This window comes from Rattus norvegicus, chromosome X, assembly GCF_036323735.1.
Source record: "Rattus norvegicus strain BN/NHsdMcwi chromosome X, GRCr8, whole genome shotgun sequence".
Taxonomy (NCBI): Eukaryota; Metazoa; Chordata; class Mammalia; order Rodentia; family Muridae; genus Rattus; species Rattus norvegicus.
The window spans coordinates 132,393,609-132,513,637 of NC_086039.1; the positions used below are offsets into that span (position 1 = coordinate 132,393,609).

At 47.8% G+C, this 120,029-nt stretch overlaps 2 protein-coding genes and 1 pseudogene across 10 annotated transcripts; 2 read left to right on the top strand and 1 right to left on the bottom strand.

Moving 5' to 3' along the window:
• Positions 1–1,094: 1,094 nt before the first annotated feature.
• Positions 1,095–68,806, top strand: Bcorl1 (BCL6 co-repressor-like 1). Of its 7 annotated transcripts, none has more exons than XM_039099670.2 (15): positions 1,095–1,234; positions 2,534–2,613; positions 21,817–21,946; positions 27,894–27,984; positions 28,234–31,518; positions 35,332–35,497; positions 36,512–36,592; positions 38,527–38,913; positions 44,331–44,554; positions 48,868–49,089; positions 51,300–51,466; positions 52,596–52,741; positions 60,454–60,531; positions 61,560–61,710; positions 66,646–68,806. In XM_039099670.2, the coding sequence occupies exons 3-15, from the start codon at positions 21,861–21,863 to the stop codon at positions 66,926–66,928; spliced, it is 5,367 nt and encodes a 1,788-aa protein (XP_038955598.1). In that variant the 5' UTR covers positions 1,095–1,234; positions 2,534–2,613; positions 21,817–21,860; the 3' UTR covers positions 66,929–68,806. The 7 variants fall into 7 exon arrangements, with proteins under 7 accessions (XP_038955598.1, XP_038955597.1, XP_038955599.1 ...); XM_039099669.2 differs by lacking the exon at positions 1,095–1,234 and adding an exon at positions 1,779–1,984; XM_039099671.2 differs by lacking the exons at positions 1,095–1,234; positions 2,534–2,613 and adding an exon at positions 3,005–3,620.
• Ndufb4-ps3 (NADH:ubiquinone oxidoreductase subunit B4, pseudogene 3) lies at positions 39,118–41,000 on the top strand (annotated as a pseudogene).
• Positions 68,807–71,681: 2,875 nt separating the features above from the next.
• On the bottom strand, positions 71,682–114,567 carry Elf4 (E74 like ETS transcription factor 4). 3 transcript variants are annotated; one of them, XM_039099675.2, is made up of 9 exons: positions 114,072–114,567; positions 84,805–85,081; positions 81,709–81,880; positions 81,277–81,369; positions 79,767–79,955; positions 78,801–78,884; positions 78,524–78,716; positions 77,530–77,907; positions 71,682–76,197 (listed from the first exon to the last, which is right to left on the bottom strand). In XM_039099675.2, exons 2-9 carry the CDS (start codon positions 84,874–84,876, stop codon positions 75,396–75,398), a joined length of 1,983 nt encoding a protein of 660 aa, XP_038955603.1. In that variant the 5' UTR covers positions 84,877–85,081; positions 114,072–114,567; the 3' UTR covers positions 71,682–75,395. The 3 variants fall into 3 exon arrangements, with proteins under 3 accessions (XP_038955603.1, XP_038955604.1, NP_001178664.1); XM_039099676.2 differs by lacking the exon at positions 114,072–114,567 and adding an exon at positions 113,743–114,020; NM_001191735.1 differs by lacking the exon at positions 114,072–114,567 and having other exon boundaries at positions 74,931–76,197; positions 84,805–84,876.
• Between the last annotated feature and the right edge of the window lie 5,462 nt (positions 114,568–120,029).

A 120,029-nucleotide genomic window follows, 5' to 3' on the forward strand; every position in this document is an offset into this window, starting at 1 on the left:
GTCTGAATATAGAGATTATTTTTCCAAAGTCTTGTTATTTCCCATTCTGTTTAGAGTCCTCTAGGAAATGTTGCACATGTCTCCTGATACCCTCTGGGTTGAGACAATACCTTGGAAGTCCTCACCACCAGATCAGGGTTGAAGCTACTAAGAAACAACCTAAGACTGAAAGCAAGTCAGCCAGCAGCTTCACCTCCGCAAAGCCTCTCTCATTGGAGTTAATGTAAAGTCATCAGAGTTCGAATGTGGACCACAAGCTTCTAAGCCCTTCAAGTCCCGGGGATAGCTGGCGATATAAACACAGGAAGGATTTATTCCCTGGGCCTGGCAGGCGGTCGTTAGGGTAAAGGGGAAGGGTCAGGGGACTCAGATTGGTGTCTCAAGAGCCCAGAGGAAAAGGAGGCAGAAACCAAGCCCTCGGTCCTCTTCTAAGCAGGTTTCCCTCTGCAAAGTCTTGCAAGCTTCCTTTATAGACCTTTCGTTCCTTCCTCCCTCGGGTCTCCCCGCCAACCCAGATGCCTCCACACCCAAGCAAGGGACATCCACTGAGGGTGACCCAAGGTTTTTGCAGCCTGGGAGGTTGCCAGGAAGAGTGGGCCGAGCGGGAGTCGCGAGGCGAGGCGAGGCGGCGAGGACCCGGCATTTTTTCTTGCCCTAGCACCTGTCCCACTTCGGCGCCCGGGCTGGGGCTGCGCCTGAGCGCGGCCTCAGTTCTGGAGCGCCAGAACCACGCGCGGAGGTCGCCAAGGGTGGGGAAGTGGGGGGCCCGGAGGAAGGGCGGGGTGTCTGGCGGGGGCGTTCCCCTCAGGCGAGACCCCCGCCCTCCTACATAGACCGAGTCAAAAAAACGGGGAGAGCGTGTTACACATCAACCAGGAGCGAAAACGATCGCTCTCCGACCCCGAACGGCGTTGCGGCACCCCCCTCCCTTCCTGGAGCGGAGGGCTGGCTGGGGAAGGTGGCTGCGTTCTTCCCCCGTGGCTAGTGCGGGGTCTGCGGCTGCCCGGCGAGGTTCCGGCTTCCCCGGGGCTGGTAGGGGGGAGCCCCGAGAACTGCAGGCCCGCCCCCTTCTTCCTCCTCCTTCCCCTCCTCCCCCACGTGTCCTCCCGGAGCCCAGCGGCCTGATCCCAGCACCCCCCCTCCCCGCCACCTCCCTCCTACTCCCGCTTCGCCCGCTTCCCGGGCGGTGTGGAGAAGAGCAAAGTTGCGACAGCAGCCAGGGGGCTCTGCCCAGGTGAAGGGGGCGCTGTGACGGGGGCGGGAACGGCGTGGCCCTGCGGCGGGGGCGGGGGGGAGGATAAAGAAACTTGCTTTCCGCAGCCCCCACCCTGCGCGGGTTCGGATCTTGCGTGAACCGAGCCCTCGTGGAGACGCTGCAACGCCGCCAGGACTGAGGCCGGCACCCGGAGACGGACCCAGATCGGGACCGCGCGCTCGGGCGGGCTGCCGAGGGCAGGCAGGCCGGCACCCCGGCAAGGGCGGGGTGGGTGACCGTGCACCGGACCGAACCGCGGACTCCGGCGGCGTGGGCGCGGGACGAACCGGGACCGGGCCGAGTTGGGTGGCGAAGTAGGACGTGGATTCGGGGGGCGGGGCGCAGCGGGAGGGGGAGAGCAGGCCGGGCCCGGCTGGCCTGGGCGTGGGGGCGGGGGGCGAGTTCGGGGCACTTGCTGGGCTCTGGACCGAGCGCAAGGGCGGGGCGGCGCTAGGGGCTGGGCCCGACCGGGAGGAGAGGGCGAGGGGAGGGAGGGCAGGGGGTGGAGTAGGGGCGTGGAGTTGCAAGCGGGGTCTGGCCTCGGCCGGGGGCGAAGGTAGATCTGCGGGGCCGAAAGCGGAGGGAGGGAGGCCCGAGGCAGCGCGGCGGCGGCGGCGGCGGCGGCGGCGGCGGCGGCGGCGAAGGCCAGCTTCCGCGGAGTTTGTGCCCGGGCTTCCCAGCTGGGCTCCGGCCGCCTTACGCGCACAAATGGGGTTAGGGGACTGACTGGTAAGCAACTCCCAGTGTTGGACGGGCTTCCCTAGCGATTCCCGGAAAACCGAGGGAAGACTCCGTCTGCAATAAGCCGCACCCCCCACCCTACCTCTTAGCATCTGGATTCTGCTTTTTGAGGGGCGGCGGACCCTTCCCCACCACAATCCTTCCACTCTTCCAGCACCCTTTCCGTCTCCCTCTCACCCGTGGTCATCTGAATCTCTTTAGTGGTACGCCTTTGAGGGGTGGAAGGCGTCGAGGGGTTGCACTTTCCCTCCCTTGGGAGCAACCTAGTTTGTGTCTTATTCCTGCCAGGTAACATTGCTTGGCATGGTGTGGATCTTGGGGTTTAGATAATTTAAGCCTCTCTTCCAAGCTCTTTTGATGGCTTTTAAGGAAAGGGACGGATCCCTGGATTTTCATGACCAGATGGGGTTTGAGGACTGGGATTTACTCTTAGCTCACTTCCACTACCAACCTCTTTCCTATGAACGGTTTCTGTAGGGGCTCGAACGTGGAGGGTGGGCTACGGGAGCATTAATGTGCTTCTCTGTCTTTCCACAGGGTCAGCGTAGTTAAGGACAGCTAGTGTCAGAGGAAAAGTAGACACCAGTCCAACTACGGCCGCCCCCACTAATACTTCGGTAAGGGGGATAACACTAAGGGGATGCTGGTGGGTTGGGGCCCAGTATAAGAGTAGGGGTGGGTAGTCGCCCCCAGAGGGACTCTTTCCTGGTGGGGAGAGAAAGGCAAGCCCCTGCTTCGGGGAGGGTTCCGGGGAAGGAGATGGAGGGTGGCGACGGGGGGGGGTGCGGGAAGAATGGAAGAGTCACACCCTGCTTGCAAGGGGAGCCTCCCTTAGGCTCCTGGGAAAAGGGGACTGAATACGTGTGCTCTGTGGTACCAGGGCAGGGGAGATCTGGGGATGGTTCAAAGAGTGATCTGCACACTGGTTCTGGCACTGGTGGCCTGAGAAAGTCAGGTCGGGGTATAAGGTGGAAAGCATTGAAGGAAGGCAGACAACCAACCCTCTGGCCTTAGTGCCCAGATCATTTCCCTTTCTCAACCTCCCTCCTAAGGGGCATCGGGGTGGGGGGCGTGGAGCTCTTGGAGCCCCGCGGATTGAGTGCCTCCGCCTTTCTTGGGAGTCTATCTTTTTGCCCAGCTTGCTCCAGCTACCACTGCCTCCCTCTCTGGAATCTGCTCGGTTCTCTCTGCGATCCCCTCCTCCTCCTCCTCTCCCCTCCCCTCCCAGTGTCACCGGGGCTGCTTGGCTCTGCCCCCTTCGCCGCCGCTTGCTCCCAGCTTTAGTCCCTCCTTCTCAAGCTTGCTCCCTCCCTTCGCCTCCTCCTCCCCATCCCCCCCCCTCGCCTAGGCCGAATTCTGGGAGTTGTAGTCTCTTACCGCGCTGGCTGGCGCCGCCCGCGAACAAGGCTGGACTCGACTTCCCGTCGAGCCCTGCGACCGGCACCCACTCCACCAGGCTTCGCTCACACACACAGACACACACACACACCGCTCTCCCCCTCACTCTTTCGCTCGCCGCGGCGCTGCCAGTGTGTGGCTCTGTCTCTCCTCCGCTTTGCTGAGCCCTCCCTTCTTCCTCTCAGTTCCTAGAGTCCGACCGCCGCCGCCGTGAGAGGAGAAGGAGGTCGGTAGCGATAAGGGGCGGAGGGGGGCATCGGATGCCGGCAGTGTTAGGCGGGTGGTGGTTCAAAGAGGGTGAGAGGGAGCTCGGGTGGCGGCCTGAGCCTCCCTGCGGAGCCGACCCGGGAACAGGTGCGTCTTTTTTCTCTCTCCCCCAACCCCTCCACCCCTTTTGACTCCCCGGCTTTTCCTATTCCCCCACCCGCTTCTTTCTATCCTAAGCCTTTCCCCAACCCTGTCCGTTCCTCTTCCCTTAGCTTCTCAGCTTGCCCCCCGGGGGCGCCGTCCTCTCCGTGTCCCCGGACGTAGAGCTCTCGGGAGCTCTCTCTGTCCTCGCCCCTCCCTTCGGGACAGCTCCCCTCCACTTCCCACCTTCGTACCCCATCCCTGCCCTGCCCTATTCCCTTCTCGACCTCCTTCTCTTTTAGCCAGGTGAGACTTGTTCACCAGGATCCAAGAGAGTCTTCCCCTTGGCTGGGCGGGGGTCTCCATGGAAACGGGGGTCTGTAGATCCTAGGGGGGTAACCATAGGAATTACCCCACTCCACAGAAAAGGAGGTGGAGGCTATGGTCTTCGAAGTACCTGGCCCCAAACCCTGATCCAAGGATCCGACGATCCGAAGGGAACCTGGCCAACAGGGCAGGGCGAGAAAGGGCTTGTTATTTGGGGGGGGGGGTGTCCGTGATGAAGTCTTGAAGAGACCGGGAGAAAAATGCCCTCCAACCTTAGAGGTGGAGGTGCGACGGGTGCTCTCTCCGGATTGCTTTCTCCTCTTTTCTGGGGTGCAGGAACCTTTGGGTAAGGGGTACCCCTAGGTGGCGGCGGGGCCTGGGTTCGGGAGTGGGAGTGCTGTGATGGGGGCAGGGGCAATTATCCGAGTCCCTGGAAAAAAGGCGGGGGATGACTTCGGAGCGCCCAGGCTCCGCTGCCCTCGCTCTAGGGGCGGGGGCTACCGGGCCAGGCGAGGCGGGGAGGGTGCTCAAATTGAAGAAGGATGAGATGGGGGCAATTCATACTGGCCCCGGCAAGCCTGGTGGGAGACCCAGCTGGCTTGCAAGCCCTCAACCAGCTTCGCGCCAGGCCTGGAGGCTAGGGGTCTGGGAGGAAAGCAGAGGGCTGGAAAGGAGGGAGGCTCCGGTTACGGGGCCGGATTTCGGGATCAGGGGCAATCCCCTGGCCTTAGAGAGGGAGGGAGAGGGATGGCCACGAACCCCAGGGTTCCCCCACCCTGCTTCCTAAGGGGCGTGAGGGATGGACAGCAGGCCCGGTGGAGCAGGATTCAAGCGGATCGTGGCCAGGGAGTGGGGGGGCTTAGTGGTGGTCTTCGGGGGGAGTAGTCCGGCGGCGGGGCGGGCGGGCGGGGCGTGGGGCTCCGGCGGGCGGCGGGGCGGGGCCGGGGCGGCGCTGCTGCCGCTGCCGCCGCCGCCGCTGCTCCTGCTGGGGCCGCCGCCGCCGTTGCCGCCGCCGCCGCCGCTTCTGGGCGGGGAACCGAGGCCAAAGAGAGTCCCGTGCCGGGGCAGAGGGCGCAGGCGGCGCGCGGTGGGGAGGGGGGCTCTCTGCGGGCGGGGATAGGCTGGGGGTGGAGTCCCCGACGGGGGGCGGTACGAGCTAGGACGACGACGACGAGGAGCCCCGGGGGCCCGGTGCGTGGAGGACGAGGTGCTGGGAGAAGGAAGGGGGGGGTGGGTCCCGCGACGGGCCTCGTGGGCTTGGCTCCCGGAGGTTCGGTTTCAGGACGGAGCCCTGCGGGGGCGCCCAGAGACCAGGAAAGGGATAGAGGGGTGAACTGGACGGTGGAGGGGGCCCTCCTTGCCGGGGTCCCGTGGAGAGGAAGGCTGGGCCAGAGGGACGTCCGGGCAAGGCTGGGAGGAGCCGGCCGCACCGAGACTGGGGTTTTCGTGTTATGGAGGTGCAGGAGATTGTTGTATCGAAAGATGTGGTTGAGGGGAAAGGCGGGAGGGAAACACGCTGCAAACCCAGGAGGCCCAACACCACAGGCCATTGGGGGTGCCCTTCTGTTCCACTCAAGCTTCCCCTCTCCTCCCCATTAGAAGCACTGTGTTTTTGTTGCATTGTTTTGAAAATTTCAAGGTTGCCTGATCAAACTGTCGACATGGTGATACTTTGTCATTCTTGCTGTTTTCTGGAGTAGACAGTAAGGACAGGCTTCACTTGGCGAGCATTCTTCTAGCCCAGCGTTTTGGGGTCTCTTTGCATGCGTGTGGGAAGGGGACTTGTAAAGCAAGGCACAGATGGATACTCTCAAGGCGATTTGGAGGTCGTCCCTATGACACTGGGTAGAGGGCAGTTGCAGATAGCTTTGGTCAGACTTCTGGGGTACACTTGAAGGCTTCAAGTGTTAGTTCCATGCGTCTTTCAACTTAAAAGACTGTTTCTCAGAATCATACTGCAGAAACATTTCATGGGGAAAGAAATGGGGCGTGCATTTGGAGTTGGGAGTTGATTAGGTTCATAATAAAATTCTAAGCATCGAAGAGAGTTACCATTTTAATGGCTATCTAGTACTGTTCTGTTCAGTATGTCTTGTCCTTGAATGTTGGTAGTCAGGAACCTTTCTTTTTGGGGAGACTGTAGGTGACAGAATCAAGGCTGAGTTTGGGCAGAGTTTTAGGGTACTCGAATTGAATGTGATGTCACCTGGTGGTACTAGAGATGACAGTCTGTAGGAAAGAAACTTACAAGATTCCACTGGGGATTAAACGAGATAATCTCATTCCAAGAATCACCCAGAGGCTCCAAAAGGAAGTGAAAGGTTGAGAAGGAACCTGTAAAATTTTGACAGAAGCAAAAGTAAAACGGGATGTGGTGAGTGAAGTGAAAAGAATCCAGAGTTCCATTATACACTTGAGGGTTGTCCTTGGCATCTTGAGTAGTTCATTAGGATATTGGAAACAGGTATTTTTTGCACCTGAGGCACCTTTGTCTCGAGGTGGATCTGGGAGATGGGGGAGCCATAGGGCTTGGCACAAAAGCTCACTGCAATGGACTTTGTACGGATTTTCACATACACTTAAGTGCAGACGTTAAGGAAAAGAGAGACACTCAGGGGAAAATGAAGTATGCTCTTGTGGGTATGAACTAATCAAGGGAAAGTCACTCTTAAACTGACTTTTAAGAGTCTGACTCTTGATGGGCACACACCTTTAATCCCCGTTATCAGTGGGCAGAGGCAGGTGAATCTCTTGAGTTAAAGGCCAGCCTGGTCTACAGAGTGAGTTTCAGGATGGCCAGGGCTACACAGAGAAACCCTGTCTTGAAAACCTCCGACTCTCTTACTAGATTTGCAGGAACAGCATGTAAGTTTCTTTCTATTCTGACTTGGAGATGAAGAGAACTAGATACCAAGTTGATACAGGAAGGGGAAGGGATGCAGAAGTCTGGGTTGAATAGACTAGTTCTTTAAAACAGCAGTAAGGAAGGGATGGCTGGTTGTTGGAATAGGGCAGAGAAGCTTTGCTGTTGGGAGTCAGTTTTCAAGGTAGAGGGAAGTTGTAGAAGAAATGGGGCTGTACGAAGGGCACTCTTCTGGATCTGGCTAGTTTTTGATTTGCCACGCCTGTTAGAGAGGACGTGTGGCATCCAGGAGATCCCTTTCTTACTGGTTTAGAGGCTCTTGGGAAGCAAAGGAGGTTTCTCTGGGGGTGTGTATCTGAGCCTTATTCGTGATGCAGTTCTCTACCCAGGCAAGGAAATGCTTGGTGAAGGTGGCAGAGGTTAATCTGTGCTAGCTTTAGGGAGGAGCTTTGCTGAGAGAAACAGAATCATAGGAGCAAGAGAGTTTTACCACTAGAAAGAAGTCAGGAAGAGGGGACCATAGGGCAGTGAATGGGGGAAGGAAGATGAAGATGAGCACCACCGTTCCTGTGTCAGGTCTAACTAAGAAGAAAGCAGGAAGTTGAAACCTCCAGGGTAATGTTTTCCAAAGAAAGTTCGAAGAACCCTGTGGGCTCTCCACAGTTTAATACTAGAATTGCTAAGGCTGGTATAAGAAAGAAGAACTTGGATAAAAATAGGGCTAGGGAGAAACTGGCATTTGGAGAGAAATATAAATATATTTACCCATAAAGGAGGAGAGGTAGTATCCATATTAAGAATTTAAAATATGCAATATGGGCTGGGCGCGTAAAATGCTTTGCCTAGATGTGTGATGGCTTGGGTTCAAGCCTTAGTATTGAAACAGAAAAACAAAACAAACCCCCAACAATGTGAGAGAAAAGAAGATTAATCAAGACCCACAGGAGAGAGACATTCAGATGCTGTTCAGAGCTGGAATTGAGGAGTGTAAAGATTAATTTATGATAGCCACTACTATGGGAGGACCCAGGACAGAATAGCTGGGATTAAGCTGATTTCTTAGGAAATCCAGATGACTGTAAAGATTCTGAATGGGAAAGGGGAGTCTTAGTATCACATTGAATGGAGAAGAGGAGAAAATGGGAATACACCCGTTTTTCCAGTCTGTGAGCAGGAGGAATCCTAGATATAAGGACGTAAGCGATAGAAATTCCAGAGTAAAACAAACCGGATAAAGAACAGGGACCTGAGAGCCTTGGACCAGAATTGAATGGTGGACTTTTAAAGGCACCAAAATCTAATTGAGACTAATTGGGACTTAACTGGAGTACATTTACACTGGTTTGTGAATTCTAGGTGGAGCTATCTGGGATGGATTGGGTTGGCTGTTAGATGTATAGAGCTTTTCCAGGGTCAGCTAGCCTGGCAGGAATTCCATGTTGAGTTTGGATGGAAGAATGAACACTAGAGGGGAATGGAGAGACTTGGGAGAGCGAAACTTGTTACTAATTGGACAGGAAGGGGTGAGAGAATACTGATGGTTGTGTGAAGGAAGATGGGGTACTTAGATTGAGGTAGTTTTTTGAGAAAGGAAATTTCTTAATGTTAGCATTGGAAGTCAGCCTGAGTCTGTGTCTGCTTGAATCTTCAGTGCTAAGAGGGAGGAAATAAGTAATCTACCTTTCTGTCACTAGGGGATTCTAGGGCAGTATTTTATATGATCTCTTATATGAGCCCGGCATTATTCATGCCAGTCTGTAAAATGTAGGAAATTGTCCTCTTTCTAAACCTATCTTTTCCTGCTGTTCATAACTTTAAAATAGTCTTTTATGTTGAAAATGTTCTTTAGTGAACTAAAGTTGTGATCTGGTCAAGAGCAAAATGTAACTCTGTTTCTGCCTCCGAAATTCAAGTAAACTCTTGTATTTTTTTTAAAGCAGTAGGAACTCTTTCCTCATAAAACATGTAAAAATTGATCATTTTTTAGCAGAGTAAGTGTAGATTTGTTAAGGAACAATGAGAAAACTTTAGAGTGTGTATATGTGGGGGAGGGGGCAAGGGAACAATACCCTGGTTGTTGACTATTAATTAATTAGTTAATTAATTAATTCTGGTTTTTGTGAGATATGGCCTATGTAGACCAGACTGGCTTTGAACTTACAGAGATCTGCCTGCTTCTGCCTCTGCTTCCCAAGTGCTTGGATAAGAGCAGCTCCCTTGTGTTTGCCCCCTTGTTGGTAGATGAATTGTGATGAATTCGAAGATGTGGCTTGTTACTTGTAAAGTGCAGCGATTTTCAGCTTTCCCCAGTAGAGTTAAGTAAGGCAAGATGTGGGTTCATATGGATTTGAAGATTTTTAACTTGGGCTAAGGATTTGGGAAGGACGGAATTCTATGTAGCAGCAGCAGCTTTGGGTTTGAGACATTGTTACTGTCTGCTAAGAAACAAAATGTGCTTACCTCATTACTAAGATAGAAGAAGTCTTAGTATGGATTCCTTTTAAAGGTATAGTAGAATTTTACCAATGCAGGGGTATGAGGACACCAAGGAGGTCTTTATTTTTCTGAGCTCTGTGAAAGTATAATACACAAATCCAATCCCAGGGAGAAGATTCACTGAAAATACTTGGGTCTGTGAGATGATTGAATATATTTTCTCATAAAGAGTCTTTACTCACTTGAACTTGGACTTCCAAGCAAATTAACCTACTTTGGAGACAGCTGTGTTCGAGTCATTGTTCAACTTCCTAATAGTATGGCAGGAAGCAAGTCGATATTCGCTAAATTTCTTGAGAGCCTCAGTATTCTTATCTAGACAATGGAGATGATACTAATATTATAGGATGGTCAGAATTATATAAAATAAAATATATATAGGAACTGCTAAGGAACTTAAGAAATGGAATATACTTTTAGAACTAAAATTTCTTGTGTCTTATGGCATTACTTAATGCACCATACAGTGGCAGAATGAAACCGAAAACTCATTTTGCTGCCCATCCCTCATATCTTAGCCCTTTGTCTTTTTTTCTGTAATCCCTTTTGATTAGTTGACATTCAGCATTTATTGCATGGTAGGGAGAAACACCTAAACACATTGTTGCACTTGCCTCAGGTGGATGTGGTAGTTGCTTTTACAGCTGTGCCATGACACTGCTTACTACTTCTGGATAGGAACTGACGACTGTATATCCCCTTGAAACTTTAAGAGATTGTTTGGGTCAGAGGTATCAAATTCCCTGCAGCTGCCTGATGTGGGTGCTGGGAACTTAACTGGGGTTCTCTGCAAGAGCAACATATACTATTAACCACTGAGTTATGTCTCCAGCCCAAAATGCTGCTTTCAGTTAAAGGACTGTTATGTTAGATTATGGCTGGTGAAGCTTTCTAGCTATCTCTGGAAATGCTACGAAAGCGATAGAATCTGGAACTGAGGTGCTTCGATGATAAAGATGCTCATCAATGATTGAATGGGAGAGAATAATACTGAAGAAAACTCTGGGTTCCCCAAACCAAACTTTCTGGGCAAAGGATAAACAGTGGCCTTCAAAGTAGATCTCACTGCAGCTGGAGTAGACGTTGGTGTCAACAATTGCATCTCTGTTAGTTTTGCCAGTACAGGGACAGACTGAAGACAGGCCAATTGAAAACAGCAGATTGACTGACAACAATTTCTGTTTGATTAGAAAATGCATTGTTATTCTTTACCTGTCCTCTACCCCTGAGATTTACCTGCCTATTTCAATTCTATTTAGGCAAATATTAAGGCCGTTTCCTGAGCCCACATTGACTGGTTGTCCATAAGTTACCTAGGTTTAAAAGTTAGCTGTGGATGTAGCCCACTGAGATAGTTGGGAGACGATTTCATTATTTTGCTTGGCATAATTTTAGTTGAGTTTTGTGTTTCTCTTCATTGTAGAAATAAAGCAGGGATAGAGTTGATGTGAGAGCAAGGCAGTCAAAGAAAGACTTGCACGCAGTCCTGTCCTGTTTTGCTTTGTTTTGTTTATTTGATGTGTGTGTGTGTCCGCACGTGAACGAACATGTGTGTGCATGTGCATGACAGCTTGTCGGAGTTGGCTCTCTCCTTCCACCATGTGGGTCCCAGGGATTAAATTCAGGTCATGAGGCTTGGTGGCAAGTGCTTTCATACATTGAGCCATCTATCTCACTGACCATATTTTGTTTTGCTTTTGAGACAAGGTCTCATTGTATTGCTCAGGCTAGTCTTGAACTTGTAAGTTCAAGTGATCTTCCTGCCTCAGTCTCCTGAGTAGTTGGGATGGCAGGCATACAACATTGTGCCAGACTTACATATTTCTGCCTGGGTACTGTACAATATAGAAAAGAGTTGGTTTTCCCCTGTAGTTTATTTTAGCAAGCTATTTATTGAGCCCATATTATGTGTCTTATGCTAAAACCTGTTGGGAGGGGGCTAGTAAATCTTTGGATGGGTAGCAGAGTGAGTCATACAGAGTTTGTATACTGTGTAATAAGAGGGATAAAGTAAAACAATAGCTTCAAATGAATTATATATGTAATCTATGTAGTCCTAGCAGAGTCTCATCTTCAGATAAAAGAACAGAAAAAGTAACCTGATAATGGTGTCTCCAAATATTCATGTACATTCATGACCTAGGAGTGCTTTACAAAAGCAAAACTTAGATGAGGAGGAATCCCCTTTGCATGAAAAGTCCATATCATAAGTTCAGTATACTAAAGTGGAGACTTAAGAGGGACACTGTCAGAAGCATAGCAATAGGGATTCACATCTTATACTGGTTCATGTTGAGACTGTAATGATGCACTAAATGTTTTCAGGATCCTACTGAAGACCAGGATGGAGGAAAGCTAACACTTATTTTTTGAATAACAGAAATTAGCTAACACTTATTTTTTGAATAACAAAAATTAGAAGTCTCACAAAATGTCTCTGTTTATGTAGATGCCTTGCTGAAGTAGCTTTGCTGATTGATATCATAATGCTAACTTAAGTTTTCCAGGTATCTGTGCCATGTAGAAGTTATACAAAAACTTGAAGGGATTTATCCCCCCCTCTATATATGTATATATGGACTCTCTTGAGATGCATTTACCAGGCAGTTGTGAGGCACTCGCATGGGTTCTGAGAACCAAACTCTAGTCCTCTGGAAGAGCAGGGAGTATTCTTAACTGCTAAGCCATCTTTCTAGCCCCAGCTGTATAAAATCTTATAGCTGAAGCCTGACTTTAGTATAAAGTTATTAATGCAATGATATATTTTTTAAATAGAGCAAATTAGTTTCTTTTACTTCAGGAAAAGAACACAAATGTTTGAATAGTAAGGGGGAAATCAAGGCAGAGCGTAGATAAGCTAAAGCAATCTGATGGCATGAAAATCTAAGTAAACCATGAAAACTTCTGTTTTGGTTCACTTCACCCTCAAAATATATTACCTCTGGTCCCTGTAAGTGCTTCTGTGTTATGCTCAGTTCCAGATTAGTAAGACGAATGTATTATTTGCAAAGTGTGATAGTCTTGAGGTGGCTGAGAAATGGAGAAGGGGTGTTCTCTAAGGTTTTCTACCACACTTTAGGCTGTGGGTCTTGGAATATACTGTTTCAGATGATGAAACAGTGGTTAGAGGGCTCTAATACTGTTGCTATCTGATTACATTTGTCTTCTTCCTTCCCTTCTTCCTCTTCCTCCTCTTTTTCTTTTGAGACAGGGTCTCACTATGTGTTACAGGTTGTTTCTGAACCAACTGCATAGCTCAGGCTAGCATGAAACTAGGGATCCCCCTGCCTAACCAACCTTCCTCATTTCTAGGTTTATACCTCCATATCTATATCATGAATGGATTATGATGTTTCTAAATATCAAGTCACTTCTAAAAGCATGGGGTTTAGCACCTATAGTAGTGAAGACGTATATAATAGAATCCTACGTTAGTGTTCTCCAGAGCTCTGTGGAAAATTGTAAGCCTCGACCATCTAGTTACTGAGATGTGTGTCTAGCCTGCCAAGGTAACTACATTGGAGGTAACTAAATTCATCAGAACGAGTAAGCTCTCATGTGTTTAATGGACACTTAACATTCCTTTGTATCCAGTCTCATAAATGTTTGTAGGCACATGTTTTAAATATGATGGATCTGAAGGTATCCATACTAGAGTCATGTACAGGTAACGTCTTATTCTTTGTGTTAAATACAAGAATTATACCTTGGAAGAGAATGTAACATCCTTTGTCTGACTGTATATGATAGATATCACTGGAAGTATTCAGAAAGAAAGAAAAAACAAACTTAACTGAGCCAGAAAATGTATTTAGTTAGATACATTGGACAGTAAATAAGGAGTTAATTTTTTTTTTCCGGAGCTGGGGACCGAACCCAGGGCCTTGCGCTTCCTAGGCAAGCGCTCTACCACTGAGCTAAATCCCCAACCCCAATAAGGAGTTAAATTATTGAGTGGGTTCTTCCTGGGTGATTCTTGTATGTGACACCATCCATGGAGGTAGAAGGATGTGGTCTATGTGTAGGGGGGAAACACAGGAAAACAATTGGGACATTTCTGCATCCCTTAACTTTCAGGGATGATGGCTGATTAGTCGCTAGAAAAGATGAGGGGGATATAGGTATGGAGAGGGCAGATAGCAGAATGTAAGAACAGTCTTCCATGGGAAACCACTAAAACAGAGCATTTTATTTTTCTTAACATTTATTTTATGCGTATGAGTACATTGTAGCTGTCCTCAGACACACCAGAAGAGGGCATCGGATCCCATTACAGATGGTTGTGAGCCACCATGTGGTTGCTGGGATTTGAACTCAGGATGTTCGGAAGAGCAGTCAGTGCTCTTAACCACTGAGCCATCTCTCCAGGCTAAAACGGAACATTTTCAATGAGGGCAAACATTCTCACTGGGATTAAAGTTTGGGGTATGTAATTAAATGGGGAAGCACATGTGTTGATAGCCTGTTCGATATACACGGTAGGGAGCATATCAGTGATGCTGCTTTTCCCAAAATGAGATAGTTGGATCACCTTTCTTTTGCTTTTCTAAAGTTTTCTTTTTTATGAGTATAACCCAAAGCTTTTCATTTCTATCAGAACAGTAGAACCCAAAGTTGCTTTTCCTCCTTCATGAGTCACCACTGACCTTAAATTTAAGGAGGAATCACCACCTCCTACTTAAATTGTCTACTGGCCACACTTAGAATCTTTTTTTTTTTTTTAAAAAGACTTATTTATTTAATGTATATGGATACACTGTAGCTGTCTTCAGACACACCAGAAGAGGGCATCAGATCCCATTACAGATGGTTGTGAGCCACCATGTGGTTGCTGGGATTTGAACTCAGGACCTCTGGAAGAGCAGTTGGTGCTCTTAACCGCTGAGCCATCTCTCCAGCCCCACACTTAGAATCTTAAGGGCAGATTTAGGGCCAGGCTTCAAGATAAATATTTTCTGGTTGTTTCTTCTTTTTTATTTTTAAGTCATAATTGCTTCCAGGTCACAGGTCATTAAGCAAAGTAGGCCAAAAGGAATCTGAAAGAGTACTGCTAGAGTGGTTTTACCTGAGATCCTGTCCTCATGTTGAGCTCAGCCATGAAGAAACAGGCTTGTATCATGCAATGGTTAGAGAGTCTATTACGACCTGTGTATCTACTGCCACCTTTGCTTATCACTAATTGGGTCTTTGGTCACAAAGGAAGGGTTGAAGATTTTGACAGTATTGAGGTTAGAAACTTTACAAATACCATCTAGGCTGGGCGTGGTGGATTATGTCTGTAACCAAAGCGCATAGAAAGCTAAGACATAAAGATTGCTGTGAGTTTAAGAGCAGCCTGGGCTACATAGTATAGGTAACAAGTAAAACTGGAATCCATATCAAAATGATGTTTCCAAAGTCAACAAGTAAGCCAGGGGAGGTGGCACATACCTGCAATCTAGCACTCGGGGAGGAAGCAGGAAGATCAGTACGTCAAGGCCACAGTCAGCTGTATAGTAACTTTGGGGCCAGCCTGAGTATTGTGAAACTCCACCTGAAAACAAAACAAAAAAGACCCCAAATTGATAAACAAAAACCCATTATCTACTTTCATGTAAAATACTTGTCAGATTTTTGCCCTGTTACCTTCCTTAATGTTCTATGCTTTTGTTGGTTTGTTTGGTTGGTTTGTTTTTTGTTTTGTTTTTGAGGTAGGGTTTCTCTGTGTAGTCTTGGCTGTTCTGGGACTTACACTATAGACCAGGTTGGCCTTGAACGTAGAGATCCGTACCACTGCCTCCTAAGTGCTGAGATTAAAGGTGCTCGACACCATAGCTTGGCCATAGCTTTGTTGTGAAATCTACTTTTGTCATCTTCTTTTCAAAACAAAATTCTGCCCTTCAGTAAAATCTTCATATTTTAGGGCTGCTCATCTCCTGTTAGTGACTCGTTACATATAACCTCCTCTTCCCTTTTTTGATAACATATTCTCTTTAAGCTTTTCTAAAATGCTTCAGTGCTTCCCCACAGTATTTCAGTTTGGCCCATGATGGTGAAATCTTTCAGGTTCCCCTATTTCATTTTTCCCGTTTGGTTGCTGCGTGTCACGTCGTGGGCTTCTCCTTCACGCCTTCTTTCCATGCTCTTAGCTTCTAGCATGTTTTCTTTGCTTTCGCAGTTGTGTCTTTTTTTCTTCACCTCTCTACATCATGGCTTTACTTCTAGTACCTATTTATTTTCAGCTTAGCTGCTATTTTTACCACTTTAACATTATCGCTCTTTCATTACTCCATTCTTGTCTTGGTTTCCCCTATTCTAGTATGGCCACTATGGCTGACTATACACTATCCAGCCTTCTTGCTAGACACATTTCCCAGGATGACAATCAGTCTCTGCTATCTACATAGGCATACTAAATGGCAAAGCTCTATTTTTTTTTTCAGGCACACTTGCTGCTTTGAGCTTGTGGAACATGTGTTCTTCTTTGTCCTTATCATGAGTTAGATAAGACTTTTTGAGTGACTTTGACCAAAGTGAAGATAGCTGACAGTGGTCCCTCTCATTGCTTTCTAGGCAGTGACAGCATTTGAGTCTTGGGTCATGCACCTTATTCTTAACAATTACATGGTTGTGACAACTGGGAAACCTTTTGAGGTATTTCATGTCCCTATGTCTGTGATTCCTGGGTCACTTGGGATTACCAGGTTTCTTCCAAGTTCCTTTTTCGAACTTGGCCTTCACTTATGGGCAAAGAAAGAGTGAAGTAGGGAGAGAGAATGACAATATCAATGTGGGTGCGCTGAATGGAAGCGTGTGTATCATGTGTGTTTGTATGATTTTTCTTTTCTGCTCACCTCCCCTGTGTACCTTGTAGTGCGCTTTATAGTGAGTGATTGCTAACTTGATTGGACAGGATATAACAAAACAGAATCCTAGGCTTACTGAATCAGAATGTGTGGAACTGAAACCTAAGATACTATTTGGAAGCAGCTCCTCAGGGATCTTGGCTTGAGAAACACTGGTTTGCATTGACTGTTCTGGTCCCAAGTACTCCGTTGCCAGCGGAAGCCTGTTTTCTAGTGCAGCATTTGATGCTCCCATTGGCTTTCTCTCTTGCTACATGAATCTTGCCTTCTTATGTAGGCCACTTAGTTCAGTGTCCTGCCTGTGTGGCTGCTGTTTTCTACCCCTTGAGCACAAAGACTACTGTTAATTAGCAACAGTGGACTTCAGATGGTCAGGAGTACTGCTCTGATAAAATCAGGAGAAAAATTACAAGGCCAGGATTTAAGAGGATGCCTAATTTTCAAGATTTCATGAGGGCTGGAGAGAAGGTTCAGTGGTCAAGAAGAATGGTACTGCTCTTACAGAAGACAGAATTTGATTCCCAGCACCCAAATCAGGTGGTCTGTCCTGACTTCTCTAACTCCAGCTTCAGGGATCCAACGCTTTCTCGTCTCTGCACTCATATAAACATATCCATATTCTCTCTCTCTCTCTCTCTCTCTCTCTCTCTCTCTGACTCAGAAATAGTGAAAGTCAATTTTTAAAAAGACTTTCTGAAAGCAGAGGCCTCCAGCGTCTGTTTTGCTCTCTAGGTTGTTACGCACTACAGCATGAACGTGTTTGACTTTAGCTTCTGTTTTATTTGTTTTGCCTCTACCTTTCCTTTCATGTTTTGTTGGGCCTAAAAGCTCTTTATCTAGAGGATGTTTGGTCTGTTGCTGTTTCCAAACACTGAGAATCCCCCTTTGACTTCTGTCCTGGACCTGCAAACAACTTATCTCCTAGACACAGAACAGAAATAATTCTGAGTGAAAAATCATGTGTTTGGATTGGGTGGTGGGGTCCCATACCTTTAATTCCAGCACTAGGGAGTTAGAGGCAGTCAGATCTCTGAGTTCGAGGCCAGCCTGGTCCACAGAGCAAGTTCCAGGACAGCCAGGACTACATAGAGAAACCTTGCCTCAAATCCCTACCCCACCCCCACCCCCCAAATCACATGGTCACTGAAGTACCCGCTGTTAACAGATAATTAGGTAGCTACTAAAACTTGTACCTGGTGTTGAAATTCATCTTCCAGCAAGAATAGGTCCTTCAATTACCTAACTCCGCAGGTAGTTTTTAGAGAACATGAAAAAGTAAGGTGTATCAGCCAGCAACTAGAAACATTTTTTTCTCTGGTTTTTCTTTTCTTTTGTTTTCTTTTCTTTTCTTTCTTCCTTCCTCCCCACCCCTCTCTCTCGTTCGTTCTTTCTTTCTTTTCTTCTTTGCTTTTAATTTTTCCAAGATATGGTTTTCTGGGTCCTAGTTGTCCTGGAACTTGCTTTGTAGAGCAAGCTGGTCTTGAATTCAGAGAGATCTGTCTGCCTCGGCCTCCTGAGTGCTGGGATTAAAGCCATGTACCGCATATTTCTCCTTATGTAGCCCAAACTGACCTTGAAGTCTCAGTCCAGTTTGGATTACATTCACCACTAAAGCCTAGCAAATAGGGTCTTTGTTAAAAACGGTTCTAAAATTGCCCCAATGTTAGTAATGTTAAAAAATAATCTTCAGGGAAAGGTAAAGAAAGCATTATGACTCTCCAAATATTGAAAAACGAACACATAGTAAGGATCTTATTTTTCTTCCTAATTAATGAGAAAGCTAGACATGTTATAGCTACTGTAAAGAAAAAGCCAAAAAAAATCACAAAGTCCTGTGGAGTCAAGGAATTGGATGGCAAGTGAAGGTAAAACTGGTTTTTCCACAGTGAGGTGGAGTTGGGAGCAGGAGATGAATCTCAACTTTATGGGACCGTGACAGACTTTGTATATCCATCAGCTACTTGGAATTTACCAAGGTGTAAAGTAGGGCAGTGGTGGTGAACTGAGGCAGAATCCAGCAACTTTGAACAAAGTACACTATACAGATAATGCATGGATATTTTTCTTATAGTAAGCAAGCATGGTAGATACTTTCTCATTTTGGTTTATTTTGCTTCTAGTGATTTCTCAGGGTCATTCCCTCAGTTCTCATGTAGAATTCAGTTTCATATAAGATGTATTTACTGAGTCCTTACTATGTGTAAAGTATTACAGAGGAACCGAAGACCAGGAAGAAAAGCAGTGTTCCTCCTGTGGTGGAGAGACACGGATGCCCATGTCCCCAGCTAACTCAGAGCAGAGTAGAACCAGTGTAGGCCAGACAAAAGAAGGAAAAGAGAAGAAAGAGGAGAACCAGAAAGGGAGGGGTTAACGGTTCTTGGGCTGAGGCTAGGGAATGACACAATGACATTTGAGCCAGGCATTGAGGGATGGTAGTAGGGGAAGAAGGGGAGCACACGGGGAGGCCATGTCAGAGTGAAGCAGCAGCAGGGTCCTGAAATTAGGTGGTCAGGAGCTGCGGGATGACAAGGATGGCAGGCAAAGGGCCAGATGGGGCAGAAGAGGATCATGCAGAGGAGGTTGGAGACGAGGACCTGAGGGCCCTGAAGGCTGTCCTAAGAATTCGGGCTTGAGTACTGCCTTGATTCTGATGGCTTTTGACGAGAGTAGGGAAGTCTGATCGAAGCAGCATTTCAGAAGATGAATTGATTGTGGAATCAAGCGATGGGAGGCTAAGAGAGCAGTTAAGAGGCCAGTATAATATTCCTGTGGCGAGATGATGCCTGTACCAGGGCAGTGGCAAGAGGGACAGAAAGAGAGGGGGAATTGGCTTTATCAAGACTTGACTCCTGATTTGATCTGGGTGATGGGAGAGGAGTTGAAGAAATGTCAAGTGAGAGGACAGTAGTGCTAGTAACGGAGGAAGCAGGCTGTGGTTGGGCATGGTGGCTGGGCTGCAGAGGACATTTATGGGGACAGATAATGAGTCCACTCTGACATGTGTTACATTTGAGAGGCATGGTGGACATCCAGTTAAGTGCAAGTTGCTGGTATCTGGAATTCTGCTCTGGGCCTATGGAGAGAGGTCAGGGTTACATTTGAGAGTGACCTGTCCGTTTAGGGGTGAATTGAATTTGTGAGAGCTGAGAGAGCTGGACAGTAAGGCTTTGTTTGATACAGAAAGCGCCCCAGAAGAAAGAAGGAGAGCTATGCAGAAAGATGACAGAGGGACAGGAGACAGAAGCAGAGGCTTGATGGACAAGTGAGGGTGGGAAAGACTGGGAGGGATCTCTAGAAAGGGAGGCAGGTAATGAGAGTGAGAGACTGAAGAGGAGCCAGGGAAGAGGCAGGAAGGGAAATTGGAAGAGGTTGTGCTCAGAGAGTCTCAGAAAAGGGAAGGGAACACAAGATATCTGAGAGAGGGATTGGAGAGGAAAAATGTGAAGAGGGACTTGAAGGAGGGGGCTGCGATCAGAATGTAAAATGAATAAATGAATGCAAATTGGAGAGTGAGGAAGAGAACAAGGAGAGATCGAGAGAGAAGGAAAATAAAGGAAGGAGGAAGAGATAGTAAGAAGGAAGGATTAAGGTGAAGGCTCATATTCAGTGACCATCCAGGTTTCTGGGGTAGATAACAGAAGGATCACATACAGAGAAACCAGCCAGCACCAAGCCAGGAAAGGCTGGAGAAAGGAAGGATGAAGAGAAGGGGTAAGCAGCAGCTGACTGACACCGACGCAGATACTCACAGCCAAACAGACCAAGCTTGGGAAGTCTTTGTGGAGGATGTTGGGGAAGGATTGCAGGCCTTGGAGGGGATAGGGAACCCCAACTCTGTTGCCTGCCTGTGGATCCTGTTCCCCTAACTGGGCTGCTTCGTCTGGCCTCAGTGGGAGAAGATGCACCTAGTCCGTCAGTGCCTTGGTGTGCCAGGATGAAGTGATACCCAGGGAGAACCTCCTGCTTCTCAGAGAGGAAGGAGATGGGAACAGGAGGGGAGGAGCACCGTGAAGGGGGACTGGGAGGAGGAGGCTGTGATCAGGATATGAAGTGAATAAATTAATGGAATAAGACACAGTTTGAATTAGAAAAGAAAAGGGGAGGGCAGTAAGGACAACAGAGCCTGTTGGCCTCTGCAGAGACGGGGCTAGGATGAAATCAAGGAAGAGAAAGGGTTGGTAATCTCTATTCTTTCTTCACCACCTTCCTTGAATCCAGCTCCTCCTTGATCTGAGCTGGCATTCCCCCCTCCTGCTTTGAGAACTTTTCTTTCCTCTACCGGGATTGTTTTTCCCTCTAGATATGTAGATTGCTTGTTCCTTCACACCCTTTAGGTTGTTGAAATGATTCCCTCTTGGGGAGGCCTATGTTGATCACTCTGTTGTGAACCGTAGCTCCTCCACTCACTCCCCTGACACTGTCCCCAGGTTCCTTAGTCTGCCTGTATAGCTTGGAATGTACTATAACACAGACCACTCTAAAGTGCTCATGGTCCTTCTCACTGCCTCTGGAATGCAAGTGCTGTGCAGGTTACACATTTTGTCAGGTTTTAGTTCTTGAATCCCTAGTACCTAGGACAGATGTTTGTTGAGTGAGTAAGTGAATTATGTTGAGTATGAACAATTTGTGAAAATTGAAAGGATAAATGGAGCAAATCTCTGATGTGACTGTACTTTACTGTGAGTTCTTTGGAACACAGAGAACAGCAGACAGGTCTGGTCACCGTAGAGTTCTGTTCAGTTGAAATTGGCTGAATGATGATTTTAGCTAGTAAGTTAACATAACAGGCTCACTGGATAAAGCTATTTTTCTTTATCTCTTTTTTTGTCGAGGATAAAATGACATGGTGATGATTGTCACATGCAAGAAGTAGACATTGGGTGGGGACAGACAGACTAATAGGAAAGGACAAGGACAGAAATGTATGGTTCTCAATGGAGCCTTAGTTTTGTTCATTTGTGGCCAGAGTACAAAGGGTATTGCACCTAATTTGGTGGGAGCTTTCTACACCTTAATTGGGACCAACTTGGAAACAGAGCAGAGTACTTCTGAAAAGCTTATAAAGAAAGTGTGTGCCTCCTCTGGAGAGCTTAAGTTGGAGTGTAACTCAGATCCTTCCCTATCCATGAAGGAGCAGAAGACCCCTAGTTATCTTTCACTTCACTTGCTGCTTGGGTATGGATGCGGTACCCTAACTGGACTTGCTTAGCTAAATGTATATAGAAAATACACGGTCCCTCAACTGTATGCAGCACATTGAATTTCCTCTAACTTCCAAGCATATGTGTCTCTGACGATAATTTAGAAATTGCTCAGGGTAATTGACAGTGTTCTCATCTCCATCCTGAAATTTGGGTCCCTAGAAAGCTGCTGTGAACTTTCCCTCATTTGGACCTTCATTTCGCATAGCCAGCTGGCTTGTGAGAGCCATCACTGTAGCATTTTGATGCCATGACTGCCTTGATTGAAGTGTTTCCGTGTAAAAGATGGTTAAGGCAGCAGCACTTGTTCTCAACGTTAACTTGGGTATTCTTTTCCCCCAGGGGGAGTGGCCACAGCAGATCCTATCTGGTGGTGAGTGGCTGTCATGATCTCTACAGCACCGCTCTACAGCGGCGTGCATAACTGGACCAGTTCTGACCGGATTCGCATGTGTGGCATCAACGAGGAGAGGTAAGGTTGCAAAGGTGGCATCCTTAGGTAAGCTGTATCTAGCTAGTCCTAGGTTGGGGGTGGGACCTGGGGACAAGATTCTTGTTTGTTTCTGATATTTCTAAAATACGGGGGTCACCTGCTCTACCACACCATCACTGTTTCACTGAAGATGAGGAAGCTATCAGATGACATTTGCCACCTAGTATCTGTCTAGTGATAAAGAACTGTTACATTGTATAGTAAAGAAAAGTTTGGGTGCTTATAGTTTCTGTTTCTTTTTTTTTTTTTTTTTTTTGGTTCTTTTTTTCGGAGCTGGGGACCGAACCCCGGGCCTTGCGCTTCCTAGGCAAGCGCTCTACCACTGAGCTAAATCCCCAACCCCATAGTTTCTGTTTCTTATGTCAAAGTTTGGTGCTCAAAAGTTCATGTAAGATACTTTGAGTTCTTGTCCAGGGCTTAGAAGAAAGTTGGTCTCATCATGTAGGGTTCTAGTGGGGGCAGTTCATCAGAATTCTGGGGGCCAGTTCTTTCTGCCTCAAGAAGCTACCAAAATATGTCAGGAGACCTGACAATAATGGCATATTAAAGGAAGATGAGGTTGCTGATCATAACTTTAATATAAAATACAGTGAGTGATGCCTGCCTGGTTTGTGTGTGGGTTTCAGTTTTCTGATATTTGGTTGGCCAGGAGAGGCCTTTTTAAAATTACACATGATACCAGGCCACCCAATTGCCCTTCAGAGTTTATATTTTCCTTTTATACCTCTTGGCCAAATCATTCTCTAAGGCAGTTATGGGACCTCTTCAAACTTCAAGGGATTGTTCTGTCATGTTAGTTGTTTTAGTCCATTGGCTAAATTCAAACATACCAGACGAATTCCGATAGGACTGTCCACCCCAATTTAAGATTGGCAGTCTTTAAAAAGAAAAAGACCCTGGTTTAGGTCAGTTAAGATGGTTCACTGGGTAAAAATGCTTGCCTCCAAGTCTGACGACCTGAGTTAGATTCCCAGAACCCACTAAGTGTAAGAGAAGTGAGTCCTATAAGTTGTCCCTGATGTCCACAGTCATACTCCCTATACCCAAAAGAAACAAATGAAAGTTAAAAAAAATAGATCCAGAGTTTCTCAAGTAATTCTAAAAAATATTCATATGTCAGGAGAGGTAATGTTGATAGTTTTGAAGGGAAAAAAGAGACTATCTTTGTTTTTTTTTTTGTTTTTTTTTGTTTTTTTTGGTTCTTTTTTTCAGAGCTGGGGACCAAACCCAGGGCCTTGCGCTTCCTAGGTAAGCGCTCTACCACTGAGCTAAATCCCCAGCCCGACTATCTTTGTTTTTATTGTGTGTGTGTGTTGGGGTGGGTACTAGGGATAGAAGACTGGGAACCATGAGTGCTAAGAACGTTCTATACTGCTGAGCGACAACTTCAGCTTCATGGCTTTTTTTTTTCTTTTCTTTTTTTCTGGAGCTGGGGACCGAACCCAGGGCCTTGTGCTTGCTAGGCAAGCGCTCTACCACTGAGCTAAATCCCCAACCCGCTTCATGGCTTCTTAAAAGTCATTTTTTTTTCTTTTTCCTAACTAGAGAACTGTGTACTTGTCTGGGATTAAGGTTAGGAGAATAGTCCTTTTTATTTTCTTAATCCATTAGCACCTGATAGCCTAATGGTCCCTGAACCGAGGCATGTGTTAGAGACGGACTTACTCTGCTAGTAAGCACTGGCAGACTGTACTGCAGTTACAAGTAGTTGAGGCTGATGTAGAGCTGTAGGCCTGAGCCTTCAAGAAGCTAGTGCACAAGCAAGGTGTGGTTTTGCACATCTATAATCCCAGTACTCAGGAGGTTAAGGCAGGAGGACTTGGGATTTGAGACCAGCCTGGGCTACCTATTAAGTTTTAGGCTAGCCTTGTCTACCAAAGTAAGACCCTGTCTCTGTAAAACAGGCTAACCTGAGAAATTAAAAACACTTGACAAATTACCTTGGTTCCTTGTCGGTGCTATATTCCTTGCAAGAAGGGAGTCAGAGGTAGGTGTGAAATCTGATTTTCTCTTTTTACAGGTCTTTCTTGGGATGCTAAATTACCCAATATGCCCAGTGGTTAAGATGACTTTTTAAGCATTGTCATTTCTGATTCCATCTACCCTTTGTCACCTTCTTACCACAGTCTAGGGTATGTTACAGCTGATTTCCAAAATGCGATCTCACCCTATATGCTTTTTTGTTCATTTTTTGAGACAGGGTCTCTTTCTGTCTATTGCCCCGCTGGCCTGGAGCTTGCTATTATAGCTCAGGGAGAGCTCAAACTTTTCACAGCTCTCCTGCTTCAGACTAATGAAGCAGGATGTCATGTATGAGCTGCCATGCCTATCATTGTGTGTGTGTGTGTGTGTGTGTGTGTATAATATCACACACACACACACACACACCATCACACACCATGTATGTCTGTACACCATGTGCATGCCTTGGGCCCATAGACATCAAAAAGAGGGCATCAGATCCCCTGGAACTGGACTCGCAAGTGGTTGTGAGCATCCATGTGGCTATTGGGAATTCAACCCAGGTCCTTTTGAAGAGTAGCAAGTGCTCTTAAGTACAGAACCATCTCTCCATCCCCTAGTCCTACCCCCGTCTTGAAGACAGGTTCTTGCTGTGCGGCACAGGAAGACAATCTTCCTGCCTTAGCCTCCCAGGTACTGTGCTTACCAGCATATGCCACCACGCCCAGCTTTACCCCATGTCAAAACCATCATCCCCATCCTTTCCAACTTGTAGACCTTACAGATTTGAGGTATAAATCTGCTTTTAGGGATAAACTTAAAATTACGTTGTAGGAGTCTATCAGGTTCATCAAATGTGGTTGGGGAGTATAGAACAGAAGGCATAAGCCTTTTCGACTGCTACTGCTCTAGGTAGTCTGTCAGCTTTAGGCAAACCTCCAGCTAAATCATCTTGCTTGTGTGTAGCATTCATTCATTCCTTCATTCAATAAGCGTGTACTTTAATACAAGAGCAAACAGGTAGTGGTACATCTTCATACACTGCTGGTGAGCGCTATGGACAAACAGGCCCTATGGAGTCTGGGAGAATGATGTATTTCCTTGGGACCATTAGACATCTGAGCCCAGGCTAGAGAAGTTATAAGGAGTCTGAGGTGAGGGCCAATATCCATATGTCCTTGATTGTTTGGGGAAGGCCTTGGCTGGAGTGAAGGGGGTTCTGGTAAAAAGTCTCCGGGGCTGGTAGGTAGGTAGGTAAGGTACCTCATGGATTCTGGGTCGGATGTTTCTCTTAGGCATTGTCCCAGGCCCAGTAGGAATTGAAAACATCCAGTGTGGCCGGTCCAGGTATTAAGCTTTGATCATTGGAGATGGTGGCTGGTTTTAGTTCACTTCAAGAAAAGCCTTGAACATACCCGCTGTCTTCTAGTAAGCAGAAACCGTGGCACTGATTCCCTGTCCTGATCGGAGGTCTTTTGCTCTGTTTCCTCCCTCACCTGCATCCCCATAACCTTGCTCAGTTGACCCAGCTCCCACCCCTGCCATTCTGATCCCAGGCTCCTCAGTGGAGCGCTTTTTTTAAATATTTGCTCAGCTTTGCATCCCCCTCAGAGGATTTGAAACATCACCGCACACATTTTCCTCCCCGGGCTTGGGGGCTGGTGCTGAGGCTTAGGCATGGCTGCAGTAGCCGGAAGCGCTGCCTCTGCTGCCACCACCAGTTTCTCTGCCTGGCTTCCCTGGTAACTGTGGCTTGCAAGAACATAGCTTCTGCTTCAAAGCAGAATTTCTGCCCAAGGAGGAGCCCACGAAGAAGGGAGGGAGGGTGGTCAGGAGGGGAAAGAATGTAAACAAATAGTGCCTTCCCATGTGGAGTTGTGGAGGGGAGGGGCTGCTGTTTCCCCTCACTACCACAGCCCTCCTCCTAAACCATCCCTGGAGAGTCTAGTTGGAACATGCTTCTTCAGCCCAAGGCTGGCTACATATAGGTCCTGCTTTTCTGGTCTCTCAGGAGTTGATGTGAAACGTGTTTTTTCCCTTTCCCTGCTTCCCCAACCCCCCCCCCCACTGCTGTCTCTGTTCTTCCTCACGACCCCTAACTGCCCCTAAAGCTCTTCCTCACAGCCTTTCTGCTGTTACCCACCATCATTTCCAGCAGTGGGACCCTCCCACCCTGCCACCCTAGCTTCTTGTTAAAGGGGGCAAGCCTATCCCCCTTGATTAGCCCCTTCTGCAGCCCCAAAAAGGTAGGGAGAGGCCTGCTCTGATCCCCATTGCCGTTCTTGCTTCTCTTCCCCAGGTACAGTTTGGGAGTCTTTGTTCCATCTCAGGGAGGGAGTTTTTTGCAGGGGTGTACCTCCTTGCTGGAGAAGGCTGTAGGCACCTCAGATACCCTTTAGACTAGAGTGTGGTCGCTAAGGCAGGCGCTGACTTTTCCTCACGGGCTGTATTGGATCTCTGGCAGGGTTCCAAAGATGGCAGGCAAACCCAAACAAAGAGCAGGCAGAACAACCCTATGCTTTGCCCACCCAGAAAACTTGCTGCAGCTTTGTTCTTTGACCCCCTACCTCCTCTGCAGCCACTCCCACCCAGGCGGCTGCCCCATTGATATGCTCTCAAGAGCAGGGGCTGTGTTTCTGCTGTACTTAAAGCGGCCAGGCCAGCTTGGAGTGGCCCACTTGTCCTCCAACTTTACTTTAGTAGTGTGATCCTTTTATTTGCTCATTTTGTCAAATGTAACGTTCTCCCGATTCTTACGTGATTTATTCTTTTCAAGCAGTTTGGGGGAAGGGGTTACAGTTGAATTTTTCTCCTTTGAGACTGAGCTTTCGGGCTTCAGCCTTTACTTACTGCACATACCAACATGAATACAGAATCTGTGGCTTTGAGGGGCTCCCTTTGGGAGGAGAGAGATTGAGGTGGTGCAGAGAGGGTGAAGGGAAGGTGCGCCCTGTGTACTATGAGAAGAGAAAATAATGGCTGGAGCCAGATTGAGTTCTAGAGATGTTCCTTTGGAGAAAAAGAAGTGTTTGTTTTGTTTTGCTGTTTTTAAATTAAAACAGGGTCTTACTGCGTAGTTTTGCTGGCTTGAAATTCCTTATGTAGACCAGAATCTAAGCTGGCCTTGAACTCAAAAAGATCCACCTGCCTCTGCCTCCTGAGTGCCAGGATTTAAAAAGATACATATGGCCAGTCCACTGCATTTTCGTTGTTGTTGTTTGAGACAGGATCTCCTGTGGCCCAACTGACTGAATTCCTTACCTTCCTGTCTCTACTTCCCAAGTACTCAGATTACAGACAGGACACATGCTCAGCTAAATGTGGTGTTTTTAAAGAGCTTCTCGGTGTCAGTGACCAGATGGCCTCAAATCAGTGCCATTGTATGTGCAGTAAATGCGAATGTGTATGGGCTAAAGGCATGCCCTGCCCAATAGATGAGCAAATCATTCAGATATGGACTAGATTTGAAAGCACAATGGGAGTGGTGATTTGCTTTGGAAGAGGTTTACCAGAAATGGTACTTCCCATATAGCCTTGAAACAAGATTGGATTTAAAATAAAACTAATTTGTGTGCCCTTGAGACTTATGGGTCACATCTCTCTCCTTTTGGGCAATGCCCTGTATATACTGGATTGAATGGCTAACCTGACGGTTAAGCTCCAGGGAAAAGAAGAAGGTGCTAAGGTGGGGTTCATCTACACTTTTTATGAGAACACTAGAAAGCAGAATTAGCAGCCCCCAAATTCTGGTCAGACAAGGCTCTGGTCAGGAACTTGTAAAGCTGCACGTGGAGGCTATGTTTTGCCTCGTTCAGCCTCCTAGTACTTTGCCATCTCCTGAAGTCACCATGGGAAGTGAGACAGGAGGGTTTGGGAAGCTAGGCAGGGCAGGACCTTCTAGAGGAAGTGTCTGTGGTTTCAGTCTGGGCCTTATCTTCTTCTCCACTTGTGTCTTCCCTACCAGAAGAGCACCTCTTTCTGATGAGGAGTCCACGACAGGTGACTGCCAGCACTTTGGATCTCAGGAGTTTTGTGTCAGCAGCAGTTTTTCCAAGGTAAGGAGCTATGTGTTGTCACATGCTACCCATCAAAGGGCGAGTTTCTTGGACCATGGGCCTAGTTTGGCCTTCCCAAGAATGGGAGCAAGAAGACAGAATTTGCTCTAGGTGAGACAGAAACTGCTCTGCACCCGTGCCCTTGTCCTTTGCAGTTGGTTGAGTTGTCAAAGAAGACCAGCAGGTACTTCTCGGGGGCCTCAGGGTACCTGCATCACTTTCAGGGACTTTGCTATTCTTTCATTGCAGGTGGAGCTCACGGCAGTTGGAAGTGGCAGCAATGCCCGGGGGACAAACCCAGATGGCAGTACCACAGAAAAGCTTGGGCACAGGTCAGAAGACCAGCCTGATGATCCTCAGGCAAAAATGGACTATGTTGGGAATACAGCAGAGGCGGAGGGACTCCTGGTGCCGCTGAGCAGCCCGGGAGACAGCCTTAAGCTGCCCACTCCTGACGGCACTGAGGCTAGCCACAGCAGGGCCAACTGCTCCTGGACTCCCCTAAGCACCCAAATGAGCAAACAGGTTGACTGCTCTCCAGCCGGGGTAAAGGCTTTGGACTCTCGGCACAGTGTTGGGGAGAAGAACACTTTCATTTTGGCAACTCTGGGAACTGGAGTCCCCGTGGAGGGAACCCTGCCTCTAGTTACCACAAACTTCAGTCAGCTGCCGGCACCTATCTGCCCTCCTGCCCCTGGGTCGGCCTCCGGGACCCCCTCGGTTCCTGATCCATTCCAAGTTCCCCTTTCTGTCCCAGCCCCAGTTCCCCACTCAGGACTAGTTCCAGTCCAGGTTGCCACATCGGCTTCAGCTCCTTCCCCTCCCCTAGCACCAGTGCCTGCTCTAGCCCCAGCAGCACCCTCGGTGCCTACTCTCATCTCTGATTCCAACCCTCTCTCTGTGTCAGCCTCTGTCTTGGTGCCTGTGCCAGTGTCTGCTCCCCACTCAGTCCCTGTGCCCTTGTCAGCTCCTGCTCCTACCCCTCTCACAGTCTCTGTGTCTGCACCTCCCTTGGCTCTGATCCAGGCTCCCGTGCCTCCTTCAGCTCCCACTTTGGTCCTTGCTTCTGTCCCGACTCCAGTTCTAGCTCCCATGCCAGCATCCACACCTCCAGCAGCTCCTGCCCCTCCGTCTGTACCAATGCCCACTCCGACCCCGTCCTCTGGCCCGCCCTCTACCCCCACCCTTATTCCTGCCTTTGCTCCTACACCGGTGCCTGCGCCCACCCCAGCCCCAATCTTTACTCCAGCCCCCACACCCATGCCGGCTGCCACACCAGCTGCCATCCCCACCTCAGCACCCATTCCAGCCTCCTTCAGTTTGAGTCGAGTGTGCTTTCCTGCAGCTCAGGCACCAGCTATGCAAAAAGTCCCCCTGTCTTTTCAACCAGGGACAGTGCTGACCCCTAACCAGCCGCTGGTATACATCCCACCTCCGAGTTGCGGCCAGCCACTCAGCGTGGCTACACTGCCAACCACTCTGGGAGTGTCTTCCACGCTCACCCTCCCGGTCCTGCCATCTTACCTGCAGGACAGGTGTCTCCCGGGTGTGTTGGCCTCTCCAGAGCTCCGCTCTTATCCATATGCATTTTCTGTGGCCCGGCCTTTGGCTTCAGATTCAAAGTTGGTGTCTTTAGAGGTGAACAGGCTCTCCTGTACTTCCCCATCCAGCAGCACTAACAGCCAGCCTGCACCTGAAGGGGTCCCTGGACCTTTGGCAGATACCTCCCTCACCACTGCTTCTGCCAAGGTGCTTCCAACTTCACAGCCTTTGCTGCCAGCCCCCAGTGGGAGTTCAGTCCCACTACACCCCTCCAAGATGCCAGGTGGCACCGATCAACAAACAGAAGGGACTTCCGTCACCTTCTCTCCTCTCAAGTCACCTCCACAGCTGGAGAGAGAGATGGCCTCTCCACCCGAGTGCAGCGAGATGCCTCTTGACCTCTCCTCCAAGTCCAACCGCCAGAAGCTTCCATTGCCGAACCAGCGGAAAACACCTCCCATGCCTGTGTTGACCCCTGTGCACACCAGCAGCAAGGCCCTCCTTTCCACAGTCCTGTCTAGGTCTCAGCGTACAACCCAAGCTGCCGGCAGCAATGTTACTTCCTGCCTAGGCTCCACCTCTTCACCTTTTGTTATCTTTCCTGAGATGGTTAGGAATGGAGACCCAAGCACCTGGGTAAAAAACTCAACTGCTCTGATCAGCACCATTCCTGGCACATATGTGGGAGTGGCCAACCCAGTGCCTGCATCCCTGCTGTTGAACAAGGACCCTAACCTGGGCCTTAACCGAGATCCTAGGCATCTCCCCAAGCAGGAGCCCATCTCCATCATTGATCAAGGAGAGCCTAAGAGCACTGGTGTCACTTGTGGCAAGAAAGGCAGCCAGGTTGCTGCCGAGGGACAGCCAAGCACAGTCAAATCCCGTTATACCCCAGCCCGCATTGCCCCTGGGCTACCAGGGTGCCAAACCAAGGAACTGTCTTTGTGGAAACCTACAGGGCTGACAAATATGTACCCACGGTGTTCCATCAATGGGAAGCCCACGAGCACCCAACAGGTTCTGCCTGTTGGCTGGTCACCATACCACCAAGCATCTCTGCTTTCGATTGGCATTTCTAGTGCCGGGCAACTAACCCCCAGTCAGGGGGTGCCTCTCAGGCCCACCAGCATTGTTTCTGAGTTTTCTGGTGTGTCATCTCTTGGTTCCAGTGAAGCTGTTCATGGACTTCCTGAGGGGCAGCCACGGCCTGGGGGCCCCTTTGCCCCAGAGCAGGATGCTGTCACAAAGAACAAAACTTGCCGAATTGCTGCCAAGCCTTATGAAGAACAAGTCAATCCTGTGCTTTTGACTCTCAGCCCTCAGACGGGGACCCTGGCACTGTCTGTTCAGCCTAACAGTGGGGACATTGGAGTAAATCAGGGGTCTGAGGAATCTGAGAGCCACCTCTGCTCTGATAGTACTCCTAAGGTGGAAGGCCCCCAGGCAGCCTGTGGCCTGAAGCTGGCAGGGGACACAAAGCCTAAAAGCCAAGTGCTGGCTACCTATATGTCCCACGAGCTGGTCCTGGCCAACCCCCAGAACTTGTGCAAGATGCCTGAGCTGCCTTTGCTACCTCATGACAGCCACTCTAAGGAACTCATTTTAGATGTGGTTCCCAGCAGCGAGAGAGGCCCCAGCACAGATCTTTCGCAGCTTGGAAGTCAGGTGGATCTGGGACGGGTGAAAATGGAGAAAGCAGATGGCGATGTGGTCTTCAATTTAGCCAACTGCTTCCGGGCTGATGGACTCCCAGCAGTTCCCCAGAGGGGCCAGGCTGAAGCGCGGGCTAAAGCTGGACAAGCTCGTGTGAAACGGGAAGGTGTTGGGGTCTTTACTTGCAAGAACAGTTGGCAGCCAGATGAAGAGACAGAATCTCTGCCACCCAAGAAGGTCAAGTGTAACAAAGAAAAGGAAATCGAGGAAGAACCACAGCAGCAGCTGCCACCACAACCACATGATAAGCCCATGGTCCGGAGTTCCGTGGGGTCCAAGGTGAGTGCCAGTGTATGGCCTAGACTTCCTGATGGTCCGCTTCACTTGGGGGTCTTGAGCAGCTCAGCCGTGTGAACAGAGCTGATGAATGGAGGACGGCTTTCCATTTTTAACTCATGTTCTCTGTATATGATATTTTCACCTGGAAATGGCCAAGCTCATTCCATAGGATGTAGGAAATGATTTCATCTCTGGGCCAGGGAAGCCATTGTCCTAGATATAGTTGGAACGCCTGAGAAGGTATTGGTGAAGGAAATCCCTTAATCACAGGCTCTTCCCCAAGGAACAATTCTTCCTGGTTCTTTAAAGATGACAGACCACTAGCCTTGGCAGTTTGGGGCCCAGCGGGGAAAGGAGACTGATAAGGTCATTTTGGCCTCACTTCTTCATAGCTCTGTGATGTTGATTAATCTCTCTTATCCTAAGTTCCTTCATCTCTGCAGTGAGACAAATAATAATACTTATTTAGAGGGTTGTTGGGAAGATTAAATGAGATGTTGATAGGAAATATCCGAACAGGCAAATTGGTAGGGATAAGAACTAGCCTGATACTTGCCTAAGGATGGGGAGGCCTGGAGGGTTTCCATTCAGGGGGATGAGAAAGTTTCTGTACCAGGCAAATGATGATAGTTACACAATTCTGTGTTTATACTGAAAACAATTGCATTGTACATGTAAGTTAGTGAATTGTTACAGCAGAGCTCAGTAAAGCCATTACAATTAATGAGATGGCATACAAATGCTTAAAATAGCAGTTGGCACGTAATTAAGTGCTGGTCGGTGTTAGTGGCTGCTTTTGTTTTTGGTATGGCAAACAGAATGGCCCCTGCCCTCATGGAGCTTATGTCTTGCCATGTTGCCTGGATGACAAGTGGGCATAGTCCTTCAGGTATGCGATGGATAGCTCGGTAGGCCAGTTGAAAGATGTCGGGGGCAAAGAACACAGTTACAGGAGAAGGCAACCGGCACTTCCAGGGTTTTCCTTTGGAAACCAAGTCATCTAAGTGTTTTGTCAGGTCCCATTCTCTTGAGGAACAAGTGACTGATAAACCAAGCTAAGATGAATAGTGAATTCAAAACAACAGCCCCTTGCTGGAGATGGCCAAGAGGCAGAATAAGCTCCTGTTACTTGCTTGAGTTCCTTTTTCTTTCAATTCTTTATTATGTTTTGTATTTATTTTCTGTGCTCACGTGTATGTGTGTGGCACATGCATGCTATAGCATCTGTGTGCAGATTGTAGGACAATGTTTAGCAGCTTTCTTTCTACTGGGTAGGTACCAAGACTTGACCTCAGATTGTCACAAGTAGCAGCAAGCACCTTTACCTGCTGATCCATCTTGCCTGCCAAAGAATGATGCTTCATTTGATGCTGGCCCTACTTTAACATCCCTTAATGCGAACACTGATCTCCTAACTTCTCATGCAGCTGGGGTGTGCCATATATTTTTACTTTCTGCTGCCCTGGCAGGAGATCCAAACAGAGACCTCCTCTACATGTTCTCTTTTACTTTTTTTGTTAACCTTAGGAAGTAAAAGTTAATGGTCTCTACCCAAAAACAGCAGCTAAAAACAATATGTGAAATAAGTCAGATGTGTTCAAATTGATGTGCACTTAGCTTTATTTTCCCTGCCTTAAAATAGTTTCTCTTTGGCAGTACCTGAAGTTCAGATTTTAAGCAGTCATTCCTCTTTCCTTGCTAGTTTTCTGTTCTCTAACACCTTGGTTCATAGGGACTGCCAACAACTTGCCTTTCATTGAGCTTAGTCCTCTGCTGAGTGAGCAGAGGGTGGCAGTCTGATGGGGCAGTAGGTGCTCCCTATGCCTGGAGAATTGAGGGTTTTTTCCCTCAACTATCCCAGCAATAAGATGACTGCCACCCTGTTTCAATGGAACTAGAGGTTGATAACCTAACTAGAAGGTGATATGGATGTGATTAGTCTTTCATCCCGGTGACTAAGTATCTGAGAAAGCAATGAGAGAGGAATGGTTTGTTTTGCCTTATGGATTCAGAGATGTCAGTCCCTCATAGTGGGAAGAGTGTAGAGGACTAGAACTGCAGTTCATGGCAACCAAAAGGAAGGAGGGAGGGAGGGAAACAAAGAGAATGAATGTGAATGAGAATATGAATGAATACATGTCTGTGGTACGGGGCTCTCATTTTCCTATGTTGTGTTTGGGTGTTCATGTATACAGGTACCTGTGCACCAGAGGTTCGTCTTGGGTGTGATTCCTTGTTAGCTGTCCACTTTGTGTTGTGAATGAGTTTGTCTGGAGCCAGGAGCTCATTTGGTATATTAGAGGGATTTCCCTAGCTCTGCCTTCCCAGTGCTGGTATCCGAAGCATGCACCACCACTCTTGACTATTTTTCCGGTGATGAATTTTCATGGTCTTGTAGCAAGTATATGACCTACTGAATTCCCTCCCCCACCCATAATTTTCTGATTCCATCCGGGCCCTCAGCCTACAGTATGATGCTCCATACCTTTAGGGCAGGTTTCCATCCTTAGTTAATTCTCTCTAGAAAACACAGGTACACCCACAGGTATGCTGTACTAGGAACTTGCCAATCCAGCCAAATTAATAAATCAAGATTAACTTCATGTAGTTCTTGTTATTTTTAGACAGGGTTCCTATGGCTGTTCTAGAACTTGCTCTGTAGATCAGACAGAAATCTTCTTGCCTCTACCTCCTGAGTGTTGGGATTAGGACCATGCCTAGCTGACTGCAAGTGTGTTTAATTCTTTCTCCCTTCTTAAAACCTAACTTCACAGATTCACAGTACTAGAAACACCTACCTTACCGTTTCTTGTTTAGTGACATAGAGAAACCTTAAAGCTTGTGAAAATTTGTGGCTTTGAGGCAGAGTTCCTACAATGTGTATGTAAAATGATATGTCCCGATATGTGGGAATGGGACTGGGCAGGAACAGTGGACAGAGAAACACATAGGGAAGGAGATCCCTTGAAAGCTGGTGAGAAAAGAGGCCCAGATATGGGGACTAGGAGCACCAGGGCTCAGTTCCAGCTCCATCTTTCTTTCTTCAGATATAAATAAGCTACCTTTCAGGGTGACCTGGTAAGTGGCATCCCTTCAGTTAGTGTGTATGCTAGGCTGCGTGTGGCCCAGGAAAAGTCAGTTGACCTCTTATCTGACTCTGTTTCTAAAGCAAATGAGAGTTGAAAGTGATACAGAGAGTAAAGCATCCTTAAATATCCCCAGCTTCACTGTGAATGGTGTCCCGGACCTGTCCCTGTCCACTGGTTCACAGGGAGATGGGAATCATCCTTCCTGTGTAATGGTCCACTTGCTGTAGTTGAGTCCATTTCCTGGTGTTAACTGACACATGAAAAAACTTTTCCTTGACTTGCCTGTTCTCAGAATTACTATGAATTGATAGCAATGCCATCCACAATGAAGTTGTTGAGCTATGTAATTTACCTAACTTGCAGAAAAGGAATTTTTGTTTAATGCCCATTTCTACTTGTGTTTGGGGACACGGAGCATGGGGCCCAAGTTTGGACCTTTTAAGAAAAAACATTGGATGTTTGTTGAGGGGCCATAAATACAGAGTCTGTAGACCTCTGATACAGATCACTGAAGAAACCAGTAAGGGTACTTGACTAAGTCCAAGAGATCCTTTATAGCCCACCATGTCCTATAATACTGTGACATACATACTCCCAGTCCTAACTCTGGTAGTTCATGTCCATGTATAAGCAACAGGCATATGACGTGACCCTTCCTAAGAATGGAGAACATTCTTAAGAAGCAAAACTGACCTCAGACCTGACTTGTCTTACCTTTACACAGTGCCGGAAGCTGCCTGGAGACCCCCAGGAACCCACCAAGAAAAGCCCCAGAGGGGCTTTAGATTCAGGAAAAGAGCACAATGGGGTCAGGGGAAAGCACAAGCACCGGAAGCCAACAAAGCCAGAGTCCCTGCCTGCAGGAAAACGAGCAGATGGTCATGAGGAAGGTAGGTCCCAAAGGCCATGCATGACCTTCCAGCCTAAACTCCAGAGGGATCCAGTGGAATTTTGGTGGGGGGAGAGTAGCTGAAAGATTGAAAGATTGAGTGGAAAATGCATCCTTCTCTGCTGTGGAATAAAGATAGAATTGGAACTCTGAATTTAGCAGTCAGGGAGAATGCATGTGCTCTGGTCTCATGAAGAGTACCACACATTCTACAGTCTTAACATTGAACAAGGTGATTTGCAAATGGACAAAGAGTAGTCCTACAATAGAGTCAGCAACCCATTTCCATGAGGGGGGATCTAGGCTCAAAGAAGACGCAGCTGTAGGAATATTTATTCAAAAACAGCAGAATTGGGATTCCTTACACTGTTTTCTCTATCTTTTGGTATGTTAGAAAACTCCCATTGTAAAACCAGAAACAAATAGCTGACTAGCTAGCTAGCAAGGTAGAAAGGTTAAGCGATGTCTCAAACCCTTTTTGTCAGTTAAGGATACCCAGAATGTTTGGGTTGGGTATAGGGTATACTTGGTCTGTATACTGTACTGTAGATGGTCCTTCACTGCCTTCATGGGAGATATCCAGGCATTCTTGGCTACAGTAGTCCATGTTCCTGATCTTGCTCATTGACTCCAGCCTGACCTTGTTAAGGACTGTTGAGGTTGCTCGTCTTTGGAATAGGCTACAGCTCAGTTAGAACTTAATGAACACGCAACAACCTTTGCGTTATGTAGGTAGAGATACTTTGGAGCATGCTGTTAAATTGATTCTGTGCATTGCTTTTATTGGAGTCAGCAAAAATGACCCAGCCCCCAGTTTTGAAAAATCACCATTCCCAAAAAGAGCTGGGTAGTGATAACGGCATAAGGAGAGTCAGCTGGGTTAAGCTGGGGTAACTGCGGGCTCGATACAAACCTCTTGGTTTTCTCATTTGAACATCCCATGTGGGCTTTCTGGTTTATAGATTTCTAATTGTTATATTTCTGCCTTCTGCCCCTAAACCACACATCACTCCAGGTTCCTTGGAAAAGAAAGCAAAGAGCAGTTTCCGTGACTTCATCCCAGTAGTTCTGAGTACTCGGACACGCAGTCAGTCTGGTGAGTAAGACTAAGTAAGGTAAGGCCTTGCTTTGGTATCTTTGAAAAGGTAGACATGTATTTGAATGATTTTGCCATTGGTGGTTTTGTTTCCCTGCGCTAAAATGACAGGCATTTTGCAGGGACAACAGAGTCTTGAGTCGGAGCAGAAGGATTGCCTGAAATTTTAGGATAGTTTGTTTAGCTCTGTTAGAAATTTGACATCATCTCTTGTTAAAGAGCCAGTGATGGGAAGAAGAAAGGCCCCTGCCGCTCAGGAAATTTGTGCTCCAAAGTATTACAAAGTATTATGATCATCGAGGTCCATCTGAAGTACTCAGATATTCAACCTTTAGGCTTTAATCTCATCACCCTATGCAACAGGCATTATCAGAATTGGAAGGGTCATTGAACTGTATGGGCCGGCACAATTACTTTTGTGCCACAGAACTTGTATTGGGTTGGGTCTAAAGAAGATAGCTGTTTCCAGTTTGTGCTCTTCTCTGCTTGCTCTCTGTTGGTACACAAGACAGGGAGGGGGGGTTGCCTGCATTCACCCAGATTTCCATGCAGATTAGAAGGAATAGAGATGCATAGTCCAGAGAAAAGTCAATGATCTGACATCCTGTTAACTGGTACCTCAGCACATGGCATGCTCTATGGTAATTGGGGCTTATAGTGATGGCCTGGAGGCCTCATAAAGTCCTCAAGTGTCCTCTGAATCATCAAAGAGTGATTACATTATGGCCAGTTGCATTTTGGTGTTAAACACATTGTACTGTATTTCATTCTTTGGAAATTGGTGATTTCTGTGTGATCTCTATGGTGATTCTGTATTAGCCAGAATATTCGATTAACTAGAACATTCTGTTCCTTGCCTGGTCCATATAATGTAAAGTTTAGTGGGATAGTTGCTGTCTTAAGCACTTGACCAACTGGAAGCTTTGCTTTAGGGTGGTATTGTTTGTTTGTTTGTTTGTTTGTTTGTTTGTTTTTTCTTTCTGCTGACCTTACTAGAGTCTAGGAATTGCTGAGTTTAACATCTGGGCTTTTGGGAGAAACTTGGCAGTGTTGCTTCTAAGGAAGGTGTGAGATCTGCAGTGTAAAACCAGGCCAATTTAGGATTGTGCTTTTATTGTTAGCAGAGTTAAGGGTAAGTGGGGAGAGAGAAAGTAGCCTCTTGGCAAGGTGACCTAAGAGGATAGGAAAGATGCTGTTTGTCTTGGGCTGATCAGGCTTCTACTTGTCCAGCAGCAAGGAACAGCTGCAGTGGGTGGGCAGACAGACTAGAGAGAGGACTCCACCCTTGAGCTTCCGAGACACTGTAGGAGGTGGGATTAGTTTAGTGGAAGGAAGCCTGCTGTGTTTCACTGGGACGTGCCTGACTCAGACTGTGGCATAGGAAAGGGACTTCTTACCTCTCCTCTCTGTCAGAGACACTCTTCTTTTGTGCTCTTCAATTCTGCTTGGCCAAAGTAGCTCTGTTAGCCATATTGGTGGGACCACAAGGTTATTAGGGCTTACGTTGTCATACCAAGCTTCCTTCCTTCCTTGATCTTAGCTCAGATCCTACTTACCAAAGAGCAAAGAACTGTAGTGTTCTCCTGCCCTTTATGCAGTGGTTGGCTCCTGATCAACTCTAAGTGAGAGTTTGTGACTTGAGTTCAAGTTAACTGCACCATGGACGAACGAGGATGGTTCTTAGTACGTTATGGTTATATATGGTATTTTAGACCCTATAAAGTAAGTACTTAAGAGTGAAATTTCATTTGAGCCTCCAGAACAATCCTTTGAGTGTACCCCTAATAACTGACAGAGCCTGATCTTGAACTCAGTTCTACAAATTTCTACTCCAGGGATGTTAATCCCTTGAAGAAATACCTGAGTGTCTTCTGTATATCTCATATACATATATGAGTATATGTATATACTTCTGTATATCTGTATATCCATAGGAAGCATCTGCAGTTCCTTCACTGGTCTGGCAGACAGTGACATGGGAAGCCAGGAGGTCTTCCCTACAGAGGAAGAGGAGGAGGTGGCCCCCACCCCAGCCAAGAGAAGAAAAGTCAGAAAGACCCAAAGGGATACCCAGTACCGCAGCCATCATGCCCAGGACAAGACCCTGCTGAGCCAAGGCCGCAGGCATCTGTGGCGAGCCCGAGAGATGCCCTGGAGGACAGAGGCTGCCCGTCAAATGTGGGACACTAACGAAGAGGAGGAAGATGAGGAGGAAGAGGGCCTCGTGAAGAGAAAGAAACGGAGACGGCAAAAGAGCCGAAAATACCAGACGGGGGAGTACCTGACTGAACAAGAAGAACAGAGGCGGAAAGGGAGAGCAGGTAAGGCTGGCTCTAGGCTGCTATTCCTTTTGTGATATCAGCTGGGAAACTTCTGGCATGGTGTCATTCATGCCCCCACTTCACCAGCAGGAGGCCTTAGGACTGACAGGAACCTGGTGCTAGTATTCAGCCTTTGAATCTATAGTGAATGAACTCAAACTAGCCTACAAACTAACCTTTTAAAAATAGGCATCTAGAGTCAAGATGTTGGGTTCCAAGTAGAAGCCTGCACCCCTGGCCACTCTCCCCAATACTCTCGACCCTGCTGAGTATGACGTGTCTCTGGAGACCTGAAAGGTACAGGTCAAGTGCTTGAGCATAAGGGCCTGGCTTAATCGGGAGTATCTGCTTCAGTATAACAACCCCAAACACCAAACGCATCTCCAGGATCCTGCCTTGATTTGTTGGACCTATGTAAGATCAGCAAATATTTATCCTAATTTCAGACTCACTCTCAAGAACTCACTTTTAAAGTCTGTGGCAGGTTTGGGAACTCTCCTCTTCTGGTGTTATGTTTTCAAAACAGACAGGGACAGAGAGGAAGACTTATCCAGGAAGGAAAATTGGACACAAAATTTAACATCTCCTACTAAGTTTGGAAAGGATGACTCTATTCTTGCATGAATAAATCTACTATTAATTAAAAAAATAGGCATCTAAACCTGTGGTCCAAGCTATTGTGATATTCTTGGCCAGTGTCATACCAAGGAGTTCTGGTTGGCTTGACAGAGTCATGTCTTTGGAGAATATAGGCTCTCTCTTTTGTAATATTCAGTTCGAAAGCAGGACGAGCCAGGTGCACAAGACAAGCCAGGTATGGTGTATAAGTCTGTTGTCCAAGCAGTCAGGCGGTTATGGTCAGAGGACAGTGAATTTGAGGACAGCTTGGGTTACATAGTGAGACCCTGTCTCAAAACAAAGAGGGAGGCTGCCATACCGGTATGCCTGTGTTCACAAACTAAAATGCAGTGCAGTAATTCTAAAGGCAACAGAAAACCTTGGAATATGTAAAACTTGGCTTTCTCAGTTAAAGCCACAAGGGGGTTTTTTACAGTCAAAGTTTTGAGGTGACACAGGTGGTCCTGAGCTGTGAAAGCAGGCAGTTGAAAAAGAAAACTTTCTGTGGCCATGTCAACTGCTTTAAATAATCATCATGGAAAGATAGATGGTCACAAAAGGCTTGCTCATACACACACACACACACACACACACACACACACACACACACACACACATACACACTTCATTAAGTGCAGTTCAGGACTGTTCCCATAGTGGGCTTCTAATTGAGCAAAAAAAAAGCCCATCTCTGGATTCCATAGCGACACATTTGTCTCTTCTTATTCTCTGACCTTTCCCCTTGGAACAGCAATGGTTGTCTCTTACAGCGAGTGTATTCACTTTGAGCTTCTGATAAATATGTATAGTCCCCTTATTACCTAAAACAAAACAAGCGCACGTTCAGTAGGCAGTAGGTCCTGGGTATGCTGTACTGCAAAGAAGGATTAACCTCATTTCTGACTCTGCTGAAGTGGAGATGTACCCGATACCTTCCCTACGCTCAAGAGTAATTGAGCTCATTTTCATCAACTGTCTGAACAAGTGGGGCAATTTTCCCCTTCTTTTGCCGGAACTGTAATGGATTGGTCATGAATGAATTGTCAAACCATTGGCCTCTGCCTCTTGTTAGGATGCCGAGAAGCTTTTGTATTACCCAGTCCTCTCTAATGAAGGCTGTTTTCCCAGCTTGGGAGCTTCTCCTAGAATTATCAGCTCGCTCTTCTATTTTTTCATTTGTTTTTCTTTCATTTCCTTTTTTTCCTTCCTTCCTTTCTTTGTCCTTTTCTTTTAAATATTTTTCTTTCCTTTGAGACAGGGTCTCTCTATTATACAGCTCTGGCTGTCTTGAAAATAACTATGAACATAACCAGGCTGTCCTCAAACTGACAGTGAAGCACCTGCCTCTGCTTCCCAAGTAGCAGGATTAAAGGCTCCTGTGACACTCACTATTCCCAGCTCTATCAGAAGGACCTCTTTGGAATTTCCTGGTCCATCTGCATAGCACTGAGATAGAAGTTGCCCCAGCATGCATGATAGAGGCCTAGCTAGCCTTCACTAAAACATGTGTAGTAACATGCAGAACACCAGTGATTGAGGCATCTTGCTTGTTTGCAGGTAGCCCAGACTATTGAGAAGTAGGTCGTTCTCCTCTGAGTATGTCTGGGAGCTTTGCATCCAAGCCACTGGTGTTGGTAAATCTTTCCATGCAGAAATTTCTTTTAAAAATATATTTCTATTGATTTTTTTATGTTTATTCTAGCTTGTGCACCACATGCAGGCAATTCCTGAGGAGACTAGAATAGGGAATCAGAACCTCTGGATCTGCGGATGCAGAGAGTGGTGAATCACGGTGTGATCACTTGGAATCACTCCTGTATCCTCAGGAAGGACATCTAGCGCTCTTAACCGCTGGCGCATCTCTCTACCCTGGACGGGAAGTTTTTAACAAGCATGGCCCTCCTCACAAAGCTCCAGTCTCCCTTACCTACTTACTATCTGGCTTTCAGGCCAGGGTCAGAGAAGTAGGAAATGGACAAGCCAGGCAGATCACCCTACTCATGTCTAACTCTCGTGACCTCTCCTTCCATCCTGTGCCTGGCTAGCTTCCTTCTCATTCTATCAAAGAGGTAGAAAGACCTCTTTCCATGCAACTACATAGGCTAGCATAAAGCTCTGGCTCTTCTGCCATTGAATATACTCCAGACTTTGCCCTGCCTTTCTTCACTGAACTCTGTAATGTGGTTTCCCCATGCTTCCCAGAGTTTTCACAAGGCCAAGTTCTGGTCTTCCTCTTGCTTTAACCCAGACTTGTTGGGGCAGAAGCCCTGGATTAAGGCTGCGAATGGTTGGTGTATGCCTTTAATTACAGCATTCAAGATGTAGAAGTAGGTGAATCTTTGAGTTCTAGACTAACGCGGTCTACATAGTGAGTTTCAGGTCATCCAGGACTATATACTGAGACCATGTCTATAAGACAACAAACCAGTGACATGTGGTGACACATGCCTTTAATCCCAGCACTCAGGAGGCAGAGGCAGGCGAATGTATGTGAGTTCAAGGCCAGCCTGGTCTACATAGTGAGTTCCAGGACTTCCAGGGCTACAGAGAGAAACTCTTGTCTCTAAAAATAAAATAAGAAAGCAGTCTAGAATCCGCAGCACCCAGGACACAAAGGCAGGTGGTTTTCCAGGCAGCCTGTCTCGGAGCAAGAGCGGGGTGGGGGTGGGGGTGGGGGGTACCTGCTGGGAAAGTGAGAATCAGTTTTGCTTAATGACTGTTCCTGGGTATATCAACCACACTCCAGCCCAGGCTGGGGCACACAGTGGCTAACACAAAACATACTCGATGGTTTTTGTTCTGTTTGTTTTGTTTTGTGGGCTTTTTTGTTTTCTTTTCATATTTTTTGTCTTGCTGAATTTTTTTGTTTGTTTTTCATGTTTGTGTTTTGGGGTTTTGGAGAGAGGGAAAGACATTTAAAAAAAATTAAGGGGTTGGGGATTTAGCTCAGTGGTAGAGCGCTTGCCTAGGAAGCGCAAGGCCCTGGGTTTGGTCCCCAGCTCCGAAAAAAAGAAGAAGAAAAAAAAATTAAAAGTTGGGGGGAAAGACCCAAGTTTGACTGTTCTTGCTGGAAGCGTCTGAGACCATGTAGCACAGCATTTTGTGGCCTTATTGGAAGGACCCACTATTTCACTAGGTGGAAGAAAAGGATAAATAGCTAGGGCTTCTTTTTTTTTTTTTTTCCGGAGCTGGGGACCGAACCCAGGGCCTTGCGCTCGCTAGGCAAGTACTCTACCGCTGAGCTAAATCCCCAACCCCGGAATTCTTTCTTAAATCCATAAGCTACACCCGGTTCTCCAATTCCTTTTTTGTTGTTGTTGTTGTTGTTGTTGTTGTTATTATTATTGTTTTGAGACGGGTTCTCTCTGCACAGTCTTTGGGATCCTGGAACCCATTACATAGACCAGGCTGTCCTCCAACTCATAGAGAGCCATCTGCTTTTGCCTCCCGAATGCTTGCACCACCTCCCACCCCAGCCCATTCTGTAGTCTTGAATGGAGACTCCTACATTTACATCTACCTTTGGCAATTTTACAGATGACAGTCCATTTCTAGTTTGGGGTGGGAGTGAGTTGCGAACTCTGGGATTCCAATCTTTTCATCTCACAAATGGTAGAAACTGAGGTTGCATTTACTTCATAGCCTTATTGATCTGCTGTATGCTAGGCTGGGTTGCTCAGTCTTGTGACAGAAACCCTTACCCATAGTGCTTGTACTGAAGTCATATAATATTGATGCCTTAATCTTCATAACACTTTATAGAAGATTTGGCTTGTATAACCGCAATTAATTCTGCTACTATTTTTGGGTGTTGAATTATATTCTCCCCATTTATTATATGGGAACCAAAGGTCAAAGAGATTATAGATAGTTTCTACCCCTTTACATGGTTAATGGTAAGCCAGGGATAAGAAGGAAGCTTTTAGCTGGTTAGGAATGCTTTTGTGTACAATGCATAGTCTTGGGTTTGAGTCCCAGTACTGTGTAAACTAGCTACAGTGGCATATACCTGTACTACTAACACTTGGGAGGTGGAGGCAGGGGAATCAGAAAGTCAGAGCCATTGACTGCATGGCGAGTTGAAGGCTGACTGGTTCTATAGCACAGGAACAAGTCAAAGAGACCCTCCCTCAATACAAGGTTGAGGGAGGAGACTGACTATGTAGCCACACGTACAAGCCACATAGCTCCATTGCCAATAGACACAAGTGAATGGTTTATCTCCCCTACACAAGAGGTTTAGGGCAGACCCTATAGAGCGAGGCTCTTGCTAGTGGAGTTTGTAGTAGACCTTTTTGAAATTACAATTCTGGACACATGTTGTTGCCATGTGATACCAATGACCTGATTTCTGATCAAAGGAGGCAGTATCTTTCTGCTATTACACACAAGTTAAGTAGGCCCATACTAGACTGGGGAGTTTCTGTTGCATTGACTTTGGTATCTTCAGACAGTGACTGACAGGTAGTTAGGAGGTAGGGAGAACCGAGCTCATAAAGTTAACCCCCTACCTGTACTTGAAACCTGCTATATCTGACACTCCAACAAAACTGCTAAGTTGCTTTTGATTTTGGAGGGGGAGGGGGTGGATAAAGGCTTAAAAGAAATTCTGGTTTGCTCTGAGCTATGGGGAGATCCTTTAAAAACGACCCACATTTGGGGGGCCAGTTAGATGGGCTGCCCCCTGCTGGCAGGGCAGGGAAGTGCCTCCTGCAGGTAGAGGAGAGATTTCTATGGTGAAGCACTAAAGGAGTGTGTTCCATTTCTCTTACAGTCATTCTTTCCTGTTTCTTGTTCAGATTCAAAGGCCCGTAAGCAGAAGACTTCCTCCCAAAGTTCAGAGCACTGCCTCAGGAACAGGGACCTTCTCTTGTCCAGCAAAGCCCAGGGGATCTCGGACTCACCAAATGGTTTCCTTCCAAATAACCTGGAGGAGCCAGCCTGCCTTGAAAATTCAGAAAAGCCATCAGGAAAACGAAAGTGCAAGACCAAGCACATGGCAAACGTCTCAGAAGAGGCAAGGGTATGTGGCCATCAAAGGGACCAATATGAGGGCTATTGGCTAGAGAGGCAGACTTTCTAGCAGGCCTCTCTAGCAGGAATTCTCTCAGGGAGGGCAAAAGGAACAAGTAGATGGGAGTGGAGGGATCCACTGATCTGTATGAAAGTATTCTTCTAAACTTGTTCTAGAAGCACTGGGACAGATTTGAACAGTTCAAACTAAGGTTATAGTTAACTATAGGGTTTGACCCCTGATTTCTTTCCCCCAACAATCCTTGTACGTCCTTTGCGTTAAAAAAAAGTATGGCAGGGTATTGGCCTGGACAGATTATTTACAGCTAATCAAGAAGCTTCTGTCTGAGCTTAACTCACCAGAAAGCAGCCGTGAAGCTCTCTGAGACAACTGAGGTAGAACATAACTTTTGGAAGCCAGGATTTGGTATCCAGACCAAGGATTCTTGAGGGTCCAGGTTAGGTGCTTTCTCTACCCTGTCCCCCTTTCCCATGCTTCTGGAGGAAGCAGCCTAGCAGCGAATGAACTAGGTACTTAGCAGTTAGGCAGGCAAGCTTTCTTTGAACCCTTTTAAAAATTACCAGTTCATTTGCTTCTGAGGTTTATAACACCTGAATTGGTGCCCAATTCTACAATGTTCCACTAAAGAAGAATGAAATAGTCCTCCTGTTGGGTAAGTTTGACATTTGAAGGAAATGAATTGAAGGTCCAGCGTGTACCTGTGATAGGTATCTGCCTTGACAACAGAAACTCAAATGAGCACGTTGGGCTGGTTTGGTTAGTTACGGACGGTTCTTATTCTTCTGACTAGCTTCCAAGTAGGGATTCCGAAACGGTACTAGCGAAGGACGCTTGTCTTTTCCCACCCCTTCCTCCCCCACAAATCCTTGTTGCATCTTACACAGGGCACTCAAGTCTGTTTGCTCACCCTTAAAGACGGAGCTGATGCTCCCTGCCCCTTCTGTCTCACAGGGATGCTTGCGGGGACAAAGGAGGCAATATCTGTGACAGGCTTTGATAACTGCAAAGTGTTCTCTGAGGGTCGGTGTACATCCTTTCACTTCAGCAGAGACAGGAATGAGAGAACTAGATGTACAGCATGACAAACTGTCATCTGGCATGGCAAGGCATCCATTGCCCCAAGCCATAGACGACAAGAACGGTAGGGTAGGGACCACTGGGGGAGTACAGACAGGTGCTTGGCTCTGGCCTGCTCCCGTTGTCACTTTTTATTTAATGTATGTGTTTATATTGTATGTAGAGGTAAGAGGACAAGCTCTAGTGTAGGTCTTTATCTTTGTCCTGGTTTGAGACAGTCTCTTTGTTTTTCTGCTACATGCACTGCAATGGGCAAGCAGAAATGAATTTTTTTCTGTGGACTTTTCTGTCTCCATCTCCCCATAGAGCATTGGGTTTGTAGGCACTTGTGTCACAAGTCCAGCCTTTGTATGAGTTCTGGAGACTCGAACTCAGGTCCTCAAGCTTCTACAACAATTGCTTTTACCCACTGAGCCATCTCCCTAACTCTCCTGTTGTCGCTCTTAAGTCCTGTGTACATCATAGAGTTAGGCACTTATATTCCAGTCATTTTATAGTGAGGACTTTTGAGAGGTGACTCAGTGGTCCTGCTTGCCACAATCCGGACATGAAACAAATTTGTCTGCCTCCGGAGGAATCCTGGTTGTTAGTGTGCCTTGCAGTTTCTGAATAAGTGCTTTCTGCCCATTTCTGGGACATCCCTGGGAAGTAGGTGAGTAGGCAGAAACCACTGACACTGTTCTGACACAGGTAGAGGTTCCAGGGTCCTGCCCTCCTTCCCATCATTCCTGGCTACTCAGATGGCCGCAGCCCACACAGAGGTAGCCAGCAGCCTGCACTCAGCAGTACATTCATGCTTCTGTCTGCTTGTTCTGTCTGGCAACGTGTCTGCTAAAATGTTCTCCTGGAGAGGGTTTTGTCTCCCTGTGGGGCCTCCCTTCCTCCCTCCTGCCTTTCTTTCTCTTCCAGTCATCACCACCTGCTCCAGTTGCCCCCATGGCACGGGGCTTTGTAGTAGGAAGCAAGGCAGGGGGAGGATGGGGGATGCTCCTGCAACACTAAAGCATTGGACAAGGGCTTCTTCCCACAGGGGCTCGGAGCCAGGAGGAAGAGGAGAGGGGGAGGGGTCCTTTTACATGTCCTCACTCCTCCCCCTCTCAGGCTGCCTTCTTGCCTGCTCTGCCAGCCTGGCCTTCGGAAAGAAACTTACTCTGGAGCCTGGCTTAGCTTCACAAAACCTGGGTAAATTGCATTATATTCTCCATCTTCCTAGCGACAAAGCAGTGTCATAGGGTTGGTATATTCTTGCTGGCAATTGTACTTCCACCCGTCTGCCATGGAAACTGATCAAGACTTGCTGAGATTTACCAGAGGGCACAGATTCGCTGGACCTACATCTTTTATCTCTTTGTGCTCCTTTCTTTATGTAACTTTCCAGGTAACTTTTTTTGACTACCCAGGCAGGGCTTTGTACACAGATAGCTTGAATCGAACTAACACAAAATTGTGGTATCTGATAATACACCCAGTTCTGACTTCAGTGATGTAAGAACAAAAGAGAAGGTGACAATGTGACCTGTGCCCCAAAGGAACTTAAGAACTAGCCAGAGAGCTAGGTGTAGGGGGTAAAGCGGGGGTTGCTTGTTCCTGGAGTTGAAGGTCAGCTTAAGCGAAGTAGTGAGACAAGAGTTGTAAAGGAAATTAAGGAAAAAACTTACTAGTGGATTCAAGAAAACAGCAAGAAAATAAGAACATGAGGTGTCAAATTATAAACTGGGAATCAGCTCTGGATTTGTAGGAAGGGGGCAGTGGGGCTGGAGGGCAATAGAAGAGCGTAGAGAACAGGAGTGTAGCAACCTCTGGATGCTTGGAGGGCTTTGAGTAAATGCTCATGTTAGCTCCATTGGAGCATAAAAATCACTCTAAAATATAGTGGCTCTACATGAACAAGAAGCATATATCCATGTATCATCTTAGTTTCTGGAGCTCAGGAATTCAGGAGTAGCTTAGCTGAGCCCAGTGTGGGGCTTTGCATGAGGTTGCAGCCAAAGTGTTAGGCAGTGTTTGTTTCCAGTATATGGAATTCATGCTCATGGCTAGCAAAATGATGCTGGGGCCTGTATTCCCCTCAAAGGGCTTTCCTCGCAGAAGATGATTTGAGAAAGAATCAAAAGGGAACCACGGTGTCTTTTGGGACCTGGCCTTGGAAATCATACCCCATTCTCTGTAGTCTTACCTGGGCAAGCCTTATCCCAGTGTGGGAAGGGAGCTATACAAGACTTTGACTATCAGGGGTAGGGTCCTCGGGGTCTTAGGGTGGCCACCCCATTACGCTTCTATCTACTTTCTCGCGGATTAATATCTCTCTTATATGCAGGGTATAAAACTCTGCTAACATCCCTCAGGTGTCATTCAGTTCGTAGCTTTGATTTGGAGTCAGATGCAGCTGAGGCTGCTCCCATCTTTGAACACAGTTGTTATTCCTCACCTAGAACCGGAGTTTGAGATACAAGTGACCTGGGCCCCTACAGACCAAGGAAGGCACAGTAGAGAAAGCACAGGAACTTCCTGTGTACCTTCGATCCAAAATGAGGGCAAGGGAAGCACTCATGGGTGACTTCTGAGGACAGTCCTCTCAGAACATTTGGAGTCCACAGCCTCTCAGAGGAGTCAGACTTTACTTCAGGGGTTTTAACTAGTTGATGGCAGAGGCAAACTTCAAACCCAGCCCTGTCTGGTTCCAGAGTCTCACAGTCCACTGCCCAGGATGGGCCTGAATATAATCTTAGGCCATGCTGTGGTAAAAGATAGGCACGCCTGTGCGGTTGGATACGGGGCCAGGTTTATACATGAGTGAAGGTATTGAGAATTGTGACCAGTCAGACTGCTGTATCTCTGTTCTCATTACCTGGAGACACAGCTTCTCCAAAATTTCACCAATGGACATTGAGGCCAGGTGCTTGAGAGATCCTGGGCTGCCTCTTTCCAACTTTCAGTCCTTCCACCATGCCATGATTTATGGGGCTGAGGATCTGATATTTTTACCATTTACCCATGGAAATGCAGAAGCAACTTTTCTTATCTTGAGAAGAGCTCACATGGCTAGTGACTAGCCTAACCCCCAGTCTCTAAGCTGACAGTAGACAGGGCCACTTGGCATATTCTCAGTAAAGTAAAACATGAGTGCCGGATATAATGAGGTGGCTTTGGCAGCCAGATGGCATGGTCATGATGAATTGGATATGTCGCCTGACCTGACCCAGGACTTCATTTCTGTTTTCCAGAGCAAAGGTCGTTGGAGCCAGCAGAAGACACGATCTTCTAAATCTCCCACTCCAGTGAAGCCCACAGAACCATGTACACCCTCTAAGTACCGAAGTGCTGGCTCAGAAGAGACCTCAGAGTCACCCACTGCCCGACAGATTCCCCCAGAGGCACGGAGACTTATAGTGAATAAAAATGCTGGGGAGACGCTCCTGCAGCGAGCAGCTCGTCTGGGTTATAAGGTGAGTAAGCTTTCCTTGAGCAGGCAATGACAAGATGGGCCTTAGGGAGCAGTTATACCATGGGTGCCTCTGGGGCCTGTGTCTGGATGCTCTCCCTCTACTGTGCCTTGGAGGCTGCCTTGCTCCTTATGTGGGAAGGTGAGCTCTTTGGAATGTCAGTTCAGGAGAAGCGCAATTGACAAGTAGCATAATCTCATCCACTACATTCCGGGGCTAGGAAGGGGATTTGGAATTTTCACTTTGTCTTAGGTTACTTAAGGGGGAGTAGTGGCTCCCTCAACCACACGGGGTGTGGTTATCTCCTGTAGTTTCTCCTCATTTTGGCTTTCAGGTAGAAGGGTCAAGAGCATGTTCAATAATCCTGAGCTAACCCACTTGTACCACATACTTTCTTAAACATGGGAAGGAGAGCAAATAAGGCTGCCTGCCTGCCTGCCTGCCTTGTTTTGTTTTGTTCTATTTTATAAGACAGGGTTTCTCTTTGTAACGAACCTGGCTATCCTGAAGCTCAGTTTGTAGATCAGGCTGGCCTTGAACTCACAGAAATCTACGTGCGTCTGCCTCTGCCTCCCGAGTGATGGGATTAAAGATGTGCACCACCCTGCCTGGCACAAAGCAGCACTTACTTTATCATATTTACAAGGCCTTTGATTATAGTAAGCTTATTGACGTGAGTTAGCAGTATGAAATGATATGGCAAGATGCATGGGGTAGATTACCCAGATGGTAATCCCAACCCATGGGAGGTAGAGGTATGCAAATTAGCAATTGAAGGCCAGCCTCCTCAGCTACATAGTGAATTCAGAGCCAGCCTGGGCTACCAACAAAAGAAAATAAAATGTGTCCGATATCACTTATGACATTACTTTTGTTTGAGTGCAAACAAATCCTGTGACTCCCATGTGCCAAGGAGTGGAAGGACTGTCATTTATCTTGGTGAGATTTACCTGAAGCTGTGTGTTGGTACACATTTTTACCCTTTTCTGCTCTTTGTTGAAACAAATACCTTTGGCTATGTATCTCTGCCGTGCTCCGTGATGATTTCCTCGGGATTTGCTTGTGGATGTGGACATCTCAGAGTTTATCTTCTTTATTAGGTGTTTCGTGCCTCTGAAGGGTACAGACTGGTCTGTGCAGCTTTCATGGTGTCTACATCAATAGCCAGTTTACCGTTCTTGAGTATTTAGTATAGATGTCTGCATGGCTCTCAGGGAGACCTCAAGATACATTGAAACCCAATCTCTGCAGAAATAGCAAACAGGCAAACATTGAGGGCAGACGAGGACAGAGCTGGAACTTTGTCTGGGGAAGAGTGGGCATCTTATTAGTGAGAGGCAACACATCCAGCCTAGGCACAGAGTAGAGTAGCTATCTCCAACCATCCTCTCGTCCTGTCTCCTGGGCTTCCTGCATGTGTTGACAGCAGAACTAGTGTGTACCATGTTCCGGAAGCCAGTCACCCAATGGCACTGCCAATCCCCATCCCAGTTTATTCATAGATTTGTACCACAGTAGCAGGAATGCTTCAAGTCACTTGAGTTCTGTCTCTGGTCCTGCCAACTCAGCCTGGGGAAGGTAGCATTACCCGAGGCTGAAGGATAGAAGTGCATTGTGGGTATAGCTCTAGCTTAGTTGCTTTGCCTAGCAGGCACAGAGCCCTGGTCTCAATTCCCAGCACTACATAAATAGGGGGAATGGTATATACCTTTATCCAAGTATTCAGGAGGCAGAGATAGGAAGATCTGAGATTTGGGATCAACCATTCTTGGCTGCATAGGGAGTGTAAGAGCAGCTTGGGCTACAACAAGACCCTGTCTCAAAGCAAAAAACCAAACTGAGTTGTGGTTGGTGGGAGTTTCTGAGCCTGTCAAGACCAGAGCTCCCATCCATGTTTTGTAAGCTCAGAAAGGTGACCTCTGGGCAGCAAGGGGAGCCTCTCTGAGGACCTTACCCCAGTGATCACCACCCAGATGAGTGCTCTTGGCCATAGGAAATGTCTTCCTCCTGCCAAGGGGACAGCTCGGGGCTGAGATCCTGTCTATAGAGGCTGAGAACTATGTTCACAGAAGATTGTGAATTGTGTCTTCTGTTTCCTCATACAAAGGATAGGCTGTGAACCTTGTCAGACACTTGTGGAGTGGCAAGCCTAACGGGGAGGATCCCGAAACTTCGACTTCTCCTTTCTCACGACACTGTCTCTATCCCTACAGGACGTTGTTCTCTACTGCCTCCAAAAGCACAGCGAGGATGTGAATCACCGTGACAACGCGGGCTACACAGCCTTGCACGAAGCCTGTTCCCGGGGCTGGACTGATATCCTGAACATCCTATTGCAACATGGGGCTAATGTGAACTGCAGCTCACAGGATGGCACAAGGCAAGAAGGCTGCTCCTCGGCCAAGTCTCAAACCTCAGTTCAGTCCCTTGCTTCAGAGCTTTCTTCCCAACCTGGCTATAGCAGCGTGTCTAGCTGCGAGTGTCAAAAAGGCTTTAATCCGAGGCCTTTTGAAAGGATTTCTGTGGGCTGAAGGGAGCCAGCTTAGGGGCAGGAGCTGATGAGCTCCTCAGTGGCTAGTCTGTAGTAGACTAAGGAGAGACTGAGGTTGTCCAGGGTTCATCCTGTCCCATGCCAAATCCACTCAACCTTCTTGAATATCATTGTCGTGGGCCATTTGTCTAATGTGGAATTGAGGCCTTAGGTTCTGAGCAGGAAACTAATCTAGCGATGACGGTCCAGATTGGGGTTTTGTAACTTGGTCTCTGTACGCTTCAAAAATTACCTGCCTGGGTCTGTGAGATTGGCTTGGTCTATGCAGGCCCTTGACATCAAGCCTGACATCTTGGCTTCCACATGATACAAGGAGAGCTGATTCCTGCCAGTTGTCTCTTGACTTCTGCACACGTATTCATGCATACATACACACAATACATAAATAACTAAATGTGATGCCATATTAATATGCACACATACACAAACATAAAACCTTTCCATGTCTCAGAGAAGTCACATCCATCTCTTCTGTTTTCCTAGAGGCTCTACTTCAGGTAGGGTGTCAGGGGAGCTGCATACCAAGTAGAAAGACTCAGATCAAAATGTACAGGCTCTGCTTGGCTGCTACCTGGTATGGAGCCTCCCTACCTATCCCTGCCCTGGAGCAGTCACCTGGGTCCTTCCTCTTCCACAACCACCCACACCTGCTTTAATTTTAACTTCCACCAGGGACCTGTTCTCTGCTGAACTACTAGTAGATCTATGTTGTGCTCTAGATACTGTCTGAAGATGCAGGGAACCAGTGGAGAGATAGATATGATAGCTATGAGAAAGAAAAAGAGGTGCATAGAGATGATATGAATTGTAGGCCAGAGGGGCTCCTCTGCTCTCTTACCAAGTTACACTGGGGTCACCCTGGGGTCACCATGCTCATTCTCACTCTCCTTCCCCCAATATGATAGCCTGAAAGATCTCCATTAAGTCCTGTAGCCCTGACTGTATTTGATCTCCACAGGCCAGTGCATGATGCTGTAGTCAACGACAACCTGGAAACCATCTGGCTCTTGCTATCCTACGGAGCTGATCCCACATTGGCTACCTACTCGGGTCAGACAGCCATGAAGCTGGCCAGCAGTGATAACATGAAGCGCTTTCTCAGTGGTAAGCATTGGCCACAGTTGCAGCCAGAACCCTCAGGGTTGGCCTTGAACTCTTCAACTGGGGGATTGGGGGTGGAACTCTGTCCTAGACAGTTCCCATCAGGATATCCACTGTCTTCACATATTCCTTCTGTGAGTTGGAAATTTTTAGCTATGTTAAAAAGTCCCTTGCTGTGAGTGTCCGCATTACTACCTCGGTAAGGCTCTAACTTCCTACAGGGATTCATTTCACTGTGAGGTGTCTGGAGTGGGCCTCCTGATGGGAGACTGGCTATACTTTTAGCTGGAAGCAGGATATGTTGACCTGTGCTATGAATGGAATGTCAGTGGTAGAGAATGAATAATCCCCATTTTGCTGTTGCTGCAATCTCTCCTTGATTGTAATTAAAGTGGGACCTCTGGAACTCTTCCTGATGCTTTATTCTTCACGGCCCTTCTCCCATGGTAGATACTTCTGTGCATTCCAATATTCCCCTCCTGTCCGTTCCTGACTCTTCTCCACTCTCCACCTTCTAGTGAAGTGTCATGTTCAGGTCCATGGCCAGGGCCACGAGCCATTGTGTTGATTTTCTTTCTAGTGTGTAGTATTGTGCGTGCACAGGTAGGCAGACAGGTTGATCTGAGTTGAGCAGCTAGGAGGGGAATGAAAGAGGGGAATCTCCTTTGAGCATGCTCAGTGTCAGTTCCTTTTGATGTTACCTCAGGGTATTGGACCTTCTTCAACTTTTTTGTGACATCATGGCTTAGTCCTCCAAGTTGCCTGAGTGATGGATGCTGCAGTTGGGAGTTGTAGCTCTGACCCTGTTCACAGGTTGTGATAGAACAGCCTTTTCTTCCCTCTTATCCAAACTTTGGCCCATTGGTTACCAACCACACCCGCCAACGATGCAGCCCCGGGTTACCAGGTCGGGAGTCATACTTGCTCAAGAACGGTTCACTGAGTAGTTGATAATGGAGGGAGTAAGAAAACCTATACTAAAAGTTCCCACGGGAGGGAAAAGAGGGGGGATACCATCTTTGTATTTTAGAGGCTACAGGGAGGCAAGGGGATGACAGATTGCCTAGAAAGGATTTGACTTGTGCTCATCCAACCTGCAGACAGTGAACTATCCCTGAAGTATATAGGCCTCAGAGGCTTCCCAGCCTTCTTTCCCCCTTGGGCTGGGGGACCAGAGGCTTCCTTTTTCATTTTCTTCTGTTTGACTCTAAGTCGTTGAGCATTTGGTCATCATGAGACACAGCCATTGTAAGCATCAGGGATTTCTTTTCATCAATCACTTAGTTTAAGCCAGTGATGACTAGTTATCAATCGTTTTAGCAGAGCTAGCCCAAGGGTGCACCTCTGTAACATCCTCCGACATGAGCATTCGGTGTTAGATGCCGGTGTGGCTCTGCACTCTGGACTCCCAGGACTATGTATGAAATAACATCTGTAGAGTATGCCAGTACAATGAAGCTTCTTTCTTTCTTTACTTGTCTAATGGGAGGACATGTCAAATAGCACCTCTGGTTACTTTATTGAATAATTGTAGGCTTTTCCTCCCTGATTCTTTTTTAAAACTCCAAAGGACTTTAAATGTTGACACTTTATTATTTTTTTTTGAGGTAGGGTCTCTCTCTGTAGTTCTGGCTGTTCTGGGACTTGCTTTATAGACCACTAGCAGAGATCGTCTGCCCTCTGCGTTGTAAGTGCTGGGATTAAAGGCATGGGCCACCACACCCAGCCAACACTAGTTTTAAATGCCTAAAGAATGAGAACTAAGAACATCTTCTCTTTTCATCTTCTATAAACTCATCCCAATCTCCTACATAATCGTTTTTTAAAACATCTTTTAAAGATAGGTCTTACTATGTGGCTCTGATGGGACCAGAACTTGTTCCAGATATCAGGCAGACCTCAAACTCAGAGGTCTGAAGTTTTGTTTTAAATAACATCTGCTTTCCCCTGTGTCCTGAATGCTGGAATCAAAGGTGTTCTCCACCACACCCAACTAAAAGTATTTTTAAAACGTGTATTATGTGTGTGCACATGTGTATGGTGTGTGTATGCCTGCCTGAATGTCCCAGCCTGCATGTGCAGGTTAGTGTGCAACTTTCAAGAGATCAAACTCAGGTCTTCAGGCTTGTGCAGCAAACTCTTTCACCCACTGTGACATCTCACTGATACATAGCTGGTCTCTTGACACCCCCGTTCCTACCTAAAGTGCTTGTTGGTGTTGCAGAATCCAGAGTCTTTTCTAAACTCTACTGTTCTCTCTCTCTCTCTCTCTCTCCCCCCCTCCCCCTCCCTCCCTCCTTCCCCCCCGCCCCCCCGTGTGTATGTGTTTTAAATTAAGATGAGATAACCGTGTGTGGTGGTACACACCTGAACTCTAGCAGTGGCCAAGACTCTAGCAGGAGGCTAAGGTGGGAAGATTGTTGACGTTATTCTTGGTTACATAGTGAGTTCCAGGCCAGCCTGTCCTTAAGTGAACAGCAAGAGACTATGTTAAAAAAAAGGAAATGAGGGGTTGGGGATTTAGCTCAGTGGTAGAGCGCTTGCCTAGCAAGTGCAAGGCCCTGGGTTTGGTCCCCAGCTCCGAAAAAAAGAAAAAAAAAAAAGAAATGAAATTCATCTAATCTAACAGCTAAACTGACTAATTCTGTGACACTAAGTACATTCACTATGGTGATAATAACCATCGGTGGGGGCTCTAATATTTCACAAGTGAGCATTGCCTCTCTTCCGTTTCGTCCCTGGATGCTACGTCACTGGTTCCCCAGGAGCCATAAGGTAGAAGGTTCATGAGGTGGGAGACTAGAGAAGTACTCTTCTGATGCTAGACCATATATCCAGGTACATATGCATGGAGGACTTTGAACTCTTTGTTTGTGTTTTTTGGAGGTGGAGGTTGTCTCTGGTTTTGTTGTTGTTGTTATTGTTGTTCCTTTAAATTTCAACTCACCTATCTGGCTGAGACATTTAGGTGTTATGATCCTGTTCATCTTCAAGGACTTGCTCAGCCAGGTGCTCCAGAGATGAATTGTCTGATTCTTCCCTAGCAGAAGCCTCCCAGCGGAAGATGAAGCAAACCCATGTAGGGTGCTAAGGGCTCCATTCTCTGTGAGCATCAGGCTTGTGCTTCATGTTGTATAGCTTTTCTTACTCTGCAAGACTCCTGTTCTGGAATGGTTGCCTAGGACTGAACTCTTCTAAGTCCCCAAAGGAGCTTCAGTGTTCAGTGTTCCCGTAGCAGGTTGAGTAAAGCAGAGGATGATTGACCTGAGTTATAAATGTGGACTCTTAAGTTGGTTTACTCCCGCCAAGGCCCATTTCTCCAGCGTTCATGGAGGGTAGTGTAGTGCTTATTCATTTCTTCTCCTGCCTATCCACTTATTGGGCTCCTGTTAGGTTCTGGATACTAAAGGCCAGACAGCAAACCCTTTCTATCTTGTGAACTTTGGAGCATAGAACCATCAAAACCCCTAAGAGGTCTATGAAAGGCTGCCCCCCCTGGGCCATATTACTATTTTACCTTTGATCCTTTGAGAAAAAGAGCACCATCCAATCTTGCTGAGGGAAAATAGACTCAGTCTTTCCTCCTCTGTGAGGAAGAGTACAGGAACTGTGCAGTTAGTGCTGAAGCGTTAGAGAGAGTAGGGGTTTCTTTTCCTTTCCCTGATGAAAGGCTTAGCCAATGACCAGTCAAGGTCACTGAAGCACAGATTTTTGTTTTCCCTTCCAGAGACCTTTATAATATGAAGCCATGTTGAAGATAGCTCATTTCTTTTTCTCTTTCATGGCCCTCAGCTGGTGACTTAGCTGGCTGGCTGGGGTATAATAGCATATGGGGATCTAGAGAAACTCTACTGACTCCCACTCCATATGTGGGAACAAAGTTCTCTATACTTAAGAATGAGGACCTGAGGGGCTTTCAATCAAAAGGTGTTGGGGTCAGATTGATGAGGTAAGATTACTAATTGATAAAATTAATGATCACAAAGTATTCAGCTCAGTGGCTTTTAGTTCATTTACAGAGTGCCAGCCACTACTGTCTAGTTCTGAGACATTGTCATCATCCTGCAGTAGAGTCTGGTACAAGCTTCCCATCACCTTCTTCTCAGCTCCTGCCAGTTACCAATCTGCAGTCTTGTCTCTGTGGGCTTGCCTATTCCAGACACTTCATAGAAATGGACCCCTACAACCTGAGGCGTCTGAGTCTGGCGAAATCATTTAGTCTAATGGTTTCATGGTCCATCTACATGTTAGCATTTTTCGGTACTATATTCCTTTTTAAAATTTTATCATTCTCTCCCTTTCCTTCGTTTCGTCTGTCTGTTTGTCCGTGTGTGTGTGTGTGTGTGTGTGTGTGTGTGTGTGTGTGTGTGTGTGAGCGGACAAGTGGGAATTCATTCTGTCTTTCTATGTGGGGTCCTGGGATTTAACTTGGATCTTCAGGCTTGATGGTAGGTGCCTTTACCTATTGAGTCATCTATCTAGCCCTACATTCTTTTTTATGCCTGACTAATAGTGTGTCTCTCTGTGTGTGTGTGTGTGTGTGTGTGTGTGTGTGTCTGTGTGTGTGTGTGTTTATCTGTTGGTTCATGCATAGCCATTTGCAGTGTGTCCATCTTTTAGCTTTTTCCCCAGTGCCCCTTTGCTCATGCGTGCACAAACTCTTGTCAGTTCTGTTGCATTTGTATGTAGAAGGGGAGTGTTTAGGCTCAGGGTACTTTCTCACATGAAGGATAAACTCTTGGAAGTTTGCCAGGAGTGGAGAAAGAACCCAAGAAAATGAAGGTCATTCATTTTGACATAGTCATATCTGAGGAGTGCATCAATGCTACAGCATCAAGTGACTCCTCCCACATGCTTGTCACTCTCGGGCCTGTTCCAACTTTAGCATCTTTGCTCATGCCAGTTAACTTTCGGCTATCTCAAAAAGTCAAGCTCACCTGTCCACGACAAAGCTCTGCAGGCGGTGGAGAGAATTAGAGGAATGCATGCTCGGTGGGCTCTGAAGGCAATTCTTAGTGCAGAGCTGCAGGAATGTGACAAAATTGGCCTGCTCTGATAGAATCCTTGCGTGACTGCGAGTAGGGGGACAGGGGCAGCAGAGTGCATATGCTTTGGCGTGCTGCTTAAGCAAGCACTTTGCTGTCTCACTTCATAGTGATTGTCTTCTCCCCTCCCCTTCGTCCTTTCCTTCTTCCCTAGCTCTTCTTAGGGACCAGACAGTGGAGCTCCAGCATAGGAGAGAGTAGTTAACCAGGTAGACCTGGTTCCTTCCTTCTTTAGAAATAAGGGCCTCCTTCCTTTGTTTCCCATGAAAAAAGCACAGGACTAAACTCAGGGTAGACATTCACTTACCAACCCAACAGACACTTCTAGAAGGACATCCCTGTGGTTTAGGCAGTACAGTGTACAGAAGAGAGTGGAGGCTGTCAGCATGGCCTCAAGTGGGGTGTACAGAGGTCTAACCTACACAACTTAAGGTTCCTCACTCTGCTGTTACATTGAAAGCTGTTTCCTGGTGCCTTCTCAATGGGAGTAGCAGCTCTTCATGTCTTCGAAGATGGCGACCAAGGGAGTGGCTTTGGAAGCTTACATTAAGAAACAGTTCCTGCTGCTCAATTGGCCCAGAGAGGAAGCATTGTGTGGCAGTGATACTTTCAGTGGATGAAGCAAGCTACACTCCTTGGGGAAATAACTCCCAATATAGTTCTGGGACTGGCTTTGCAGGTGGCCACCCTCATCTCTGTGTGTTCTTTGGATTCTCTTCTTTCCTGTTGCCTAGGTGCTACTTGAAAGCAGGTGACAATCAGTCAGCCTACTAATTGTACAGTTTGGCATGCTGGCAACTTGTAGCCTTGCACTCAAAGGCAGCACATGTAACTTTGACAGGAAAGCCTGTTTTGTATCTGGGTGGGGATAAGAGGTGAACCTGTTCACTGACCGATGCTAGGAAACAGGGAGGCCAAGGGCCACCTGAGGTCTGTCTTTAGAGCTAGGAAGCAAAAGGTAGGTTGCAAATGTCTTTAATTGCAGTAGAAGAAGTTAGCTACTTGAGACAGCTGCTGATGGAGTGTCGAGTCACAGTACTACAGTCACCGCTATCTGCTTTCAGAACTTTTTTATCATTGCAGAGGGAAACCCCAGCTCTATTCTTAGTCACTGCCCTCCCCCACCCCCAATGCTGGCATCCTCAGTCTGCTTTCTGTCTTACTAGCCTGGCCTAGTCTGGAAATTTCATTGAGATGGAATCATGTATATGTCGTCTTTGTAACTGATTCTTACACTTAGCATCCTGTGTTCCCAGATCATGTATGTGACAGTTTTCTTTTTTTAATTGATGTATATATTTGCTTTACATCACAGTATCAGACCCTCCTTCTCCCAGTACCCCCTACTCTTTTCTTTATTGGTGCTTTGTACCTGGCTTCTTTCAGTTACCATCCACGTTGTTCCTTTCTATGGTGTAGTAACATTCTTCTGTGTGGACCTTCCCTCATTTTGTCTATCCATTCATCCCTCAATGGACCTTTAGGCTGCTTCTACCTTTGACCGTTGTGAATAGAGCCATGTCAGTTCATGTGTACAAAATTTTGTTTGAACACCTGTCTTTGGTTCTTTTTAAAAAATTATCATGTGTGCGCACGCATGTTTGTGTGTGTCACCCTTACAGGCCACATTATGTGTGTAGCAGCCGATGGGCAAATTTTGGGGTGGTAGTCCTCTCATAGTACCATGTTTTAAAAACAGAATCTGTCTTTGTTGTGATATACTCCAGCCCAGGTGGTCCTTGAGCTTTGAGTTGAATCTGCTGTCTCTACTTCAAGTTTGGCTGTTGGAGTTCTGGGACTATAAATACTTATTACCATGCCTAGCCTTTTCCATGCCTTCAAGGATCAAACTCATGCTACCAGGCTTGTTACCTGCCGAACCATTTTCTAGCCTCTCCTCTTGAGCTCTTTTGGGTAGAAGCAAAAGGGTTAATGGTTTTTAGTTTTGTTTTGTTGAGACAGTTTCTTCTAGTGGCCCAGGCTGACCTCAAACTCAGTTCTCTTCCCTCAGCCTTCTGAGTAGTAGGGAGGTGTGCGCATGCCGCTATGCCGAGCTTTACTGTTATTTATGTGTTTTTGAGCTATAAATAAACTTAGACTCTTGTACATGCTAAGCATGCATTCTACCATTGAGCTACCCCCATGGCTACTCACGTTCCTTTAAAGAAGCTAGATCATGACTGGACACATTACTACTGTGATAGGCGTAGGATTCTGCTTGTAGAGGAATGCCCTGTGCCCTTTGAAGCTGAGGTCCCCAAGCAACACGCCTTCAGGCTGATGTGTAAAAGAGAGAAGAGGCCCAGTGGGGACTGGAAACTGTACATGTCACAGCTTTCTCCAGCCAACTGTTGACATACAGGAATGCAGAGACAATGCTGCCAGATCTTCGAATTTTTATCTTTTTTTGTATAAAATGTTGGAGATCTAATTTTTAATTTAAATCCCCCTGTTTTTAATGACTAAAACTAGAGGGTATTTTTTCCTTTGATTAAAAACTAGGCCATACATCAGTGGGCTACATGGAGCTTCTGCTTGCTTGCAATCTGCTGTGTCTCTTACCCGTCACCCCTGGTCCCTCTTAGAGCCTTCCCCACTTCCCCTCCCCCAACCCCATACAGCTAATCCTCGAGCTCTTCTTTGTGTCTCACACCTCTCTTCTCTCATCAGATCACCTCTCCGATCTTCAGGGCAGGGCAGAGGGCGACCCTCGTGCATCCTGGGATTTTTACAGCAGTTCTGTGTTGGGTAAGTTCAAACTGGGAAGAAGCTGGGGGGGGGGTGCTGGGTATGTCTCAGTAAGTCTCAGAGGTAGGAGCCCCACTGTGGGGACAGCCTTTCCTCACCTGGTAGTAGCTTTCAGCCCTTCCCCCTCAAACTCAAGAGTCTCTCACTAGTCTGAAGCCTGAGATGCCACAAGGATTTGCATAATGTCATCCTCTCCTGCCTTGTCCCTCTCCCCACCCTGGGTGCTTTGTAAATCCTACTACCTCTTTTGGTACTGTTTAAACTTTAGAAGGTGTCAGCCCCTTCCTTAGCCAGCAGCTTTCTTTGTCGCCACTCTGTCCCTGTGATGTAGCCCTCATTCACTTGTTTTATTTTTTCTCTGGGTTGGGTTTGGTTTTCTTGTTTGCTGCTCTGTTTTTTGAGACAGGGTATCACTCTAACTCTGGCTGCCCTGAAACTCCCAGAGATCCTTCTGCCTCTGCCTCCCAAGAGCAGGGATTAAAGGTGTGGGCCAACAAGGTGCTGGGCTCAGCTCTTATTTTTTGAGATTGCTGCTGCCCTTAACCCTTAGGCCCAAGCACTGTGCAGCAGGAAGATCGGCACACCCTTATCTAGTGAGCTGGACTGAAGAGTAGGAGCAGAAGGTTGGGCTGAAATACAGCGGGCCACACCCAAGTGATGTTGGAGAAGGGAAGCTTCTAAGTCTCGGACTTGAGGATCAGGCAGTGAGGTGGTTTGGGCAACCTATAGCCAGAGGACAGGTTACTAGCTCTTAACAGCTGCTAGTGTTTTCTGTCTTCATGTGGAACACCCTCCTTCAGAGAGTGGCAAGCAGAGGGTGGAGAAGGATAATGAACTTCTGCCTACAACATATTTCCTTCCAAGACTAGACCGTGTGTCCTCTCAAGGATACGAGCCCATAGTCAATGCAGCCAGGGACCTGTGGCCTTGGATGTATTTCCTAAGCAGCCCCTTTGTATTCCTTATGGAGCCTTTTCTTTCCTTCAGTTTTGTGCTTGTAGCTGATTCCCTGTGTTCTTATCTTATAGAGAAGAAAGACGGGTTTGCCTGTGACCTCCTCCATAACCCTCCTGGGAGTGCTGAGCAAGGGGATGATTCAGAACAGGATGACTTCATGTTCGAACTCTCAGACAAGCCTCTTCTCCCTTGTTACAACCTCCAAGTGTCAGTGTCCCGTGGGTAAGTGTCTGGGAAGTCTACAGGGATTGTGTGACAGTGTCTTGGCAACGTGTGGCCTGCCTAGGGAAGGAGGAGCTCTTCAGAAAGAGGCACAGGCTATGTGGAGAATGAGTGCTAGAGCAGAGGAAAGACACCCTGCTCCTCCAGTCGGGATGGAATGGAATTTACATCCAAACTCAGGCTTCACAGGCCCCAAGAGCTACACCTTGGCTATCAACTTGATGCATTTCCAGGCCCCAAATCTAAGAATTTTGTGCACTGTTGCTGTGTGTTTGTGTGTGTGTGTGTGTGTGTGTGTGTGTGTGTGTAGGCGATAATCTGGGAAATATTTGGGATGATGAACCATTAGACTCTCTGGAACATTTTTTGTGGTTTCTGGGGACAGCTACACAGAGTATTTGCAGTTGAAATTCTTGGGAAAGCCAAGACATATGGTTGCCATAGCTTTGGATCCACTAGGATTCTTAAGCAGTCCACCACAGGCTCTCATAGCCTTCAGATCAGTAAGGTGATCTGCTCTGCTGGCTCAGATGACTCTGCCTACTACATGGGGACACCCTTTCTTTGGGGACTAGGGTATACCTGACACCTGGTATTAGACTGAGCCCAAACGACTTTGCTGAGGTGAGGTTGTCAGCCTTCAGGACCGTGGCTTGTGATGGCTTTCCCAGTGTAGCATATGAAAGTGTTAGGTGGATGAATAACAGTGCTGGATCAGGACACTGGAGAGATGGCTCAGCGATCTAGAGCACATGGAAAGGAACCAGGTTTGATTCCCAGCACCCACACGGTAGCTCAGAACCATAGGTAACTCCACTTCCAAGAGATCTGATGGCCTCTTCTGACCTCCACAGACACCAGTCACATGTATGGTGTGCATCCAAATGCATGCGGGAAAACCCTCATATAAAATAAATATATTTTATAAATGTGGGATCAAGTAAATCTAATTTTTTAATGTAGGATCAGTCGCCTTTTTGTTCTTAGTCTCCTTGTTCTGGGCAGAAGCTGATCTCGTAAGGTAAGGCTGGGCCTCTGGGATATAGTATTGCATAGTTAATTAATTCCTCCAAAGTATCCAGCACCTCCTTCTCTGAAACAGGATCTTGGGTCACAGGCAATAGAAGGACTAGAGTAGTTTTCTCTAGGTGTAGACAGAACATGGGCAACCAAGGGCCACATACCTTTCATTAAGCCAAGCACGAGTACCTCTGGGCCATGTCTGTGCCTGCGACCTGCAGAGGCCAGATGAGGGCATTGGATTTACTGGAACTAGAGTTACAGACCGTTGAGAGCTGAGTCACCACCTGAGTGCTGGGAATTCAACTCAAGTCCCCTAGAAGAGCAAACAGTATTCTTTTTGTTTTTATCTTTATTAACTTGAGTATTTCTTATATACATTTCGAATGTTATTCCCTTTCCCGGTTTCCGGGCAAGCATCCCCCTCCCCCCTCCCCTTCCTTATGGGTGTTCCCCTCCCAACCCTCCCCCCATTGCCGCCCTCCCCCCAACAGTCTAGTTCACTGGGGGTTCAGTCTTGGCAGGACCTAGGGCTTCCCCTTCCACTGGTGCTCTTACTAGGATATTCATTGCTACCTATGAGGTCAGAGTCCAGGGTCAGTCCATGTATAGTCTTTAGGTAGTGGCTTAGTCCCTGGAAGCTCTGGTTGCTTGGCATTGTTGTTCATATGGGGTCTCGAGCCCCTTCAAGCTCTTCCAGTTCTTTCTCTGATTCCTTCAATGGGGGTCCCATTCTCAGTTCAGTGGTTTGCTGCTGGCATTCGCCTCTGTATTTGCTGTATTCTGGCTGTGTCTCTCAGGAGAGATCTACATCCAGTTCCTGTCGGCCTGCATTTCTTTTCTTCATCCATCGTATCTAACTGGGTGACTGTATATGTATGGGCCACATGTGGGACAGGCTCTGAATGAGCGTTCCTTTTGCCTCTGGCAAACAGTATTCCTTTTTTTTTTCTTTTTTCATTTTTTCGGAGCTGGGGACCGAACCCAGGGCCTTGCACTTGCTAGGCAAGCGCTCTACCACTGAGCTAAATCCCCAACCTTGGCAAACAGTATTCTTTTTTTTTTTAATTTTTTTTTAAGATTTATTTATTTGTTATATACATGTAGCTGTCTTCAGACACACCAGAAGAGGGCATTGGATCCCATTACAGATGGTTGTGAGCCACCATGTGGTTGCTGGGATTTGAACTCAGGACCTCTGGAAGAGCAGTCAGTGCTCTTAACCGCTGAGCTATCTCTCCAGCCCCGGCAAACAGTATTCTTAACCACAGAGCCATCTCTCCAGTCCCTGTACCTTCATTCTTTGAAAGACATGGTCCAAGTATATGGTATTGATTGTCAGGTTCTTAGCTTAGAACGCTCCATTCCCTAATTTTATGTGACAGACTTTGCCATGGAAGAAATGATGGATTTTAGGGAAAAATAACTGAGTCTAAATAGATGAGGGTGTTTTGTTTTGTTGACATAGGATCTGTATGTAGCCCTGGCTAGCCTAGAATTCACTAGGTAGACCAGAGTGACCTCAAACCACCTGCCTCTTCCTTCCAAGTTCTGTAATTAAAGACTTGAGCCATCATGTCCAACTAACTAGATAGGTGTTTTACATACCATGGAATGATTGATTTCATAAACATGTTTTATGCCCCCAGATCAAACCTTGTGATCCATGGCTCAGCCAACTCTGGCCTTCAGAAAAGCCCAGCTGAGTGTAGTAGACAGATAAGTATGCAATGAACTTTAATAAAAGACCAAATGTTCTAAGCAGGTTTATGACTATAAAACGGATGTCAAGTGAAAAATAAAAAGTTCAGTCCGTCTTGAGTTCTGCTCCTTGGTTCCAGAGAAGAGCAGAGTTTATGTTGATTTTGTAGCATTTTGGAAATAGGCTGTTAGAAGTACCGTAAATAGAGCTGAGTGTCATGGGGCCATGGAAGATGTACCGAACACTCGGTTACTTTGAGGTTTTATAGACTGAAAATGGCATCTGAGCTGGGCTAAAAGAAGGAAAGGCATAGGGAAGGCATGAGCAAAGGCATTACAACAAACTCAAGTAGTTCAAAAGCAAAAGCCAGATGTGACGCATGTCCAGCACTCGGAGACAGAGGCAGGTGGATCTCTGAGTTTGAGGCCAGCCTGGTTTACAGAGTAAATCACCAGTCAGCTAAGGTTATATAATGAGATCTTCTGTCTCAAAAAGGAGTGAGATGGCTCAGCAGTTAAGAGCACTGGTCTCTAGGATCTGTGTTCAGTTTCTGGTACCTGTTATGGTAGCCCATGATGGTCTGTAACTCCAGTTACAGGAGATCCAGCATTCTTTTCTGCAGGCACCAGGTGTGTACAAGAAGCGTACTGATCAGGCAAAGTATCTCTACACGTACAATTTTAGAACAAAGGTGTTTCTGGTAGGACGGGGGATAGATACAGTGTGTGTGAGTGGATGTGGGGAACTGGAGATTGAGTCGAAGAAATTGAATTGGGATCATCTTTTGGAGGCCTGGCTTAATATTACACTGAAGAATTAGAACTTGCTGTGTGACCTGGAACTTACTCTGTAGACCAGACTGGACTCAGGTTCACAGAGATCTCTGTCTGCCTCCGTCCGCTTTCCAAGGGCTGGGATTGAAGGCAGGTGCCTCCATGCCTGGCTATTTTATTTTTAATTATGCATAGATATGTCAATTTGTATGTGTGGATATAGACATGAGACTAGAGGCGTCTGATCTCCTGGAGTTGGGGCCCGGTAATGAGGCTGCTGACGTGGGTGTTGACAATTGAATCCGAGCACTCTAGAAAATCATTATATGCTCCTAATATTTGAGCCCCAAGTTGGTATGTTTGCTGGAAGTATGAGAGAGTCATTAAAAGCTGTTCAATGAGGGAGGGGGTGGAGGATCATATTTTCTTTCTTTTTTTTTCTTTTTTTCGGAGCTGGGGACCGAACCCAGGGCCTTGCGCTTCCTAGGCAAGCGCTCTACCACTGAGCTAAATCCCCAACCCCTCATATGAAACCCATACCTGTGCTGTTTGGTACTCTTACTTTCTGTTCAGCACTTAAAAAAAAACCTATGTATTTAGGCCTGTATTAAAATAGCTTTATTAGCTAGGTCCCCCACTAAGAAAAAGGATTCAACAGAGACAGAGCAAGTGTAAGGCTGCTGTATTGGAGCCCAGACCAGAAGTGACAGAGGCTGCAAGTGAGACAGTAGAGTGACTAGGAGGAAGAACTGTAAAGCCGGACGAAGAGAGAATGTGGTATTTCTTCCTGGTTTAAGTTCATGGAAGCGGCCTCAGAAGCACCCCTCCCAGCTGTCCCTAGGCTGCCGCCCAGTCTCAGATGTGTTCCACAAGGGCAGACTGGCTGTAATGTGAGCCCTGGGCCTGCAGAAACATTGGTGCTGCTGCTGCTGGAGGGAAAAAAGTTGTCTAATACATTCCAGAGCCAAAGAGAAATGCCTTTTGGATTACCCACAGTTTAGGCCTTTCGCCACAGCTCCACCTCCACTAGGGAAGATCTAGATCAAGTGAGCAGGAGTGAGATCAGGAGAGGGAGGCCAGGCAGGGTTATCTGGAGTTGGGGTCAGCAGATAGTAAATGTCAGGCCATGGCGTAGCAGGCTGAGCCGAGTTTGCCTCAGGCTTGCCCTCTGTGGAAGAGCGAGCCTGTGAGGTGAGTACTCACTGATGTTCAACCAGAAGCTGGGGCAGGTATGTGCTAACCCAGCCTCACTCCAGAGACCTGTGCTTTCTTACGAGGTAGCAGTAAGTCTCAATACCTCAATACCAGTAAGTCAATACCTCAATACCTCAATGGGGGTGGACTATGGGGGTCACTTGGTCTCCTGGCCTTCTGTGGTGCTTCTGGGGCCCCACTCTTCCTCCGGAGCCTTCTTCCTTAACTCTATCTTTGTCTTTCCAGACCCTGCAACTGGTTCCTCTTCAGTGATGTCCTGAAGAGACTGAAGCTTTCATCACGAATCTTTCAGGCCCGCTTCCCACACCTCGAGATCACCACCCTGCCGAAGGCTGAGTTCTACAGGCAGGTGGCCTCAAGTCAGCTGCTGACCCCTGCTGAGAGGCCTGGGAGCTTGGAGGACAGATCTCCCCCGGGCTCCTCAGAGACTGTGGAGCTGGTGCAGTATGAGCCAGAGCTGCTGCGGCTCCTAGGGTCTGAGGTGGAATATCAGTCATGGAGCAGTTGACGGAAACAGCCCCTCCTCCCCGTTCTTCTTTCTCCTTCGAGTTCACCCTTTCCCCACCGCTCATGTCTCCCCCACCGAGCACCAGACTGCAGAATGAGGCAATAATATGGACCAACAAGAAGCCGCCTTATCAATGCCAGCATTAGTGACTGGATTTCTTTCTCTCTCTTTTTTGTTGGGGGGTTTACAGTTAGTTCTCATCTCCCTGTTGTTGTTGTGGTTGGTTGGTGATGGGGTGGAAATTTGAACTCCACTTCTGAAGACAAGAGGTCTGGAGATGGTGGGAGGTGGCACCAGGGTCCCTCGGACTGGCTTCTATGCTTATGACCAAGACCAAACATGGGCCTGGGTGGCTATAGCCTGTCCTAAGGAGAAATGAGAAAAACCCAAATCTCTTGAGTGCCCCTTTTGTCTCCCTGTGCTCTTCTGTCTTCCATAGTATTTATTTTATTAGTATTTAATTTGTATTGTTCCATTGGTTTCTGAGAAGTCTGTATCACTGTGACTATTTGAGACAACTTGTTGTATGGAGGGACTTTCTTTCTTTACCTCCCTTTCCCTTTTCTTTCTACATAAGCTTTGGGGATGCTCCCACCCTCTGAGAAAATTATTCCCAGGTTCTCTCTCTCCATTTGGAGAGGGAGCAGGGTGAGGAAGAATGGGGCCATCCTCTGACTAAACAACCTATCTGCTGCCTGCCCAGAGCTGGGGGGCTGGGGGCAAATCCCTGGCCTTTGGTGCTGCCCCACCCCTGCCAGTTTCACTCCACCCCGCCCTCTGTAGCTTCCATCTTGAGTGTTTACCAGGGAGCAGCATTCCCGAGTTAACTCTAATAAAGGCAGGTTGAGAGACCTGAGGCAAGGTGCTCCCCTCACAGTGCTCCGCTCAGTGCACAGTAAACTTATTCTGACATCTTTTGCCCTGTACCCCTCCCCTACTTGCCTCACCTACCCCCGGGGCTCCCCATCTTGAGATAGTGAGCCTTTCACCTCCCAGACTTTGCCCTGCCATCCCTCCCACAGACTTGTAGCCCCTCTACCCCTCTCTCCTCCACCTGCCCTTGGTTCTCCTTTGGAATCTCTAAAGGGCCCTGGGACTAACTAGGTGAAGGCAAGGGACCAGTCTTTAGCAGTCTCTAGCCTGGCTCCATAGCCACTCAGGGACTGAGTGAGTGGCTCCTAGGCCTTCAGGCGCCTAGTTAGATCTGTTACCATAGAGGGGGACAGGAGGAGCTTGGGTTGTTTCCCTGGCCCCACCCCTCCGTGGCATTGCCCCTCCCCCTCTTATTTTTCTACCGATTGCTATTTTTCCGAACAATCCTAGTAGAGAGTGTGTACCATCCAAAGGCAGGAGGGCCTCACTGTGGGTGGCTCTGGATGGAGAGGGTACAGTTTTATTGTACAGGTGCTAAACATCAACAAAAGAAGAAAATGGGGAAAGACAAAAAAAAAAAAAAGAGGAAAAAAAACCAGTTTGGGGATGGGACAATCTGTTCTCTGGAGGCTCCTGATCCACTTAGGAGCACTATTTCTTTTAACTGTGTGTGGTTTTTTGTTCCCGGGGGAATTTCTGAGCCCCCTTCTGTAGGACAGCCCATCATCCTACCCAAATGGTTTTGAACAATTGTTTTCCCTTTTTAACAGCAACAAGATTATATATATATAGATATACATATATATATGAAGTTGAGGGGGTTTGGATTTCAATTTTGTTTTGTTGGAAATTATACTGTGTGGTTTGTTTTCTGGTTTTTTTGTTTGTTTTTTTTTTGGTTTTGTTTTCTTTTTGGTTTTGCATTTTGGTGTGTATTCTCGCTGCCCTTTATGTTTCGTTTTAAGCAACTGGCTGTGGAGTCAAAAACACTTGCATACTGAAAAACCTGTGTCAGGGCCTTTGTCTCCTGTCCTCACTTTGCCCATTTGTGGCTTTGGGGGAGTTAAGTGGTCCCTAGAGATAAAGCGGGGGGTGGGGAGCAAGTCAAATAGAGCTTTGCTCATTAGGTCAGGGTGGGACTCTGGAAAGGTCCATGGAAAGGGGCACATTCCAGGGCCCTTTGCCCACCTATTGGGCAAATAGTTCAACTTGGGGTTGCTTTGGTTTAGAAATGGAGGAGGGATCCTTGGGCTGCTGGGTGGTGTGATTCCCCCCAACACAATCAGAATGAATTGTCTACTGTGGATTCCTCTTTGGGCTGGGACTACCCACCTGACTGGACTGTTTTCCCCGCCTGGTTCCTACCCTTGCCAGCATGCACACTGTTGTATCTGTAATTTCCCTGCCTACCTGCCCAGCGCTGGCTGTCCCGTGGTTCTAGGTTCTGGTGAGCTAACTGTAAGGCAAGACCACCCACCTGTCCCTTGTTTTACAACAACTCCTCCATCTTTAAGATAAACTGTGGCAGAAGGTCTGTCTGCAGGCCCCAGAATGTCTCTGCTACTGAGAGACATTTGAGAGGAGTCTTTGTGAAGGTCTGGAGCCTCTAATCTTAAAGCTCTGTATCTTTGGGCTTCTTGCTGTGGCTTGAGTAGGCAGGCCGGGAGAGTGATGTGTCTGGCTTCTTAGAGTCCAGACATTCCCCAGGACTAAACTTAAGCTCTCTCCTTGCCCATCCTTCAGAAACTTGCTACCATTTGGGTTTGCCCAGATAGAGAAACACCATCCATTTAGAGGTACAGCACTAATCTGCCTTCCTGTTGTTCCCCTCCCCACTTCCTGATCACAAGGTCAGCCCAAACGCCCCATAGTGTTTCTAATTTCAGGCCCATCCTCTAGTTGAAGTCAGAAGGCAAGCATACGTGGTGTTGCATGCCCAGGATCTCAAGCACATGGGGGGGAGAGGCAGAATGGTTGCTGTAAACTCTAGGTCAGCCAGGGTTATATGGCAAGACCCTGTCCCCAAACAGCAAGGTGTGATAATGCTGTAATTCTACTTCACTGAAGAACAGAGGTAGGGCGGGGGGTGGGGGTGGGGTGTTAAGGACAGCTCGGGCTATGTAGGTGAGACCTTGTCTCAAAACAACGAAAAGGAAATGAAGTTCAGAAGTCAGACATGTCAGGAGGTTACAGGAGCAATGTTGTGGTTAACAGTATTCAGATAGGCCCCAAATGCTGTGGGAGCTCAAAGGCCTGGGCAAGGGCACCTGGATGCTTGGAACAGATGGCATGGGAGAGGTAGTGAACAGTGCGTACTTAAATATAGACATCAGGGAGTGATGTTTGGAATGAGGGCACATTCTGAGCAGAGGCCTGGAGAAAAGAACAGCACTTCCATATTTTCATGCGTATGTGTTCTTTTATCCACACATTAGCTGGAGACTATTGTCAGGTTACAAAGATCAAGGCTGACACCGGAGCTCTTCATCCTACCTGGTGGCAAACATTCTTCCAGCCTTTGCTGTGTTGGGTAGGGAAGAGCTACCAAATGTTCCGGCCTGCTAGATTAAGAAGGGGGATAGGCCTAGCTCTATGTGCCCCCCCCTTAGAGTGGCAGCTTCCACTATGGGGGGCTAGCCACTGGGTGTGTGCTCCTCCTAGGCTCCAGGGGTGAGGGGGCTCCTCCAGGAGTTTGGGTTCAAGCTGCAGGCAAATGGTTTTAACAGATGCCTCGATCATTCTCCCGTTTCAAGGGAGAAAGCGGTGGAGCGCGAAAGTGTCCCTAAAGGCAAGTTAGGGAGAGGAGCATCAGATCCGGGGCCTGTCGAAAGGTTGGAGGTTGCCTAGAGCTTGCCTTTTGCGGGTTTAGGAAGTCCGCAGCCGGGAAGCCCGGTCGCCTCTAGCTCACCTGCCCGCAGGAGAGACCGGGGGCGGGGCCAGGGAGCGGTTGGCCAATGAAAAGGAGACATTCCGCAGACTGCTTAACTCCCCTTGGAGAGGGAAAGGGACCGAGGGGAAAGTTCAAAGCTTCGAAGCCAGAGAGGTTGTCGGCGGGAACCAAAGTCGCCCAGAAGTTGAGAATCAGGAAAAGCTTCCAAGGGACAGGGGCACGCCCGATTAGTCCGCTCGGGGGAGTAATGAGCCACGCCCTGGCCGCCCCTCCCTCCCGGGCTACGCCTGGCTGGTCCACCATCGCCAGCTCCACAGCGCCACCTGCTGGATGTTGGCTTCCATACCTGGCGCAGGGCAGACGCGCTTGGAGGCTGCTGCAACTGGGAGCCCAAAGAGTTTGCTGACCCTGGTCCAGAGCCTCCAAAACCCTAGGTAACTAACTGCCTTTCTAAGTATAGTCAGCAAGCATGTGACCCCGAGGGGGTGACATTTCTACCTCAGTCCCACCAAGGGATGAGGAAATAGTGCTGAAGCCTCTAGAAGGGAGGCAGTGGCAGTTGTTTGGGAGTCGCCTGTCAGCACAGCATAGGTGAAAGCAGCTCTAAGCTCCTGGTGAACCCAATGGTAGATAAACACGTGGGTAAAGGGAGTAACTGCATGAAATCTTATGATGGGTCGAAATGCTGTGGTAAGGGCTGGGGATGTAGCTCAGTTGGTAATTTGGCATACAGCATCAAATAAGGTGTGGGGGTTGGGGGTGACAATGAATGTCTGTAACCTCAGAATTGGGGAGGTCATGCTTGGTCACATAGTCAACCATGAGATTGTCCTCACCACGACCAAAAACAAAACAAAACAAAACAAAAAAACCCAAAAGACACCAAAATAACAAAACCACCATGATTAACTCCTGAGCATGCAACGACCTGCTTATCCTCTTCCTGCTCCCATGTAGGGCAGAAGGTCCCACAATTGGAATCTGAACTCATTCAGCCTTTCAATAAACATTTATTGAGCACCTACTGTGTATCAGGCACTGTGGCTAGGTGCTGGGGATACATCACTGACTAGCACACAGCTCCTGGCCTTGAGGAGCTCACAGTCTATTGGAGGGGGACATACATGAACACAATCAAAGAACTACATACATGTGCTACAATGAGAGGTATATACAAAGTGCTGTGGGAGCCAGGAGGGAATCACATATTAGCCACTGGGAGGTGAGGACCACCACTTGACTCCTGACTCCATTATGCCATCACAAAAGCAGGGGGATTGCTGCTGCCTGACTCTGGTTAAAGTAACTCCGTCTCCTGAGGTTCTCCTGTAAGCCTCGTCCATAACGCTTGTCAGCAAGGGTTAGTTAACCAGTTAGCTCGTTTAACACTGTGTAGGGAAGAAATTGAATAGGAAGGTGTCTTTAGGATCAGAGGATATTGAAAGTAATACAAATCTTGGATGTTAAGACGGGGTGAGGTGGTACCATGGGGGCACTGAGCCATGAATGGCAGGCCCTGGGCAGTGAAGCACCTGGAGTAACTGCCTGAGGAGAGAGGAGGACAGAGGTCAGCTACCTCAGAGTTTGATACCCAGCTCTCATCAGATCAATCAGTAACCTGTCATTGATGCTCACCTGCTTCATAGGTATGCCCAGTTTTGTGGGTGGCGCGGTGGTGCCCACCCCCCAGGAAGTAACACACATGGGACATTAAAGGTACAGATCTGAACTTAAGGTCTAAGTAGCAGTTTGTGATTACAATAGAGCTATCACAGGCTGTTTCTAATCACCTGTCCATCAAGTGGCAGTTACAAGTTTAAGAATTAAAAGTTAGGAACTGACTGTTCCCACCGAATCCCATCTTGAGACACAATTTTTCGTTGTTAGGAAGAAGATAGAACATATTGGTTAAACGGAACCCTTTTGGAGGACGTGGCATGGCATGGGGAATATCAGAGAACCTAATAGTGAAGTGCCACCAACTTGGAGCTCTTTTCCCTGGTGGGATTGATATCAAACTTCAAATCTTTCGAGAATTACTACCCATAGCTCTCCAAGTGCTCCCCAATTCCTTGGACCCTGTCACGATTCAGGAACTAAAGGGTTAATGCTAGCCCTAGGCCCCCTACAAGAGCCTGGGGGTGGTGGTGAGCATTTTAAGTATTGGCCCAATCCTCAAGCCAGGACTCACTGAAGGCTTTTTATTGAGGAAGGCCGAGTAGCCTGCCAGATGTGAAGGGCTAAGGAGTCACATTGAACAGGGCGCTGACATATACTGGGAAGGCGGAAGCTAGGAGTAAGAGCTAGGCTGGAGGCTCAGGGGATGAAGACAGGCCAGCTATCAGGAGATGAGGGTAAGGGGCAGGATCAAGTACATATAGCACACCAGACAGCTCTGAGATTTCCAGTATAGAAGAAGGTCAGGAAAATGGTGGCATCATTAACAGAAGCAGATCACCAGAGCCATGCGCCAGGGATTTAAGAGAAGCAAGTTCTGGATTGACCTTACCTTAAAGAACTGGCCGGTGACAAGAGTGGGACACCTGGAGAACACCCACACACAAAGAGATGAGGAGGAACCCACACAGAAACTAAAAGCACAGTGGTGTAGAAGGGCTCAGCACGTGTGGGATGACAAGGCCAGACAACCATGGAGAAGATGATTTGACTATGAGAGTGTTGACAGCCTTAGGAGAATGGATTTCCTTGGAGTTAGGATGTGTATGCAGAATTCAGGTCCCAGGTTGATGCAGGGCCACCCCAACTCATGCTGTCCCTTTGTGCTCACTAAAACTGGTTGAGCTTGGAAGAGTAAGGGTACTCGTCAAGCCTGCATGAAGTCATGGGTTTGGTCGATAGAAACACACCGTGATAACATAAGTGACAACAAGGGGGTGGGGTGGGCAAGACAACTGGAAGTTCAAGGTCATCTTCACCAACAGAGCAAGTTCAAAACCCAAAAACTAAAACCCAAATACAACAAGAACATCAACACTAACAGCAACAATGGTGACCTTTTCTGGAGATGTTTCCTTCCATCCATCAAGAGATTGTCATCCTAAGCCGATTTTATTATAACAGACATTTCAGTGTCAATTGCTGGGAATGTGGCAAATGCACCTGCATAGCCACAGATGGTCCCTTCCCCCCAGGGAAGGAGAGAGAACAGTAGGGGAGAACAATGGCCAGCCAGGGAGGTAGTTAGGTCAAGTGGGTGCTTTGGCACAGAGGACATAGCAAAGGTCCTGGATACTGATTCACATTAACCGAATTCACCAGACTTGCTCCTGGGCCTGGCATCTCTACACATTGCCCCTAAACCTGGTAGGAGAGAGGCAAGTAGATTCAAGGAAGGGAAATGGAGACCCTTCGCTGAGAGACTAAGAGAGACCAGAAGAACTCTTTCTAGAAAGGGGAAAGAGGCGCAGGGTCAGTTGCTAACAGGGGATGTAGGAACTCATGTGTTCTTGCTCCTGTCTCCTTAGTGAAGCAAGAGTTGGGCTGTGTGTGACGGCTGGAGATGAAAACCAACAGTCCTCCTAAAGTCTTTCAGAGCCACTGGGAGAGGGTGAGGATGGGAGAGAGAGCGAGACTGTATGGCTGGAGCCGGGCTACCACCCCACTAGCCTCAGCAATTGATGACAGGTGAAACTTCTCAGGACAAACAGAACGAAGAGGGAACCCAAGCTAGGGAACAAAGAACACTGGGTCAAAATAGGGCTATTCTTGTCAAGCACAGGGCTGATTTTATCCAAACAGCCAAAAGCCCTGGACAGACATTCTATCCACTTAGGTCCTGCTAGGGACTTTATAACTGGGGCTGACTATAGTTAAGTGCTTTGCCCCACAACTTTCAGCAAAGTACTGAAGTTGCACCTTGATAGCAAGGTAAATCTGACAAGCAAGTGCTCCCAGGGCTAAGTGTGCTCCTTTTCCCTCCCACTATGGTTTTAACGTAAGTGGACTCTTGTCCCTTAGCAATGTCCTCTCAGCATGTGCACCCATTGAAGCTCTCCTACCAAGACCTGTTCCGGCTCTGTGACATCTCTTTAGACTGGGAGGGGGACATTCATTCAACCAGTACTTTCCAGTCTCAGAATGCCATTGTTGCTTGCAAAAAAAAAAAGTTAGAGTGCTTTCTCTTAAAAATGCCTCATCTCTGTGGCTGACCTAGGAATGGACGGAAACACACACACACACACACACACACACACACACACACACACACACACACACACACGAAGAAAAGACCTGACATCTAAATCCCATCCTCCCCAAAGAAATGAAGATACAGAACCACAAGTGCACACAAATGCATACGAAGAAGATATTCACATATCGGATGGTAAGTTCCCTGTGTAAGGAATATAGATAGCGAAGTATGACCAGACTTAACTCTTCTTGGGAAGCTGACCAGCTCTGACCACAAGCGGCTTCCTGGCTTGTGGATGTCCCTCCATCACCAAGTCATCTCATTATCCTTTCAAGAGCCTATCCACTCCCTAGTGCTCTTGAAGGCCATGTCTGATGCCAGCGATGCTTGAGCTGGGCGTACTTTGGTCATAACGACGCCAGATAGGTCTAGGGAACTTGGAATCAAATTTTCTCTCACCGCACTAGATGTAAGGGCGGGTACTCTACTTAAGTCCACACGAAAATGTTTCACAATTTTGCCCCGGAGGGTCATACTTTTGATCCCTTTGTTTATATGTCATGGGGCTCCATCTTAATGAGGGAAGTGGGATTGAATGGGGAGAAAGGGGCCTGGGTGGGGGATCTGGTCAGCAGGCTCCCAGATGTGGTCATATTAGGCTCAGTTACCAACAGGGACCCTGAGCTGGATGAGAGCTCAAGTTCAGCCACCGGAGTTAGCCCAACAGTGGGGTGGCTAGGGGGAGATAAAGTCTGGTTCCCCACAAGGCTCAGGTTATGGGAACCTCTTGAGAGCGCCTGACTCTGAAGTGGCTGAAGATGAGCCTGATCTCTCAGGAGCTCTCTTAGGGTCTCTTCAGGGACCAACAGCCCCTCCACTGGGGCCCCAGTTACCACACCCTGCACATATGAAGAGGACCTCAAGGGCCCCTCCTTAACCACAGGCACTGAAGTGCCATTAGAAGTCCTGATAAAGGCAGCAATGACAGTCCCAGGGGGCTGAGAGCTGGGTCCTGCTGACCCAGCACCTATGACCTGGGATGTTACCGGGTTGCTCTGATGGTTGGCCCCGGCCAGAAGTTGGGGGAGACCACTGAGGATCAATGGGGTCCCTTGGGTTGCCACCTGGTTCTCTTGCAAACTGGCATTCAGGGGAAAGGAAGTCTGCAAAGTGAGGGTGTCCTTGAACGTTGACACCTGTGGGACACTCTGAAGAACGAGCTGAGCAGGAGCAGTAGTACCGGCAGGAGGCCCATTGGTCAGCACCGTAGTCAGTGGGATGGTCTGCAGGGTAACCGTGGAGCCGGGCCCCACTGGGGCTACTCCTAGGTGGATGTTACTGGGCGCTGAAGTACTGAGAAGAGACAGAAGACAGCTGGTTAAGGCAGGAGGCAGCCTAACTAGCTAGGAAGAAGGGCATAAGAGAATGGACTTGTAGCTTTGCTGTATCTTTATTGCTCTAACTATTATGTATAAATTTTTACAGGTCAGAGATTATTCTAGAAGACTGACACAGTTCAAGCTTCAAAACTGCCCATGAACTGAGTAAGAATCATCGGATTGTACACTTTGAGGAAACTGAGGCACATGGCCCAGGGCCCACAGAATTAGCAAAGACAGGAGTGGGGACTTTGCATGCAGATCTTGGGAAGCCTGGAGCTCATGTTTCTCACCATTCTTTGACCCTTCCTCTGAAGAGTGTCCCTGTGACCCAACCCAATGTAGTAGAGTGTGCCGACATGACCCCAAACCCAATCTATTCAGAGAAAACTGCAGGTCTCTTAGCATCAGAGAGTAGAGAGTGCTTCCCAAGAGGCTTGGAAGGCAATGTTGTATCTGGAACATATGTACTCTGTTGTGAAGTGAAAGGGACTTAGTGGCACAAGCCCAGATGTAGAAGCCCCAGATGGTTCCTGAGGTCATGCTGCAGTGCCATAGGGACAAACAGCCATATCTTGCAGCAGATGCCCCCACCCCTGCCAAGTGAAGTGCTGACTTATTCTGGTATGTGACCTCAGGCGAGTCACAATTCTCTTTTTAGAAGAGATTCATTTTTTTTCTTTTTTTTTTCGGAGCTGGGGACTGAACCCAGGGCCTTGCGCTTGCTAGGCAAGCACTCTACCACTGAGCTAAATCCCCAACCCCTGAGATTCATTTTTTAATTCCACTTTTTTCAGATTTTATTTTGATACTTTATTTTTTATTTATTTGTGTGTGTGTGTGTGTGTGTGTGTGTGAGTGTGTTCAGTGTGTGTGTTTGTGACATGTCTGCTGGTAGCTAGAAGAGGGTTCCAGATCCTCTGGAGCTAGAGTTACAGGTGGTTGTGAGCTGCTCAATTTATGTGCTGGGAACCAAACTTGGGTCTTCTGCAAGGGCAAGTCATGCTCTTTAACCACTGAGCCACCTCTCCAGCTCAATCTTTCCTCTTAATCAACAAGTGACCTGGGGTTGGGGATTTAGCTCAGTGGTAGAGCGCTTGCCTAGGAAGCGCAAGGCCCTGGGTTCGGTCCCCAGCTCCGAAAAAAAGAACCAAAAAAAAAAAAGTGACCTGCTTGGTTCTTAGGAGTTCTGTGAAGATCCCACAAAACTGGAAACACAGGAGAGCTTCACAGGAACCTGACAACTGACCCCCTACAATCAACAGGAGCGACTAAAGGAAGACTCCGATTACTAGGATGCCCTTACCTCACAGTTTTGGCGGGCTTGGCCTGGCTCTGTAGTGGACTGACAATCATGGTGGAGGTAGTCGGGACCTCCTCATCCACAGATAATCCTAACTCCAGGCTTGCAGAGGGCTGGAGACCAGTGTGTTCAACCTTTGGCTTCTCCCAGGAAGGACTATCCTTGTCCTCGGGGGAGGCTCTGGTTACAACCCTGGAGCTGGGTCTCCGGGTGGTACTGGTAGAGGGTGTGGAGGAAGTAGAGGCCTGGGAAGAGTCTTCTGGTGTTTCAGTACTCTCCTCCTCATCGTCAATCACCACCAAGTCCTTAGGCATCTCCTTGAACTGGTATACCAGCCTCTGCCCTTCCACTTTGGCCAGGATTCCTCTCTGATAGTAATATCTGAAGGAACGAGAAGGGGACTGGTGAGTATACCAGAGATAGAGTAAGCAGCTCCTGTCTTTCCATCTGTCCATCATGCTACTCTCTAAAGTTGGGCAACCATGGGACTCAGGTGGGCTGGACAGGGACAGTCCAGGAGCCGGGGTGGGGTGGGAAAGTATAGTCAACTCTTGGACACAAAGGGCCATTTATGACATTTTAAAAGTTTCTATAGTCTAACAGATGTACAAAAAGGGGTCTTCAATGTCAACCCCCATCCTGCTTTGGGGCTGAGGGCAGTGAGTGGGTAAAGAGTGAAAAAAGGATGCAGGGACAGATGGTAGAGGTCCAACAATTCTCTGGCCTGAGGATGCATCTCTGGGAAAACACTCATAGCCATCCTCTGGCTTCCAAAAATATGACAAAAGGCCCCTGTAGAAAAAATTTCAGGTGTCTATGGAGCTAAAGTCCCCTTCAATACAGAGATGTGGAAGAGAACTTGCAAAAGAAGGGAAAAGTGTTAGATCCACTTCCTAGAGGGACTGATCAGATCTTTCAAGTGGGAAAGCCTCCTTGTGGCACAGGAAGATCTTAGGGATCCCTCACAGGAGACATTTTGTGTCCCAGCAGCTCCTACCTTAGGGCCCGCCCCATAGTCTCATAGTTCATATCAGGTTTGTTTTTCTGCTTGCCCCACAGCTTGGACACAGCTTTGGAGTCCACCAACTTGAAGATGCCTTTCTCTCGCTGCGTCCACTTGATGTATTTGGGGCAGGTGTTTCTATCTTGCAGAAGAGCCAGGAGGAACTCCCACAGATAAATGGTGCTGCCTGAAGAGGGAGAGGCAGTAAGGGGTCGCTTAGGCTTTTGAAATGAAGTGCCACCCTGCCCACCTCACCTGAGACCAGCTATACCTTTGCCATCCTTGGATTTCTTCCGGATGGGCACGCTGGGGTCAGTGACAGGTGAGGTACTTCGGTTGTTCTTTGTCTTTCGGTCTGTGAAGAGAAGGCAGGTAAGCAGAAAGCTGAGGTCCAAGTTACCCAGGCAAACCAGATCACTAAAGCTGGGGGTCCAATTCCTCCCCACAGCAACAGCCTGGAAGTAGGTACACCACATCAAGGCTACCCCATGAGGAGATTCGACATTTGCAAATGAGGGACCTTTAGATTCCAAAGTTCAGAAGAGCAGCTAGACCAGAAATTCCTGACCTAACTTTTGAAATGGGAGACAGCCTAAGGTGTTGCTGTGGACCAGGTCAGCGTGCTATAGAGATATGAGAAGGCATACTGGTGAGGTAGCATCAAGCAACCATCTCCGAAGTAAATCAATAACACAGGGGCTTGGGAAAGTCCAAAGTCCTTGCATAGATGGCCTTTTTCATAAGCGCAATCGAAGCTAGATAAGCATACAGCATGACTCATTTTTTATAAGGGAAGGCCCCCAAAGTCCAGGAACTAGCCAGGAGTCTAGGCCTGGTGTCCCAACACCTACCCTAGGATCCAACCAATTGGGAATACTGGCATTTCTAGAAGAGTTTATGAATCCCTTGTATAGAAAGAAGCAGCATGAAAGGCTGGCTTTGGGAAGAATACCTAATGAAGCCAAGGCATACAGAAGACGGACCTTTAGTCCATCCCTGTGGACCAAAGATTTATTCTCTTTTTTTTTTTTTTTTGGTTCTTTTTTTCGGAGCTGGGGATCGAACCCAGGGCCTTGCGCTTCCTAGGCAAGCGCTCTAACCACTGAGCTAAATCCCCAACCCCTAGATTTATTCTCTTAATGTATCTGCAAGCCTCAAGCCACTCAGTCCTTAGGGCCTCCCAGACCCCCAAGGCTCCCCATAACGAAGATGCACGTATAGTCTCCCTTGTCCTTACTTCTCTTCCGTGACTTCCCAATCTTCCTAAGATTTTCCTCTCTGGAAACCTCCTCCAGAGAATACTCCTTCTGGTCACCAGCATCACTTGTCTTCTTTGGGTCATCAGGTTCAGGGGTGGAAAGCAGGAAGTTGGGCAGATTGATGGCCTGAACAGAGTTGGAGTCTGGAAGCACTTCCGGTGTGCTGACTGCAAGAAGAAAGGCCTGTGGTGAGCAGAGCCAAGGGCAAGGATAGCCATCCTCTTCTCTGTAGTGTGGTGAGCTTCCAGTAAAATGGAAGCTCCGAGTAGAATGGGGGGAGGGTGGGGATGCCATTCTCAAAAGCCATACACACAGGATACATCTATAGCTGCCTCAGGGGTCTTGTCCCACGAGGGGAGGAAACATCTGCAGAGCTAGAAGCGTGATCAGTCCTAACCACAATGGCTACATTTATCACCCACTGCTGGTAGTCGGGAAGGGCCAGGCTGAATTCGGATAAAGGACGGGAATGATTTAGTCATTCGCGCCATCTGACAACTCAAAAGGACTCCAGAAATCATTAATCCCAATTCCTCTGCTTTCCTGATAAGACACTGAAAAATGGTCACACAGCAACAGTGCTACATTGTTGGCACTCGGTCAATATTTGTTGAATATTAGTGAGAGGCAAGGGGAGACATTTCTTTTAGCCTCAGAGACTTTTTTTTTCTTTAATATGCCATAGTACCCTCTTGGGTAAGGGTAACTGATTGGGGGACTGTCTGGGGAAGGAACTGAGAGGAGCTACCTTGGGGGTCTTCTAAGGAGCTTGGGGCCATGGTGGACTCTTTGAATGTGGCCTTCAAGAACAGGCAACATGGGGTTGGGGATTTAGCTCAGTGGTAGAGCGTTTGCCTAGGAAGCGCAAGGCCCTGGGTTCGGTCCCCAGCTCCGAAAAAAAGAACCAAAAAAAAAAAAAAAGAACAGGCAACAGGGGCTTTGAGATGGTTCTACGTGTAAGGCATCTGCTGCCAAGGCTTATGACCCGCTTTTGATCCCCAGGATCCACATGGTGGGAGGAGAGAATGAACTCACAAACGTTGCCCTCGGACCTCCACATTTATGGTATGCTGTGTGCACACCCACACACGTACACAGGAAACACAATTTAGAATGTAATAAAAAATAGCTTAAAAGAACAGGAAATGGGTTATTCATCCAGTTTTATCAAATGGAAGGGGCTCAAGATGGCAGAGGTAGCTTCTCAACAATGTGAAGCCCCTTACTGCTGGTGAGCTAAGTTGTACCCTTCAAGGTGACTACAGTGACCCATTTTGTTGTATGCCAATTTGTCACTCTTTAAAAATTGGTGAAGTAACAGTAAAACTTTCCTGGTCCGTGGTGCTTTTTTGACCCTCTGCTGTCAGTCCAGGCTTGCGTTTTTTCACTCGTCCACTGAAGGATGTGAGGACTGAGACCCAGTGCACATGTGCCCGAGAATCCAGTGCAATGCGGACCTTGAATTCAGGTACTCAAGTTCAAACTTACAGATCTGCTTCTCATCCAGGACATCACTGGGAGTTGCCACATTGAATAGGACTTCAGTAGATGACGAGTTATTTGAGGTGGACACATTGTCATCTGGTTCCAGGTTCCATGAAGGGGGAAGAGAAGGGAGAGTTTCATCAGGCTTAAGAATAGTTAACAAGATGGGCCAACCCAAGGGGAGATGGTCTATGGTACAGCTAGGCAGACCTCAGAGATCCTCCCACCCAACCCCCTCCTCAAACTGGTTTCCATTCTGTGTGCTACCCTGTCTGAGGAGTTTATGAATGGATTAAGATGATTCCCTCCTCTTTTGTGGGAAGCTCTGATCATTATGTGGGGTTACTAGCAGCCACAGTGAGCAGCTGCTGGTCCCTGAAGGCTGATGTCCCTTCTCTGCCATACACACCTTACCCACCCAGAAAAAGAACAGACCTGTCAGCAAAATACTGCCTTCTAAGATCTGATCCTGTGTCATGCACAAGGTCCTGTCCCTTATGATGCCACTGTGGACTTCATCCAGATCCAGTCCTGAGTACAGATGTACTAATTCAGGATAGGGGACCTGTTCCACGATCACAGCTGGGAACACTGAAGGGTCTTCCAGCTACGGAGAAGAAAGAGATCGGGGTCAGAACTCACCTAGTTCTGAGAAGCCCACCGTACCAGATGGCATGGCCAACCTCAGTAGGTGATGCTTTTTTTTAAATTACATTTTAAAAATCTTAGTCATTTTTGAGGTGGCGCATACCACAGCATGTGTGTGCTGGTGGTGAGAGGACAACTTGCTAGAGTTGGTTTTCTTCTTCAGTCATGTGAGTCCTGGGGATGGAACTCGGGTCATTAGGCTTCGCAGTGGGCACCTTTAATTGCCAAGGCATCTTGCCAGTCCCCCTCCTCCACCCCAGGTGATGCTTCAAGTGGGACCTTGATTAACAGAGATGGCTTAGCTTGGCAGGACTTTCATGCAGCCAACTTGTTTTATGTATATGCAGCACTAGGGATGGAACTCAAGGCCTTGTACACGCTAATCACATACCCCACCACTGACCTATAACCCCAACCTGGGCAAACATTTTTTATTTGTTGGATTAGTCCATGGTCTAATGTTAGAGCTGAATCTAAGACAAGAGTCACTAATGGGAAGGGGTTGATTGATGGCAAGGGTGAGGGGCTCCATTTTGCAAGGACTCTCTGAAGCTACATGTGACTAGTGGCCCTACATTGCACTAGACAAAACAGAACATTCTAGCATTCCATAAAATGTGATTGAATTGCACTGACTGATGTAGAAATGCCTGGATTTTAAACTCATCTTTGCTATTTCCTCACACAGTGACCTTAGGAAAGTTTCCCAACCTTTCTGTGCATCAGTTTCCTTAGTCATAAAACCAGGGTTATTCATATCATGGATCCCATAGATTGTCTAAACAGATCAGTAAGCATAACACATTCACAACAGGACCTGCCATAGAATAAGTTATTATTAGGTATCTGGAGCTTCTGGGAAACAAATGTTTTGTTTCTTTGTAAAATGTCAGGGATTTGCCTACATGTATGTATGGGCACGATGTGTGTGTGTGTGTGTGTGTGTGTGTGTGTGTGTGTGTGTGTGTGTGTGTATCAGAATTCAGAAGAGGGTTGCTTGAAGCTGCAGTTATAACCTGTGAGATGTGGGTGCTGGGAATTTAACCTCGGTCTTCTATAAGAGCAAGAAGTGCTCTCAACTGCTGAGCCATCTTTTAAGTCCCACGTTTTCCTACTTAGCCAGAACACACTCGTCATCCTTTCTCATCCATCCATCTGTCTGTCTGTCTAGCCATCTATCTACGTATCATCTATCTATCTATGACTTATCAGTTCTTTTATATTTGTGACGTTTAACAGCAAAGACTGTTTTCTATGGGGAGGGAGAAGCAGCTGAGAGGGAGAGTGTGGGTTGGAGAGTGTTCTGTGGGGAAGACAATAAGCTGGGATTCTGAAGTAGGAAGGCAGAAGTAAGAGAAGGCGGACTTTTAGGGCTAGGGACACCTTAGGGGTTTTATCCGTGAAAGGAGGGAGAGAGAGGGGAGAAAAGAATATGAGGATATGAGGATAAAGGGAAAGAGAGACAGAAAAGCATAGAAGAAAACAGAAAGGAAAGTGGAGAAAGGGTAGGAGAATATATATATATATATATATATATATATATATATATATATATATAGAGAGAGAGAGAGAGAGAGAGAGAGAGAGAGAGAGAGATCTTGAAGGAGGTGAGAACAGATACTCTGAAAGGATAGGAGTTACCCACCCTTCTTTCTCCTAAGTCACTGGGAAGGGAATAAGACCAGGGGTGTTAGAGACAAATGGCAGAAGTCAGGGAAACTGTGGGCCGCCTTGGCTTGGGATGTCTTTGGATCAGAGGAGAAACTGTGCACTGAGAGTGCAGAGATGCTGAGGGGTGTGGGGATGGCTGTGGAAGACTGGGAACAGTGGAAGATGACAAACTAGCACTGAGAATCAAGGTAAGGTTCACCCTTTCCTCCCTTCTTCTCTGATGCCTTCTGTGAGGCTATATGCCCCCAGAACAGACAACCAAGCAGATTTATTTTGTCCAAGAATCGGCAAGCCAGAAAGTGCAATGCGTTCAATGCTCACTAGAGGGCAGCCTTTGGCAGGACCGGTAAGAATGTTTTCTACCCTCCCATAGATAATCTGATTTCCTCCGAGGTTTTGGAAATGTTCAGCTGGATCTTCTTCTCTTGGACAAGCTTTGGGAGATAGCAGCCAGATAGGTTAGGGGGAAAGACTTGGCTAGGTGACATTGTGCCCCAACTGAGATTAAAACCCAGGTTTTAAAATTTCTATTCTCCCTTTCCATCTTCCACACTTGGCTGCCCGGTCTTTCTCCTTTGTGGGAAGTAGAGTGGGAAGCTGTGGAACACTTACCAGCACCGGAAATGCATCCTCCTGGCTTCAGTGCAACACAGGGGATATAGCAAAAGTGACCAGAGTACCAGGATCTGATCCTAGCCTATTTTCCAACATCCCCCATTCCTGGCATGTCCTGGCATGTCCTGAATCCTTCGGCTGAGAAGACATTGATGGGCAAGCCCCTCAACTGGTCTAGAGCCATGAGTCTGAAGATGCCATTCCATGTTCCAAGTCCAGCTGCCAGTGCCCTCTTGGCTGTGTAGTTGTCCCAGTGTCTTACTGTGACACCGGGGCTGAAGGGAAGTAGCAGACATCCTACATGATGTTCAGTTGTATGCAATGGTCCGTTTAGTTCCACTTGCCAGTTGACACTCAGCCCAGCTGCTTTGCTTAATAACTGCTTGGCTAGCCCAGTGACTACATGTGTTAAAATGGCATGTAGCCAACCAGCTCTAAGTGACCATCCTGTGACTCCTAGGAGTAGATGGTGCCTGATAGGTGTTTGCTGACTAGTTATCTGTCAACCCCACCCTGGACTCACAGGCTGGCTGTTTTTATGTCTATGTCCCCCTAATTGCCCCTACTGACTGACTGTTTTATTCCCAGAGGCCATACCTGGTGGATATCATCCATCCCGTTGCTTGCGAACTCAAAGACCAGATCGCTGGGCTGCAGGGCAATAGCCATAGTGGCTTCCGCCAGAGCTGACAAGAAGACTCCCCCGGCTCCCTGGAGCTGTGGTGGTTCCTTGTTGAACAGCTGTTATTCGGGCACCTTAGGATCAATCTAGTGCCTTCTCTGAGCCTCCGGGGAGGATATCCAGAGTTGGAGTGGGTGTGGCCTATGCCAGGCTCAAGGCTGCATGCTGGGCTAGGCCAACCACAAGAGCAACCTACAGAGAACAGAGAGATGGAGACAGTAAGCCAACTGCCTGGAGCTCCGTGGCCAAGTCAGCTGCTGAAGCCGAGAGGCTCCGTTGTGCCTAGATAGACTTCCAGCACAGAGATAGTAGAAAGAGACTGGGCCTGACATGGGGCAGTAGGAGGAAAACTCTCTAACTATGCTAGCTTGAGAAAGATTCACGGGAGGTATGTGTTAGAGGGGACACAGGGTGTTCATGGGTTCCGTTTACCTTAGAAGTGAGGACCAGCTGACTGAAGAAGCAGTCGGCAGAGGAAATGTCTCACTTGGGGTTGCGGGGAGGGGTGTCAGGGCTGGTAGCTCATATGCCTTGCATGCTCATTAGCAAGCCTACCCCCACTGCCCACCACAGGGTGGCCTCTGCACTGTGCTGCCTGTGGGTTCGTGTTCTTGGCTTAGCTTTGCTTTCAGTTTCAAGACTGAGCTATCACCCTGGGAACTTGTGAGGAGAGCCCTGGCTGGGGGAGGGGCCAGCAGAACCTTCCTCATCTTCTATGGCTAGCTCATCCGCCATTTTCCAGGAAATCTCAGTCTGCCGAAGCCCACATGAGTCTTCTCCCCGGTGCCTCCTAAGCTAGCAAGGCATTGCAACTGCCTGTTGTTTCCCCTGTATCTACTCCTCCATTACCAGAGGCCCAGGGTTTTTCTAACATGATCACACCTGGGGCCAACTCCCAAAGCCCTGGTCCTCAGACCCCCTCTGACAGCCTTCTCTGCCCTTTCCACCTGGAACCCATTGCACTTGTCCAGGTAACAGATCTTTTGCCCTTCAGGCTCCCGAACGCGTTATGTGTTTTCAATGTGTGCATAACTACAAACAGGCTGATTCCACTACCAGAGCCAGGAGAGAACCCAGGCTACTCCCAAGAGCCCACACCGAAATGCCTTGACATTTCGTAGTGGCAAGATGGCAAACCCTTATAAATAAACCAGGAACTCCAGATGGGAGGCAAAGAGGGGTAAAAGAAGGGTGCCACAAGTGACCTCTCTGATGACTGCTCTTCTCCACTGGAGACACCCAAGCCTCTCCCACTTCCTTTCCGTTAGCCCACAGGGTTAGCCCCTCCCAGTCTCCACCCCCATACCTTTCCACCTACTCCATCAAACAGCCTGGAGAAGTTGTTAGGCTCAGCTTTACCCATCAGAGTTGAATTTCGCTTTGGATGGAAGAGAGAGCTCTGTTCGGTCCATCGCTAGGGAAACTGTAGAGGTCGGGGAGTGAGGGGCGGTGATAACGGCTCTGTTCTGGTTCTATCTTTTCCTCTTGCCCCACCCAAACCTGCATGTGACTCTACCCTCTAAGGCCTGCAAAATCTTGCCAGACCATTTGCGTCTGGCTCCCCTAGCCTAAGTGTCCTTTAGGCCAGCATTTCCCTAGTTCCTCCCACCAGCCAGTGCGTCTGCCCTTGGGAAAGATTCTCATACTAATCATTTGAAAGGTGATCACTTTCATCTAAACCCACTAGGTCCAAGGGTCAACCGTCTGCATCTGCTCCTGCCTCAGGTCATTCACTGGGGCCCTTCCGTTCTTGCTTTCTCTTCCTGAGCCAGTGTTTCATTTTCAAAAGTTCTGCTAATACTATTTGTTTAGGAAATCTCTATGCATCTTCCTGACCTCCCCTGTCAGACACCGGCTTCCTTGACATGGATGATGGTGGACCATTGATAAGACATTGACACCTTGCCTTGTGCTTGGTTTATGGAATGAATGCAAGAAAAAAGGAGCAGCAATGGGCGTGGTGGTTCATGCCTGTAATCCCAGTATTTGAGAGTTGGGGTGGACAGATCACTGTGGTGTAGAGGTTAGCTTGGACTATTAAAGACCTGGTTTATGGAGACAGCTCAGACTTTAAAGTACTTTCCATGAAAACATGAGCATCTGAGTTCAATGCCTAAAAACCACGTTAAAAAACGAAAGCCAGGCACAACAAAGCATACTTATTAGTCCCAGGGCTGGGGCAGTGTGTCCGGCAGATCTGTGCGATCTGCTGGTTAGCTGGCCTAGTCTGTGAGCTTCGGGGTAACAAGGGACCCTCTCTCAAACAAACACTAAGGTGGACAATTCCTGAGAGGTCGACCTCTGGATCTCCAGAGTCATGTTATACAGGCATGTGCACTTGCATCCGTACATATGTGCACCCACATGAACACAGTCCCTCAGACACATACACACACACCAAAACAAACTAAGCAAAATAAACTTTAAAAAAGAAGAAAGAAAGGAACGAATGAATGAATGAATGAATGATACTGATCTATAGGCATCTGATATATTTTTTGAGCAGTATATAGCTAAATATACACTGACTGCAAGTGAGGGGAAATGTGCAAACTCAGAGGGGCCATTGATATTATTCCTTACATTGCCAGTTACATAGGTGCACTATCTGTCTGCTGTTGAGTGTGCAAACATACCGCAAGCATATATGCATATTCAGGGTGTGTACATGTGTGCCAAGTGTGGGGACATGTTCGTGAGAACCTCTGTGTGTCAAAGGGCTACCCTGATCTGGCCAGCTTGCAGAGCCACAAACCCAGTCATAGGTTCCTCCTTCTGCTCCTTTAGGGCAGGCAGACTGAGCTTCCTTGGTTCAAGAGCTGTAGAGACGATGGGGGCAGGGCTGGGCAGGCCAGGCTCTGCTGACCAACAAGGATGTTTGACTGTGTGCTCCCCAGGGGAAAAAGGCAACTCCAACACAGGTATGAGAATTATGGGTCCTCAGGTGAGTGATCCCTTATCCTAGGTCCACTCTGCTAAGGAACTGGATGGTAAGGAAGCCCCCCACTGTCCCCCGATTTCTGTGTTGGATAGTACTGAGCCTTTAGCCATCAGCATCGAAAGCAGAAAGGAGTTATAAATGAGAGTGGTAATTCCAGTAGTGTTCTTCTATGTGCCCCCATGTTCAGTATCTAAGCTCCATCTAGCTCCAGTGATCTCCAGTGATCTGTTCTGCCTGAAGCTAAAGCAAAGGAGTGGAGAGGCAGGGATGTGGCTGCCGTACTCTCTTGGTAAGGCTTAAACCTACTGTGGAACTTTTCAGTCCAGAATTTTCCCCCTCCCCCTTCAAAAGTTTGAGGATTTGAAAGTGAGAGGTGGAGAAAGGCTCATTTGCATGTTCACTTGCTCTCCTCCAGTCCCTCAAAATAACCTCCCTCCCTCTCCCAGGAACTTGAAACCAAAGAAGCCACCACCACAGAAGGCACACCCTATGGGAGGTAGGCGAGAAGGACACAGAAGGTTCTTCTCTCCAGGGTCCTCTCAAAGCCCTCTGGCTAGGCCACAGCTTCAGTGGCCTTTTGTCCCCCTGGACACTTGCTAGAGAGAGGAGGTCAGAGGACACGGATGCCTCTGAGCAAAGTCCATTCCTGAGTCTATCTTACTGGGATGGGAAGTGATGCCTGGTCGATACACTGGAAGCAGATGCAGATGTTCATTGCGAGAGTGCGTACCACAAGAGGGAGCAAAAAGGCCAGGCTACCTGTGAACCTGAAGTTCCCAAACCAAGGTGGCATAGAGCTGCCACTAGGCCCCCTTCAGAGGTACAGACCCTTCCTTCCTGGGACTGTCATTGGGACACACCAAGCAGCATCCAGTACCCACCCATCCAGGCCTCGCCTACTAGAGGCAGCTCTGATAGGAGAACCATGTCCACAATCTCTACCAAGTGAGTTTTTTTTTTTCAGAGCTGGGGACCGAACCCAGGGCCTTGCGCTCGCTCGCTAGGCAAGCACTCTACCTCTGAGCTAAATCCCCAACCCCCCAAGTGAGTTTAAATCTAGGCTTGATCAGATGAGTCAATGGCTCTCCGAATTGCTGGTGACACCCATGGCGTTTTTCCACACACTGAGAAACATGGGGGCCAGATAGTCAGCTGGGCCACACGGCACAATTCCCCTTCCAGTTCCCCATCCTCTCAGAGCCAACTGTCACTCCTGAAATACCTCGTTCTCCATGAAACCTTTCTGGAATTCTTTGGAAAGGAAATGACAATTTCCTTCATGTCATTTCCCACTCCTGTACCACCCCTCCCCCAACAGCCACAAACAAAATGGAAGCTGCCCCAGGAACAGAGCAGCTGTCCCCTCTATGAAAGAAAGAGAGAGAGAGAGAGAGAGAGAGAGAGAGAGAGAGAGAGAGAGAGAAAAGAAAGAAAAAACAACCAAAACAGTCTTTCCTCTGGCTAAGTGTGGAGATCATGCCTGCTGTACCACATGACCAGTAGCCTGTATTTAAGACCCAGAGGGTCAGAGTTGAGACAGGGTTTCAAAAGGCACAGGGTAGCCTTAACTAGGTAACCCAGAGCTTTGTCCCAGTTAAGGCTGAACCCCAACCAGCCAACCAAGTCCTCCTTCTTGAGCAAGTGCCCAGTAAAGTGGCTCCAGCCACAGCGCTGTTGTCAGCTCCTCCTCCTCCTCCGTTCCTTTCTGTCCACTGACCCCTCCACTGGAGATGAAATCAGGAAGGGGGCGAAGTTTTGCAAGGTTAGGGTTTCTCTATGCTTATTTGAAAAAAAAAAAAAGTCCAGGTTCCTAAACACCAATACTTAGAAGGTTGAGTCTCGAGGATCCCCAGTACAAAGCCAGCCTGGGCTACATAGAAAGACCTTGCCTTTAAAAAAATAAAGGAAGAAAAAAAAACCAACTAAACTAAAAGTTAGGGATGTAACGCAGCTGGTACAGTGTTTGCCTAGCATGTAAGCTGGGTTCAACTGGGCATGGGGAGACACACCTTTAATCCCAGCACTTGGGCAGCAGAGGTATGTGGGTCTCCAGGCCAGCCAAGTCTATACAGTGATTTCTAGGCCAGAGCTAAAACAACAAAAAAAGGTGAGGCTGTAATTCTGTGCTGAACAAAAACAGGCATGTTGCTTCGTTTTCTCCCTGCGCAGGGGAGACTGAGATAGGAAAATCAGAAGTTCAAAGCCTAGTTACCTAGTTAAGGCTACCCTGTGCCTTTTGAAACCCTGTCTCGAAAAACAAAACAAAACAAAAACAAACAAACAAAAAACCAAATCAATAAAAAACCCAATGAAGGAGAGACATATTAAAAAATAAAAACAAGAAAACCCAGGGAGGAAGTAAGTATGAAAACTAGAAAGCGCTCACACAGAGCATAAACTTCAGGTGATCTCCCAAAGGGTAAGGGTGTTCGTGGGGGGTGTCCTACAATGATCCCCCCACCTCCCCCCGACCCCAGGACTGTGGAAGCTGAAGGGTTCCAGTTGCTGGCTGAAAAGAAAGTCCTCTCCTGGGTTGGGGGCCCTGTGGGGTGGAGTGTTCTGTCTCCCACCCGTGTCACCCCGCCCAACCCTTTGGGTTGTGGTTATGTAGCAAGAAAAGCACTAGAGAAGCCCTAATATAGGAGAGGAAGGGGAGAGGCAGAGGGAGGGGGCTGACAAAAGGAACCGATTTCCTCAGATGAGAAAGCACACTGAGCACCCTCTGGAGGGGCCTGGGGCCACCACATCCTCTTCCCTAGTGCCTCAGGGAAAAAGAGGCAGTGAAGGGAAAACAGACAGCCGAGAGGGAGCAAGGCTAGGTCCAGGTAGCTACTGAAGTCCGAAGGATGCCAGTTACAACCTTGAACGTTTGTGCAAAGGAGGTCCCTGCAAATGCTACAGCCTAGAACAGGTAATGGAGGTCCCTACAGACCCTACTAAGAGCATGGACTTTTCAGGTAGAAGACCTAGATCTGCCTTGGAAGAGGCAAGATCACTACCCTATATCAAATGGGCTTATCTGACCAGTCCTAGAGGCTGTTGCCAAGGGCTAAATGAGTTAATGCAGGCAAAAGCTCTCTGGTATGTCTTTGTTTTTTTTTTTTTTGTTTTTTTTTTTTGTTTTTTTGTTTTTTTTTTGAGCTGAGGACCGAACCCAGGGCCTTGTGCTTGCTAGGCAAGTGCTCTACTACTGAGCTAAATCCCCAACCCCTCCCTGGTATGTCTGAAAGGCACATCTATCATTTTTTTCCTCTTTTCTTTCTCTTTTTTCCCCTCCCTTTCATTTGAATTTTTGATCCGAGGTATCATTGTGTAGTCCAGGTTGGCCTCGTATTCAAATCAATCCTCCTGCTTCTGCTTCCTGAGTACTAGGATTACAGGCATGAGCATAACACCTGGCTCTAAACGGAGTTTTCAATTTCCTGGTCTGATTTATTATCTGTGGGGCTTGGCCATTCTGCTTGTTAAGTGTTCAGAATGTTTTACCTAGGTGGAGAGGAGAAGGGAACTGAAGGCCAAGGGGCCAAAAACATTAAACTACTAAATTCACGGAAAAGCCAGGCACAATGACATACCTACCCGTGGTCCCTGCTACTTGGGAAGCTGAGGCAGGAGGGAAAATCTGATTTGAGGATTTCAGAAACATCAGCAAGACCTTGTTGATCCCCAAATAAAAAATAATAAACAAAATGTGTGGTCGAGCCCGGCCATGTTGGTGCTTACCTTTAGCCCCAGCACTCCAGAGGCAGAGGTAGGCAGATCTCTGTGAATTCCAGCCCAACCTGGTCTACAAAGAGTTCCAGGCCAGCCTGGTCTACACAAAGAAAACCTGACTGGAAAAACCAAAGAATAAAAAAATAAAAACATAAAAACTTAAGTTAAGTAGTTTGAGCTAGGAGAAGGGATGGGGGTTGGTTGGGAGTTGGGGAGGTCAACGAGATCTAGATCTGATAGGGGGACCTGAACTTACTGTGGAGAGTTCCTGAGGCAAGGAAAGGCAGAGCAAGGAAATGGAAGCTGACCACGTTGGGCAGCTGAACCCAGGAGAGCCACATCTGGGGGAAAGAGTGAGAGGCTGAGGGGACCATACAGAGATCGCAAGATGTGTAATCTGTTTTCTATGGAACAAAGTTAAAAGACATGGGACCAAGGAGATGGCACAGGGGGGATAAAAGTATTTGCTGGGACCAGGGACATGGCGCAGGGGGATAAAAGCATTTGCCACGAAAGTCTGTGTCCTATCCATGGAACTCACGATTGCAAGGAAAATACTAAGTTCTAAAAGTTCTCCCCTCGCCTGGACATACTCGGACACACAGTAATGGAATTCAGCCTGAACGCTTTGAAACAGGGATTGTTTGGGGAAAAACACCAAAGTTAATGGGAGAAAAGATGCAGATGGGCATTTTCGAAGCGTCTGTCTCAGAGTTTTTTGCTTTTTGACTCAGAGTTTTGCTTTCGAGTCCCGGCTGCGAACTCACCATCCTCCTGCCTCAGCTTCCACTTCTGCGAGCAAGGCTTTCATGCCAGCTCTGAGGTTCTATCTTGTCTAGCTAGGGCACAGGGCAGAAGGAGCCTATGCAGGTGCTCAGTGGTTATCAGAGTCACCCGATCTGCTGCAGAGGATCAAGCACAGCAAGGTGACTGAGTGGATGGCAACTTAGAACACCGGGCCCAGTCCCTAGGAAGTCCCGCTTGCTTCCATTGTTGGAGGGAGGGAGGGAGGGAGGGAGGGAGGGAGGGAGGGAGGGAGGGAGGGAGGGAGGGAGGAATGAAGAGAAGCATGGAGCAAAGACTAATTAAATTCATTAGTGGATTTTTTCGAAGCTGGGCCAATCTGCAACTCGGCACAACAGGATATTAAGGCAGATAACTTTTTATTGAAGGATCAGTGTTCTCTGTCAAGGCGCCTGACAGTGTGTGTACTAGAAACTGATATGGAAGCTCCTGGCACAGCTCCGCCATTCGCCCCCCCCCCCCGGCCCCCTGGAGTAAGAGGGGCTGAGGGGAGTATCTCTCCCAGATGACGCCTTCCTCTATTGACCATCCAAAACGAAGTGCAGACTGCAGGAATCCAAGCAGAAGGCCAGTGCACTAGACTCCCTACCCAGAAGGGACGATGCCACGAAGGCTGAGGTAGGAAGTCACCCGCACACCACAGACAGGCAGCTTTGGCTTCAGACGTCATGGAGAACACCTACCGTGGGTTTTGCCTTTTCTGTCCTCCCTTCCCCCACTACTGAAACTGACCAGAAAGTTAAAGGTCTCTCCTGACATGTTACCTGAGTTCCTGAGGGGCAGGAGAATTGACTTACTCAAGTTCTCACTGCCTTAACCCTCCTCCTCTCCTCATGGTCTCTCTGTATCCTCAACAAAGCTATCCCTTTCCTCTGGCGAGAACAACAGTGCTGGTATCCTTAGTGGCCTGTTTAACCCCAGCACTGGGAGGCAGAGGCAAGGCCGATCAATCTCTGTGCATTTGACAGCAGCCTGCTCTACATGGGGCATTCCAAGCTAGGCAGGGCTACACAGTGAGACCCTGTCTCAAAAATAATAATAAAAAAAGAGCAACAGTGGCTGACAAATAACAATGGTGCCACCCATGTGCAGAGCACGGTTAACTTTCACGGTGACTCCCCTGCCACACCTATGTTCACACTGTCCCTTAGTCCAGCCATGCCGGATCTTGACTTCTGTGACTTTAATTCCCTCACGCCCTTCAAGATTTAAGTCAAATGTCATCGTCTTCCTCCCACCTAGCAGCCTCTGCTCTTGACAGCCTAGCTTTACTTCTTAGATCTCAGTGGGGCTTGAAGAACGAATGAATCAAAGAAGGGCCACAAGGATGGAAGTTTACGACACATGAAAATGTTCTGAAATTCAAGTTTCCGTGCCCCTCAACAGAGTTGTATTGGAACACAGCGATGCTTATCAGTTTGCACACCGTCTGTGGCTACTTTGGGCACTAGGGCTCATTCATGTGGGCCTCAAAGCCTGAAATACTTGCTATCTGGTCCTTTCCAGAAACCTTTGTTGATCCCTAGACTAAATACTCCACCTCCCTTTGGTGTGAATAAAATTCATCAAGCTCATTTCTGAGAAGAATGTCACAGAACCCTGTTGGGGGGGGGGAGGTGTCTGGGGGAGGTGTGGGATGCTAAATACAAACTCAGCAGATTTTCATGAGAAAGAGAGCCTCTGGATTTGAGTTGAGTCTCGGCCTTGGTTCTCCCCATGACGTGACCTCAAACAAGACACTTCTGCTTTGTGTGCCTTGGTTTCCTCAGCTGCACAGTGAGGGGTTGGGGTTTGCTCTTCTGAGGCCGTTACTGTCTGTGATTTGGAAGTCAGGGATCCACAGATTCCCAACTTGCTGCTAAGTAGGCTTGGGCCTAATCATTTACTCTTAGAACAAGGACTCAAGGACAAAGGGTTCCTCTGCCCAGCTGTGGTTCTCTGCTGTCCTGGCAGGTGGGGCAGGTGCCTTACCCCACAGTCACCTACCCTGTTTGTCTTTCCTGATCTGTCGGCCCTGGTCTCTAATTTTTTTTCCTTGCTAAGTGATGATGGCCTCTTCTGAAGAAGCTCTCCCCTTTACCCACCTCCCCCTCTCCAGGGGGCTGCATGAAAAGCCTTTTGGAGAGAAGAGAGGTAGGGAAAAGGACTGTCACTTCTCCCTAGCCTCCCAGGGCTCACAGTAGTCAGGCAGGGGCCAGGACACAGGCAGCTCTCCACCACCGCACTCCTGCTCTGTGAGAGGAAGCAGCCCCTCTCTACCACTTCCTGTCCCAGGGGTTTCAGCAGTTTCCCCTTCAGGGCCTGGTGGCCCTTACAGCCCCGCCCCTGCTCTGCACAGGTCAGAAAGTGCACAGAGGGGAGGATCCCTCACAGGAAGGCAGAGGAGACAGCTGTCTACATAAGGGGGACGCCCAGCAGCAATTCCACCAGCCTGCCTTGTGGTGGGAGGGGGCCAAACAGAGAAGTGCTACCTGATGAAGGGACAGCTGTTTCCACAACTGTCTCATCACTGCACCTAGACCTACCCTTCAGAGACCAGCAGGGTACGCCTGGTCTTTGAGGACCTGGATTAAAACCTGGACCATGAGTGCCAAGCCAGGTCAATGCCTTGAACAGACTAGTAATGGTGGCTACAGACGAAGGGACAGGTTGAAACAAGAGGATCTGAGAAAACCAGACCAAGGACTGGGGGTTGGGTTCACTTACAAGAGCAGGTGACACTGAAAGCAATGTGACTTCACAATGTGTCTGGGGCTTATCCTTAGTGCCAATGGGCAGAGGTAATGATGGAGGATTATACTGTCTTTGGGTCAAAGGGCAGCAGCCTATTCTGGGATAAGGAACAGTAAACCTCAGAATTCCATGGTGCTTGCCGTTTTCCTGGTAACTTACACCTAAGTACCTCCCAGGAGTCCATGCAAAACGGGGAGGGGTCCTAGTAGTAGAGTTGGGCACTTGTAGCCAATCTTTTAAGCAGATGACCCACTCCTTCAGATATCTCCAAGGCTGTGGGTCAGAAAAACATTAATGGCCCAAGGTCTTGCATTCTGCACAGCTGCCAGACCTTCAGGCCTCAGTCTAGTTGTGGAGTAGGATGGCTCCAGAAACATTAGTGCCTGGTGTGAGTGCCTAGATTCAGGTAGTGAACAGCACTACCTGAATCTCCCCAGGATAACGATGCTCAGTGAGGTTTAAGTAGCGTTGAGAAAAGCTTGGGAGGCCCCTAGAGGTGATACTTATCAATGACCAGCAAAACATACAAAGGGACAACTCTGACAGGGCATCTTCCTCCACTGTTTGTCAAGAATCCTACCCAGGCCAGGCCTCTTGTCAAAACAGCAGGGTCCTTTGGACCCACCAGAGAGTGCAGAAGGTAAAGACACCTGTCACTAACACTGCTGACTTGAATTCAGTCCCTGGAATCCTGGAAAAAACACGGTGTAAGTTATCTTCTGATGGCCACATGTGCACTGTGGCATACCCATGCCCACTCACATTCATACACATATGATATAAAAAGTAAGAGGCTCAGTGGCTAAGAGCATGCACTGATCTTGCAGAGGATCAGAGTTCGGGTCCCAGCACCCATGTTGGGCGGCTCACAAATAACTGCCTATAGCTCCAGTTCCAGGAGGACATGACACATCTGGCTTTCACAGGTACCAGTACGCATGTGCGTATACCCACACACAAACCCATACATATACACGGAATTAAAATGGAAACCTAGGGATGGGAGAGAGGACTCAGATTAACAGTATAAGCTACAGAGGACATGGGTTTGATTCCCAGCACCCACATTGCAGTTTGCCGAAGCTGCCTTCTGGCCCCGTCATACACCAGGTCTGCAAGTAGTACACAGTCATACATGCAAAATATGCATACATGTTAAATAAAGAAATGAATCTTTCTAATACTAAAAGTGAAAATAAATGTGATTTTACAAAATAATTTATAGCAAGCAGGGTCCTGCTTTTCCTCTCTACATACTCCCTGAGACCAAATAATTCTCTCAAGACACTAGCCCATTGTCCTCGAGGGGGGCCAAATGCTTCTTCATTCCTGTGTTTTTCAGTGAATACTATTTCACAGCTGGCTCAGGGATGCCAAGAAAGTCTCAGAGGCAACATCTGGATGTGCACCTGGGCCCCTGCCAGCTCCTCCCTCCATCTGCAGCGCAAACCCAGGGCCAGGGTTTGGTTATGAGCCTACTCCAGGCTGGAGGCACGAGTTTGGAGAGCCTGCGTGGAGGATGGTGGAAGCACTTGAGGCCAATGCCAGCTCAAGGCGAGAGCTTGTGGAGTTGGCAGGAGAGCAAGTCCTGGGGCCTGGGCTGCGGGTGTGGCCGCTGTGGCCTCAGTCATGGCCTGTTGGAGGAGGGGCAAAGGGGTGTGGGTGCTTGTTTAAATGTGGGCAAGATTTTCTTCTGCACTCTCTGATAGCACTTATTTCCCCTGCTTCTGGGGAGAGGGGCCAGACAGTAAAGATTACAGAATGACAGGGTGGAACACAAGGGAAGGTGGTGGGGATTTACAGTTCTGGGCTCTGGGCTGTGGGTCTGCTGTTAAATCAAGCAGTTTATGAACACTACTCCTTCTATTCCTTTCTTCTCCCTCTGCACTGCTTCAGACTAAACCCAGGGTCTTTCACATGCTAGGCAAGTAAGTGTTCTTCCAGTCCAGCCTCAAACGTACAGAGATCTGCCTTCCAAGTGCTTAGACTAAAGACATGCTCCACCACTCCTGGCTGTGCTTGGTTTCATGAGAGAGGGTCTCAATATGTAGCTCAGACTGGTCTAGAACTAAGGATTCTCCAGCGTTGGCCTCTCCAGTGCTTGCTTGAAATACAGGTGTGTCGCCATGCCCCAGTTTCTTTTCATTTTCTTTTCTCCTTCATTCTTACAAAGTAGCTAGGCAGTGGTAGGGTTAGAGGTGGGATCCACATTTTTTTAATAGCTGCTATTTTGTTTGAACTTTGCTTTTCGTGAAATCAGTTTTGGTGATAATCTTACTTTAACAATTCTATTTATTTATTTTGGGTTTTTTCTTTTCTTTTCTTTTTTTCAGAGCTGGGGACGGAACCCAGGGCCTTGCGCTTGCTAGGCAAGCACTCTACCACTGAGCTAAATCCCCAACCCTCTATTTATTTATGTATACAAGGTCTCACCCTGCATGCCTGGCCTCAAGCTCACTACATTATCCAGGCTAGTCTCAAACTTGTGGTGATCCTCTGGCCTCTGCTTCCTGAGTACTGGGATTACAGGTCTGCACCATCAACCTGCCTAACAGATACACTTTACAAACTGCAGCAAAGCTCCGAAAAGATTGGGTAACAAGACCAAGGTCATGTTACTTGTCAAGAATAGAGGCAGAACTCAAATCCAGGCTTATGTGACCTTGATCTCAAAGTCTGTGCTGTTTCCCCTACACATATTGCTGGCCATCTGTTAGGACTGAAGGCTCAGGGCCAGAGGGGCCCCTTCTACAGAAGCTGCCCAGACCCAGGTCCCACACCTCTTTTTTTTTCTTAAGATTTATTTATTTATTATATATAAGTACACTGTAGCTGTCTTCAGACACACCAGAAGAGGGCATCAGATCTCATTACAGATGGTTGTGAGCCACCATGTGGTTGCTGGGATTTGAACTCAGGACCTCTGGAAGAGCAGTGTGTGCTCTTAACCGCTGAGCCATCTCTCCAGCCCGGTCCCACACCTCTTAAGGCCTCAATTTCAACTGGAGATCATTACAGTAAACCGATCTTTAACTTCCCAGACCAAATCTCTATCAAAATGGTGGCCTTATGAGCTTCGATGGCTTGCTTCAAGCTCTGTTCAGCTTCTGTATTTCAGAGACCTGCCCTTACCAGAGAATTTGGGCTCTAGACCTAGAGTAGTCATAGCATGGTCCCTGCCCCATAAATATACAGTTACTCTCAGCTTACACATACTGTGAAGTCTAGGTTCTTATCTTAGGGTGTGGGTTCATGTGTTTATTCAAATATTTATGGAAAAGCAGCTCTAAGTACCTCACATATGCCTGGCCCACAGCTTGGGGCTTGATCATCAGGCCTGCCCTGGTTTTGTTTGTTTGTTTGTTTGTTTTTCAAGTAGGGTCTCCGGATATAAGGTCCCAGTAAGCGGAGTTAGCACATCTTGATCAAGACCGCTGGACTTTCATGTCCAAATACCAATAGCATCTACAGTAAGTATCCCTTCAGAACTGAGGCCTGGGGCTGGAGGGAAATTGAGAGTGGCTCTAAGCGATGTGGTATTTGGTCTTTCTTTGGAGGAAGATGGAAATACTCTAAAGTGGATCCTACTGATAGCTGCGCAATTCTGTGAATGCTAAAAACAAAACACTGAAGTATACATTTCTAGTGGGTGGATTTTGTTACCCCTTAAAAGAATGAAATGTTATTAGTTTTCTGTTATTATTTTTAAAAACATTTTTCCTTATTGTGAAGTGACTGTGGAAGGCAAAAGGCAACTCTGTAAAGTGTGTTCTCTACTTCCGTCTTTCCCCAGATTCCAGGGACGTTAACGACTTGGGTCTCCAGGCTTGCACAGCAAAATGCCTTAATGCCGCGCCACCTTCCCAAACCAAGATGTGTTTTTAATTGTTTTGTTTTTAAATTGTAGAGTTGAGAAGTTTATATGATCTGTTTTGATCACAATGACCCCCTAATCCAACTCTCCCCAGATCTACTCCCATCCCTCCAACTTTGTGTTATGTTTTTCTAAAACCCATAAAGACCAATTTGTGCTGCCCAAATATTCTTGGATGTGTGGTCCAGTACCAGGGACTACACTCTTAGAGAACTGTTTTTCTTTGTCTTCTGTTTGCTTTGAAAGAGGGTTTCGTGTAGCTCGGGTTGGCTTCAAACTCAGTATGTAAGCTAAGGCTGGCCTTGAACTCTCTTAAGGTTCCTGCTTCCACCTCCCAAGTGCTGAGATTACAGGTACACATCACCATGTCTGCTGAAAACTATGACATTTCTAAAGTTTTTAGAAATCTCTGTGGCCCGGGGAAGGGTCTACTCAAGGCCACGTACAAGCAGAGGACTTTCGATTTATGACTCTGAGGCTCTTTCCTCCTCCCAGGCATCCTGTAGCCTTTAGCAAGGTTAAGTACAGGTTCAGTGAGTATGCAGGGCACATCCCGGCCTATGTGGGAGGGTCCTAGTGGGGGATCTCCCACACTAGGGAAGATGGTGGGAAGCTTTCTAGAGCAAGGGCTTGAATTTTGGGTCTCCCGTTTAGGTGACGCCGCCCCTGCGCCTCTGATTCCCAGTTTCCCCACCTGTAACGTGAAATGGACAGGTCTGCTGCTCTGTGCTAAAGGCTGCACCAGATCCGACCCTCTGAGGTTCTAATTAAAAGGCACCGCAAGACAGAGTTGAAAGAGCATCAGCCACATGACTCTTCTTCGCGGAGGGCCGCAGGAGGCCTTTGACACAATTGACACAATCCTGTGTTCCAATCAATGCTCCTCACAGACAGCGAAGGCGATGATTTTTCCCGTAAGAAACAAATTCTCTCAGACAATCATGCTAGAGAGTTTCTCCATGGGGGTAGTTTGGCTCTAAATCACCTCCCCCGCCTTCTCAGCAGTGGTAGATGGTACTACAGCAACCCATAACAGAGACCCAAGAGCAACCCATAACAGAGACCGATTGATCATGTCCCTTTGAGATGCTAGGGACCAAGATCCTGGCCCGATGCCCAGGCAAGCAGCCCCACCTTGGACTGAATTTGCCTCCAACAGTGGAGGGAGCAATCACTGGTGGCCACCTCTCTAGCCCCTACTGGACAGGATGTTTCTACATCAAGTCCCACTTCCTGTAGCGAGGCCTGGGCTCCAGTTTCCCTCCTTCTCTTGCCATCTGGTAGCCTGCCCTCTGCCCCCCCTACCCCCAACTTGCTGCGTGTTTACAGGCTGCTTTATCAGCCTGGGGAATCTGGGCCTCACCCAACCAGGGCCCCGCCCAGCCCAGACAGCCTGCCCAGAGCCCTACCTGCTCTTTCGCCTGCCCCCAAGCCCCCTGGCAGGCAAGAGGTGTGGAGGAAGACTTGCTGCCTGGCACAGGCCCTTGGTGCCTGGGGCCCTGCCTGGTGGGTTAAAAGCTGACTATTCACAGTGCTTTATCTAGCTTGACCAGGCTAGGGAGGGCAAGCATTCTTTCTCCAGTTGGCATCTCTATCTGTAGGCTATGGGAACAATAATCAAATGCCTGGAGTGCTGAAGAGATTCGCCTTCGCCTTCAGCGCCTTAGCCACCAGATAAGCCAGAGCAGCGCTAGACGGGAAGGCTCTGAGAAGTCCAGGCAGATTGTTTCTAAACTGGAACGATTCTAACCCTCTACTATGGATAATCAAAACCAAAGATGGAGCCAAAGGAAAGGCCATAGGCTAAGTACGGTAGTGGAGGTGAAGTTCAGTAATCCTTTTGAACAATTCTGGACTTACACCCAGGCTCCAGAGCCTCCTAGGTCTCTCCATACCAATTCCAAGATCCGTTCGCACCCACCGACTTGAGGATGAGACAGAGCTCACCACTGGGCAAGTCAAAGGACCTCTCCCCAGAGCAAAGGGACCTAGCAATTTGTTCTCAAACGTATTCTAAGCCACGGAGAAAGGGATGGGGGAGCGAGCAAATGAAGACGATGCTGCAGGAGGTAAGATTTCCCTTTCAGCCCCTTCTCAAACGTCTCAAAAGTTAGGTTCAGACCAATCAGTAGAGTGGCCCCACAAGCAAAGGGCCTTTCACTAAATCTGACCAAGCCTCAGACTTGTCAAAGGTACAATTCTAACCCCACTCACTTTTTGGTTTTGTTGATTTTTTTGATTAATTAGTAAAAATAGATTTTAGGTAATAAATGGACACAGTCCCACTTAAAAGCAAATACTAGGGCTGGAGATGTGGCTCAGCGGTTAAGAGCACTGACTGTTCTTCCAGAGGTCCTGAGTTCAAATCCCAGCAACCACATGGTGGCTCACAACCATCTGTAATGAGATCTGATGCCCTCTTCTGGTGTGTCTGAAGACTGTACTCATGTAAATTTTAAAAAAGCAAATACTAGACAGGCATGACACACTTGGCACGTGGGAGGCAGAGGCAGGTGAATCTCTTTGAGTTCCAGGCCAAGGCTACCCAGAAAGATGGTGTCTCAAAAAGAGTGAGTGCTATACCTCAGGGCTGGGATTGTTGTTGAATCAAGAGAATGCTCGTCCTACATTTACAGAGCCTTGAGTTCCACTCTAAGCATCACATAAATTAAATGCTATGGTGCACACCTGTAAACCCAGGTAGGGTAGAAGGAGGGGGATCAGAAGTTCAAACCCATTCTGTTACATAATGAATCTGAAACCAATTTGGGCTACATGAGACTCTGTCTCAAAAAAAGAACTGGTATGTGTGTGTGAGAGGGGAGGGGACAACAAATGTTACATTGCAAAGAAATGCTATCTGAAGTCTTCTAGCTCAAGAATCCAATGTAAGCCTTTACCATGGTATACTTGGAGTTTCTAGTCCCAGCATTGGGGGTGGGGGCAGAGACAGGTGGATCCCTGTTGAGTTCAAGGTCAGACAGTGTGGGGGGTATTTGGGTGATAACAGAAAAACTGCTAAAATGATTTTGCTATTACGGCCACCTGGTTCTTAAAATCTCAGACTCCCATTCTCCAACAGGAGAGACTCCACATCACTCAGAGCTCCTTATAGTCCACTCCATATTTCTTCTATTAAAAATATTAGTTTCCTACCAATTAGAAGTGGACAGAGAGGAAACTGCAGTTGGGGAGTGCTGTATGAGAGAAAACTAAATAAAAACACAAAACAAAACAAAAAAATAGTGACACATAAAATTAATTCAATTTAAAAAGGAAAAATTATAAACCAATGAGTTTTATGTTGACAGTAGGCTAAAAGGTCGTTTCTCTCCTTAACATATTGCTTTTTTTTTCTTCACAAGGTGTCTCACTATGGAGTCCAGCCTGACTTTGAATTTGCAATCTTCCTGCCTCAGCTTCTCAAGGGAAAAGATTGCACTGCCATGCTTGCTTTTCTGTCTTTTTTTTTCCTTTGTTGTTTTGAGAGAGCATCTAGTGTTGTTACCCACATCAGCCTCAATCTCCTGAACCGAGGAGCAAACAAACCTCCCTTCTCAGCCTCCTGCATAGCTAGACACACAGGCATGCCTCACTGCACTCAGACTGCATTTTCACTTTCAGACACCATCTAGAGCTACTAGGATTTCACCGAAGCTGTCAGGGTAAGGAGTGGGGTGGACCATTCAGCAGTCGAGCTAGAAAGTGTTTGTTGGTAGTGCTGTCTCTTGTCCCATCATTAAGTCCCCTGCCAAGGACCTCTGTTATGGAGCTGTAGGGAGGGAGGAGGGTGAAGGCCCTAGAAAAAAACTAAAAACTCAGCTTCTTCATACTGGGAGTTAAGAAAGTTCAAGTTCCAGCCTTGGTCCTGCCTCCACCTAACCCCTCCCTCCGCCTCTGAGCTGGTGCCAACTTCTTCAGGGCACACATTGAGATCTGTGGCTGTGGCCACCACCAGTTGGACTCCGACTCACCAGAGCCCTAAAATCCCAACTCGTCTAAGTTGGTTTCTAAAGGTCCTTAGCAGTCTGACCCCACCCTACCTACTCAGCCTCGTTCCCATGATTTCCCAACTCAAGCTGGGCTTCAAGCCCAGTGGTCTCCTCATGGTCCCCTGAGGGAACATTCCGGCCTCATTCATGGAATTTCTCAGGCTTGTCATCCCTTAGCGATCTTTTTTGTCTAATCAAACAGTACGCATCTAGCAAGGTCTCAAACAAGTCCCCGAACCTCACAGAGCTGTTTGTGTTCTAGTAATTACAGTTCGTATCCACAGAGCTCCGCCCCCTTAAACTCCCCAGGGCCTTTCAATTCTGTCACAGGATCTTTTGGCACATGTGGTCTTGAATTGCTGCTTATTTCAGTTGTATCTCTTTTTTTCTCCAACAGGCAGTAAAATCCATGAACTGTACTTCATTTCCTTTTTGTTTCCAACCTATATCTAAGCATCCATGAATTAAAGCCATGTAAATTGTCAATTTACAGGTTCAGACAGGTCTCACCGCTATAGTCCAGAAGTCCAGTTGGGAGACAAAGAGTTCTAGGAACTCGGGTACTACTTTTCCTCCCTTGCTGCAAGCCCCTGTCAGAGGCGACAAACGAAGATCAAATTCTTTCCCCAAGTAGCATTGAGGAGACAGTTATAATCAAAGTTATCTTCAAAATCATTAAGTTTTTTGCACAAAACCACAGTCCTGCCATGGGACTGGGATTGGGTTCCAGTCACTTCACTGTACCCTTGGAATGATGTCATGATGCTGTATCAGGTCTAAGATACAAAATGATTTGCGAGAATGAGATAGGAGAAAAAGTGTCTGAGGTAAAAAATTTCTGTGTTTTTTTTTAATTTTTTTGGTAGAGTGAGTGGTTAACAAGGTCTTAATCTACAGCTCAGACTGACCTCAAACTCCTTCTCTGCCTCAGTATACAAATAGTTGGGGCTACAAGCATGTGCTACCATGCCCAGCTAATCTTTGGTTAAGGAGATCTGTTATCTTGGCAGATGTAGTTGAAAGGGGATAGGTGAGGCATGTATACAGGGATATATGAAAGAAATATTGGATTTATTCACTAAAAATGGGCTATAAGTAAAGGGCAAAACAATGCCCTAGTCTACTAATGCACAGTAAATTTATGGTACCTATTAGCCATAAAACATCATTCAAAGCATCATAAAATATAACAGTACCTCCAAGCACACACCTGATTATAAAATTCAAAAGGAAAGCCAGGAATTACTGTTTTAAAGATTAATGCAAATGGAGTATATCAAAGTATTAAAAGAAAATTACACAGACAGTTTTAAATTTCATATGATTATGGCAAAGAACTTAAAGTAGCCAAAATCTGGGCTAGCAAGATAGTAAGTAGAACAGGTGAAAGTTCATTCACCAGAACCTACGGTAGAAGGAGAGAACTAACTCGTAAAAGTTGTCCTTTGACCTCCACATGTATGTATGGTGTGTGTTCATGCCCACACTCTCATCTATATCACACACACACACACACACACACACACACACACACACACACACACACTCATGCACATGCAGACAAACTAAAAATTTTAGTGACTTGGTACAATAAGGGTAGACAAGTGTTGGCCTAGCCCACACAAAGCTCTGGACCTCTATACTGAAAAATTAATGGGCAGACATTTCACCAAAAAAAAAGGATATATAGATAACACATAAGTACATGGAAAAAATGATTAAAATAGTGAGTCATTAAGGGAAACGCAAACTGCAATTACAATGTAAAACAACAGGCAAATGCATCACAGACCAAAATGCAAAGGCTAAAATTATAAAAGAAAACATATGATGAAATAGTTGTGATTTCGGCCTAGGCAGAGATTCCTTAGATATAGCACTGGAGGCTTGATCTATAAAAGGAAAACTGAGGAGGCCAAGCACAAGCTCAATGGTATGAGCTTTGTAGACACTTGCTTAGGAGGCAAAAGGTCTGAGGTTCAATCCCCAGCTCCACAGAGAGAGAAACATAGGGACTAGTTGCATTTCGCCTAAGATTGAATGCAAAGCTAAAGACTTGGAGAACTAGACACTGGCTTGCTACTGTAATCCTAGCACTTGGGAGGTGAGGCAGAAGGATCAGGAAAGAAACAAAGTTCCTCAAGCAGGAATGTGATAGAAGTCTTGTGTCTAGAGTCTGTAAAGGACTCTCTGGGCAACAGACCTGAGCAGATATTTTACAAAAGAAAGATATGTAGCCAAGAAATAACACATGGGAAAATGATTAAAATGGTGGGTCATTAAGGGAAACGCAATTACAATGTAGCACAACTAAGAATGACCCCCACCCTTCCACACCAGCGTTGGTGAAGATGAGCCAAGGACTTGGAATTCTTATCCCTTTTGGGAGGAGTGGATGTCAAATGGTAAAGTATTTTGAAAACAGTGTAGTAGTTTCTTTAAAAGTCGAGCCTTCAGGGTTGTTAGGACCCAGTTGTTTCTCTTTCAGGTATTTAACCAAGAGAAAAGGAAACAGAGCCATATAAAGATTTGCACGCAGATGTTATGAGCAGCTTTGTTTGCAACACTTAAAAAAAAAAAAAACAGGGGTTGGGGATTTAGCTCAGTGGTAGAGCGCTTGAGCGCAAGGCCCTGGGTTCGGGTCCCCAGCTCTGAAAAAAAGAAAAGAAAAGAAAAGAAAAAAAACAAAACAAAACAAAAAACAAAACTGGGTTGGGGTTGGGGATTTAGCTCAGTGGTAGAGCGCTTGCCTAGGAAGCGCAAGGCCCTGGGTTCGGTCCCCAGCTCCGAAAAAAAGAACCAAAAAAAAAGAACCAAAAAAAAAAAAACAAAACAAAAACAAAAACAAAAACAAAACTGGGGAGAAAAAAGCTTCGAATGTCCACAGGCTGGTGAACAGATAAACAACGGTGTTTTGTCCATACAATGGAAAGCTACTTTGTAATAGAAAAGAACTAAACATCTGCCAGGGATGATGGCACCAGCCTTTTCATTTCAAGAAATCTTGAGGCAGAGGTGGTCAGAGATCAGTGAGAGCCCTGTGGTCTACACAGTTGTGTTGCAGGACCAACCAGAGCTCCAAGTGAGACCCTATCTCAAAAGGGGAAGTGAGGGAGGGGGGAGAGGGAGTGAGGGAGAAGAAACACTGATATATACAAAAACAAGGAAGAGTTTTAACATAAATATCCAGAGAGAAGCCAGGCCAGGGAAGACTGCATGATTCCAATTATACGAAACTTTAGAAAATGCAAACTAATCTATAGTGACAGAAACCAGAGCAGTAGATGCCTTAGGATGGGAGGTGGAATTGCCAAAGGGCGCAAAGAAACTTCCCAGGAGCTCCGCATATGCTGTCTCTTGAATGTGGTGATGGTTTCACGGGGTGTATGCATATGTCAAACAGGATAAAATTGTACACTTAAAATATGTGCCATTTATTGTACATTGATATGACTCTAGTAAAGCTATTAAGTAAAATGAAAGAAAGGGGGCCCTGGATCATACAAAATAACAACCAGAGACTATGGTTTTGTCATTAAATGGCACTATGTGAGTTTACTGTGTCATATTGCTTTGCAGTGGTAGTGGAGACAAAAAAGGCAATAACCTCTGTCTCCCTAGAATACACATTCTTTGACACTACAGTCGAGTCAAACTCTGAACCTGGGATTATCATACATGCCAGTGGTGGGGGACTTATGCTGTTGTACCTCTGGCTTTCTCAAGCCACTGCTACTTTATCCCGCAGCCTGGAATGCCCCTAGAACATGGCCTCTGGTCCCTCTTTCCTCGTTTGAAAGGCCATCTGTCCTCTCACCTCCAGGAAGCCTTCCCTAATGAAGCTAAGGAAGAAGACTGATTTTTCTCTGTGTAAGCCATTAGCTCCACATCACACAATTTGGAAATATGAAGAGTGCCTCCCTACTAACAGGTAAATACATACATGTCCCTGACACTCTAGAGTGGGGCTTGGAGTCTCCAAGAATAGGTCTCAGTCTCTTTTCTTTCCCTCCCTTTCTTCCTTTTCTTTCTTTCCAGATCACTGTGGTATTAAGAAACTGGTCACCTTGTAAGTTTGTAAGGTACTTGCTTTCCAGACATTGATTTTTATAGACTCAAAAGAGTTGAACTAATGACTATTATCCTAGAAAACATTGGAAAAACACAGATTGCCACCTCAGTCCACACTTGAGTACCTCCCTGTTATCAGGTGTTTAGGGAGATTAAGACTAATTACCCACTCTCCCGTTGCTCAAGGCCTAGCTTTCTCAACTTGATGGGCAAGGATCAAGTGGTCCAGTAGCACGGTCCATTCAGGTGTAGTCCATACAGAGTACCTCTTGGCTTGGGTTCACCTAAGCACAACTGCAGCTACAGCAGATGGGATCTCAAAATCTTCTGAGGGGCCTTTGACAAAGGTTCCCAGCCCCTGAGATCTGCTGGCCAAAGGCAGTGTCCCAGCTTCAAACAAAGGCCGTTGGGCATTTGCCCAGCAGGTACCCAACATCTCTGTAAACCGAAAGAATCGGAAAAGCAAGCCAAGCTACGATGAGAACAGAGTTGGCCAACTGGCTTCCAGAGTTCTACCCCCAGGAGGCGAACGGCAAACTGATGATTGCTAAATAGTCCCCAGGGGTAGAATGTTATGCCTTCTCTCAAAGGAACAAACTTCCTCTGATTTCTTCTTCTTCTTCTTCTTTTTTTTTTTAAAGAAGAGGTTTCACTTGTAGCCAGGGCTGACCTGGAACTTGCTATGTTGACCAGTCTAGAACTCCATTTTCCAGTCTCAGCCACCAAAGTGCTGAAATGACAGCTGTGTCCCATCACACCCAGCTCAGTGGATATTCAAAGTGAAAATAAGGAAGAACAAAAAACCCCATGGTAATATTAATACAAATATTAAAAACTTATGCCTCACTTTTAAACTGTTTTTACATTTGTGTGTGTGTGTGTGCGAGTGCGTGTGCAAGCGTGCATGTGTACACAAGAGTGTGTGTGCACTTAATGCATGTGTGGGAGGTGGGGGAGGGTGCCACGGCTTATATGTGAAGGTCAGAGGGCAACTTGCAAGGATGGTTCTCTCTTTCCACCATGTGGGTTCCAGGGACTGAGCTTCGGTTGTCATGCTTGACAGAGAGCACCTTCACCCACTGAGCTACCTTGATGACTCAGGCTCCAGTCTTTAAAAAAGATTTATTAGTCATTTGTGTGTGCTGTGTGCGTGCTTATATGCATGTGAGGGGGAGGGGGCCTGCAGAGCCAGAAGATGTCAGCCTCTCAAGCTGGAATTGCAGGCAAATGCAAGATGTCTGACACGGGTTCTAGGGACTGCAGCTTCGGCCACCTCAAAGAGCAAGGAAGCTCTTATCCATTAAGCCATCTCTCCAGCCCCTCAAGCTCCACTACGAAGTACAGAACTGCCTACCACTCAGAATGGCTCTGTACATAACACACAGACCCATGCACGCATGCACATGTTGCACATGGTGCTTCTTCCACATCCCCTCTTTAGTCTTCATGATGGCAAAGTTAACAAAAACATTAGCAGAAAAATCTGTAAGAATCACCCACCCAGGCATTTTCAGGAATGGACTGGCATGCCCTGCCAGCACTTCGGGCAAGGGGTATAATTCTGGGATCTTGGCAAAGCCTAAGGTATGTGTATGGTCAAAAGATGACATGACCAGCAACAGTCTCAGCCCAGGACTAAAACTAATCTGAGGAAACATGTACTGTCTGTGTATACTGTGAAAAGCCATAACTGTGTTCCATGTTCTACATACCTTATCTCATTTGTGACTCCATCCCTATGAAACATACAGTGAGACCCAGAGAGGTTAACTCAATGAATCCATTGTCACAAAGCCAGGACCTGGCAGGTCTGAGAGATATGAGTGCAGACAGACTGTGCTCCCTTCCTGCCTTCTTATAGTCTGAAGCATCTGTTTTCTTGAGATGGATATTGGGTCAGACTAGAAGAAGGCAGGAAACTTCCAGAACAGCAGGTAGACAAGAGGCATGAAGTATCTGCACTGGGCAAGAAACGGCCCATCCAAAATTAAGAACTTAAAGCAAAGCTTGTTCGACTCATACCAGCTACTTAACACCTCCTCCCCTCTCTTTTGAGACAATGTAGTTCTCTGTGTAGCTCTGGCTATCCTAGTACCTGCTCTGTAGACCAGGCTGGCCTCAAACTTACAGAGATCCACCTACCTCTGCCTCCCAAGTGCCAGTGTTAAAGGTACCAGGCTGGGCTACTTAGTTTCTTGTGAGCCTCTTTGAGAAATGTTCCAGTACTTTTCCTTCAAGACCCTACTTTATAAAACACTCATTCCTGCTGTCTGAGCCTCTTAGTCCCTCTGGGAACAGGCTCTTTGTCAAAAAATTCACCATAAGACACAGTTTCCCAGCCCAAGTCAGGACATTCTAGTATGCTCTTTTAGGTGTTTAAATGCACCAAGGAGAGGTAACGCCAAAAAGCAAGAAACTGTGTGAGTGTGGGTGGGGAGTAGTAGTCCAGGTGTTTTTGTCCAATGGACCCTAACAAGAGCCAAAAACTCGATTCCAGCCACGGAAGACACAAAAGCAGAACAAACACATGGTGATTTTTTTTTTATCGTGTCCAGACAGAAATGTGGGACTCTCTAGACTTCAATTCCCAGCTGGTTGGGTAGAAGGCAGTAATGAAAAATCTCTGCCCTCTACCACCAGGGTCCCAGAGAAGTCTGGAAACCTGGGGGCAGGGGGGTGGGGGTGGGGGTGGGGAGAAGGTGGGACCCAGGCAGCAGATACCTCTTGTGAACAATTGTGACCTGTCAGGTTTGATGTGATCTACCTCTCTCTTCCCCCACTTCACTCCCTCCCTCCCTCCTCTCCTCTCTTAGCTGGCCTGTGTTGAAGGGTGCAGTCCATAATGAAATCCTCTCAGCTTGGGTGGCGGGGGAAGCCTGGCTGCCCTTTGTGTATTATCAATCCAGGCTGGGCTCGCTGTCTAGGCCCAGCATTTTGTATGTCCTCAAGTGGAGAGCGAGGTTTGCATGAAGCCACCCACACTCGCTGACCTGCTCTTTTATGTGACATGCATTTACCAAACAATCATCCAGGCTTCGAAGGTCAGTCTGTGGCCAGGGAATAGAGAGAAAGGCGTCTTTTCTCCCTTTTCGGCCCAGCCACATCTCCCCCTCTCTGCCCCCACCCCCTTTCAAGGTCTAGCTCTCACTCGAATCCCTCACAAAGCCTTCCCTCCCTCTTCTAGCTGCTGCTGACCTCAGAGTCCTGGCCGTGCTGGCCTCTGCTCCAAGAAGTACAATTAGCACCTGACCAGCCCCTGGCCTGGCTGCTTGTCCTCGCCTCTGATTGTTTCAGTGTCTTAGTCATCTCTGCCCCACCACCTCCTTCCCTCGGCTCCCCCACAGCTCATAGCACAGGTTGGGCACACAGTAGGTGTTAATAAATGTCTGCTGAATTGAAACTCAGCAGCCCCTATGAGGTCAGAACCCTCATAAGCACCCCGACTAGCAGTTTCTTGGCAACCAGCGCTGGGGCCCAAGCTACAGGGCATTAGCAGCACAGCCGCTATTACAGGACGCTCAGCAGCCAGAGATTTGCAGGCAGGTTGGTGTTGATGAGAAAAGCCCCTGACCCCGAGGAAAGTGCCCATGGGATTCTGGGTACCTTTCATGGGTTTCTTTTCTCCCCTGCAGAACTAGTTTTCTGTCTGAGAACCACAAAGGGAATAAATTGGCAGTGAAGCCAGAAACCTTTTTGCAGCTTAGAAAACCAGGAGTGAAAACCAAGGCCAGGTTGGGGTCAGGCCCAGAACAGAGGAGCAAGGGTTGCCCAAGGCTCTTCCTAATTCAGCAAGAGATCCAGGGATGTGGAGGAGGCGTGCCAGGTGTGATCTCTACCATTTCAGGGGGCTTTAGTAGTGTTTGGGAGGCAACAAGTAATGCCACCCTGCCCCTGGCAAGCAGGAAATGACAGTCCAAAATGCCTGTCACTTTCAGCCTGTGTATGAGCCTATTTCCCTCCCCTCTCCTTCATCAAAATCTTAGGGCAGACTTAAGAGACAGATAGCACTCAGACCAGAACCTAGCCACTCTCTCCAGGTAAGGAGAAGCCTTCAGTTTGGGACACCTGACTCCCTATCCTAGCCCAGGAATTTGAGTTTGGCTTTATTTTCATTTTGTAAACTGATTTCGTCCAGGTGTGTTTTTGACTGCATGTATGCCTGGGCATCATATGCATGTCTGGTACCCAAGGAGGTCAGAAAAGGATGTCAGAATCCCCGGGACTGAGTTACAGCTGGTTGTGAGCCACTATGTAGGTGCGAGGAATCAAAGCCAGGTCCTCTGCAAAAGCAGGCAGTGCTCTTAACTGCTGAGCCATCTCTTGAAATCCTTGAGTTTGGTTTTAAACTATTATTTATACAGACAACACGTCCAATGTCCCCAGACTCCTCCTACATCCTACTACGCATTTCAGCCAACGTTCAGCCCTGGAAGGCCAGTGCTGTCTTCTTCAAAAGTGTATTTTCTCGACCAACACTTCATTGGGGCCAGCCTAGTATTAAGACTAGCCCCCACTTAATTTTTGCACTTACTGAGTTGAACCCGAGTTTTAGGTACTGTATTAGACAATGTCACAATGCCAGTTCCACATGTGCCTTGTACCACGTAGTGTTCTAATCAGCAATCTATATATAAGAATGTGTTTGTTCCTCTTCAACTTTATAATCTGATTCTTTTGCCACTTAGTGAGGCTAAGGCATTCAACTGACCAGGGCCATATAACTAGTAAACAACAAAGCTGGGCCTTCAACCCAGACAGCCTAGCTCTCGTGACTGGGAGCAAATGAGAACGTTGGGGAGGCACTGGTGTGAAGGCCAAGGCCAAGGCCAGGAGTAAAGGGGTCCCTAGAAAAGCCACACTCTCAGCAAGTGGCTGATTCGGGCTTTTCTGGGGCCAAAGCCCTAAATCTTTGCAGCATCAGAGGCATTCTGTGTATGTTATCAATCAGCTCCATGATGGGCCCCAGGGGCCTTATTTTTAGGTCCCGGTATAATAGCAGAGAAGGCTGACACTACTGCACTGTCACTCAGTACTATGTGAAGAAGGCTAGACTGGGGGCCCCCGCTTGACCAGGGGTGAGCACTAGTTTCTGAAGAGGCAGCAAACAGTGCTATGGATGGAAGAATGCCTGGCATAGTTGCAAACAAGCCACTCCTTCTGCCCACAGAGAGAGGCCAGGTGAGGGTGGCAGTGGTGTTGTCTGCTTCATATCCCCCCCCCCCAAAAAAAAACCACACTACCAGAGATCATGGGCTTTGAACCGCACTCTGCAAGGCAGCTTCTTACAGCTCAGCTTTGCCGTCCATTGTCCTCACTCACCTAGAGAGAGCTCCTGCCTGCGCACCTACTTGTTTTTCTGCACTGGGTCAAGGAAGCACTTTATAACTGGGGAAATCCTGGAACCAACTGATATTTTTACTTGGCTTACAAGTTTCCTGGGCATTTTCAATGCCAAAGAACCCTGTTTCCCCAAAGCGGGAGGGTGGGGGGAGCGCGTTGGGTGGGGAGAAAGATAGGTTCCTTCACCTTCTTCCATCCTGGCATTCTCAGGCCAAGCAAGGGTCAGCTCACAGAGTTGAGTCCCTAATGGGTGTGCCCACCAGCTGTTGGAGCCAGCTGTGGTTGCTCAGGCCAGGGGTGGTGACCTCACTTCCGCTCTTACCTCCTCAGAACTCCTCCCATTTGAGGCCCCACCAGGCCAAAATCGAGAAGTCCAAGGTTAACTGTTACTCCCCACTTTAAGAGCTAATTAAAATGATTAGCTACAATGAACTGTCAAACATTAACTAGAAGAAGCTGCAGGACCAGACAGGCCTCTATCTCAGGCAGAGGGATGAGGGGCAGGAGTCAAAGGGCTATCAAATCCCTGAGCTCCTCAGCTGGGGTGCGGTAGTGACTGGGGGAGTACCCGAGGGAACCCCACTAAGCTGAGGTGCCAAGGGGTCAGGAGGTAACTCTTACATCAGGACCTCTAAGTCCCAGGCCTCCTCCTAACGAGAGGGCATCAAAGTTTAGGGGTAACGTGGAGGGGGCAGGAATTCATAAAGCGGTTGCCAGCTCAGCAGTCTCTGAACCGCCAGAGGCGGACTCTCGCATGGGTGGGGGGGACCTTTGCGCTGTGCGGTTGCTGAGTCCCCTCAGAAGTAGCAGGGGAGGAGGCCAAGAGGCGGGAGAACCTTGGAGAGCGGGAACGCGGGAGCGGGAAGCCTGGCGGCTGGCTGACACGGAAACTCCAGCCCCTGCCAAGAGGTCTCTATTTTGGCAGTTCAGGTCTCCAAGTCATAGGTTTACGTGCGAGCGGGCGGGCGTGTGTGAGTGAGTGAATCGAGTGTGGTGACTTGCGACCGTGTGTGCGAGTCTCCAGTGCCAGGCTTGTGAAAGCCCTAGGGGCCACCGGTTCAACCTGGCCGGAGTCGCTGGAGTCCGCTGAGCCTTCTGCCCTCAGGCTTTGCGATCGGCGATCCGCACCGGGTGGGGGCGGCGCCGCGCTCACTACCGGCCTCTCCACAGAACCTACGCTGTCCAGGGCTGACGGAAAGCGCCTTCCCGCCCGCCCGGCTGCCGCCACCGCTCACTTCTGCTTGTGACCTCAGGAGCCCGGTCTCCTCACAGTCCCTAGGCTGAGGCACACGCACCCTTCTCGGTCCCCGCCACCCTTGATGCCTCACGCAGGCAAACTTTTCGAGGTCGCCCCGTGTCCCAAAAAGCGGCGCCATCGACGTACCTGAGGTTCAGCGCTCCTCGGGGGCCACCCGGGTGGGTCTGGTGACCCGGCTCCTCCGATCTCGGCCGGCGGGTGGTCCCCTCGCCGTCCCAGGGTCTGAGACACCGGTCCCCAAGGGCCGCCTGGCCTCCTTCTCCTCCCCCCACCTCGAAACCGGGGCCCCAGCCGGCGGCGCCGGGAGCTGGGCGCCGCGGAAAGGAGAAGTGGCTGCTGAACGCGGCGCCCGGTCCGTCCTCGCGGCCTCCGGGGGCCGCCCGCCCTCCCGCCCGCCCGCCCTCCTGCTCTCCTCGGGGCCCGCCTGCCCCCGCCGGCCCGCGCCCGTGACTCACCTCGGCGCCGGGGCAGGCTGGTCCGGGCGGGCGGGCGGCCGGGCGAGGCGCTGGGCTTCTCCCACACGTCCCACCGCCGCCGCCGCCGCCGCCAATGGCAAAGTTGGAGGGCGAGCGAGATGCGAACCCCAGGTGAGACGGCGGCACCCCGGCTGAAGAGGAATCGGGGTGCAGGCGGTGCGACGGGAGTCCCGAGGTTCTCGGGAGGCCCACGCCGAGGGGCAGGGCGGCGGGGGGCGCCCGCTGTCGGGGAGGGGGCGCGAGCCGCTGGAGAGCTGCGCTGAGGCGAGTGAGAGAAAGGGGAAATCGCACTGGAGACACACACACCACACACGCGCGCACGCACGCACACACACACACACACACACTCACACACAGACACACTCACACACGTCCCCGCGGGCGGAGGCTGGGCTGGGCGCGCAGGAGGCAGGGCGAGGAGGGACTGAAGAGCTGGAGGGAGGGACCGACGGGAGGGACCACGGGCGAGCGGGCGGGGTGGAGAAGGGAGGCTGGGAGGGACCAGGCACCCGGGTGGAAACAGCGCCCCTCCACCCCAACCCCCGCCACGGTCGCCAGCACGGCAGGGGGAGCCTTGCCAGGGGCCCGCGCAGGCTCTCTTGCCCCGTGATCCTCGCGGCCCCCCACCTCAGTGGAGAGGTCATAGAAGGCAAAGCCCCTCCCCAGCTCACGTCGCACGAGCTTCCCTAGCTAGCACCCCCCTCCCACACTCTGCTCATAATTGGCGGGGCCCGGGGCCCTCAGCTCTGACTGGGCGCTTCTCGGCGGGAAGTCCCACACAATATCTCGTGGAGCTATCCTGGGGATTCTGGAAGGCGGTACCCTGGCACTCCGATGGCTTGATACCTCGGCCGCCCCCCACACCACTAGCACTCCGCGGTACCGAGCGTGTAATGTGGCAACCAGGCAGGCTAGCAGTGATAGACAGAGATGGACAGAGGGGACATTTTGCAAACAATGTCCACCCCACCCCCACCCCCACCCCGTGGAGTCTCTGGACAGAGATTTCCTGGGTTGGTGTGACTGGAGAGTTGCAGGGAAATCTGACCCAAAGCACTTGGGGGGGGCAACACAGCAGGTGTACAGCCAGCCAGAATTGGGGTCCAGGGAGACAGCCTACGCCCCACATTTTTTCCAATATCAAGTCAGGCAACGGCTGTCCTTGAGCTGCCTACTCCAACCCATTTTTTGTTTTGCTCCCCTTTGCCCTTCTTCTCCTCTGTGTCCACCCCAGCCCCCATCTGGTACCACAACTAAGGTCCTGGGGAGATGTCTTCTGGAAATTGTCATTTCTCACAGCTCTATGCTGACTAAAGCGAGGGTGGGGAGGACTGCAGGAGAGGCACGCAGGGGGCGGGGCATGGTGGGAAAGTGAGACATGACCTTGGCAGAAAGCTGCTGTAAGGGGCTCCAGGGGAGGAAGGCCCTCTGAGTCGTGGCCAAAGGATTCGATTCAGGATCTACTCAACCACCTCCAAAGGCCTGCTTCATCAGCTTTGGAAAAGATGATCCCTGGCACAGGACTTGGGTAGAGGTGGCATCATCAAAAACAGTTGTGGATCACAGGTTAACAGTAAGAGATCTAGAGGTTGCACTGGGGTACTAGGCTCTTGAAATCTTCTCATTACCCATAGACAGACATCGGAGCAAGGACCAAGAGCAAATTTCCACTTCTTTTCTTTTTACAAGTGAGCACATTCTCTTTAGGGGATTCTAGATTCTGGAAAAACACAGCTTTCTGTTGGACTCCTGCCGGTGAGGCTCTCCTCCCTAGTTTTGGGGCAGGTCTCAGACAGCTTCAAAGCTCACTAAGACCAAAGTGGGTACAAAAATTAAAACAGTAAGCTCCACACGGTGCTTCAGGTCTTTAATCCCAGAATCCGGGAGGCAGAGGCAGGTGGATATCTGTGAGTAAAGCCTGCCTGGTCTACAGTCATAGTAAATTCCAGGCCAGTCAGGGCTGCATAGTGAGACACTCCCACCTCACCACCCCTGGTCTCAAAACCAAAACAAAACCACAAACTAACTGGCTGGAGGGATGGCTCAGTAGTTAAGAGCACCCTCTGCTTTTGTAGAGGACCCCAATTTGGTTCCCAGCACTAATAATGGTGGCTTACAACAGTCCCAGTGGATTTGATTGCTTCTTATGACCTCTGAGGGTACTAGGTTCACACTTGGTACACAGTTTTGCAGGCAAAACATTTCTACACATAGTGATATTTTTTAAAAAAATGGGGATGGATTGGGTGTGGTACAGACCTTAATTCTAACATTTGGGAGGCAGAAAAAGAAGCATCTCTGAGTTTAAGGCCAGCCTGATCTATATAGCAATTCCAGGTTAAGTCAGAGCTACACAGTGAGACCGTACTTTTAAAGCACAGGAGAGGGTGTGGGACACTAGAGAGATGGCCGGAAGCTAAGAGCACTTGTTGCTCTTGCAAGCATGCGGGTTCAATTCCCAGCACCCACATGTTGGCCCACAACCATTTGTAACTCCAGTTCCAGTGGGCCCTATGGCCTCTTTTGACCTGTGATGGCACCGGTCACTCACATGATGCACAGACATACATGCAGGCAAAACATTCCTACATATAAAAATAAAATAAGGGCTGGAGAGATGGCTCAGTGGTTAGGAGCACCGACTGCTCTTCCAGAGGTCCTGAGTTCAAATCCCAGCAACCACATGGTGGCTCACAACCATCTGTAAAGAGATCCGATGCCCTCTTCTGGTGTGTCTGAAGACAGCTACAGTTAACTCATATATTAAAAAAAAATCTTAAAAAAAAATAAAATAAATCTTTAAAATGTTAATTGAGAATGCTAAGAACCACCTCCACAAGATGTGGCGGTGAGGACTGAGTGAGGACATTTTCTAGGTCAGGCCCTGGTATCTAGAAAACAAATCCTCCAAAAGTGTTAGCTATTTCCAGCTTCCTGGCTTTCTCAAACCAGCTCTTGGAAGAAAATGTAGCAGGACCATGGCAGAAGCTGTTGAGGACTTATGGTGGATTCTTTCTGAAAATGTGTGCAGTGTCAACCAAGGCTGAAGCCTAAAGGCAGAGCATGAGGCACGAGTTTTCCTCTTGAGAAGGTCAGGGAAAGAGGTCAGTACTATGGACCACTTAAAATGACTGGCTGTATTACCTACAGGTGACCTCCAGCCCACAGCTTGTGGGAATCCCAGAAGTTCCCACCTTCCCCCAGTCACTCAGAACTAACCACAGCCCCACACCCTTCTAGTTGAAGTCAAAGCAAAGCCTCCCCCGCCCCCAACTTGATGAAAACCTCGGGCTGATCTCACCGTGTCTGTGTCACATGGGAGACCATGAGCAGCCTGAAGAACATTTCTGGCTGTCTATCCCAATAGCCCTGTTATGCCTCTGTCTGCCAAGTCCTTACCCACTTGCCTCCCATGTTCCATGTACCCGCTGGGTAAGCCCCCACCAGGTGGGGCCAGCCAGGCTGATTTTACCATTCTCCTGGGGATAGCCACTGTCTCTGGCATTGGCTCATTCCCTGACTTGGCAGGAATTCCCCTTCTCCTATTGCCTGTAGATGCCCAGGAAGCGCCATCCAGCAGTACCCTTTCAGTCTCTCTTTCCTCCCTGTTCCTTGATTTGCCTTGTCCCAACTGGCTCTCAAGCCTCAGACCCTCCCCCTGACCCCCCAATCTGTGTAGGACCCCCTTGCACCCACTGACTCTCATTGTGCCTCCATTTATTCCTCTCTGTGTCTCCAAAGAGTGTTTCCCCCTGCAAATCACCCTAGGCTGTTTAGAGACAGGACTATTTCTTGTTTCCCTCCCCCACTTAAATTCACAGACAAATTCTGCTCAAACCTGTGGCCAGAACAAAATACCACAATGCCAGTTTCTGTGTCCCTTGCCTTCCACCCCAGAAATAACGCTAGAAAAACTGGATCAATCAGATATTTTGAAGGAAAAGCATATTCAGAATCAGGGAAAGAAATCAGTTCAAAGGAATCCTCCCACTCTAAACCTGAGAAGCTCCATTAGCCTTTCATAGAGCAAGCCATTATTTTTCCGTGTGTTTAGTGACCACATGTTTGTGGTCATGGGGTTTCCAGAAAGGCCTAGGTATCCAAATGACAGGCAGAAATCTTGATGCTTCAGACTATAGCTAATCAGCATAGGCAGTCTGTTCTAAAAAGTTTGTTGATGACTTGGCACGTTCAATGGGTTCACTGTGGCTACCTGCTGTTAACCCTACAGACCTGAGTTTGATCTCCAAGATCCACATGGTGGAAGAGGAGAACTCATTTCCAAAAGTTGTCCTGACCTGGTTGCACTCACATGTCATATGGAATGTTCACACCACACATTCACGGACACATTTTACTTTGTTTTACATAATGATTTCTTTCTTTTAAAGGAAGGTTTGTTGATTAGCACCAAACTCAAGGCTCTTGGGCTAGATTGATACAAAAATTGATCAGTCTTTCATTCTTAAAATGGAGATCTGTAGCACTGTTGCAGTGGTTTGCTACTGTAGTCTTAGCATTCAGGAGACTGAAGTAGGAGCCTGCTACCAGTTCAGGTTACAGAGTAGTCTTGGCTACAGAGTAATTCCTTTCTTTTTTTTTAAAAAAAGGTAACAATAAATAAATCAACCAAAAAAGGGGTGTGGGGGAATGCAAACCTGACCACCTAGTTTCAATTCTGAGGATCCACATAAAATGTCCGAAATGGGCGGTGCACACCTGTAAGCCCATGTGGAGCTAGGGGAGCAGGCAGGGGACTGACTTGATCGAGAGCTCCAGGGCTACCTGCAGTAAGATCAGCAGTGACAGAGCACTAGATAGTCCCTGCTTCAAAACAAGTAGAAGACAAAAATTGACTCTCAAAAGTTGCCCCCTAATTTTCAAAGATGTATCAAGGCCACAGGCACAAGTACATATATAGTTACATATTTTTTTTTTTGTGGGGGGAGCTCTTTTGTGATTTCTGTCACAACCGATCTTTATTTAACTGCTTCATTTTAACATGAAAAATATTTAACCACCTAAAACCATTTTCATTTTTACGGGGTGTGGGGGTGGAGAATCAAACTGATACAATGTTGAAGGTTCAGATGATCCATAGGGGAAATTAGTGATGTAGCTAATACCGGCTCTAATTCCTAAGGCACTGGCAGGAGACTGAGAGGGAATACTTATGTATCTTTAAAGATTAAAAAGTTCTTAAAAAGGATTACATGTTTGCTTTCCTGAAAGTCCCCGAGACACTGAAAGCCTCTACAAAATGTCAGGGGAAGGTGTGTCTTATGTCTTGGACAGCAGCTCAAAAGGCTACTGAAGGGAGTTGGCAGCCTGATAGCACATGCTCTGGGCCTTGAGCTGGCACTACTCAGCATGTGGATCCTAGAGCCAGTGGCTAATAGCACGTGCTGTCCCTGCCATACATCCAGGAGCCTGACTGGTGCTTAGGAAAACACATTCATTTTCCAAGGCACCTCACTGATGGTGGCTGGGAGGTTTGGAGACTGGAGAGAGGGAGAGGAGACACACCTCTGACTCACTTAAAAGTAAAAAAGTGTGGGGTTGGGGATTTAGCTCAGTGGTAGAGCGCTTGCCTAGCAAGTGCAAGACCCTGGGTTCGGTTCCCAGCTCTGAAAAAAAAAAGAAAAAAAGAAAAAAAAAGTTAAAAAGTGGCCTCAGGTAGAGCTGAACAAATTAGGACACCCTCCCCCCCCTTTCTCAAATAGCACCAGTCCTCACTCACTGCTCTAGGAATCTACGAGAGAGATAGTACAGCATCTAAGGGTTCAGGGCCACTGACCAGTGAAACGAGAGTTCACCCTTCGCTCCTCAGCTGTTTCTGGCCGAAAACTTGTCTGTGTCATCTTTTTAGAGAAAATGATAAGTCTTCTGTGTCTGTGCATCATATATGGGTACTTGTGAGTGTGCGCACACACGCAC

Bases quoted from the DNA above. Each gene is read 5' to 3' on its own strand.
- Elf4 (XM_039099675.2), bottom strand. From the start codon at position 84,876: ATGGCTATTGCCCTGCAGCCCAGCGATCTGGTCTTTGAGTTCGCAAGC. The intron at 77,908-78,523 runs GTAGGAGCTGCT...TCGTTCCTTCAG, and splicing joins ACTATGGGGCGGGCCCTAAG to ATATTACTATCAGAGAGGAA. The intron at 76,198-77,529 runs GTAAGGGCATCC...GTCTCTTCTCAG, and splicing joins AAGCCCGCCAAAACTGTGAG to TACTTCAGCGCCCAGTAACA.
- Bcorl1 (XM_039099670.2), top strand. From the start codon at position 21,861: ATGATCTCTACAGCACCGCTCTACAGCGGCGTGCATAACTGGACCAGT. The intron at 49,090-51,299 runs GTGAGTAAGCTT...CTATCCCTACAG, and splicing joins CAGCTCGTCTGGGTTATAAG to GACGTTGTTCTCTACTGCCT. The intron at 51,467-52,595 runs GCAAGAAGGCTG...TGATCTCCACAG, and splicing joins AGCTCACAGGATGGCACAAG to GCCAGTGCATGATGCTGTAG.